The sequence below is a fragment of the Lemur catta genome, chromosome 3, assembly GCF_020740605.2.
Source record: "Lemur catta isolate mLemCat1 chromosome 3, mLemCat1.pri, whole genome shotgun sequence".
Classification (NCBI taxonomy): Eukaryota; Metazoa; Chordata; class Mammalia; order Primates; family Lemuridae; genus Lemur; species Lemur catta.
In genome coordinates this window covers 76,369,658-76,513,836 of record NC_059130.1, presented here as the reverse complement: position 1 = coordinate 76,513,836, position 144,179 = coordinate 76,369,658, and the positions used below count along the sequence as shown (strand labels likewise).

Sequence of the window (144,179 nt, the reverse complement as noted above, 5' to 3'; positions counted from 1 at the left end):
CCGCGCTCTGCCCAGGGCGGCGGCTTCGCCTCGCCCCGCCAAGCTCCTCTCCGGCGGCCGCTCCGTCTTCTCCCTTCTCTTTGCATCATGTCGGGCACTTGATTTTTTTTTTTTTTTTTTATTTCCTCCTTCAGCCCTCTCCGCCTTCCACCTCCCCCCCTTCGTTTCCCAGGTTGATTTTTTTCCCTCTTCGCTGCGCTTGCCCATGAGCCTCCTCGGGAGCTACCGGAAAAAGACCGGCAACGATGGTTATGAATCTTTGCAGCTGGTGGACAGTAACGGGGACTTAAGTGCGGGCGGCGGCGGGGGTGGCGGCAAGCAGAGAGTGAACGCCGGGGCGGCGGCGGCGCGGAGTCCCGCCCGGCAGCCCCCGGGCCGCGCCAGCACCACGGACAGCTCAGGTAGCGCTGCCGGCCGGGAGCGCGGCGCGGCCCCCCGGAGCCGCCCGGTCGCCCCGGCGGGGCTCTCGCTCCCGCCCCGGGCTTGGGAGCAAGCTGGGCTGCCGGCGCAGCCTTCGAGTGCCACCACGGTGTGCAGTCTCTAATGTCTGTCGTCCAGAAAGCTAGGAAACGGCAGATCAGTCCAGAGGCCCAGTGGCCGTAGCGAGCGCCTCTTAATCTCTCCAGACTGCCGAATACGCCCGCTGGGGGCGGGGAGGGGGAGAGAAAGGGGAGGGGGTGGCGCAAAGAGCAGCTTGGAAGGAGGGCGGGGAGAGGCAGCTGCTTTCACTACTCAGCTGGATGAGGGGGAGAGGTGGAGGAGCCAGTGCGTTGATTGTGTTTGCAGCCTGTGGGACCAGTGTTTATTCCAATTGTTGTTCTCCTAATGCTGATGTTACTTGCAATTCTGTAATGCTCTGCCACATCTTAACTCAGCTTCTGCTGGGGTTCATACTGTTACCTTTCTCCTGCAGTTTTTACCTGGGATCGAGAGCCCTTTTGCACAGCTTTTACGATTAGCACAATGAAATTTATTTCATCTGTTGTTGCCTTTGATCTTGTTTATCTTTACCCTTTTGCATTGAGTGTACTAAACTTTCATCAACGTTGTTACAATGTAGGGACAATGGAAATGCCTCTAAACTTTGTATCTGGGCTTGCAACCATCTTTTATAAAATGTTTTAGTAAGTTAGAGTCCTCTCTTTGAAATGCTGTTAGCATTTAGCGGTTTCTAGAGCAAAACAGTCATTTAATATACCCATGGTGGACCAGGAGTATTATTATAGCTATTTGCTTACCTTTCCAGGGAACTAGGATCAGAGAGGATTGTTTACATAGAGATAATTTATAATTGAAGTGGTCAGTGGTTGGTTAGACATTGGTAACTTTAATACTGGACAGCTGAGGACTCCAGAGGAAAGATTCATGTTGGGTTTTTGGACAGTAATGAAACCAAACTAAATTTAAATGCTGCACTTTGCAAAAAATTGCTTGCTTATTTTAATTGTGTAATGGCTCTCCCTGGGCTATCATTTTCTATTTTCCTCATCTGAAGTGGGATGAGATATTGTCCACAGAAATTCAAATGTCCTGGGCTGAAAAAAAATGAATTTTACCTATTCAAGCTCGTATTGAAGTTAAATGAGGTGTTGGTGGGAGGGTGGGGAACCTGCAGCCTTGGGGCCACGTGTGACCTTCTGGATCCTTGAGTGTGGCCTTTACTACATGATTTGTTCTGTAAAGTTTGGATTCAGTTGAGGGGCTACACTTGGGGATCTGGAGGGCTGCATGTGGCCTTGAGGTGGCAGGTTCCCCACCCCTAAATGGTTTTAGGGCTTTGGTATTGATATTCGTGTTTATGTGATTTATATTTTTTTCAAACCTGTGGTATATCAAAGTGTAACCCATCTTTTGACTGGATGTGATCGCCTTTATATCTTAAAAAAGATTCATGTACTAGTCTAAATGATACCACCATAATCATTTTGGGAATGTAGTGGGCATGTAAACATTCAAAATAAAAATGAACACATTCCAAATGAGCATAGAGGAGCCTCACTTCAGGGAAATGAAAGAAATATGAAATTCATATATTTTCATTTTTTATAGGGATTATCATTTTAAGAGTTGGAATTGGTTTTTGAAGTATATTACATTGTAGAATGAATTCAATATGTATTTCCTGAGCTATTATTTGCGTTTTGCGAGGCACTGTGCTGAGTACTGTGCAGGATTATAGCAGTGAATGAGCTCCTTCTGGCTTCTAGGGGGGCCTGTCAGTTAGTAGGGGCAGTAATGCTAACAGAGGAGCCTAGGGTAAGTCCTGGATTTGTGAGGATTGTCTTTCTCACTAAATCAGACTTTTTCAATAGGTTAGGAGAAGGAGAATGGATTGCTTTGATAAACTGTTATGATGGGAAAGCATTTTCATTAAGAATATTGTTATCTCTAAAGTGCTATTGCCAGGAGTTGATTCTTCAACTTAATCTAGCATTGTATGAAGAGGCTGCAGGGATTCCCTTTCTCCTCTCCCTACCCACCATTCACTCCAAAATCTGGTTAGGGGAATGTGGTGGCTTTGTTGCAGCAGTATAATGTATCTTATGACAACTTTGATGCATATTTCCAATTGAGAATGCAGTCTGGAATAATGCTATTTATTTAGTTTGAATGAGGGATTGGACTCTGAGAGTGGGATTCATTTACTAGTGCAACTATATCTGTCTTGTCTAATAATTCTTTCTTCTAAGATCCTCAAAGTGTGGCCTGTGCAGTGTAAATGTATCCATTTGTTTAGGATATTTAATTAAATTCATGGATCATTTCTAAAGTAGCAGTAATCTGCCCATTTATTCAACTGGTGTACTGTGATGTGCTAGATAGGATAGGTGCTTTATAGGATTTTTGCTCTGACAGAAATGTTTATGAAAAAATATGTCAACATCTCTCTAGAGAATTTAAAGCATAGTCATAACAATACCTTACACTTATGTAGTTATTTATAATAGATAAAACACTTGGACACTTACCTTATTTCACTTTCCCAGAATTTTATTAAATAGATAGGGTAAGCAGCATGTGTCTGTGCTTGGAGACTTGGTAACAAACCTCTGCACTATTGTTACTAGTTGAAAAACTTAGTAACCTTTTAAAGTCTGTTTCCATTTATAAAAGGGGAATTGTAATTGCTATTAGTAACATAGAGCTTTAGTTGAGGCTTAAAACAACATGAGAATACATTTGCAATTTTTCTTTGCTATCTGTGCCCTCCCAATTTATCATATGAAGAAACTTATTCTTAGAGATGGTAGGAGACCTGTTCAAGGCAAAATAGCTAGTTACTAACAGCCAGAATTGGGTCTTCTGAGTCTAAGATCAGAGTTTTTTTCCATTGAACTAAACTGTCTTTCTGTGTAGGCATGATATCAACTAATTGTTGAAATGGAAACAATATTATCTTCTTTGATTTTCCCCTCTGCTTTTAGATAAAAGAAGGACAGATGTTCAGAGGAATGTAATGACTTTCTAAGTCAACAGATTCTCAAGTGGTAGATACCAGAGCAGTCTCCTAGCTCAATGTGCCTTGCAGAGCTCTCTGCCTTCCCTGGCTAACTTTCTTTTCATTCAAATTATTCTCTAAAAAAGGTTGTCATTTAAAGGTCATCCTATCATATCTCAAAGGCACTGCAGCTATTCCAATTCATCAGCCTGGAAACCCCATATTTCTCTTGAGTGTACTCTACCTTTCAGGGAAAGTAGAACCCAGAAAAATTGAACTCCCAATACTGAGGCATGGAAGTGTTCTAACATTAGGCTTAATTTATCAAGTTCATAATGGCAAGCCATAAAAGAGTCTGGAAACAGATATTAATGAAATTTAAAAGAATATGGGTAATGAAGAATGCTAAAATACTATGTAGTGTGAATCTAGTTGAAAATGAAAATTATCTTTAACAAATACTATTCTAGACAGTGTTTAAACACAGCATCCACATTTTGAACTGGGTTTTAACATTATGAAATATTTATTTGGATAACTTTATACTTTTACTTTAAACATATTACTAATAATCTTTTCATAAGAATACTTGCCTATTGAAGAGTCTTGTAGGTTGGAGACAAAGTTGAGTCATCTAACTTACTTAATTTGTGGCTATAGTTTGAATGTTTCTGGATAACCATTTAAAAATATACTAGTTACTGGATAACAGAGCAAGATGTGTCCATCTAAGTGTCAAATTTCAAATGCCTAGAGACTGCCAGGTTTCATAGACTTGGAAAGGTAATCCCTTGAACCAAATCTCTGAAAGATGGCTGTGTAGCCAATGCTGCACACCTTTTGTGATGGGGCTTTTACCTCCTTCTGGGGCAGTATCTTTGGACTGCTTTCATCAGTACAGACTTCTTCTATTTGGACAAAACTAGCCTTTGTGTTCTCTAAATACAAAATGCATCCAATCTTCTAGATGGCAGCCTTAGACAATTTGAGAACAGATACTTTTGTTCCTCTTAGTTTAGTTCTCCTCATTTCTAGGCTCATGAAACCTAGGTTTCACACCTTTTTTTTCCTGCATAAAGTGATTTCCATATTATTATCCTAAGCTTTGAGAATAATTTATTTATTTGATTATTGCATAACAGTGTTTCATAAATTTTTATTATATAAGGTTCCCATACTCTTGGTTAAAAAAGAATTAAAGATTATGGAAGTAATAAAATGAAAAAAAGTAAAGCACCCTCTTATCTCCTTGATTCGTTAGGCCTTTGCCTCAGAAATAACCCCTATGGAAAGTTTCTGGAAGGACTTTTGATACACCATGTGTTTGTGTATAGGGCCAAGTGCAGTGGCTCACGCCTATAATCCTAGTGCTTTGGGAGGCTGAGGTAGGAGGATTGCTTGGGGCCAGGAGTTCAAGACCAGCCTGAGCAACATTGTGAGACCCTGTTTCTATGAAAAGTAGAAAAATTAGCTGGACATGGTGGTACATGCCTGTAGTCCCAGCTACTTGGGAGGCTGAGGCAGGAGGATCACTTGAGCCCAGGAGTGTTTGAGGTTGCAGTGAGCTATGATGATGCCACTGTACTCTAGCTCAGACAAGAGAGATAGACCCTGTCTCAAAAAAAGTATATGTTTGTAAATGTATAGGTTGTAAACATGTATATGTGTACCATTAAAATTGTAATAAAATACAAGTTCAAAGTTTAACCATGTACATATATGTATTATACATTGTTCAATAATGTGTAATGATAAAAATAGCTGCAATTTAATGATTATAATTCAAGCATCATGCTAAACACTGTACATATGGTATCTTATTTAAATCTCATAAGAATTCTATTAGGTCATTAAATATGAAATGTCAGATTTCAAATCAAAAGTTTATTATATCTCAAACAAGAAGCAGTACAATTAATCAAAGTATGCATCTAAACTATCGACACAACTTTGCCTTGAGAGCCAGTGGCCATTAAATTGTGATAGGCGTTTCCCACAGCTTGTTGAGAATTGCATATTTTTCCTTGCAAGAAGTGGTCTAAAGCCTGAAAGACGTGGTAGTCGGTTGGTACAAGAACTGGTGAATACGGTGGATGACAGAGAGTTTCCAAGTCCAGCTTCTGTAGTTAGTTTGTTTGTAGTTTGTTTTTTGTGACATGTAGTCTTGCAAGAGGATTGGCCTGTCTCTATTGACCAATCTAGGCTGCATAATTGCAGGCATCCTCATCATTTTGTCCAGTTGGTTGCAGTAGACATCCGCTGTAATCTATTGGACAGGTTTCATGAAGCTGTAGTGAATAATATTAATACCAGTGCTGGACCACCAAACAGACACCATTAACTTTTTTTTGACAAAAATTCAGTTTTGGACTGTGTTTCGACACTTCATCTTTATCCAACACTTGCGATTGTCAAAAAAATCCATTTTTCATCACACTTAATAAAATGGTGTAGAAATGGTTTGCCTTTATGTCATGACAGCAAAGAAAGGCAAGCTTTGAGACAATTTCTCTTCTGATGCTCGTTTAATTCATGTGGAACCCGTCTATCCAGCCTCTTTACCTTGCCCATTTGTTTCAAATGCTCCAATATTGTTGGAATATTAATGTCAAACCTTGCTGCTAATTCATGTATAAGGTTGAGATGAATTCTCTTCCACTACAGCTTTCAGCTCATCATTATCCACCTTAGTCTCAGGTCACACACATGGCTCATTTTCAATATTAAAATCACTAGAATGGACCTTCTCAAACCATCGATGTACTGTACATTCATTAGCCACATCCTTCCCAAACACTTTGTTGATATTTTGAGCTGTCTGCACTACATTGGTTCCACAACAGATCTCATATGAAAAAATGACATGAATTTTTGACTTATCCACGGTTTCACAAAAATTGCTTTAAAAATTTTTGAAAGATAATCAAAAGCCAAAATGTGCATTTGAAAAAATGAGGATGTACCTTCACAATATAAAAAAAAAAAAACAAGAAAAAACAAGAAGTGTTAAAGTGAAATGTCAGAGATACCAACTGTCAAACTTAGTACTTAAGGGAATCAGACATTCCATACCTAATAACTTAGCATAAGGTAGGTGATAGTTACCTTTCTCTTATAGTTGAATAAACCAAGGCACAGAAAGGTTAAGCAAGTTGCCTAAGGCTACACAGGCTCTACTCATTTTATTTTGAGTAAAATGCCGTAGAGAAATGCCCGTAAGATTGCAAATGAAGAATTTAGTGGTGAATTTTTTTATTTCCTTCTTTCTCTGAGGAAAGGATAAATAGGAGTGATTGAGGGAACTGACATGGGTGCGGTTGTTCTTCATTTTTATTCTCGTGAAAAAAGACAAATATGTATTCTTGACTTAAATATAAGATGAAGAATTTTAAAACATTGTAAGTGAAGCAGGCAGAGCAAAAGCAGCATTGAATAAATCTGATTAAGCCTTGATATTGAGACAATAATATAATTGATGCAGCTATATAGATTTATGGATCTCTTGCAAAGAAAAATGGATCCCCACTGCTCTTAGGATTAAGTCCAGGGTATTCCTGACTGGACATCTTAAGCCCATTGTGGTACCTCTGAAATCTAGCTCAGCAAAACTTCTCATCCTTTCTCTAGGGGTAGATCCCCTTCCCACGCCCCACCTCCATCTCTGTGCTCTTGCATACACTGTCCCCTCAACTTAGGCCGATTTATAGGCCATCTAGATGCCCACTTTTACAGGTTATCTCCTACCCATTCTTCAGGGCTTGGCTTTGATATTCCTTAACCCTGTAGGCTGTAGTGATGGTCATGCTCCGTGCTCCTCGGCAGCCTGTACTCTCCCCCATGGCTCTCATTGCATTGAATTGTGCTGTGCTGCCTGGCCTGTCTCTCCCTCTAGACTGTAAGTAAAGTTCAGAGCAAAGCTGTGTCTTATTCACGTTTGTATTCTTGTCACAGCTTGGCATTTGTTAGGAGCCTGATAAATACTTGTTGAATAAATAAAAGCACAAACGGAGTTTGAATTTTTAAAAAGGGCATTTATAATGAAATATGCCCATCCAAACCTAAAAATAAACATACAGCTTGATTTTAACAGAAATAAGTCTAGGCTTGAAAGAAATGCAGCTGTTGCCAGAAAACTCCATCAATTCAATAGTGAACATTTTTTCATATGCAAGGACACTAGAGGGGAAAGACATGATTAATACATAGTCTAGACCCCTAAGAGTTTTCTGTTGCAGAAATAACTAGCTTACCAAAAGACTGTGCTATTTTGACCAAAAAATGCAATCTATTATATGATTTATCACGAAAATAACTACCTTTTTTAAGCAGAAAAAAATGGAACTAGAAATATATAATTTTTTATGAACTAACAATAAATAATTTTTATTTATAGCTCTGTGTATTTCTTAAGCAGTATCACAAAGTCTGAATTTTAGCTATTTTGAGGTTTAATATTAAGAGTTCTTTGTATCACCTTTGGCCACCTGCAGTAGTATGAAAGTGTTATGGTGACTTAAGCTTTTTATAATCAGTGTCCACCATTTTGAACTCCTTTTGGAAAAAAAGCTATAATTTTGAGATAGATTGAAGCATCCTGGAATTTAAACTGTGCATTTCCATGTTGCAAAATTTGTAGCTCTGGAAAAAAACTAAATTATATATTAAACAGCTATTCCTAAAATTTACTTGGATGCTTTTGACAGAGCAGCTCAGTATCTGTGGAATAAGTTCTTCACGGTCCAAGGAATTAGAAAATTTCATAACATGTGCCAAGAGATCTGGCAGTTTCTTGCCAGTTTCTGCTATCTTTAATTGCTTTATCTGACATATCACAGGCCATAGTCTGGGTCCAAAATATCTTTTTATTTCTATAGTGCATCAGAACGTAATTTTTAAAGGTACTAGGGAGAGAAACTTTAAATTAAAATTCAACCGTATGTGGTATTAACAATGCAAATACCACCACTAAGGAAGAAACCAGATGACTCAGTATCTCCTGTGCAGTGTTGGGTTTGCACGTGCGGAAAATAACCATTGGCGTGTTGTGGTGTAGTACTCTACCTGGTAGCTGGCAAGTGTGTTTAGCATATATTGTAAGCCACTTCTTGATTTTAGAAATATGCTGTGAAATAAGTGCACATTGGAATTGGGGATATTTGGGAAAAGGTAGGGTGAATAGTGGTATAATAATAGACATGTAAAGTGGTATAGGGATGCAGAGGAAGGAGTTGTAATTTCACCAGGAGGACTGGGGATGGCTACAGTGGAATGTGATGTTTGAATGAGACATCAGTAGGAAAGAAGGAAGGAAAAATTTTGGGCTGAGGGCTAAGGCACAGTAGCATTATAGTGTATAGTGTATTGAGAGAATTGCATTTAGGCCTTGAAGCTGGAGCCCAGATGGGTGGGAAGTGCTGTAGCAGATGGTACTGGGAACATAGACTGAGCCCAGGTCAGGGTGAGCCTGCTGGGGAGGTTGGACTGTATTATGTAGGCATTGGGAAGCCACTGAAGAGTGGGGAGAGTGGTGAGATAGGGCTGACTCATCCTGTAGGCACAGTGCTTAGGGACCACAATTTTAGGGTCCATAAAAATTCTTAAATTTTAATTTCTTTTAAAGACCAGAATAAAATAAATAAGTACAACAGTAATGAATTCATCTTTATACTAATGCAGTCTTAAAATATATAATTTTTTTCTCTTAATGGAGGAACAGGCTGTGAAGGTAAAAGAGCCTAGGTCCCACCAAAGTTGAACTGCAGCACCAGGGAAGAGAGGGCAATACATGAATCCTGGAGGTAACTATTTGCAGCTACAGGAAGGATGGATCCCACCTATGGTTCCTGAATGTGTCCTGGCTGCATCAGATTGCCTGAGGTGCTGACTGAAAACAGAGATTCCTGGGCCCCAGGGGTGCCTGCCTTAGTAGGAAGGGAAGAGGTGCACCAGCAGACAAGAGTGTGCACCTGGAGAGTGAGGGGAACAGTCAAGTGGCAGTTAAGTTGATGACCTGAGAAATAAGAAAGGCTCAAGCCAAGGCAGTGCCCATGGGATTGGGGAAAAGAGAGGCAGCTCAAGGAAGCCTCGTGCAGGTGAATGACAGACAGGCGACTGACAGATGTGGGGTGTGAGGTGTAGGGGAAGCCAGAGGTGTCTAGCCTGGATGGCAGGAGAAAAGGGAGTATTTCTGGTCTCTGGCAGAAATGGAAAATGTGACCAACTGGTTTTCTATGTTGCAAGTTCACCACGAACATACTTGTGGAAGGGTTGAGTATGTTGTCAGCATGGTGCACGGTTTGCCCAGGCTTTCAGTGTTTTGGTAGGCTGCGTGTTTGGGTGTGCACATCCCCAGGGGATTGCAGCGGAGGGGGGCGCGAGGCATGAGCAGGCGCTGTGTTTGCGAGGGTTGGTGGGTGGGGAGTAAGGTAATCGGCAGAAATGCTAGAACTGAAGCTCTGTGGCACTGGGCTGAGGCCAGGCCCCAGGCTGGCGTCCAGGATGGTGTAGGGTGGCCGGCCCACCCTTCTGCCCATTATCACCAGGTGAGCCCTAGCTCTGGTTCTTTGCTTGGTGATAGAGGCACAGCAAGAAGGATCAAACACCTGGGACACTTGGAAGATGCTTATTGAGAGCAGAAATTCCCGGTCTCTATGGAAACAGACAAGCACCAGAAAAAAAACCCTGACCCCAGAAATTCTCAAGGACTGTCTCGTACCAGCATTTGGCAACTTGAGCATTGCAGCAAAAACCTTAGCAGGATAACAGTCCTCATTTCTCCCTGCCCCTTATTCTTCTTTCAGTTTCTCTTGTGTGGTCCTTTCTTCTCTTATCTTCCTTTGTCTTCCTCTTTCTCCTTCCCCTCCACCTTCGACATCCTCATCCCTCTCTCTCCTCCTTTTCCTCTGCTACTCTTCTGTTCCTCTCTTCTCTCTCCTTCTCCCTTTTCCTGTCTGGGTCTACTGCCCAGTCAGTGAGTCAGCATGTTTGGGAGACTTGGAACCCCCTCCCCCAGCAAGGTGTGTGGATGACTGTAGTTTGGGGGGTGTGTGTGCACATGACTTAGCTCTCAGCCTGCTGCGTGTGGCTCAATAGGTGTGAAGACTGGTGTCACTTTCCAATTTGGGTAATTGCTTCTGGCTTACCTAAAATTTCACTTGCCGCTTCAATTAGCAAAGTGTTCCTTTCACACTGTGACTTGGTGATGAGAGGTTTCATAAGGCTTTGTCCCAGAGGTAGCGGCATTGCATTCAGATGAAGGAACGAATTTTACTTACTGATTCGCACCCAGGGAGTACAAGATAATAGCTCATCATTTATTTCCCCTCCCAGTCTCTCCTACCTTACCTCTGCAAGAAAGCAGATCTTTTTCTTACTCTCCCCTATTGCTGAAGCCTAGATAAACCGCTCCATTTTCAACCCTTCCGAGTCCAAATTTGTGGATGCTGTTGAGCAGTGGGGATACCAGGGCATTGTGAGTCAGGAACTCCAAATATAAGTTCTAGCTTTGTCATGTACTAGCTGTGACCTTGGGCAAGTCATTTAAATAAAGAAAAATCATGCTGCCCCTACCTGTTTTATAGATGAGGTGAAACGTGAGAATGTACATGAAAGCATTTTGCAGTGGTAACTTGTCATTCATGTCATTTAATAAACGCCTCCTGGCTGCCTACTGTGTGCCCAACACTGTTCTAGCCATAGGGGTACAGTAGAGGATGAGACAGATAAGACCTTGGCACTTAGGAGCTTACGCTTTAGTGCACAACCAGTGAGCAGAGGGAAATGATCACATGGTGCATTCAGTGCTATGGAGGGACTAGACTGAGGAGAGAATAGCCCAGGAAGGTGGAGGGGGGAGCCCTCTCTTACAAAGGGTGGTCAGGAAAGGCCTTTTTGAGGAGAATATGTTTGAGCTGATACCTGAGGAAACAGAAACAAGCGGGGAAAAAAAAAAAAGGCTGAGTGCAGGGCATTTCAAGTACCATGTACAGCAAATGCAAAGACCTGCAGGAGAGGGGCAGTTTGCAGAATGGAGTGTGTAACTGATGTAACCGACACTTAGCGGGCTGGGAGGGAATGACAGCACCTGAGGCCTGAGTTGTGTTTTTAAGAGACCGTTTTGGCCACTTGCATTGAGAAAGAATTTGATGTGGCTTCATAGGTATTCCAGATTGTAGACAGGATTTAATATACCATACACAAGGTCAGCAACTATACCATTCAACATTAAGGCTCAGCCTTTTTTAATATTAATTTTTTAAAGACTGTTTTTTCTTAGAGCAGTTTTAGGTTCATAGCAAAATTGAAAGGAAGGCGCAGTACAGAGATTTCCCACATACTCCTGCCCCCACACACGCATTGCCTCCCTTGTTATGAACATCTCTCACCAGCAACATGCTTTTTTATACTCTATTGTATGCTGATCTTTCAATGATCCAGGGATGTAGGTGGCATTAAGAAGATATTTTAGAGAGAAGCTCTATTAGGTTCAGTGTGTGTATACACAACCAAGCTGGCAGCAGAGCCCAGGTCTTTTGACGTATTGGAGCGTGACAGAGATTTGCAAAGGAGGAGAGTTGGGATCTTGGGCACTCAGTGCTACTTTAGGAGGAGAAAAGTTGGAGGGATAGAACAGGAAAAATTGGGTTTTAACTGCTAGGGAAATTGGTTTAGGTTGTTTTAAAAAGTATAACAGGATTTAATTAATTATTGGTCTTAAAATCCAGCCATTAAAATCTCCTAACAGGGGGTAGGAGCCTGGCTTTGTCTCTGAATGTGCCAGGAGAGAACTGTCTCCATTATGCCTCTCACTGGCACACAGAGGCTGGGAAACTTTCACACATTGTCTTGTTTTGTGAGCATTTGTAGTTATAACAGAAGACAGCTCTATTTCATGTCTTGCTTTGTTTTTAAGCCTTTGCATGAGAGCCAGGCCTCTTGGCTCTTAAAAACCAACCCCTCCCCAAACTGGTTTTAGTTTATAGCAATGATACATGTTCATGAAAAGAAAATTTAAAACAATTCAGAGAGTGATATAAAAATGAAAATGAAAATCCATTTCCTTTCTCCCCAGTTTTTCCAGACATAACTAATATTAATGTTTTTTTGCCTATACTTGCAAAAGTTTTATGCATGTACAAGCTTATATAAACTACAAAGATACATGCACATTTCTGCATACCACATATACATATGCATCCATTCATATATAATATACACCTGTATATCCTGGAATCCTTCTATACATGCTATCATACAACTTGGTTTTTTTGTTTAACAGTATGTCTTAGATAACTTTCTACATTAGTACCTCAAGATGTACCTGACTGTTGTGAATTCCACTGTCCCAATCCTTCTATTGATAGGCAGTGAGTATCTTTGAGTATATATTATTGTATATTGTATATGTGATATACCTGTGAGAAAAATTCTTACAAATGAATTACTAAGAGAAAGACCATATGTAGTTCACATTATGATAGCTCTTGCCATATTGCTAAGAATCTTGTTCCAGCTTAAATTTCTAACTGTATGTGAGACTGTTTTCTCACATCCTTGTCAAAGCTGAATATTATCAAACTTCTTAATCTTTGTTAGTCTTGTAAGTGAGAAATGATGATAATGGTTTGATTGAAACTGGCATTAAATGTCTGTGAATTATTTCTGTTGTTGAAAATGAATTTAAATTACTTTTCATTATGTTGGTAATACATATTCAAGGCAAAACAATTTTGAAAATGCAGAAAAATATGAAGAAAAATTAAAAAGAACTGACAAATTTGTTTTCCATGAAGGACCATTGTGAACATTTGGAATATATCTTTTTGTCTCTATGCATAGAGTTATGAATGAAAAGATTTTATGTTAATCTTCTTGGCTCTTCATTGGTTGTGGCTACTAGTTTTCTTGTAGAATACTGCGATACAGCCAGTAGTTGTTTTAGATTCAAGTTTTTGACATTGCTGACTAGCTTTGTGACCTTGGGCAAGTCATTTAAATCCTCTGAGCCTCAATTTCTCCTTCTGTAAAACAGAAATGCCTTTCTTATCAGATTGGTAGGAAGATCAAATGGGATAAGGTATAGAAAAGTGCCTAGTGCTTTCCCTGCCCTATAGTAGGTGCCTGATAAGTGTGGGCTGTGTCAAGAGGTTGAAGTAAGGCAATGTTGAGAATATTTCATTATCCTGAGGTTTCTTCAATGTAGATCATTTTACTCTCTTCAGTTTACAAGGCACTGAACCTTTTCTTTGTTTTATTCATTCTGGGATTGTTCATAAGCTTTAAGGCAATTTGTAGACACCACAAGTCCTCACAAATCTGAGGATACTTATCACCAAAACTCTTGGTTGAGGTAGTCAACAGGCAGTCAAGGTACAATCAACAAGTAATATTGCTTGTTACATTATGGGCTGTTCAGAACAGCCTAGTTTAAGGAGAATTTTGAGGGTGGATGATGAAGCCCGGGAACTTTCCAAGGATGAAAAGAAATTGTCATTTATGTTCTAAACATCATTAGCCATTGCCTGATTTTCCTTTCTTTATTGTTTTCCTGTTGTTTCTACAAAAGCTAGTTCATGTCGGGCAGTGGTTGGCAATAAGGGGGTATTTTATGTCCCCCTCCCAGGACATTTGGAAATGTCTGGAGACATTTTTGATTGTCACAGTAGTGGGGAGAATTGTTACTAGCATCTAGTAGGTAGAGGCCAGGGTGTTGCTAAACATCCTACAATGTGCAGTACAGCTCCCCACAACAGAGAATTGTCTGGCTTAAAATGTCAATATTGCCCAGGTAAGAAACCCTGATAGAGGAAATATATTGATTATGAGTTGAAGATAGTGAACCTGGTGAAGTCTGTATCCATGGACCCATCACACTAAGGGTACTGGTCAGCACTACCAATTAAACCACAGTGAGCAGGAATTTCTTCCAGGCTGCAAGAAATCTTTTGCTTTTCAGGGAGGTGGTGTGGAAAAGACCTAAGTCATAAGATGGCTGTGTTTGGCCAGGGCTGTCACCTGGAGGCAGCCGAGGTCCTGGAAGCTTCAAGTTTGTGTCTCAATTTCCATGGAATCCAAGATAGACTTCCTTTGTTCATTCAAGCATTTATTCATTCAGCAAACATCATTAAGTGACTAGCAGCCCAAGTACTGTGCTGTGGTGCATAAAAAAGAAAAAGAAACAAAAGCCAAGGTATCTGCTCTTAAAGGAACTTAGAAGACAGTTAAGTATTGTGGTTAAGAACTCAGATCTGGGTCTGTGTTGTCTGGGTGTACAGGCTGCCTTTACCACTTCTAGTTTATGGGATTCAGGTTCTCATTTTAGGGTGGAGTTAAGAATATCTACCTCTTATGATTGTGTGATGATTAAAATGTTGATGAACTTAGACTGTTTAGAACACTGTCTAGTTCCATGAAATTTTACTTGTTCTTGTTTTTGTTACTTGTTCTGGACTATTACTGCTATGGAATCTTGGCACCTTGTGAATTTCCTAGTTTAGTGTTTTCAAATTTGATTAGTACTAGATTCCTTTTCTCAATAAAGCCTTACCCAGACTCTGAATATATAAAATACAGTCATGTCACTTAATGATAGGGAGATGTTCTGAGAAATGCATCCTTAGGCAATTTTGTCGTGTAAACATTATAGAGTGTTCTTATACAAACCTAGATGGTGTAGGCTACTCCACACCTAGGCTCTATGGTGTAGTCTGTTGCTCCTAGGCTACAACCTATACAGTATATTACAGTACTGAACACTGTAGGTAATTGTAACACAATTGTACATATTGGTGTATCAAAACATACTTAAACATAGAAAAGGTAAGGTGCTGTGCTACAACATTACAACAGCTATAACATCAGTAGGCTATAGGAATTTTTCAGCTCTGTTATAATATTATGGGACCACTGTCACATATGCAGTCTCATTGGCCTAAATGTCATTGCATGGCGCGTGACTGTATGTGAAAACAGAACAGCTCTGGTTAAAGTAAGGGTGGGAGGCTGGACACTGCTTTTCTGGGACCACTCGCCTCCCTCGCCCAACATTGTTGTCCGGGGCGTAACTCAGAACCCAGGACTGTGTAGGATCCAGTTTGACAACTACCAATCTCATCCAGTGAGGCCTAGAGCGAGGAAGTGACTTAAAGGAAGATAAGGTGAGTACAGGAATAACTCTAATACACGTGTGCCAAGCACAGATAGGATGCTCTGTGAGGGGGTTCAGAGGACGTAGAGACTGACCTTAGTTAGGTTGTACTGGAGGTCAATCTTGCAGGATGGGTAGGATTTGAACATTTCAAATAAAGTCGGAAAGAGTATTTTCAGAGGAAGAAATAGAATGATGAAAGGATGGAGGAAAAAGCATTGTAGTTTTTATCCATTCTAAATTAGAAGCTTGGAAGAACTTTGAATGTTTAGTAACAGTGAGCAGTTGAGTACCTATATATGCCGGTACTTCATTCATTCATTCAGACAATAATATTTACTGAGGGTTCAGTAAGGAGGAGGGTATGTTTATGGATGAAGAAAAAAAAATTAAAATAGTTAAACTGCTTCCCCAAGGTCACAGAGAATGGGAATATGAACCATATCTACCATGTTGCAGAGTCTTACTTTTTTTTCTCTATAGTTTCCTTCATTTATGCTTTTTCTACTTGATTCTACAAAGTCAAAAATGACTTAGAGCAAGGTTGGTGGCTCATGCTTTTCTTTGCTATTTTACATAGAGAACTTTTGAAATTGAAATTGTGCATTGTCCTTACTTCCTGAAGTGCAAATAGGTACATAATTTCCATAACTATAAAATGATTTATGTGTGGGTGTATGTTTGTTTTAGGGAAATTATTTGGCCAGGTGATTTCTAAGGTCCATTCTGACTCAACATTTTGTATCTGGGGATTTGTTCCCTTTTATCTCAATAATGTTGGCAGCCAGTTAGATTTAATTTATTGCAGAAATATTTATAATAGAAAAAATTTTGAAAGTCAAAAATGTCCCCAAATAGGGGCTTGGTTCAGAAAATTATGATATGCTTATATAGTATTATTAAATATCCATCAAAGAATAATCATTCAGGGAATTTTTAATATAATGGGAAGATCTTCAAAGTATAAAATCAATGGAATAAATAAAAAACAAACTGTATACATTGAATTAAATATAAACATACATACACATACTTATATATACATAGGAAAATCATTGTAAATATACATACCAGTCTAAAAATGAAAGAACTGGCCAGGTGCAGTGGCTCACGCCTGTAATCCTAGCACTCTGGGAGGCCGAGGCGGATGGATCGCTCAAGGTCAGGAGTTCGAGACCAGCCTGAGCAAGAGCGAGACCCCGTCTCTACTGAAAACAGAAACAAATTATCTGGCCAACTAAAAATATATATATAAAAAAAAAAATTAGCCGGGCATGGTGGCGCATGCCTGTAGTCCCAGCTATTCGGAAGGCTGAGGCAGTAGGATCGCTTAAGCCCAGGAGTTTGAGGTTGCTGTGAGCTAGGCTGACGCCACGGCACTCACTCTAGCTCGGGCAACAGAGTGAGACTCTGTCTCAAAAAAAAAAAAAAAAAAATGAAAGAACTATCAAAATATTACAAAAGAATATTTGGGTAGTAGAGTACTAGTAATTAAAACTTTTTTATGTATTTTGCTAAAATGTCACCAATGAATTTATAATTCATAACTATAATTTTATGTAACTATATTCTTTTTTTGAGACGGGGTCTTGCTCTGTCACTTAGGCTAGAGTGCAGTGGTGCAATCATAGCTCACTGCAGCCTCCAACTCCTGGACTCAAGTGATCCTCCTGCCTCAGCCTCCTATAGAGAGGAAGTCTTGCTATGTTACCCAGGCTGGTCTTGAACTCCTGGCCTCAAGGGATCCTCCCACCTCAGCTTCTCAAGGTGCTGAGATTACAGGCCTGAGCTACCACACTCAGCATGTAACCATATTCTTTTCCTGTAGCTACTTTTGTAACTGAAATTTCTATTGAAATAATTATAGATTTGTATGCAGTTGTGAGAAAAAATTCAGAGATATACCTGTAAACTTTGCCCATTTCTCCCAATGGCAATATTTTGCAAAACTATAGTGTAATATCACAGCCAGGATATTGACATTGATTTATGCCACCTCAGATTCCCCTAGTTCCTTGTACTCATTTGGATGCACACATATGTGTGTGTGTGTGTGTGTGTGTGTGTGTGTGTGTGTGTGTGTTAAGTTCTATACTATTTTATCACCTGTGTGGGTTCTTGAATCTACCACCGCAGTCAAGATACTGAACAGTTCCAAAACCACAAGGAACCCTCATGTTGCCCTTTTATAACCACATCCACACCCACTGTTGTTCTTTTTAAAAAATACATAACCTCAGTGGATAAAGCATTTACTTTATTTTGCTTTTTTATCTGAAGCCATAATTGTACAATCTTGGAGTTGTTAAGGACTTAGCAGTCTTAGTGGTCACTCACAATGTAGGAATTTTAGAGGGAAAGTAGGAGAGGTTTTATGATTCTCCATCCTTTTCCAAACGCATTATCAGATCAGTTTGACCTCGATCCCCACCTTCACCCCCAAACACCTTTGCCTTAGTAATGCAGCTCTCGAGTTCAATGTCATTTCTGCTGGAAACCCTTATCTGACCCTCTCAGTGTAGGTCAGGTGCTTTATCTCTGTGCCCTGATTATGCTTTGTATTTTCCTCATCATGGTGCCTTTCTTATTTTATAATTGCTCATAGATAATAAACATTGGAGGGGCAGGTGGAGGTCTGGATGAGAGTCCTTTTCCAGTGTCTGATGAGCCTGCAACCACCAGCTCTCCTTCCTCTCCCACCCTTTGAGTGGCTTTTGATCCTGCCTGCACTTCAACCACACATTTATGTGGCAAGCCCTAGTTCATGTTGGCTGTGCAGTTATTTACCCAGTCCACAAATTCCAGCCCTCTACCTGCTGATGCTTCTACCAGGATGACTAACTCTAATCTTCTGAGCTCCTCACATCTTTCTCTTCCTCCCTCTATAAAATGATTTGATTGTGATGACTATTACAAGTAGCTATGAGTCTACACTGTGCTATGTGCTCATTATATATTATCTCTTTTTAAAAATTTAAAACATTTTTAAAATATTTATTTATTTTTTATTTCAAAATATTAAGGGGGTACAGTTTTTTTGCTACATGGCTTGAGTCAGGGCTATAAATGCGCCCATCATCTGAATAGTGTTCATTGTACCTGTTAGGTGGATTTTTGCCTTTCTCCTCCACCCTCTCCCCCCACTGCTTGATTTCCAATGAATTTTACTTTCTTCTGTGTGCTTGTGTGCCCATCAGTTAGTTCCAATTTGTTAGAGGGTACATGTGGTGTTTGTTTTTCTGTTCTTGAGATACTTCACTTAGGATAATGGTCCCCACTTCGTTCCAAATTGCTGCAAAAGGCATTAGTTTATCCTTTTTATGGCTGAGTAGTACTCCATGGTATACATATACTGCATTTTGTTAATACACTCATGAATTGATGGGCACTAGGGTTGATAACACGTCTTTGAAATTGTGAATTGTGCTGCAATAAACATTTGAGTGCAGGTATCTTTTTTGGGTAAATATTATCTGTTTTAATAAAATATACTTCAAGTCATGTTTTACTATCCTTGTTTTTAAAATGAGGAAACCAAGTCTCAAAAAAAAATTAAAAAGGTGAATAACTTGTTTAGGAATATATTGTCAGAGAAGTGGCAGAACTAGTTCCAAACCCAGGACTGTCATTATAAAGCCCACTTTCTTGACCAGTCTGTAAGAAGGAGCTGAGTATCTAGGTAGCTGTTTTAACTCCCTGGTTCTACCAAGACTTAGCACTTCCTCTAGGCACTTGTATCCAGGTCTAGCCCCTGACTGAACCCTTCTGCTCAGGTAGCTCTGGACTTTCGAAGGCAGCCATTCTATTGCAGGACAAGAAACACTGCCAGGATGTTGTCTTTTGAATTCAGCAGATATCTACTCTTCACTTTCTCGGTGCTATATCTAGGTGGTTTGTATTTCTGTCTTTTAATGCTACATAAATTCCTCCGAATCTATAGATCCCTCATGGTATAGCTAAAAGGGATTTTTCTGGTTTTACCTATTTATTTTAGAGATGGGGGAACCTGAGTGCAAAGTGTTCAGCTTACTGCCTTGAGCTGCTGGAAACCTAATCTTGCCTTCTGGTTTACTTTTCTCCTCTAGTTCTTTCCGTCTTTCCTCATGAGATGGGTTTTCTTGACCTTTTGTTGCCCTAGTCATTTTCCTCATGGGTACTGTCCAGCTGACTCATGTCCCTCCTGTTTTCTTAGCTGACCTCAATATTAAAAATTTGGGTTGATTGCCTGGAGTCCTGCAGAGGATGTCTAATTCTGCAAATAATTATGAGACCCCACTCTGTACCAGGGACATGTAACCCTCTACCACATTCTGCCCATCTTTTCCCTTATCCGCATTGTCTACAATATTTATGAGGCTAGAGGTTTGGCCACATGTCACAAAGACCATCATAACAGTGGCTTAAACAGATGGAAGCTTATTACTTGTTCATGTGAAAGTCTGTCTGGAATGGATGATCTACTCTATGAAGTAGCTGGGGTCCCAAGCCCTTTCTGTCGTGTTGCTTTTTGATCCTTAGTGTGTTACTCTCTTCCTCCTTAACTAAGGCAGCCAACCAGCACATTTGCTTTCTAGCCACTGTGAAGGTGAAGGGGAAAGGCATTCCTCTTCTCTCTGAGAAACAGCCTGGAAGTTGCACTCTCATCTCCACTCACATCCTAGTGGTTGAAGCTTAATCACATGGTTATATCTGAAGGGAAGTCTGGGAAACGTAGACTTTTTTTTTTTTTTGAGACAGAGTCTCACTCTGTTGCCCGGGCTAGAATGAGTGCCGTGGCGTCAGCCTAGCTCACAGCAACCTCAAACTCCTGGGCTCAAGCAATCCTACTGCCTCAGCCTCCCGAATAGCTGGGACTACAGGCATGCGCCACCATGCCCGGCTAATTTTTTTTCTATATATATATTTTTAGTTGTCCAGATAATTTATTTCTATTTTTAGTAGAGACAGGGTCTCACTCAGGCTGGTCTCGAACTCCTGACCTTGAGCGATCCACCCGCCTCGGCCTCCCAGAGGGCTAGGATTATAGGCGTGAGCCACTGCACCCGGGCTGGAAACGTAGACTTTTATTCTGAGAGCAAAATATTCCTAAGAGGAAGAAGGGAGAATAGATTTTAGTTGGCAAATAGCCGTCTCTACCATACCCCTCCTATGTTTCAGTTCCAGAAAAACAGGCCCTGGTTGTTACTCTATAGCCCCTGGCTTTCCAAGTTTATGAAATTCTATTTCTAGGAAAAATGGCAAAGCAGGACTTCCCAGAAATTCTCAGGGTTCCATGAAAGACCGAAATTCAGAATCTTTGATAAGGAAGTCACAATGGTAAAAATACCTGTCATTTATTTGGGACTTACTATATATTTGCCAGACGTGTGAAATACTTTAAGGTCCACTGTCTTATTTATTTCTCAGAGGAATCATGGGGGGTATGGACTATTATTAATTCCCAATTAACAGACCAAATTTTCCAGAGAGATGAAGTAACTTCCCAAGGTCACACAGTGAATACATGGGGAAGCTGCCACCCGTTTACCTTAGTGCACCGGGGCCTGAGGTCATTGCCCTCTCACTTTGATGCCAGACAAATCAGAGTTGCTCATTAACACTTCGTAAAACCCTCCCATCTTCCTTATAATAATCAGATACTTCTAATTATAACCTGAGCAGGAAGCGTTGTTTTAAATAGGTTATGAGCCTCAAGTTGAAGGGATGGGTCTTATACCCTGTTTGCTGAGTATGAGCTCAGGTCAAAGTATTTGGTGACCAGATTGGCAGAGGCTGTTGTCCGTGTGTTTCATCTTGCTGCCAGCAGTGCTCATTAGTTTATTTTCTTTTGCATGAGGAAACTGAGGTGCAGAGATACCATGAGACTTACTACACATAGTAGAGTTGGGATTTGGCTGCATGTCGGTCTGATGCTGAGATGGAAATTTTAATTTGCCCACTGCCTCATGTTTCATTACTTTGATGAGCCTGGACTTCCATTTCCTCATGTCCTGGAGTCTCTCAGCAGGTTCTGGGACCTGTTTCCAGGCCTAAGTGTGCCAGCTCTAGTGCTCGTGGTTAGAGATTGCGGGCTCTGATTGACCACAGACTTCTCTAGGCTCTTATTTGCTGATAGCCTTACTTTATAAAATTTATTCTGTTTCTGTTTTTTCTCTTATCAGTACGGTAGATGGGTTATGCATACAACTGTTAACAATGGGCCACTCAATGAGGAGAACCTGTCTGTGCGGTCAACTCTCTTTTCCATCCCCAAATCGGGATCTGTAAACCAGAGGGAGGGCATTGGAAACCTAGATATTTCAGAATAATAAATATTTGGTGAATTGAGTCGTGGGGTGTCTTTCTGAATGGATCTCCTGAAGGTTGAAAAATCAGTTATGCAACAAGCCAGGAAGATGTTCTAAGTAAAAGGAATAGCAAAAGCAAATACCCTGAGTGGGGAAACAGAAAAGAGACAAGAAATAAACTCATCATGTTTGAGCCTTATGCATTTTAGAATTTGTTTGTTACAGGAGGAGAGACAGAAGCTCATTGTCAGAAATGCCTCCCCTCCCCCTTTGGACAGGCCTCAATGATGCTATCAGTGAATGCCTTCATGTTTGTCAAGTATGCTTCGCTTAGGTATGTTTGGAAGAGTGATTGATGTCCTTGATGAAGTGTTACTCTCTTTAGCTTCATTAAAATCACCTTTGGAAGTGGTAAAATTGACAACATTCTTTTCAGAATTCTCTCGAGGCCTTCCAGGGGCTTTGAACATAAGAAAACAGTGATATTTTTGATATTTGAATGGTTTATAAAAATATTTAGATTGCCCTTTCCTCTTAAAATCCATTCAGGCACTTAAAGGGTTGGACATTAGATGATTATATCAGAATCTCAAATCTGGAATTTATAGAGAAATTGGACGATGCTCAAAGGATGTTCTGTTGGCAGAGGAGTTCAGCTGCTCTGAAAACAATGGTAGATTCTCTTATTTACAGTGGATAGAGCCTCACAGATGTGACTCAACTGGCCACAGTCCATCAATTACTGCAGATTTGTACATTGTTCCAGTTTTGGCACTTTGGTTCTTTATCTAATATTAATTCACCTGTTCATATTAAGGATTTTAACATACCAAGTGGTTCTTTTAAAAAAGCAAACAAAAAGAACACAATCTCAAAAATTAATTGTAGGAATTGAATAGTACATACTGGACTTGTTACTTGCCAGGGTTCAGCAGAGATCCTTTTGGTGTGCTTTTAAGGACAATAAAAATAGGTGAAATAAACAGACTCATAGATGGAGAACCAAAGTTCTGGAAAGAGCTTTATCTTCTAATTGTATTGCTTTTTGGCATTGGGCATGAATAAAAACCATCAGTGCTTTATTTTTAGTTTATAAAGTATTTCCATGAACACCATTTTACTTCATTTTTACAACTGCCTTATGAGCTGGGTGTGATTATCTTCATTTTATGGCTGAGGAGACTGAAGCTCAAATTGGTTAAGTGACTTATCCAAGGTCACAACATAGCAAGTAGGTGACAGAATCAGGACTCCAACCCAGATATTATTGTACAAATAGTTATAACTCCTGAAAACTTTAAAATCTTAAAAAGCATTGGTGCCATCTTTAGAACAATGACTTAGGGTTTTTCCCTCCATGGTTATTGTTTTAAACATTTAAGAAAATAACTTCAAATTCTGTTCCATTCTAACCTTAATAATGCTTTCTATGATGTCCCTTGACCCAGAATTCCTCGTGACTATTTGATTATTTTTTTAAGCTTCAGTCTTTAATATTGCCTTGTGTTTGATTATATCACGTTGAAGGCAGAGCCTTGATATCTTTATTAAGGATTTGCAGGTTTCTTGCCTGACCTTTTTAAATAAAAAGCATAGATATGAACATAAATAAAATTATTTTGCAAAGTAACCAAGGCTTCAGCCATGTCCATATCTGACTCATTCATTGTAAGAAGTTCTACTGAAGTACATTTTCAATCTCTTAGACTAGATAATTGAGAAAAGGATGGCAATTTTGTTGTTAGGTTAATGTAATGATCCCTTCTTTGGAGAGGGTCATAACAAAACTGTGTCAAAAGAAAAAGGAGCTATGTGTAGTGGCTCATGCCTGTAATCCTAGCACTTTCGGAGGCTGAGGTGGGAGGATCACTTGAGGCTAGGAGTTTGAGACCAGCCTGAGCAACATAGTAAGATCCTATCTCTACAAAAAATACAAAACTTAGCTGGGCATGGTGGTGTGCACCCGCAGTCCCAGCTACTCAGGTGGCTGGGGTGGGAGGATCGCTTGAGCCCAGAAGTTTGAGATTGCAGTGAGCTATGGTGATGCCACTGTGCTCTAGCCTGGGGCGGGGAGGGGCAGAGTTAGACCCTACTTCAAAAAAAAAAAATGCCCAGGTGAGATTATCCTTGCAAAATTTTCTAGGCAGACATTGAAAACTGCAAATATTAATATAAGATGTAGCCATGTTTGACGAAAAACTAGGAGAATATAGGCTATAAAACCCTTAAGCTTGACAGCCTCTGGCAAGGTGGTGAATAATGTGAGGTCTTTTAAAATGGTTTTTCTTGAGATAAAGCACAGAATGTAACACATGCACGGTGCAGAATTGTTGCTGGAGAGGAGAGCAAAAATACTCTTGAGACAGCACAGGACACTGAGGACAATGTGTGTGATATTCTAGAAGAAAGTGCGAGCATGGGCTGTTGGGAGAACTGCAAGAGGCTCACTGGGTGTGGAGGGAAAAAGCTGGAGGATGGATGTGGGAGGACAGGAGGTGACACTGGGGGGCTACCCGCCTCGAAGGTCAATCAAGGCTTTGTAAACCCTGTTACCCTGCTCCCTCAAAAGTTCCTAAGAAAGGGAGAGGTAATACCAAATTTACATTTTAGCAACATGCCTCCTCCCTCTGAGGAGGATTGGAGGGGTCCAAAGCTGGTGGCAAGGGGGTCAGTTAGCAGGACAGTTAGGAGGCTGGAGGTAGAAATGACATGAACTAAGAAAGCTACTAGGCAGTTGTAGATGGGTAGAAAGGTGGGTTGGATTTGGTTTTTGCCTATGGGAACAGGGGAGAAAACAAGGTGACTCTCAGATTTCTTTGTATCCATCCATTCTTACCCCATAATCTCCCACGCTATAAAATCATTGCTCCCAGTAGGTCTCTTGTGGCCAAGCAACAAGAGAGATTTTTCAATTATTGAACAAACTCTTTACTAATAACCACTCCTCACCTAATTTACTAAGGTCCTTGGGCTTTTTTATTCAAAGAACCTTGTGGAGAAATGATTGCCTTTTTTGGTGTATATCTATAGCTGTTTATGCAGGAACATTTTATTCTAACCCAGGAGGAAACAACTCTCTTAAGTGGCTAACCAGAAGTACAGTAGTTCAGCTTCTTTAATTAGAAAGTGGTAAACCTTTTAATGTATATGCCATATAAACATCAAGAAAGTACGTATTTCTCTTAATGCAATAATGGTGGTGGTAAGTTGAGTATAACTAAAATTTGAAGGCCTATGATATATAGCTTGAGACTTACCATCACCTACAAGATAAAATTCAAATGTCATAAATGGGCATACATACATTCCATGATGTGGTTCTTGCCTACCCTACCACCCTGCGCTCAGTATTGTGTGCAGTATTGCTGAGCAGTTTATAGTTCAGAATTAAGGTCAAAATTAACAATATTTACTGAGCTAGGCTGTGAAATAACATAGTGAGAAAATGTTGATTGTATGTATGTATATATAAAAATTACATACCATATATGTGTATAATATATAAATATATATAGCTTTCTAAATTCAAATGTACATAAAAGTAGGAAGGGGAAACAACACAAGTTGAAAGCAGAAACCCAGGTCCCCATTACTCAGCTTCAACAATTTTTCTACTCATGACCACTCTCATTTCTTCTATGCCTGTACCTGCCCCTCTAGATTGTTGTGAAGTAGAACCCCGCAATATCATTGTATTCTTAAAAATATAAGGGCTTCTTTTAAAAGGCATTGTCACAATACCCTCATCTCATCTAAAATGTTAACAGTCCTTGATGTCATCAAATATCCAATCTGTTCAAATTTTTCTGATTCTTATGAGTGCGAGTCTTATTTTTTGCCTTTTTACAGTTTGTTTGAACCAGGATCCAAATAATGTTCATACAGTAAAGTTGGTTGGATTTAAAATTTTCTCTGTTTTGTTCTCTTGCAGTCTTTTTTTTTTTTTTTAAAAACAGATCAATTTGTACTGTAGATTTTCCCGAAGTCTGGATTTTGCTGACTGCATACCCATGGTGTCATTTAACTTACTCTTCTGTCTCCTGTGTTCCTGGTAGTCAGATATAGAGGCTTCATCAGATTTAGATTCAAATTAGATTTCTTGCCAAGTCTCTCTCATAGGTTGTGTTTTATATTTCCGTTGGGGATATATAATGTGTGGTTGTTTCTATTTTTGTGATCATTGCCTAGTTCCATAATTTTATTAGGGGTTGCAAATAATAAATAATACTCCTATGAGGAAAAACTTTTCCTCATTAGATATTTGGTTATCCTAGAGTACAGTTCATATAGCAAAGGAAGGAAAAAGCCTGGATTCTTTTCTTTTATTTATCAGTTTTCAAAAACAAAAGAGGGGTTCCCTAGCCTTTTCCAAAGGTGACTAATGAAGTTTCTCTCTTTCTATTATATTTTTCTCTTTATTTTATTATTATGGACGCATATTTTAAAGTACATTTATGTTTCAATCTACTGCAGTTATTATAGTCAGCCCTCCATATCTACATCTGGAGATTCAACCAACCATGGATCGAAAATATTCAGGAAAAAAACCAAAACAATAGAAAATAACAATAAAAACAACAATAAAAATACAAATAAAAAACAATACAGTATAACAACTATTTACACAGCATGTACATTGTATTAGGTATTATAAGTAATCTAGAGATGATTTAAAGTATATAGGAGGATGTGCGTAGGTTATATTCAAATACACCATTTTAAGTAAGGAACATGAGTATCCTCAGATTTTGGTATTGGCAAAGTGTCCCTGGAACCAATCCCCTACAGATACCGAGGGACAACTGTATTCTTACTGATGCTCAAATGGACCCATCTTTGGCCAATGGGAGCCTCTTAAGTTGGCTCCTCAGTCCTTTTGACATACCCAGTAATCTCTGATGTTCTCCTTGCTTTCTGGTATCACAAGATGTGCCAGGCTTATCTTGTGCATTTTCTTAGAATTGGCCACTTTTTCAAAGGGCCCTAGTTCCTTTTAGAGGGAAATGGTGTTTCAAGACCACCATCTTGTAAGGCGTGCTTACTGCTCCTGTATTGGTCTTTGGCCTTTTCAGTGGACAGAGCTAGAAGGAAGTTTTAAAATGGTAAAATACATTATGGCTTTATAATGATACTTCTTTCTCTCATGCCAAAAATTCTGGTTCTCAGTTACACCAATATGGTTACTTATTTGCTTTATGCCATAATAAACAGTCACAGAATAACAATACCAACAGGACCACCAAAAGAGTTTAAGGTAGTTTTTGGATTTTGTTTTCTTTGGGGGAGGAGAAGCTGGGTATATTTTACTTTAAGACAGTTACTTTATGGCTTAAAGTTACTTGAAATAGTTTCTCTCTGTGTGGTTACATCAGTGATTTGATACTTGTTGGGTTAATTTGCTTTCACTTTTGGGGGGGTTGCTTTAAAATTTGTAATTATGTAGAATATTTACATAGTTCCAAGTTCAAATCGATAAAAACAGGATGAATTCCATTTTCTATCCCTGTCCTCTTATACCTGGTTTCCTCCCCTAGAGGTAACTCTCTTTCAAGTTTTGGGTTTATCTTTTTATTTTGTAAGTGTGTGTGTGTGTGTGTGTGTGTGTGTGTGTGTGTAGAAAAAATTTTCCCCTGTGTCTCCTCTACTCTCTGTTGGCTGAGTGGGAGCTCTGTACACATCTTAGATTCTGGATAAAATTTGAAGGTAGCACAGACAGTATTTTCTCAAAGATTGGGTGTGAGGTATGAGAACAGGGTCAAGGCTGATGCCCACGGGTATGGCCTGATCGACTGATAGAATGGAGCAACCTGGCTCTGAGTGCCCTTCTCCCATCTGTCCTTGTGGGTCTGGTTAGCCTCATTCACCCCTGCAAACTCCATTCAGCTTTCCTTGCCCTCAGGTGCTTTCGTCTGTGCTCCAGTGATACTCTGTGCATAACGTTGTCCTTCCCACATGTCCTTCCCACTCTTTGTGTTTTTTGGTCAGTGGACTGTGAGCACTTGAGGTCAGAGATCAGGCTTTCTGCTTCTGTTTTCCCACTGCCAATCACAGAACCCTGCACACAGTAGGAGCTCAGTAGATGCCTGAGCAAATAAGTAAGCCGGGTACAATACCAGGTTCTTCAGAAACCCCCCATGAGGTAGATTTGTTATCCCACTTTACAGATGAAAAAATAGGCACAGAAAAGTTAAGCAGCTTATCTAAGGAAACGTCCACTAAATTGCTGGAGTTTGAGCCCAAGTCTGTCTGATGCCAAGGCCACGCAGCCCCAGCCATTCTCCATGTGTTCTCATTCAACAAGTGGTGGTAAGAGATTGTCCATGTTTAGCCTTTGTTAACTGTGTGGCCTCAGAAGGAGGTCAGCCTCTCTGTATCTGTTTCCACATCTGCAAAATACAAGATAGTAATAGTAGTACCTCATAGGATTGTAAAGCATTTAGAATAATGCCTGATACATAGGAGGCATTCAAATGTTAGACGATTTTAGTTCCTATTTATTTTTAGTAGCAGAATACTAGAATACTATTACTACCACTATGTACACAGCTCTGTGCTTGGCAGTGTGCATGCAGTCTTCTTTAACCCACCCATCTTGCCTTCTAGGAGGTTATAGGCAAGACGCATGTGTTTAAAGGTTACCAGAAGAGCAACTGGGAGTGGTTAGTCAGCAGGTGGTCACTTGAGATTAATGCCAAGTGCAAGGAAAGGGGAAAGGAGGAACTTGTAGTTGGCCAACAAGTTAGAAAACAGCCCTCACCAGGGCTTCTGGGGCAGAAATAGATACCAGAGGCATGATGGAAATTTGAATGCTTTTGTTCTATGGATGCTGCCATCAGCAGCAATCAAAACTTCAACTCTGGTTGGTATGCTGGCTCACGCCTATAATCCTAGCACTCTGGGAGGCCAAGGCAGGAGGACCACTTGAGGCCAGGAGTTCAAGACAAGCCTGAGCAAGAGCAAGACCCCATATCTACAAAAAATAGAAAAATTAGCTGTACATGGTTGCATGCACCTGTAGTCCCAGCTACTCGAGAGGCTGAGACAGGAGGATTGCTTGAGCCCAGGAGTTTGAGGTTGCAGTGAGCTATAATGATGCCACTGCACTCTAGCTGGGTGACAGAGTAAGACTCTGTCTCAGAAACAACAACAATAACAACAAAAACTTCCACTCCATGTTCAGTTTGGTAGGGCTCCTACCAGCCCTTGGCCTGTAGTAAATTGTATAAATAACATTTAACACTCACATTATATAGAGTCTGTGAATCATGGAGTCAACCAGTGTCCGTGGGACCTTAGAGAGCAGCCAGTTCCACTTCCTCATTTTACAGAGGAAGATACTTTGTCCAGAGAGGGAAAGCCATTTGTTTAAGGACACAGTGGTACTTAGAACTTGAACTCCATTGGTTACCCTGTGGGTCAGACCATATGGATTCCCACATGCCTGGACTTGTGCCTGGGAGGGAGTGGACTCCCACTTGCAAGAGTGCTGGGCAGAGTGAGGACGGCTCCACTCTTACGCCGTCCACATTTTACCTGGTGAGTCCAGGCTTCTGTTTCTATCGGAACAACAAAAACAGTGGCTGCTGAAGGAAGAGTTGGGCACCCCTAGGATGTAGCATTTCTGCTGCCTGATTTGTACTGGGCAAGGTCTTCTCTGGGCCCCTCCAGAGCTATGGCCACCCAGGCACCAAGAGCTCTACTCTTCTCTGTCAAACAGGGAAAATGAAGAATGTGATAGTGAAAAGGCATGGGACTCAGAGCCACACAGAGCCAGTTCATGTTCTGACCCTGATGTTTGTGAGATGTAAGAACTTCATCCAGTCATTTAACTCCGCTGAGTTTCTGTAAAATGGGCTTGATAACATCCCCCTCAGCAGGTTGCTGTAGGTATTAAATGTGGTAGCCTATGTGAAGCACCTGGTAGATGAAAAATGGCAGCTCCTCTGCACCTCTCCTCCACCCCACCTGACCTTCACTGAGGGCTGCCCGTCCTTGGTGAGGTAGTATGGCACAGGACTGTGGCTGTGTTATTGCACTTCTCTGTTTGTCAGAAGCTCCCAAGGGGTGTTGAAAGATGCAGGCTTTGGGTCCCACCCAGAAAGATTCTGATTTGGAAAAAAATCTATAAATCTGCATTTCTAAACAGGCACCCAGGCTATTTTTGATGCAATATCTCAGCACCCAGGCTGTCTGGAGTCAGACCTGATGTTTAATTCTGGGAACCCCTTGCACCACTGTTTGCCAGGGCTCTTAGCTTGGGCAGGTTATATGACTTTTCTGAGCCTCATTTCTGCACCTATAGAGTGGGACCGACAGCATCTTTTGCAGAATCCTTTTAAGGGTGGAATGAATTGATGCTTGTGAAGCATCTCGCTTGAACCTAGCATATAGGGGGAGCCCAGAGAAGATTAGTTTCACCCTAGCACTACCATATTTGCTTGTACGGTCACGCTATACACAGATGTGCTTGTTCCAGGGGTCAAGTGAATACTGACATGAGACACTGAACAGCTGTAACTCCCTCTTCTAGCCAATAAGCTAGCTGCAGCCCCGTGTCCTCCTTTGGAAGCCAAACCTTTAAAATGCACCTGCCAATTCACTCTTACCATTCTTTGGATTTTGCAGAGGACACATTGTTCGTGATGGAAAGCCACCTGCTTTCAGCCTTGCCCGTCATCCCTCTTTTACCGAGACCTTTTCATGGTCGTTAGTGCCTGTCTTTGAAATCTCAGAGCCTGTGAGCTCCGATCATGTTACCTGGGGTCGAAAAGGCACCAAAGGAGACAAGATGCCGCTAATGACTTATCAAATCTTTCAGCCACAGCTTCCCAAATCAAAAAGGCTGTGACCCTGGGTTTGTCAGTGCTAATGTGTTTTCATACCTCAAAGGGACTTGACAATGGGCAGGTTTCGAAGTCTACAGAATGGTTCTTTGGGGAAGATGGAAAGCATATTTGCAGTCTGGTTCTTTGGGTTCATGCTCTTCCTCCCCCCTCCTGTGTTCTGCTGCCACCCTGGAATGCTGGTGCATGTGGCTGTTGAACATGAGAATCAAAGTCTGAATAGCAGACTGTAAAGACTGCATATACCTGTGGGGTGGGTGGGACGGGGCAGCAAGAACAGGCTAATTGAGGAAAGAACATTTTCAGCTGCTGCCACCAACCCTTTGTCAAACCAAGTCTGCATGAGGGACCACAATCATAGCTGGACGGTGGTCGCCCTCTTCTGCCTGTTCAAGCCTTAGAAGGTAGTTTTCACTAATTTGTGCCTTCCCAGCATTTGATGCTTAGCAGTTTTCCCCTGCTGTGTGTCTGTTCTTGAAAATATCCTTAGATCCTACGCAGAGCAGACATCAGGCCAAGGTCTGGCTTTTCTGTTCTCCAGCAGTGCTTTTGGATTTCGCTGTTTCCCTTTATGTTTTAAGCTTTTAACAAATACAGTAGGAGGCAGCATAATGTCATGAGAAGAACACAGGATTTAGAGTGAGACAGACCTAGGGAAGATCCCCGACTGTGTGACCTAGATTTTTGTCTTGGGTTCTGCTATGGACTCAATGTTTGTGACTCCTCTCCCCAAATCGATATGCTGATCCTTAATGTGATAATATTTGGAGGTGGGGCCTTTGGGAGGTGGTTAGGTCATGAGGGGAGAGTCAGCATGAATGGTATCAGTGCCCTTAATAAAGGGATCCCAGAGAACTCGCTTACCTCTTTCACCACGTGAACACACAGGGGGAAGATGGCTGTCTATGAATTAAGAAGTAAGCCCTCACTAAACCCGCTGGGACCTTGATCTTGGACTTCCTAGCCTCCGCAACTGTGAGAAATACATTTCTGTTGTTTATAAGCCACTTAGCTTATGGTATCTCCTTATAGCAGCCCAAATGGGTTAAGACGGGTCCTCAGTTTGCTCCTCTGTAAAAGGGGCATGATAAAACCTACCTGGCAATGTGATTGTGAGGATTAAATAAGATAATGAATATAAAGCTTATAGTCCAGTTCTCAGCAATCAGAAGGCGATTGACAAATGATGCTGTTATCACCTGGCTGCATTTCAATGCAATTGTAGTTGGTTTAAAAGTGAATTGGAACTCTCGGTTTCTTGACGATTCAATTCAGTTCAATTAAGTGTCCTTTTTTGGACTGTTTATCTTGGTAAGTGTTGTGCTGGGTGCACGACACAGCACGATTCAGATATAAACTAAGCATAGCATGACACAGCATAATATAGATATAAATTCAGCACTGTCTTCTAAGCTCTTGCTGATTCTCAGTTAATTTTGTATTGCAGCTTTCAAAGAAAGCAATCCCCACACCCTTCTCAATAATTCTAAATACCTTTATCTACTCTTTGAAGGTTAGTTTGACCTTCAAGCCTTTTGGGATCCGAGGACCATTCACATCTGCAGTCTCACCTCTCACCGCTCTCTAATACACCCTCTATGAGCACCTGTTTCTGTGGGAAACACCATGATATCTTGACTCCAGTATGTGCCATAGCCAGTGCCTTATGCCCATTACTCTCCCTCTCAGAGTCCCCTCCTTCCTCCTCTGTAGTGGAGGCTGCAGTAGCCATCTCAGTGTTGGGTCGAGGTTTATGCATGTAAATCTTTGTCCCATGAGCAGACGGAACCACACAGACCAGACAGCAGGAGATAGATGACACAAGTAGTCTCCCCTTATCCATGGTTTTGCTTTACATAGTTCTGGTTACCTGCAGTCAACTGGAGTCTGAAAATATTATGAAAATTCCATAAATAAACAATTCCTAAGTTTTAAATTGTGTATTGTTCTGAGTAGCGTGGTGAAATCTCATGCCATCCTACTCCATCATGGCTGAGACGTGCATTGTCCCTTTGTCCAGCATTTCCACACTGTCTACACTACCCTCCTGTTAGTCACTTAATAGCTGTCTAGGTGATCAGATCGACTATTGCGATATCTCAGTGCTGGTGTTCAAGTCACCCTTCTTTTACTTTATCATGGCCCCAAATCGCAAGGGTAGTGATGCGGGCAATTCAGATATGCCAAAGAGAAGCCGTAGAGTGCCTCCCTTAAGTGAGATGGTGAAAGTTCTTGACTTAATAAGGAAATAAAAATAAATCATATGCTGAGGTTGCTAAGATCTACAGTAAGGATGAATCCTCTATCCATGAAATTGTGAAGAAGGAAAAGAAATTGTGCTAGTTTGGATGGAAAAGACACTAAATCGGTGAGTGGAAGACATGAACAGAAATGTGTTCCGGTTGATGGCAGTTGGGTTTGGCATCATCTGTGGTTTCAGGCATCCACTGGAGGTCTTGGAATGTATCCCTTTTGGATAAGAGGGGACCACTGTGCTGGTGTCTGCATCGGCCAAATGCTAAGTGGAGGCAGAAGCTGCCTTGAACTCAGGGAGGCCCTGGTGGGTGTGCAGTAATTTTTCTGTGTCATCTGTGGTGCCGTTTGTGCAGCCAGTCAGGGTGCGGCCTGCAGAAGAGAAGCCACACAGCTTTCTCCTTCCCTCCAGCTCCTTATAATAACGGGTGATGGCAAAGAGGCCATGATGATGATGATGATGGCTACTTCTTATTGAGCACTTATTGTAGACATGTGCATTTCATTTACTTAATTAATGTCTCAAAACTGAGGTTCAGAGAGGTTATGTCACACCCTTGAGCATGGAGACAGGGAGGGTGGCTGAAATGATGGTGATGGCCCTCCAAAGCACGACTCCAGATTATTCTGACAGTTGGGCAACTAGTGTGCCAGGGAAACGATTGTTTGTCTCCTCAGCAATGCCCAATATTTGGCATATTTGTCATTGGTGCATTTCAGTCATCTTCATGTGGATGAAGAAACAGGTCTCAGAAAATTTAATCCAGCTGGCAGTGCTATACCCAGAATTCAATTAAGTCCATGATTTCCAATTAATGGGCTTTCATGCCAAGATTGAGGTCATAGCATTAATCTTGCTTTTATTTTAGGATTTCCACTGTCGTGATTTACAGTGAAGCCCAGCCAATCTTGTCAGGATTATTGAAGCATAATTAAGTGAGAAAGACAGGCTGAGCAGCTAGTTAATGTGGGAGCCAGGGAGGGGGACCTTATCCCGTTGCTTGGTAAGCCTGCCTTAGGCAGGATGGGGCTGTATATGAGGATTTCCATCTGAGGATCATTTCCTGGATGCTTGGTCTCTGTACAATTCAGATCCCCATGAAATAAAAATCTCCAGACAAAGAAAAGATTTCTGAGTCCCAGTTGGTGACCCATTGTGAGCAATGTTCTTGCTAATTCAATGCTACCACATATATTAATACTTCCACCTCAAGTTACCATTTACTAAATTGTAAACGTAACAGTGTGCTCTTATGGATGATGAATTTAATCTGTGCAATGATTCTCTGAGGAAGGTATCATAGGCTTTCTCTTTGCATAAGGTCATATAGCAAGTAAGTGGCCTTTCTACCGAATTGATGAAAGGATGTGGCAGTTCCTAGATGCAGGCTATTTTTCTGTTTCTTTCCGTGTGTGTGTGTGTGTGTGTGTGTGTGTGTGTGTGTGTGTGTGTGTGTCGCCCACTAGGATCTCCTCTACTTTCCCATCTGGGAATAAGAAGATAGGCGTGCATAGGCAAATATTATTTATGATTGCCTTCTAGGTGACAGATGCTTATTCATCATTATCTCATTTAAATATCATCACATACAGGGGAGGAGGATATTATCTACCCCCATTTTACAGTTGAGGAAACTGAGGCTTAGAGAGATTAATTAACTAGCCCATTGCTACACAGGTACTAAGGAAAGAGGGTCAGTGTCATGAATCCAGGGATGCTTGTTTGCAAATCCTGGGTCTTTTCAATCACATCATGCTAGTACCAAATGCTTTTTTTCTTTTTCTGGTTCTCCTGGAGTGTTTATTACTGACTCAAGACTTTTTGGGAAAAGTAACACATGGAGGGTCATTTTCTGAGTGGAAGGAATCTGAAGAGAGGGTAGGAACCAACCCAGCAGGTAAGGGTGTGCTTTTGGCTTTTGGGATTTAGTCCAAGTCTTCTGCATGTTGAGTCCAGCCAGTAGTCTACCAAGTCTGGCCAAGCCTAGAAGCCAACCTCTCTCATTGACTTTGAATTTGCTCAGTATTTGGTTTTTCCAAAAGAGAGGGTACTGGGCAGGCATTTATGAGAATGTCTCCACAAGCCAAGTCCACGCCATAAGCTGGGCCCACAGATAGCAGTAGTTTTCTTTGGCCTTGAGGCCAGTGAAACAGAGGAGTAGCAGGTTCTCTGTGCACTTAGGTAGCAGATTTTCTTCCAAATGCTTGCAGTGAGGTTTTTTGTTTTGTCCTAGGACTCACCTTCAGACTGTATCTGCATACCCTGTGAGGTTAGCATTTAGATGTGTCCTCACTCTGAGTTTGCTTAGCCTCATTGAGCATTTTTGTGCTTGGAATGACTTATTACAGAGACTTCCTAATGGAAGTTCTTACTAATACATTTAGTTGGTAATTATATGCTGAAGGACTGCCTTGAAATTTCCTTCAGGTGCCTCGGGATGGAATTCTTACTTTTGAAATATGCCCTAAAGAATGTGCTGTCCTTGGGGAAATCCACTTGTCTGAGACAATATTAATCTCTGCGAGCAGCTTCTTGGAAATTTGCCGATACCCATTTTTTTGTCATTTGTTCTGTCAATGTGAGGACCAAATCCCGTAGGCAGTTACACAGACAGTCTGGTCAAAGTTCTTACTCTTTAGCTTGACCTTCAAGCCTTGTGAGATCTGAAGACTGCTCCCCTTCCCAGTCTCATCCCCCACCCCTAACACACCCTCTACGTCATTCTTCCCAGTTCGCTGAGGAAACAGCAGGCTCTCCTGGCTCCAGCGTGTACTGTGGTCAGTGCCAGAGGCAAATCACTGGCCTTCTCAGACCCCCTCCGCCCGCTTCAGTGTCGTGTGAGCTTAGCATGTTCCTTAGTGCAGCTATAACCGTGCTCAGTGCTCAGTGCTCAGTTATGGTCCTTTCCACTTTCATGGATGTCCTTGACTTGATGGTCTCCCGGCCTTTGCTTTCTCTCCCCTCTCAGTAGCTCCCAAATCCCGGGATTCTTTATTGCATATATTGGTTGATTCCCTCCCTTGTGTTCTGTGACATATAGTTATGTGTAGAGTTTTCCCAAGTAACTGAGTTCTCAGTTCTTAGCACAGCACAGTTTTTTTTTTTTTAAATTTCAGAGTACTATGGGGGTACAAACGCTTTGGTTACATAAATTGCCTTTGTACCACCTGAGCCAGAGCTACCAGCATGCCCGTGCCCCAAACAGTGCGAATTGCATCCGTTAGGTGTGAATTGACCCATCCCCTTCTCCCCCTTCTCCCCCCACCACCTGCCAGACACCTGATGGATGTTACTTCCATATGTGCACATAAGTTTTGATCAATTAGTACCAATCTGATGGTGAGTACATGGGGTGTTTGCTTTTCCATTCTTGTGATACTGCACTTAGAAGAATGGGCTCCAGTTCCATCCAGGATAATACAAGAGGTATTAGTTCACTCTTTTTTATTAGTGGCTGAGTAGAACTCCATGGTATACATATACCACATTTTATTAATCCACCCATGGATTGATGGGCACTTGGGTTGTTTCCACATCTTTGCAATTGTGAATTGAGCACAGCACAGTTTTAACAGGGAATGGCTGTGGCAATGCAGACAGCCTTATGGGACCAAGGATGGCATTTTATGGTTAATTGAGTGTTTGTGTTATCTTCCCCAAACAGTCTAGGCTCTATTTAAGCATGTGGCAAAAGGGACATAGGCTTTGGAGTTAGAACAATGTTCTTTTCCTTGCCCTGACACTTACTAGCAATCTGGGTGACTTGAACCTTAATTTCCTCGTATGCCTTTAAACATTTCATTGAGTCTGAGTTGACACCCAGAAATATGCATTTTTATTAACTTTTTGAAATTTGTTGAGACTTATTTTATACCCCAGCATATGTAAACACTTGATAAGAAGGTATATTCTTCAGTTGTTGGTTGCAATATTCTATAAATGTCATTCGGGCAATGTAGTTGATATTGTTGTTCAAATATTCTATGCCAATACCAATGTTTTATCTACTTGTTCTATCAGTTATTGAGAGAGGTTTAAAAATTTGCATTTGTGATATTTGCTTTGTCTCTCTCTCTCTCTCTTTTTTCTTTTTTTGAGACAGGGTATCATTCTGTGGCATCATCATAGCTCACTGCAATCTCAAACTCCTGAGCTCAAAAGATCCTCCTGCTTCAGCCTCCTGAGTAGCTGGGACTACAGGCATGTACCACAATGCCCAGCTAATTTTTCTATTTTTTTTTGTAGAGATGGGGTCTTGCTTATGCTCACGCTGGTCTCAAACTCCTAACCTTAAGCAATCCTCCTGCCTCGGCCTCCCAGAGTGCTAGGATTACAGGCATGAGCCACTGCAGCCGGCCTATTTGTCTATTGCTATTGTTCTGTCCATTTTTGCTTTATGTTTTTTGTTTGTTTGTTTGTTTGTTTTTGCGACAAGGTCCTGCTTTGTTGCGCGGGCTACAGTGCAGTGGCATCATCATAACTCACTGCAACCTCCAACTCCCAGGCTCAAATGATCCTCCTGCTTCAGCCTCCCATATAGCTGGGACTACAGGTGTGCACCACTATACCTGGCTAATTTAAAACAATTTTTTTTTGTAGTGACAGGGTCTCACTATGTTGCTCAGGCTGGGCTTTGTATATTTTAAAGCTGTGTGATTAGATGCATACTTATCTAGGATTATTATATCTTTCAGAACAATTGACCCTTTTATTATTATGAAACATTACTCTTTATCTCTGGAATACTTCATGTCCTGAAATTAAGTTGTCTGGTAATATAGGCATTCCTGCTTTCTTTTGCTTATTATTTTGCTTAGTTAATCTTTTCTCATCCTTTTACTATCAACCTATCTGTGACTTTGTGACTAAAGTACATCCCTGTAGATAGCATATAATTTGGTCTTGCCTTTTATCCAGTCTATCTCTCCCTTTTAATTATCGTATTTAGTCTACTTAGATTTATTGTAATTAATAATATGGTTGGGACTAAGTGTACTGTCTTGCTGTTTCTTATTTTTCTTTCTGTTTCTAATTGTCCTGTCTATTTTTTGTTTCCCTATTCTTCCTTTTCAGCCTTGTCAGTATTAATCATATATTTTTAATATAAAATTTTAATTCTCCCACTGGCTTTTTGGCTATATCCTTTTATTTTTTGTATGTGGTGATTTTTCCAGGGATTACAATATGAATTTTTCACTTATCACTATATACTTACAGTAAAATAAAAGAATGTTATAGCAGCAAAATTTCATTTACCCTCTACCCATCTTTTGTGCTATTTTGTCATATATTTTGCATCTATGTAATAATTCTACAATACAGTGTTATTTTTGCTTGAAACAGTTGTCTTTCAGATAACTTGAGAAAAAAATAGTCTTATATATTTACGCATACATTTACCATTTCTGGTATTCTTTGCTCTTTCTTGTAGTTCTGAGTGATCTAAGTTTCTATCTGGTAACATTGCTCTTAAGCGTGAAGGACTTTCTTGTAATGCAGGTCAACTAGTAACAAATTCTCTTGCTTTTTTTCATCTAAAATTTTGTTTTTAAAGGATTTTTTTGCTGTCTGTAAAATTCTTGTTTGATAGTTTTTTTCTATCAGCACTCTAAAAAAGTCATTCCATTGTTTTTGGTCTCCATTGCTTCTGATAAATAAGCTAGCCATTATTTATGTTGTTGTTCTTTTGTATGTAATCTATCTTTTCCTCTATCTGCTGCTAAGATTTTCTTCTTAGTTTTGGTTTCAGCTGTTTGATTCTGATGTATTTAAGGTGATTCTTTGTATATATCATGCTTGGAGTTTGGTGAGTTACTTGGGTCTATAACAATAATTCTTAAGCAGGGACAATTTTGGTCCCTTAGGAAACGCTGGTAATGTCTGGAGATATTTTTGGTTGTCTTTGCTTAGGGTTGATATGGGGGAGAATACTGCTACAAACTAGTTAGTAGAGGGCAGGGATGCTGCTAAAAATTCTACAATGTCCATAACAGCCCCCTACAACAAAGCATTATCCAACTCACAGTGTCAGCAGTGCCAAGTGCCAAGGTTCAGACACTCTGATTTTTAAGTTGATTTTTATTTTCACCAAATGTTGGAAATAATTTCTTTTTCTGCCCCATTTTCTTCCTCCTTCCGTTCCTAGACTCTACTTACTTGATAGTAAACAACTTGTCTCACGGGTCACTGAAACTTTATTGTTTTAATTTTCTTTTGTCTCTGCCTTTTAGATTTGGAAAATTTCTACAGACCTGTCTTCAAGTTCACTAACCTTTTCTCTTGCAGTTTCCAATCTGCTCTTAAGCCCATTTAGTGAAATTTTCGTTTCAGATAGTATACTTTTCAATTCTAGAATTTTTTTTAACATTCTTTCCTGTTAACTCATTAACACCACCTCTTCGTTTAAATCTTTCAACATATTAATGAACTTTATAGTCTTTGCCAATTCCAATATCTGGGGCATTTAAGGATCTGTTTCTATTTACTTCTTTTTTATTGGTCAATTTTTACTGCCTGTTTATATGCCTAGTCTTTTTTTTTTAATTGTATGATAGACATTGTGATGATACTTTGTCAGAAGTCTGGATTGTAATTTTCCTCTAAAATGTTGAATTTTATTCTAGAAAACAGTTAAATTAGTGGCCTATCCTTCTGGTCCTGTTCAGGCTTGCTTTTATTCTTTCTGAAAATGAATTGTGGTTTTAAACTTAAAATCCTAGGTGGTTTTAAACTTACTCCTGGGGTGTGACCTTTACTCTAGGATGTGGTCTGTATTTCTAGTGCCGGATGTGGTATAGAAACACTGTGTAGAGACACTGTGTTTGAGAAACAGTGTTTCTCATTCTGACATAGAAACACTGAGTATTCGACTGAACGTTTGAGGTGCTCAGCAAGACCTTTCCATTCTGGCTAGGCTAGAACTCCAACATATCCCAGCGTGTATAACCTCTGGTATACAGTTCTGGTTTAGTTCACAACCCTGCGTCAGGTAGTCTCTGCTGGGCCTTGTGAAGTTTTGTGCTCTGTAGTAACAGCCTAGACTTCAGCCAAGGACTCCCGGTGAATTTCCATGCAGACTTTTGCCTCCCTTCCCCTCAGCACTCCCACTGTGCTGCTCCCCATTTTCTTTTATCTCACCCCACACATCCCAGCTTCTTAGCCCTTGTTTGTATTTGTGACCCCTGCCTCCACAGCTGAGCAGGACCACTATTCTGCCTGGGCTCTAGATCCCTTTATGGTAGCAGGAAAGTGCCGCCAGGCAAAAAGCTGGCACAACCATGGGGCTCACCTTATGTGTTTCCTTCCTTTCAAAGATCCTAGTCCTTTCTGGCCTGTTGATTAATGCCTAAAAACAAATGTTTCTTGTAGCTTGTCCAGTTTATCATAGGGGATCACGTCTAATACCGTTTACTCTCTATCATGGTCAGAAGTGGAAGTCAGGAATATGCATTTTAAGCAAGGGCTGCAGATGATTCTGAAGCTGATGCTTGGTGGATCACATTTAAGAAATGCTGGTATAAACTATTTAAAGTAGATAAGTGTTCAGAGCAGCTCTTGCTTTGTGAGGGATTGTTGAGGATCTTTACTGTCTAGGAGATCTGGGCATTTTATTAATGCACTTAGTGAAGGATAAAGGATTCTTTTCTGACATGTTGCTTTTGAGATCCCTTTGAGTGTGGTGTATGTGTATGTGTGTGTTTATTACGGTGCTGAGTTGTACTCTGTTTTCACCATCTTGTGTAGGGATGGTGCACAGATAGAATACTGCATCACAGCAGAATCATTGATCAAATATACTGCAAGAATTAATCACATATATATGTATGTATACATATATGTCAAAACTTATAAAATGTTTACATTTTAGATGTGTAGAGTTTATTTTGTCAATTTTCTGTATGTCAATAATGCAGTTTTTTAAAAAAGTTAATCATAGCAATGATTTGGGGAAGTCATTTTCTCTTCCTGTTGTATCCATTTGAGGCATAGGCATACATCGCTAATATCCAATTGAGTATTAAAATGTTATGAGTCTGGGTTGCTTCCTCTCATCTGAGGAGGGCTTCCACCTCTCTGACTGTATGTACCTGACTGTGCCTGATGAAATGAAAAAAGCATGGATCTTGGCATCTAACAGACATTTGTATGTATCCTAAGCAATCCTAGGTAAATGTTTGAGACATGGTTTTCTTATCTGAAAAATAAGAGCAAAATACTTTTCATTTTTATTGTGTCGCATACTGTATACTAGCATAGTACCTAGCATGTAATAATGCCACTTTGGCTTATGCGTAACATATGTGTGTATTGTGTATAGCATAAAGTATATATATACCTACCCTGATCTTATAAACAACAAACAATATCTGTCCAGGCAGTTGCTGCTGTTCTTCTGGAAAGCAACAATTTGATCTTTCTGTAAAAAGTTGACTTGCAGTGGCAACTCCAGAATTTCTGTCTAGGAGCTAAGAAAAAACAGTCTTGTTGGAAGGGGAGGAGCTTGAGAAACTTCTTAGGGCTGCATTCACCTAACAAAACTGGTTTTCTAAGATTCTACCTGTATATGGCAGGTTATTTGGGGAGACTGATAAAAGTTCCTTTAGTCACCCTTTGGTGCCTCTATTGTCTCCCTGTCTCCATTAAATGGACTGAAACGTCGAAACGATTTTTTGCTCTATTTTTTTCTTTGCAGTTTTCTTTAAGCAGGCCATCAGTCCTCTGCTATCTCTCTTCTCCATCATGGACAGGGTCAAATAACTGTGCAGATATTTCTCTGTTTCAGGCAGCAAGGCTAGTAATTAAGAGGGAAACATCATTGTCCATTTCATGCAATATAAGCCCTGGAGTTTTGGTTAGAGAAAGGAGAAAAAATAATTAATGGTCACGTCCTGGAGTTGAGAGTCCATGGAGTGGGCAGAACTCTTTCTGTTTCTCCAGTTTTCTATTTGGGGTTCTGATCTCATTAAATTGACTTAATTATAATTATGTTCTATTTATATATTTATTGTTATAATTATATATTTATATAATTATATATTATAATTACATAATTATATATTATTATAATAATGCTGAACCTCTTCATTTGGCCCAAATGTTAGAGAGTAGAGATCCCTTATATAAACCCTTTTCCCTGGCACACCGTAAGTACTTACTGTATTTGTTGTATATGAATATAAACAAAGTAATCCAATTAAGCAATAGCCATGTATTGTATGGGAGTTTATGGGGTAGAATTTGGATTGGCAACTGTAGCTTGATTTCCTCGATCCCTGAAGGAACAAAAGGTCAATTTTGGTTTCAATGTGGTCTTCACCTTGATTGTATTTCTCATTTTTTCTGCTCTTATTTTTTTCATGTTGTTGATCCTTTGGGGAAAGAGGAGCTAGTATTGGTTTCTTAATTAACTCCTCTTATCTCTCTGAGGGTAAAATTTCTCCCTGGTTTTCTCTTCAAATATATTAGTCTTCTGTACAATAAAACTCTTCTTGAGTTTGATGAAATCTCCACTCAAGCATACTCAGTGGGTGCTGGAAGAGGCAGTGTTGCAATCAGAAGTCTGGAGAAGTGGGAGGAGGCAGTGAGAACACTGGTCATATTTGCTGTCTGCAGTTAGGCAAAGATCAGGTCCCTGCCAAGATTGATCTATTTGGTCTTCCTTGCCATCCCTGCCATATTCTCTTTGATTATTCCATTTTGTAGCAGCCCAGTATCACATACATTTATTGAGTGCTTACTGTGTGTCTTAGGGGGCTGTGGAGGACATGAAACATGCTCCTTGTTATTGAAGAACCAGAGTTGAAGGGGGGCAGACTCATTCGCAAGTGATTCTAATATAAGCAGACTGCTCTGAGTCCTAGGATGGAGGCACAAAGTGAGCTGGGAGAATGGAGGCATAAGAGACAAAGTCCCTCATGAAAGAGTCAGGATGAGGAAGTGAATAAGAGCAGAAGCTTTGGATCCAGCCAAACCTAGGTCCACTCTCATTTTGCCATGATGTCTAGATTTATCTCCCCAAAGCCTCAGTTTCATCAGTGGACTCCCACCTACCACTGTGCTTAGTGGGAGAGCCAAGTTAGTAGTTTATGAAAACTGCTTAGCATAGTACCTAGCCTAGAGTATGTGTTTATTAATAATAGATGGCCCCTGTACAATGAGATACTGTCAAAGATTTTTAGAATTGGAGGGGATCTAGGAAATCCTCTAATTCATTGTCCTGTTTTTATATTCTTTGAAACTCTGAGTTTGTGATTCTTCCATGGCTACACAGCGTGGAAAAGAACTGGGGCTTCTTCTATTTCAGTGCACTTCCCATCAAAGTCCTCAAGAGTGCAAAAATAGTGTACATACTGATTTTATGGTCTCTGTAGCGACAAGAAAATATTTAATAACTGGTATGCTAGCACAATTAATATAGAAATCAATATATACATAAAATGTAAAGTATAGCCCCATTTTATTCTGTAAACAAATACACACATGCACACATATATTTATCACTGTTTACCAGGTGATATAACTTATAGCACAAATTATGTATCACTCTGATTTCCAAATTTTTTTGTGGATTTTTGGACATTCTCAAGAGTGTTCTTGTTACCAGCTAAATGATCTCCATTTCTGGGCCATGGTTTGACATAGGAAATGGCAGCAGACCTTTCCAGAAAGTTCCCCATTAAATTAATTATTCTAAAGACTCTGGCACCTTATTGCAGGCTAAGGCCGGCTGGGCGTGCTGTTGACTGGTAAGAGCCATGATGCTCTAGGACTCCAGTGCTTCCTCCGTGGCCTGGACCCAGAGCCTGACTCATTGGCAGCACCTACTCTGATGCCTGCCAGTGCTGAGCTCCTCTGGAGCTGCCAGCAGATGCTGCACATGGCCCTGCTTCTGCCTGCTTGATCTGTTGAGCAGCTGCCAGAACTTTCTGTGTCCAGGGCTGCTACTGTACAATGTCATCACATGACATAGTTTTAACAGCTCATACTTTGTGCCACTGGTACAGAAATATTGTAATATTTCAAAAGCCAGTACCACTGAATCTGCGTGAATCTGAATATTAGTCCAGCAAATAGGCCATAATAAGTCCCCCACCAGGCAGCAGATCCCATAATGATGGGAAGCAAAAACCTCAGAGCTATAATGAGGTTCAGCTCTGTTAACCATTTGTTATTCTGGACTGGCAAAAGCGAAGTGTTTATATGTGCTATAGCTGGAGGCACCAAGAAGACATTCTGCCCTTGTTGAACACATTTCTAGTCTGGCTTTGTTAACCCTGAAACTGAACAGTGTGGCCTTTTTTGCTGTGGCAGCATTTTTCATGGCTTTGCCCTTTCTGTGTCCACAGACACTTGGTAACTATTATTCAATGCTCACAACATGCCAGCCACTATGCTAAGGGGTTGACAGAACTTTATCTCATACATTCCTCACCACAACTCTATGAGATATTCTATTAATATTTCCATTCTACAGATAAGGAAATTAAGACTTTGATCAGTTACTTAACTTCTCTAGACTACATCCAGCTAGTTAGCAGAAGTGAGATCCAAACCAACGCTGGCTGACATAAAGCCCGTATTTTAACACAGGTGGCTTTGTCCAGTGGCTAACCTCTTGTTTGGCATAGGGAGTATTGACTTTTTTTTTCACTAAATTTTATTTTTTCTCTGACATTTTTAATTTCTAGTTGGATTCCTGGCCATTTTATGATAGGCAATCCATGGACTCATTTACCATGAGAGCTGAATTTCTCAGAATTAAAATAAAAATCCCTGACCATTTTAGAAGATCTCACTATATAAAAATCACATTGTCATGTATGGTCCTGTTTGATCCTGTTGATGCTATGAGGCATGTAGAAAAGTTTTTGTTCTCAGTTAGTTCCAGTTTATGGGGTCTGGGGGAAGGAGGCCCGAAGGGGTAGAATGTTATGCTCAAGGTCACACAGCTTTTAAGCAAAAAAACCATATCACACTCTAAGACCTGTCTCCCTGAAGTCCATCCTCTTCTCTCAAAGCTTCCTGGAGTAGGATGAATGGGGAATGATGTTTAAGCAGTGTTTGATTCTGGCAGCCAAGGTCATGGGCTTTTCTATGGTGTGTCTACGTGTTATCCCCATGTGATCCACTTCTCTAACTGCTGGGAAGCCAACAGCTAAAAAATCTATTATAAACAAGGATGATGAAGCCTTTTGCAGTAATGACTCTAGTTCTTGCCCTTTGCCAAGCACTGTGGAGAAGGAATGGCATTTTCCTAGAGCAGGAGCTAGTAGTGCGTCTCTGCAGAGTCACATTGGTTTCAGCGTTTTCTATCCCGCAATCGTCAACACTATAGAAGCCAGGACAAGGCATTTTTAACATTGTGACACTTAAATAACCACAGAGGAAAATGCCTTGTGGAACAGGAGCATGAGTATGATGAGATTCTAATGCCAAAGTTCAGTTTATCAGTCACCTCTCCAACAAGCTGATCCTGAACACAGTGGAATAATTACTCACAATTACTCCAACTAGATGGCAAAGAGTTTCTGGAGAGAGGAAAGGTGATGTTCTATTGAAGTGTTTTTGTGGAGGCCCAGAGGACCCACTGAGGAAGCCTGATGTCCCGAGAACTGCAGTTGTTGCCGAGAGGCTTTTGCCATCTCTTCCCTGTCCTTAACATACCGGGCCACCTTGAGTATTAATGCCAGAGCTGAGACAGTTACTACCATGATGAAGCAGGGTCTCAGGTCTTCTTAGAAAGAGTCAAGTGCAGAGGGATGTTCTGGCAAGCCGCCAGCCTGCCTGGCATCAGGGAGCCACACAGGCTACTGGGAGAATTGTGGGCAGAATTTGCTCACCTCTTACAGGCCAGCTGAGAATCACCCAGGAGAAGGGTGTTCTCTACAGCTGTTCAGGAAGGCCATATTGAACTTTAACAGTATAGCACTTGGCTGCTATCTTTATTTTACATAGCATAGTTTTAATTGTAAAACTAATAAATGTAAATGGTAGAAAATTTAGAAAATACAACCATGCAAGAAAAATAACTCATTGTTCTCTCAGATAAAATTAAATATAATTACTGTAACTATTTTGACAATGGAGTGGATAAAAGCCTGGACTCTGGAGCAGCCTGCCTGGGTACCAGTCCTGGCTTACTAACTGTGGGACTTGGGGCACATTGCTGATGGGTCCTCATTCCAGTTTCCTCAGGTGTAAAATGAAGATGGCGATGATACTGCCTTCATAGCGTGGTTGGGAAGATTAAATATGTTACTACCTATAAAGAATTTAGATCAGTGGCCTAGTACATGGTAGGCATTCAGTAAGTTTGAGTTATTATTATTTTATGGTTATTATATCTTCTGAATTCTTTTTCTAAATTCGCATATTTTTCTTTTACAAAAATGAGGTTGTACTGTGCATGTTTTGTATCCTGCTTATTTTTCATTTAGCCCTGTGCCATGAGCATCTGTACTCTTCTACAGGGTGACTTTAATGGCTAATTATATGGCATTCTTAGGGATACTTAGCAAATTCCCCTAATATTGAAAAAAATACATCATTTATAGCCTCTTGCCATTATAAACAATACTGTGATGAACATCTTTTTTTGCTCAGTATTTGCATGCTATCCTGTTGATGACAGCTTTGTGGGGGAGCACCCCTTCTCAGGGGTCACCGAGTGGAATTATCCACAGCCCGGGGTGTCATAGGCACATACTGTCTGAGCAGTGGGAGCATATGGGGGAAAGACCACTGTGCTTTGTGGATTCTCCAGGGCACGACCTTTGTCATCTTTTCCTTCCCCTTCCACGGTATTCTCATAGTGTTTTTTCCATGACTAACAAGTCAATGAAATGTTTATGAAAAGTACCCACACCTACTTTTCCTGTATTTCTGGTTACTTTGAGGCAGTATAAGACCACCCTTAACATTTGTGCTTGTCTTCTTTATATAATTTCTAAGTAACTATTGAATCATCTCATATCTCTTTGAGAATAAAGCTTGATACAAATAAATGATCAAACAGCTAACTAGCAGACCAGTGGGAGGCAGAGATTCTCTGCAAGGAGAAATAAATTTTGTGTCACTCTGCAAGTAGGACTGGTCAGGTTATACACGTGGTGAGTTCCTACAACTTGGAAGGATAGGATACTGCCTCTAGTTTCCTAAGCATCAGGAATCCCAAGGAAAACCTGTTTATTACATTATTAGGAATGACTCAGGGCAGAGTGAGGTTCTCTGATGTTTGTCTTTGGTGGGTTTAGATTTTAAAATGACAAGACATCATGGAACAAGAATCGATTTGGAGTCTTAGAGGCAGAGACCTGGACCTTTCTCTTTGGATGGCACACTCATCCTCTCTCAACTCTGACCTCCCCACTCCCACCCTCTTGGACTCTCAAATCCCTTTACTAAGCCCAGGGAGTGTTCTTTCCTTGGATACCATTTTAGCCAAAGCATTTAGAAAGATGTTGGAGGGGGCAGCCTCTGCATTCTTAACTTAGGAATGCAAGTGCTGTCAACTATCTGGTGTAGAGGTTGGAAAACTTTTTGCAAAGGTCCATATAATAAATCCTTTAGACTTTGTGGGCTCTAAGGTCTCTGTCAGAACTACTCCACTTGGCTGCCATAGCGGAAAAGCAAGCATAGACAGTATGTAAACAAATAAGTGAGCTATATTCTAATAACACTTCACTTCCAGACATTGAAACTCGACCTTCATACAATTTTCACAAGTTATGAAGCATTATTCTTCTTTTGACTTTTTCCAATCATTTAAAAATGTATAAGTCACTGTTTTTCCCCAGACTGTATAAAAATAAGCAGTACACAGCATTTGGTCCATGGGCCATAGTTTGTTAACATGATCTACTGTGGTCGTTGTTTTTCTTCTGCATGTCACTTTCTGACTGCAGCATTTCCCTATTTGATGTGTCATTTTTTGAAACCTCTCTGCCCTTTCTTTCAGCAAGCTGAGGCTAAAATATCCTTTGCAGAATCTGCACTTTTGGCACTTACGTAGTTCATCAGGGAAAGCCATAATATCTACCCTGAAGTACTTGCAACATCAGATAACCTCCCTCTTCCTTTTTTTGTGTGTCCTGGCTAGTTCAACGTACGATTTGGGTATATGAAGGTTACAGATGGACTCTGGCAAGTTGTTCTGGTTTCTGCAGCATTCCAAGGCTCTAACGAGCAGAGCATGCAGCCTGAGGGATGGGGAGAGTCTGATTTTTAGATAATCAAAGATGTTTATATCTTTTAATAGGTTGGTGCCTCGGAGTTCTGTTCCAATATGAAATTGAGATTTGAAAAGACTTTTAGATAATCAATTTGGTGTCATCTCTTAGAACAGGGATATATCAGAAGAAGGTTTCCAGTCTGAAGTGCTAACTTGGGATGGAAAGGGGGGAATTGCAAAGATATTATGCTGCTCTGTCCTCACCATATTTAAAATGAAATCACAATACAGATTTTTACACGGGGATGTGTTTAGAAGGAAATAATGTGCCCTGTGTCATACGGAAACAGAACACAAGAAAACGTTCTCAGATTCGTAGCACTAACCCATGTCTGTGGAGCTGCCCACCAGACCCGCTGCTGGTGTTTTATTCAGGGCTGTGAAGCAGTAAGGGCGACAGAGGCTCTGGCTGCCCACATAATGAGATTGGTTTGGCTGATCTGACAGATGCGGTGATTTATGAGGGTGCTTATTGCAGGGACATCTGCTGCTGAGAGCAGCCAGATGAAAGGCATGCCGGTGGGAGGTGGAGAAGGGGAGGGGATAGGAAAAGGCAGTTGTGTATAAGGCAGGTGAGGACCATCTTGCTTACAGCTGTTGGAACCCCGAGCTGTTGTGGAGCTGTAGAACAGTGTGAAATGGTAGATGAGCATAGGCTTTGGAATCAGTCGCACAGATCTGGGTTTGAATTGCTGGCTCTTCCACTCGTTAGCTGAGATCTTAGGTGAGTTACCTTCCCTCTTTGAGCTTCCATTTCTTCATCTGTAAAATGGGAATAACAAACACTCCAATTATATGAAACTGTGCTACCATAGAGGTTCAAACCCAGTTCCTGTTGCATAGGTGAGCTCTACCTCTTACTAATGTCTGCCATGAGTGGCATCAGTAGCTATTGTGATCACAATGGAGAATTTGACAGTCAACTTGCATTTATAGGTATATGTGTGAGCATCTAAATGGTAGGTACCTGAAATATGATTTAAAGAATGGCTGCCTGGCCAAAAAACACAGTAAAAGATACCTCACCTCCCCAGTCATCAGGGAAATCACAAAATAAGACCAAAATGAGATATTGATTTATACATGCCAAATTGGTAAAAAATGTAAAGTTTGATAATGCCAAGTGTTAAGGAGAACATAGAGTGAGGGAGCTCATATGTACTACTTGTAGGAATTTAAACTGATATGACTACTTTGAAAATGATTTGTCAATATCTAGAAATTTGAAGATGTGCACATCTTACCTACTAGCAAATTCCGTTCCTACATACAACTAGAGTCTCCCATATGTAATCAAAGGTATGTGTTCCTGTGTTGTTTGTTATAACAAACAAAGTATCTATTAATGGGATAATTGAAACATACATTAAGTGAGCTAAAGCTACATATGGTACCAGCCTAGAAGAATTTTAAACAATGGTGAATGAAAAAAAATAAAGTTGCAGAAGAATGCAAACAGAGAACCCTGTATGTACAGCTTGAGAACATGGAAAATAATATTAATATATTTGTTATGGATGCAAACATATGTAATATAAGTTTAAAGGAATTAATTGGATTGGTAAGTATAAAATTAAGGATGGTATTAGGAGAAGAAAGAAGGATGTGTTTGGAAGTGTTGCCTGGACTCAATCCCAACTTTGCCATTTATTTATTTATTAATAGCTTGTATGCCCTTAGACAAGTTTCTTAACCTCTGTGCCTCAGTTTTCTGATATATAAATGGGAATAATAATATTATCTACTTTATAGGGATGCTGTGAAGATTAAATAAATGATATAGGTAAAATGCTTAGAAAAATACCTAGCATATAGTAAGTGCTATGTATGTGTTAGCAATTATAGGTCCTGATACATGAGTATTTTTATTATTCTTTATTCTTTTAAAATATTATATATTGCAATTTTTTTAAAAAAAGAATAGATGTCATTCTTGTCTTTGTCATCATACAGTTGAAAAAGATTAAAAATATCAATATAGGAATTTCAGGGTATGGCATAATAAAGTAATAGCTATAATCCATTGACCCCTAGATTTATTAGGTACTGTGTTAACAGCTTTATATGCACTTATTTAATCTTTCCCTGTGAAGTAGGCACTATTTTTATCCCAGTTTTATAGATGGGAGGAAAGAGGCTTAGAAACACTGACTTCCAAGATCACACAGCTAGGAGTAGGAAGGCTGGGCAGGAACCCAGATGAGAATGACTCATGCTCTTGACTGCTGGGCTTTAGAGCCCTCCCTGGCCACTGTTTACATGAGCCTCCTGCTCTGCATGGATTCTTGCATCAGTCTTTTTTTTTTTTTTTTTTTTTGGCCTGGAATCCTAATATTTTATTTTATTTTATTTTTAAAAATTATTATAGGTACATAACAACTGTATATCTTTATAGGGTACGTGTGATGTTTTGACACAAGCATACAATGTGCATTAATCAAGTCAGGGTAATTGGGGGATCCATCACCTCAGGCCTGTGTCAGTCTGTATAGGCTGGGTTGTGCTATAATAATGAACATTCTCAAAATATTGGTGGCTTCTAGCAACAAAGCGGTGTTTCTTTCTCGTGCTAAATATTCATCAAAGATGAGCTCGGAGCTCTGCTACATGGCTCCATACTCTGGGACCCAGGAATCCTGGACAGAGCAGCCACAATCTCAAACCTTCCTGGTTGCTATGGCAAAGAGAAAGTGAGAACGAAAGAATGAGAGAGAGAGAGAGAGAGAAAGAGAGAGAGAGAATAATGGAGAATCTCACACTAACAGTTTAATGTTGTATCTGGAAGTGATGCACAACACATCCACTCACACGTCATAGGCTAAAGCAGTGGTTTCCAACCAGGGTTAATTTCCCCCCCCCCAGGAATATTTGCCAATGTCTGGAGATATTTTGGTTGTCACAACTCAGGTGTGGCGGTGGGGGTGGGGGTAGGTGCTACTGGCATGTAGTGAATAGAGGCCAGGGTTGCTCCTAAACACCCTGCAATGCACAGGACAGCCTCCCTCAACACACACACACATAACAAAGAAGTATTTGGCCTCAGATGTCAGTAATGCTGAGACTGAACAACCCTAGACTCGAGCTAAGCATAAGGGACCAGAAGGCACAATTTTATGAAGTTGTGAGGAAAGAGAACCTGGCATATTTGGCAAATAACACTAATGACCACCATGCATCCTAAGACCTAAAAGCTGCTATTAAGTTCCTTCAGAAGGGGTTTTTCCATAATGAAAATGGGCTGTTGCTTAGCGGCACGGCCATGGAATGGGGCTTCTAACACAGTCAGCTCCATCAAAGGGCAAAGGAGGGCCCTAGACTCACTGAAGTTGACCACTGCTCTTCCTTGGCTGCTCTGTGGACCAGCATTGCTTGAAAGTAGTGTAATGCAGGCCACGTATGTAGTATCCACATTAAAAAAGTTCAAAGGAACAGGTGACGTTAATTTTAATGGTATAATTTATATAATTCAGTAAATCTAAAATATTATCATTTCAACATGTAATCAATATAAAAATACTGAGATATTTTACATTCTTTTTTTTTTGCATCAAGTCTGAAATGTGTTGTGTTTTATACTCACAGCACATTTCAATTTGGAGCAGCCATATTTCAAATGCTCAATTGCTACATGTGGCTAGTGGCTACAGTATTGGGCAGTGCAGCTCTGGAGGCTTCCGTTCCTGGGACTCAGTGAGCAACTGACTTTAGTCTCCTCTGAGGACCAGCAGAGGACCAGCAGCAGCATTGCTGCAACTCAGAGTCCATGCATTCTGAGAGCAGGACATAACTTCCAGGAACATCTGTCCCAGACTCCCAGAGACAGTCTGTGTATGTTTCAGGAATGAAGGATCGGTTTTCAGTGTATTCTGTGCCATCACCTCCTTTTCTCTTTTTCCTTGGCAGGTGCCTCGTCTCCAGACATGGAGCCCAGCTATGGGGGAGGCCTCTTTGACATGGTAAAAGGAGGTGCAGGGAGGCTCTTTAGTAACTTAAAGGACAACTTGAAAGATACCCTGAAAGACACATCTTCTAGAGTTATACAATCTGTTACCAGGTATGCATATTCTTCCTGGTTAAGTTAGTGGATCCTCATGCCCTCAGAGGATCCGGTTACCTGCCAAATGCTTATCTGTCACAAAGAGTGTCCATTTTTGTTATAATTACATAGGATCTGATCAGCTGAGGAATGTTATTGAAGCCATCAAGTTGAGTCCTTTAGAAAATTCAAGCACAGGTTGGGAAGACTCAGCTCATTGTTATATTATAGTGTAGTGTTTGTCACCCCTGGTTTTAGAATCAAACATCCTGAGTCTAATGCAGTATCTGTCCTTGTTAACCATGTGGCCTAAGGCAAGTTAATTAACCTCTCTGAGTTTTAGTGTTATACACTGATAGGATTTGTGTCTTTGGGTGGTTTGAAGAGCTAATAATGCACATGCAGTTTGAATAAGCAATACCTGTGGGTTGTAATCAAAACAGAACATTGTTTTCATATCTTACTAACCCTTTAAAATTCATTTAGTGGGAGAAGTTTTCTCTTCTTTCACTGTATGAAACTTCTTACAAGCAGGCCATATGAATTATTTTTTATTCTTAGATATTAGAAAATTCTAGAGTCACTGTAATTTACAATATGTTGTATCAGATCATAAATTCAAATGTCAAGTCTGATATGTTATCTTTAATTTCCAACCAGGGCCTGGTAGGCAGAAAACGGGTGTCATTTATTCTTTCGCAATCACTTCTTCCCTCCCTACCCCTTAGCTGCTTATAATTATGGGAGATATTTCTATGCAGGCAAAAAGGCTGGAACAATCAGTGGTAAAATTAAGCAATGTTTTCTATTCTGAGATTGATTCTTTTCATGAAGTGGCATCTACGAGGGCATTGGGATGCACCAGTTGGAGTGGTATGTTTATACCCCTGAGGTTGTGGGCTGTCTTCTCTTGATGATGCGTCCTTTATAGAGAGAAGGGTTAGAGGGGAGTCAAAATATGCCCACTAGACAGAAGTGTCCCAGTTCATGAGTACAGGTGATTTAAAGAGAGCCATCTTGGCATATTTGGATCATTTTCATGAATGCCCTTTCTTTTCTCACTTTTAGCTACACAAAGGGAGATTTAGACTTCACTTATGTTACCTCCAGAATTATCGGTAAGTTTCTCATTTTTATTAACTCCTCTTTAGCTCAACTTTTAATTGCTGCCCATTGCAACGGCAGAGCTGTTTAACCTGTCTTCTTTCTGTGTGGCTTCTCCTAGTGATGTCCTTTCCTCTGGACAATGTTGACATAGGATTCAGGAATCAGGTTGATGACATTCGGAGCTTTTTGGATTCCAGACATCTTGACCACTACACGGTGTACAATCTGTCACCTAAGTCTTATCGAACTGCCAAGTTTCACAGCCGGGTAAGAAATTTTAGCCCTGGGATCGCACTGTTGAAGACATAACAGGGTATTTTTTTTGCCTACAAGAGATCTTCAGAGCCTTTCCCTTAGGCATATGAAACTGAAAAACTATAACATCTGAACATTTCTACACACAACGTATTTATTAGGCAGTTATGAGATATTCTGAAGATTTTCCTTGGGTGAGGATGTTTACAGGAAACTGTGTCTGTTAGTGAAATACCATTTGGGGTCTCAGATCTGTTGGTGGCTGCTCCTTGGCACATGATTCGTGAGGCTCAAGGTGGAGATTAAAATGCTCCATAGGGCAGTTGGCTAACCTTATCCTGTAATACCAAGGCCTTTGACCTTTTCATGTTGCTACTTGGGCATCAGATGAGGCAGTGGTGGCTAGACCAGTCCAGAAACACCAGTATTAATGGAAATATATTTCTGACATTCAATAAAGGTGCCTCTTTCGTAAGTGAAGGATATCATATAAACAGTCCACACTGTAGGTATGGTAACACTATTCCTAATATTAATAGTGAGAGCAGCAGCCAGTATTTATAGAGCATTTACACTGTGCTGAGAACTTTATATGCAATATATCATTTAATTATCTCAACAGTCCTTTGAGGTAGATGGAGAAATTGAGGCACAGAGAGTTAAGGTAACTTGCTCGAGGGGCTTAAGGCTTGTGTTCTTAACTGTTACCCTGAGCTGACGATGTTACTTAGAAACTGCATGATCCTTTTAAGGCACTTTCTGAACTAGGCAGAGAAATATTCCTAGTTTCAAGCTGGTTAAGAAACTATTTGAGCTGGCTTATGTTTGAATCTGATACCAAGCCTGATATTTGTGGCTTCTGAATTCTTTACTTACTAAGTTCAGGCTTTTTCTGTCTTGAGAGCATCTTCAAATATTTTTGACTTAGCCTTTAGATATGATTGTGTCTGTAACTTCATCTGGGTGTATTAATAAATAGGAAGGGCTTTTAATACATGGACCTTTAAAAGTGAAACTTGATTTCAAATGTGCGAAATGTTAGTTGGTTGACAGTGTTATGTTTCTAGGATCTCAGCTTTGATGCTGGAACACCTTTTACTCCAAATTCCAGTTACTATTGATAATCTCTGGGCCTCAGTTTCCAGATCTGTAAAACACACAAGAAGGTTGGTCTATATGCTTTCTAAGACCCCATGCTGCCCTAACATTAAATAAGATTTAGGAGAGTTTTGTTAAAGACTGGGTTTTTAGCATGTTCTAAGAGCAGTCTCTAACTTTAATGTGCATCAGAATCACTTGCAGAGCTTGTTAAACACAGACTTTCGATTCAGTAGGACGGGGAGGAGTGAGACTCCGCATTTCTAACAGCTTCCTAGGAGCTGCTCCTGATGTTGCTGTGGGCACCATCCTTCGAGAAGCACTGGTAAAACTGTTCTGAACTGGTTGATCTAAATTGCCACTCTATAATGGAGATTATAAATGCAGCTCTTTAAAATCCACTGTAATAAACTAATCTTCCAACTTTTATTCCATTTATTCCATTCCTAATTCAGCGCAAGTAAACTAACATCAAACAAAAATGTGGGTAGATATTCTGTTTCTAACTCAATGCAAATCTTTTGAGTTGATTTTTCTTGTTTGGAGACTAAGTCAGGGCCATCATTTGCATAATTGAAGGACTGTGAAATATCCTGTAGGATATTTGATCTTGAAAGATCTGTGATAGTCTAAAACATCTTCCCTCTGAAAGCAAATAAAGATATAATATCATTAATAGAAGCATTCATGCATATGAAGATGTCTCTTTGTATAGTCTTTATAAAAAGCAATTTCTGTAAAGATATTTTTAAAGAAAGGCATCTATTAGTGTAACTAAAGATTTTGTGATTGGACTTAAACACTTTACCAAAGGAATCAGAAATTACATATTGGCCGGGCATGGTGGCTCACGCCTGTAATCCTAGCACTCTGGGAGGCCGAGGCGGGTGGATCGCTCGAGGTCAGTTGAAGACCAGCCTGAGCAAGAGACTCCATCTCTACTAAAAATAGAAATAAATTATCTGGCCAACTAAAAAAAAAAAAAATATATATATATAGAAAAAATTAGCCGGGCATGGTGACACATGCCTGTAATCCCAGCTACTCGGGAGGCTGAGGCAGAAGGATCGCTTAAGCCCAGGAGTTTGAGGTTACTGTGAGCTAGGCTGACGCCACGGCACTCACTCTAGTCCCGGCAACAGAGCGAGACTCTGTCTCAAAAAAAAAAAAAAAAAAAAAGAAATTACATATTGAACATTTACCGTGGGCTGCTCTTACTTGCTCATGAAGAGCAGGGACATGTTTATTTTATTTGATACCTAGAACAGTGCCCAGCATGGCTAATCAATGTTTCTTAAAAGAAAGAATGTATCAAGAATTGTTGAACACTGTAGATATAAAATAAATATTTGGTTCGTGTTCTCAAGGCACTTAAGCCTAGGGTGGAGAGAATACCTGAACATTCTGGAGGCAAATACGAACAACATTTACAACAGCTTCTGAGGGAGATTAGTAAAGGGAGATAGCTGTGACCACTGGACCTTAAAGCCTGAGTAAGGCTTGTAGAAGTGAAAGGAGTGGGCCCATCTCTTGTCTCTGCAGATTGTAGAATGTGTCTTGTGAGGCTCTTCGTAATCTGGCCTCTACCTCCTTCTCCAGCTTCATCTGTTACTGTTCCTCATTGCCCAGAGACCCCAGGTTCCAACCAGGGATGCGCGTGCTCACCCCCAACCCTGCCCTCTGCCACCATACACTGTCTCCTTGCATGGCACCTCCTTCTCCCTAGAAAGCCACTCATGCCACACCCCCTCCACCCCTTCTTTGTTGGCCTGACTTCGTCAAGGGGAGGATTTCCACCTGCCATGGGGCTTTTCCAAGTCTTTCCCCTGAAACACAGGATTGCACTGCATCTTTAGTCCTTCCCAGACAGTACCAGAATTTGGCAGAATGGAACTGGATCCTCCGGCCTGTCTCCCTTAACCCTCAGTTGCATCTCAGGAAGACAGTCCCAAAGCCTTAGCATTTTCGTGTCAGCTTTGTTTCTGATTTGGCTTCCTCTCTTTTCAAACCCCTTGGCCTTTCTCTCCCCGGCACTAACACTGTAAATTGATTTGCATATCATTGTTTGCATGATTTAGAAATGTTTTCTTCATTTTCCTCGTCCAGTCCATGAGGACTAGAACCATTTCTGCCTCATTCCAGTTCAGTGGAATGCTAGGCCTGCAATTAAACCTTATTTTAATGAATGTAGATGGCAGAGTCTTCCATAAATACCAATGTTGGTAAAGACCAAACATGGGAACTGGTTTTATTTATAGACTCATGAGAGTCTGGCTCTGTCTGCATCATACATTTCTGTGCCTTAAAACCTGGACTCAGTCACTGTATGCTTTATATGATTGTTGGTATATTTGGGGATGCAGGTGGTTGGTGATGGCAGACATAGGCTGTGTCCAGGAAAATTTTATTTTGCTGAGGGTCATCATTCTGTATTTTGATTAACTTTTGTGCTTAGGAGCCACACTGGTTGACAAGAATCATATGAAATAATCACATAGCAATTTCCTCAGTATTTGCATGTAACAGGATGTTAAAATATGACTCTCTGTTTAGTCTCAGTTTAGCAGAGGATCCAACTCAAGACAATGCATGGCAGCTAGCCCTGCACTCAGAGTGAGGTGCTGGGATACCTATTGAGGACTGCAAAGGAGGCAATGAACCTCAGGTTTTGACTCTTCACAGCTAATATCCACCTTGAAGAAATAAAAGTACTGATGCTGACAGTGAAGTCCTGGAGACCAATGAGGTGCATCATCTAAATCAGATGTTCTTCATCTGAGTTTAACAGACCCATGACTCTACTCTGTATTTAGATCCTTTGGTGGGCTTTGAAGAGTCTAACCATCTGCTTCCACTCCTTTTAAAAAATTATTGTGGTAAAATGTACATAACATAAACATCCTTTCAACCATTTGAAAGTGTACAATATAATGGTGTTGATTACATTCAGTGTTGTGTAACCATCACCACTATCTATACTCAAACCTTTTTCATTATCCTCAACATACACACTGTACTCATCCACTTTGGGTATGTGTGTGTGTGTGTGTGTGTGTGTGTGTGTGTAGACGTGGGTTCAGTTTCTGCACAGAAGGTTTATTACCGTGCTCCAGAATATCAGCAACTACTACTTTATTCATTTCTTGGTGTTGCTGTTGGCAGTAAATGGACAACTGGGTGAGTGGACACTGAATCCAAACTGGCCCTGTTCTTAAGTTGTGATTAATGCTATTCCAATGTCATTCTGGCTCTCTTTGTCCCTCTGCCCATCCAGGAAGGACAATAGGATGCAGGAGCCCTGTTAGTAGCATGGAAACCAGTAGTCTAGCTGTTTCTTTTAGACTCTTCCGTCCTGTTGACGATTTCTAAACCACATAATCTTGTAGGGTTTCTTTCCCTTTGAGAACAGCTTGATTTTCAGAAAATATATTATCAACTTGGATTTCTTAAAGGGCTCATAACTGAAGGCCAACTTTATCCCCCTCTTTCTTTCCAGAGCTCACCAAAGAGGTCACCATGGCTCCTACTTGTTTCTGCTTTGGTTCGATGTTGGTGGGGAGGATTGACCATAGGGGAGTAACTTTACAGCTCATACTTCATCTGTCCTTCTGCCACCAGGCATCAGAATCAGGACAGGAAATAACGGGGTAGAAAAACAATCCCTGGCCAGGCATCCCCACATCATTCTAGTCATGCAGCCTTTCATGAATTAAATGTTTACCTTTGGTAAAATATAGCCATCACTTGAAGCTGTAACCACTCCACAAATATAAGATGGAAATATTGTTAATAATCAGTCATCAGACAACATAGTATAATGGAGAGTACACAAATTTTATTTTTTTAATTGAGATGAAATCATATAATATATACAAATTTTAAACTTTTTTTTTTTGTTTTTTTTGAGACAGAGTCTTGCTCTGTTGCCCATGCTAGAGTGCAGTGATATCCTTGTAGCTCACAGCAACCTCAAACTCCTGGGCTCAAGCGATCCTCCTGCCTCAGCCTCCCAAATAGCTGGGACTATAGGCGTGCTCCGTCATACCTGGCTAATTTTTCTATTTTTTGTAGAGACAGGGTCTCGCTCTTGCTCAGGCTGGCCTCGGACTCCTGAGCTCAAGTGGTCCTCCCACCTTGGCCTCCCAGAGTGCTAGGATTATAGACGTGAGTCACCATGCCTGGCCTAAACTTTTAAAAATAACCCAAGGTTCATGTCTCAGCTGTTCTTCTTCCTAGGCAGGTCATTTTACCTGTCTTGGATTCAGTCTTCTCTTGTGTAAAATGGGTATGACAATAAGAGTATCTATCTCACAAGTACTCTTAAAAATTTTTTTTGTAGGTTTGTCATAAGGAATAAATTTCATAGTGTTGTCTTGGTTAGAGTCAGCATTCAGTAAATGGTAGTTATGACTAACATTGATAATAATAAAATACCACAATAAATGATTGACTGAAATACCCTTGTGCTCCCCAAATGGTGTGAGATTCATCGAACACTGGATGTGGCATTTCACTCTGATTCCCTAAAGCCCCTTTAGCTCTTAGGCTTAGCAGATGGATGCTTCTGCCCATTTTTGTCTTGTGCTGGGCACGATGGAGAGATGAAAATGGAATGGCTTCCAGCCAGTGATGTTTTGGCCTCTTTTCCCAATGGGTGGTATCACGGCAGCCTTGTAATCCATATGGTGTCCTCGATGCTCAGCAGCTCCAGGTGTTCAGGGAGATTGGAGGCAGCATCGTGAGGTGTCATACACGCAGGGCTTGTGCTTATTGCATGAAGCCGTGAACTCCAGCGAGCTACAAAAATAGCTTGCAGTGATTGAATTCCTTTTTAAATTTTTTTTTTTTGGTTTTGTGTATGCTTTCATGTTTTCCCCTTTTAGACAGAGCACATGCTTTTAAAAAAATTCTAATTATATGTTTGCTTAATGTTGTATAATTATATGTCAAGTAAATATATAATTATGGAGTACTTTAAATTAATATTATTTACTTGATTGGTTTAATGATTCTGGAGCTATTATCCTATTGTGATAAGAATAATTTAGCCAACTTTTAGCTGAGACTCATTACAGATATTGACATTTGGTGTGTGTGGGAGTAACATGCAGTTTTTAAAACCTTTAAAAATATTGCCTGGGGAAACAAATTTCCTATGCTTTTACTCTCTTGCAGTCTTAAAAAACAACAACAGCAACAAAATTGATTCACCTGTCCCTTCCTCAAGATACTGTACATGTAAATAAATCTTATTATAAAAAGAGATTGACAAATGGGGTTCATTCCTTTATTCTTTTACTCATCCATTCACTCAACAGATACCCACTGAGCACCTGCCAAGTGAGCAACACATGGACAGTGGACACTGGGGTTACAAAAATTAATAAATTATAGTCTCTTTTCCCATGGAACTCGGTGTCTAGAAGGGGAGACAGATATAAACAGTAATTCACTACAGCTTAACAATAAGCTAGCACTTACTATGTTTAGGTTGTGCCTTAATTCTTACACCAATTCTATAATGCCCTTTTATACTTTCTACATGAGAGAATTGAGGCTTGGTGAGGAAGTAACTTGCCCAAAGTTTATCAGGTAGTGTTAAGGCCGGGACCTCATGGGGAGCTCATGGTGCAGATTGGAGAAAGGACTCTCGTACCAAGAAAGAGAGAGAGGGGCCACGGCACTGAAGAAAAGGTAGAGGCCAGGAGGGTAGTGCTGGGGCAGTTGAAGAAAGTTGCTTGGTGCTTTTTTAGGGTAAAAATGGATTTTCCCCCCTCTGCTTCAGCAGACTGATAACAGAAGCAGTGGCAAAGTTGTTGCAGGTGTTGTTTATTTTCTCTGTGAGGCTGACTTTATCCAAGTCCTCGGAATCTGGTCCTGGTGAAAACCCGAAAACCGAAGTGGGGAGGTTGCACCCCTACTGTCTGCTTAGGGCTCTTCAAGGCTATGAAAATGAAACTTAGAGATAACAAATTAGGCCCCAGGTGTTTTAATCACAGGAAAGGGCAGTTGTACTGTGAGTTTTTTCTTTAAAGGGGCAATTATGTGCTACGAGTTTATTTCCCTTACTTTCTGTTTGGTAGTTTATTTTCCTCTGTTAGATAGGTTGTTAGTAAGGTCATCTTTCAGGTAGTAAGTGGTAAATTCAGGGTGAAAACCCAGCCTGTGGCCTTAACCATATTGTTCTGCTGATAAAAGCTGTAATAGATAAAAACAGACAAGGGCATAAGTACAAAGATGACTAAACATTTCTGTGTTTGAGTATTAGAGAAACTGTCAGAGGTAAGAGAGCACTTGAACCTGGGTTTTGAAGGATGAGTAGAAGTTTAGCAAGGGAAGAAAAAACATCACAGACAGGAAGCAGCTTGTACAAATGTACATTTTGTAATTCTTCTGACAGCAAAATTTATCTTCCCAGTTATTTTATAATTTTAGTTAACAGGTCCTTTCCATTCCTTCAGAACACATCAATAGGAAATATATTTGGGGGTAAAGATTTAGTCAGAAACAGCCCTGAATCATGTTGAGTAAAAGGGGTAAGGCGTTACAGCGTCTAAATTGACAGAGGCCCAATACTGTATCACCCTCGATTGTTTGGTGGATATGTCAAGTGCTTTAAATGATAAACCGTACCTGTCATTCCCAAAGATGTATGAAAATGGATAACCTGGAAGGTCTCCTGCCACTGACCCACAATCATCTTATAGAAAAAGGTTACAAATTAATCAAAAAGAATGGGCTTCCTTGGCAGCCCCAGAGAGAAAAACTTCACATGTTTGTTTTCAGATGTCACCTCCTCAGAGACCACAGATAATTTCTCATTTGTGTTTTGATTAGTTATTATCTGGTTACCATTAAAGGGCCAACCAGTCTTCCTGCCTCCCTTTCCTGTCAAACATAAGGAATTTGAGACATTTGGGGTTTTTTAGGGCAGTGGTGTCAATATTCTGACGACACCATCCATACAGAAGCCGTTCTTGCTCCAGAATTCCGTCTTAGTAAATGGCCCTTGCTTCTCTCTTTCTATCCAGCCATCCAAGCCGGAAACCTGGGAGTCATTCTTGACTCTTTCCTCCCTGACTGTCTCTGAGGGCCACCCCTTCACATGCATGCACCGCCACCATGTGATCAATAGCTGAGTCCTGTGTCGAGATGTCCCGAATCTCTCACGTGTGTCTGCACCCCACTGCACTCAGTGAGGCTGAGCCACCGTGATCCCTTAGTTACACTCCTCACCAGCCTCATGACTGGTGTCCTGCCTTCGACCTCTTGTCACCCCCTCCATTCTCCATAACGGAGCTCGAGAGATCTTTGGAAAATGCAGATCTGAGAGTCACTCTCCTTAAATATTCTCAAGAATAGCTAGAAGTTTTCAAATGCTCCCAACATAAAGCAATGGTGAATGTTTCAGGTGAATCTTGTCCCAGTTACCCTGATTTGAGCATTGTATGTTGTGTGCTTTTATCAAGATGTAACATGTAATCCATGAATATGTACAATTATTATGTATCAATAAGAAAAATTAAAAAAAAAATTCTCCCAGCTCCTTAACAAGGCCTTGTAACTCTCAGCATGCAGGACTTCATTCATTTTGTTTTAAACATGGCAGGCTCTATCAGACCCTAAGGCTTTGTGTTAGCAGTTACCTGATAAAATAACAATAATAATTACTAACATTTATTGATCACTTTGTATGTGTCACATACTGAGCTAAGCCCTTGAAGTACATTCTTATGTAATCTCCACAGCCCTGTGAGGTAGGTAGGTGGGTACTGTTCACCACACTTTATGAAGAAAGGAAGGCTGAAAGAGGTCATGATGTTTGTTCAAATCTAAGCTTCTCCTTATTGTTTATTAGTTAAATTAGTAAATATCTAATCAACTGAGGCTCATGTCCGGTATTCTGCAGCAAATTATAATTGCAGTCAGTATGCTGCTATAGCACAATGATTTATATTCAGAAGACCTGGGCTGTAGTACTGGTGCTGATCTGCAGTGTGACTTTGGACAAGACAAACTCCAAGAGTCAGTTTTCTTACCTGCAAAATGAGGATCATATTAATACCTGTCTGAAATGATTATTGCAGGAATCAGAGCCAAGCAGCATTCCTAGAACACAGTTGATGCTCCATAATGTGTTAAATGAATATGTGTGTTAAATGAAAGAAAATGCTGAAGGCCACCCCTGTGAATTGTGTGTCCCTTCATTAAAAGTGAAAAAAGTAAGATCCGTGCACAAAGTCGGCCTTTGCCTCACTCTGCAGCACTTTTCATGTTATCATGAGAGCTGGGATAAAATTGGGGATAGTGCAGGATTTTTAAGATAATCCTATAATTAAGCATTTGTTAGGGAGATCAAAGCATTTTATACTTAGTAGAAATTAAATTATATATAACCTTACAGAACAGAAAAAATCCAAATATGTAGTTGAAATGGTCTAATCTAATTTCAAGTGTATTTCAAAATGTGTTTTCATACATTTACTGAAGCAGAATTCTTTACTTAAAAAAATTATTGTGTTAAACACCTCTTCTTTTTGCATCAGACTCTGCTCCCAACTCTTCCTGGCTGTGTTAAAAGAGGGTATATCACTTCCAGAAGAAATTGTTTGGTTTGGTACCTGCTTATGGTGAGAAAGTCACTGGGAGAATTCATTTCCTTTTGCTGTGTTCCCTTAGGTCTCAGAATGCAGTTGGCCCATCAGGCAGGCCCCCAGTCTGCACAACCTCTTTGCTGTGTGTCGGAATATGTATAACTGGCTACTACAGAATCCCAAAAATGTCTGTGTTGTCCACTGCTTGGTGAGTAACCTTTTGTTGGTGGTGGTGGTGATGGTTTGGTTTGGTCAAGTATGGCTGGCCCTGTACAACATGGTGGGCAGGTCATATTTGAGTTCAGTAGGATTTATTGAGCCCATGTTCAATAGCTATTCATTACTTTTGGCTTACAGCTTTAGTGCTAATGGGAGAGGCAGATGTGTACACAACCCACATAATGTGGGGACTCTAGAATGTGACAAGTATTATAAAAGAGACAGAAACAAGAGTTGTGGCTGCACAGGCAATAATGCCATTGAGTTTTGTGTGAATGAAATTGAAGTAAACATACTGGCATATTTATTTTTTATTCCTGTTTGTGTTTGAATAAAAATGAAAGAAAAAGACACTGATGCCCTTACAAGAAGTCACATAGATATTTTAGAGCAATTCCTGGTGGGACTGATGATTTTTCTGACCATTGACTTCCTAGAGTTCCCCATCCCTTTTCAGATCTCTTGCCTATCCTTTAAAGCTCAACTTTCAGTAAATCTTCCTGACTTGTGAGCATTTTCACAATATGGACATTCATTCCCACTGTGTCTAAATGTCTTCTGTGGCATTTACGGATTAATACCTGGCATCATCATAAATTCTTCTCCTGCCTGTTTTGCCACCAGACTATTAGCGTCTTGCAGGAAAGAACTGTGCCTTTCTCACCTTTGCTCCCCAGGCATGAATGTTTGATCAAGTGCTTGAGTACATGAACAGATGAATACGCAAATGGAATCTGAGCATAAATGCTGGAAATATTCATTGCTTCTATAGACTTTAGGATGTATTTTTTTTGCTCTGATATTACTTGATGATTTCTTGCCCCCAGCCTTCTCTTGAGAGCTAGTTGGCTGAAACAGGGAAGAAAGTTGAAGATCAGTTTTTCTTCTTTCTACTTCATATCCCCTAAACTCTTGGCAATAAAGGAAAACTACTTAGTATTTGTAGGAATTTAGTGTTAAAGACCAAAGACTTTTCTTTTCCAAGGCACAACTGTGCAACCGAACAGAGTACTTTTAGGGACCAAGCAGCTGTAAGCACCCTGGTGATTTTCTCTTCACTCAAGAATTTTTTAAAAGTTCAGGGAGCCTGTATCTGACAACTGCGTAAGGAAGATGGCTTGATAGAGACCTCTAATGACACAGTCATAAAGAATAAAAATGCACTGAAGAAGAAGAAAAAAAGAGACAAGCAAAGGATTATGGTTCCACAAAATATATGTTCTATTGGCTCACTTACAAAGGACATGCATAAGTTGGACATCTATGCCACGCCTTTGGGAAATGGAATTGAAGCTGGGGGTGGGAGCTCTTATTTTTATCTTAATATACTACTAGATTATTAAAATAATAAGCATATACTAGTCTTTTAATTAAAAAATTAAAACTCTTAAAAAGACCTGCATGACAGAGAAAAGGAGGGGACACATATCCAAGAGCCACAGATCTGTTAAAAGAGGCTTAGGAAGCCTAAATTCTAAAAAGAATTAAGATTAAGAAAAATGTCTTTTTGAAGAAAATTGTGTTTGGAATAAGGACAACAACAAGTGCTTGAGGCACATAGAATAATCTTAACTCCTTTATTCTTTCTCCTTTATCAGAGTGAACAAATGTCAAGTTAGAAGGACGTAACAGTGGTAATTAAGACAAAGCTGATAGGTAGTGAGATAGTATGAAAGCCCCATAGGTCTTAAAACTGATTCACTCTCTAGACTTAAATTATGTGACAGAATGCTGCAAGCACTTGGGGAAGCAGTTATGGATTTCCTGTGTACTCTGAGGAAATAGGAGGGAGAGGTGCCAGGCAAATGAAGAGAGGAGATATTCCTTCAATGATAGATGAGGCTGATCCTGGAAAGTTATAGGCTGCTGAGCCTGATGATAATTAAAGGCAAAATTCTAGTAAAGTTTTGCAGATTATTTTACACTCTTAGAAAAAAAGGAGTCCCCATTGGTTCATTATGACCACACACATCAAACCTACAGAACATTTCACAACATGCCTAATGGACTAGCTGAGATAGTTTATTGGATACCTGAAAGCTATTTCTCAGTTCCCTATAGTGAAGATGGAGAAATTTGAGCTAGGTGGTTATACATTTAGTTGAGTGATGGCTGACTCTCTGCTTCCAAAGGTAGGTGATTAATGGATCAGCATCCTCCTGGGAGAAGGTTTAATTTAGTCACCCAAAGTTTTAATCGGCAACTTTGACAAAGATGTAGAAATCAAGCTTATCGGTTTTAGAATTGTGAGGGTCACATATGAATCTGGATTTAAAAAGTTCTTGCAGGTTGGTCATTTAACAAAACCTAACAATGTAAAATTAAATACAAGATAAATGTAAAGTCCTGAATTCTGATTCTAAAAGATTAAACATATTTGTCTATTAGCTTAACAGATCCTCTGAAAAAGAAATCTAGGGGTTTTAGTGGACAGAGAGATGAATAAGAGCTTATGGTGTGATTTAACCTACATTCATACTACTTTTGGCTGGGGTTATGTTAATAAAAGCATAGTGCCCAGACTAAGGAAAATGATATTTTCCCTCTAGTTTGGTCAGAATGTATCTTATATCTTATGTTTCACATCTCAGCAGCACACCTAAGATGGTTGTTTTAAAACTTGTGTCTATTTAGAAGAAGTGTGCTAAATGTTATCTATTAAAATGAGATATCAAATGAGGAAGAACCAAAAGGATTGGGTTTGTTTTAAATGGGAAGTAAAAAGTGTTGATGGAAAGGGAGGGCGTTTCACATATGTGAAGAGCTGTCACAGGGAGAAAGGAGTAGATTTATTTTTTGTTTTCAGGCAAGGAAAGAATGAGGGTCATTGAGTAGAAGCTATGGAGGAAGAGAATTCAACTCAACATGTTCAATGTAAGGAAGAACTCTGTAAACTGAAATGGGCTACTTCAAGTATCAGTAATCTCACCGTCACTGAAAGTGCACCAGAAGAGGCTGGCTCACCATCTGTCAGGGATGTTCTTGGATGCTGTCTTAGTCAGCTTGAGCTGCTGTAACAAAATACCATAGACTGGGTGGCTTAAACAACAGAAATTTATTTCCCACAGTTCTGGAGGCTGGGAAGTCCAAGATCAAGGTGCCTGCAGATCCAGTGTCTAGGGAGGGCCTGCTTCCTGGCTGTCTTCTTTTACTCTTACGTGGCCCAAGAGCAGAAATAGATAAAAGCAAGCTCTCGTGTTTCTCTTCATAAGAGCACTAATCCCATTCATGAGAACTCCACTCTCACGACCTAATCACCTCTCCAAATTTCCTCCTCCTAATACCATCACATTGGGGTTAGGATTTCAACATAAGAATTTGAGGGGGACGTAAACATTCAGTTCATAACAGATTTATTCAGGTGAAACTTCCCTTTTTTTTTTTTTTTTTTTTTTTTGAGACAGGGTCTTACTCTGTTGCCCAGGCTGAAGTGCAGTGGCACAATCATAGCTCACTGCAACGTTGAACTCCTGAGCTCAAGTAATTCTCCTGCCTCGGCCTCCTGAGTAGCTAAGACTACAGACGTCCACCACCACAACTGGTTAATTTGTAAATTTTTTGTAGAGACAGGGTCTTGCTATGTTGCCCAGGCTGTTCTTGAACTTCTGGTCTCAAGTGATCCTTTTGCTTCAGCCTCTCAAAGTGCTGAGATTACAGGTGTGAGCCACTGCACCTGGCCTAACTTCTTTATTTTATATGAATCTAGGAGCATACTTTGAGAGAAATACATATATAGCATAGCCCAACAAGCAACATTTACCTTACATGTGAAGTCTTTACTTCCAGTCCTAAACGAGAAGACCTTGCCTATTATTTTTGGTGCTACAAGTCCCAAGTTACTTTGAAGATTACATTATTTTTCAGTAAATAGGTGCAAACCAAATTTTCAGGGCTTCTGAGGTTAGTATAGAGTCAATTTTATCCTAAGAATAAGTCTTTTCTTACTGCTTTATGATTTATATAGCTGGAAGAGATTTTGGTTTTCAAGTCAACCATTTTGAAGTAAAAGGCACCCCTACCTAGTTAAGAGGATTTCTCCTCTTTCTCTCTCAATTTCTCTCACTGGAGAATGGCCAATTTGATCATGTTCATGATGAGTTTATGCATTTTCTTTGAAAGGATGGACGGGCAGCATCGTCAATTCTGGTTGGTGCTATGTTCATTTTCTGTAATCTCTACTCTACTCCTGGCCCAGCGGTTCGATTGTTGTATGCAAAGCGACCAGGAATTGGACTTTCGCCTTCCCACAGGAGGTAAAGTAAGCTAGAAGCAGGGTAGACACAGATGTGGTCTAATTGCTGCCATGCACTGTTTGAAATCTGCCTTGTAGATGCTTTCATAACTTTCTTTTAATTTATCTGGCATTATCCTGAACCATGGAAAAAAATCGAATTGGATTAGGATGTTGAGTTTTTATAAAGTTTCATAAGCCCCCCAATATGAGAATCTATGATTTTAAAATTAGAAGGAAACTTTAAATAAAGAATACTTACGTCCACTTCCTTTGTTTTATAGGTGAGGAAACTGAGATTCAGACAGGTTGTGATTTGCCCTAGGTCTAAAAATACCTAATGGACACAGCCAGAACATCATCCTTCATCCCTAGCTCTAAGACCAGACTCTTTCTGTTTCACTACACAGATCTTTATTGAAACACAAGCAATAGATGGTTATACTTACCAATGATGTTCAGCCTGTGGTGGACACAAAAGGAATTTGAAGTACAAAACAACTGGAGCTCATGTTATTCTTGATGAAAATCTTTCAGTATTTAACTGTTCGTGATAGTGTAATGGATGCTCTGTTATCATAAAACTAAGTGAAAAAATGTGGTTCTTAAATTTTAGTCAAACTATACAACCGCTCCAGTGTTCAAAATAGGATCTCTTATTTCCAGTCTTCCTACACATTTTCAAATTAAGCATAATGACCTTTGAAGAAAGACTTAATTCCTAAAACTTCATAATCTCACTTGTTCACTTGTAAGACCTTTTAAGAGCCACCCCCCCCCCACCCCTGACCTCCGGGCATTTTGCTCAGGCTGGTCACGCTGGTCTTGAACTCCTGGTTTCAAGCAATCTTCCCTCTTCACCTTCCCAGTAGCTAGGATTATAGGTATGCCACCATGCTCAGCTCTTTTTCTTATTTCAATTGTATCTCTTTACTTTTTTGAATTAAAAGCATTTCTGATGAGAAAATTCTAAATTGTATCCAAAGCCAGGTTTTGGCTGATAAGTTTAATCTTCTAGATAAAATAGGAATAGATGTTCAAATATTGAGCTAATGTAAAGCTCCCATCAGCTTTTTGATTTAATAAATATGCTCACTATCGATTCTTTGGGGAGGTACAGCAACCTCAGTAGATAAAATCTTTCCTGAATTATTGGCTGCATTCTCTTTTGCTAGTCCATGTTTGAGAAATTAACAGAGTAAATTTTTATGGTAACTTAACAGTTTGTAAGGACAAACTTTTGCTATCTTCATCGCAAAGATTGCTTGCTTCTCCTGGTGTGATGGGCCTCAACAGAGTGGCAATCTTCTGTTTCAGATACCTGGGCTATATGTGTGACCTACTAGCGGACAAACCCTACCGCCCTCACTTCAAACCTCTCACAATTAAGTCAATCACTGTCAGTCCGATACCCTTTTTTAACAAACAGAGAAATGGATGTCGCCCTTACTGTGATGTACTGATTGGAGAAACCAAAATATATACAACCTGTACAGATTTTGAACGAATGAAGTAAGTCCTGATACTTTTCTTCACTTCCTCTTGTGCACTGCTCAATTCCTGTGTAACTTGGATGATCTTTCTCCTGCATCTTCATTGTTAAATGGCTGATATGTATTTAAAAAGTTCAATCTCATTGGTAATCAAAGAAAAGTACAACTAAATCAAGAGATGCCATGGCCCCTTTTAAAGTCTAATGGTAGTGTAGACTAAGGGACCAGCAGAAGCTATAATGAGAGGTCAGACAGTGGTGGGCATCAAAGGACCTGGTCATTAAAGAAGGAGGTTGTCTTGATGGGATTCGGGGAGGGTAGTGGCAGAGACAGTGATGAATCAGAGTAAGCAACTATGTAGATGGTGATGTAATGAAAGAAGGTATAGAATTCATAATAAAGAGCAAGTGCCAGTGGGAGTTTGTAGGGAGTGTGGAGAGAAAGGAGTGGGTGGTAATGCAAAATGAAATTAGTTTGGAACAGATTGAATTTGGGGATTGGTATTTAAGACCCTCACAGAGCATGACATTTCTATTTCTATACTGATCTCCATTGGATTTTGTTTGTTCTCTTTATCTCTGCTTTTACTATTAATTTAAGGTTAGGAAAAGGCACATAAACCAGGGCTAGATCCATGTGTGGAGAACAAGAGATTGGCAAAGCAGGGATGGGCAATTGCACTATTTGGAAGTCCAGGTGGATGCAAAGAGAGTGCCTAGTATCAGACCAGCTCCATCCCATTGCAGATCCAGTTGGCACAAGCTGCAGTCCTGTTTTTATGCAAGATAGGAAGTGGTTTCTGGGTCCAGGCCTGGGAAAACAGGTCCCTTGGCCAGAGCCACAGAGAACTCTACCTGTGTCTGTGTGATTGTACCAGATTGGACTCTCTTTCAATGTACGCTTTGGTCTCTGTTTAAAGAGAATACCGTGTCCAAGATGGAAAAATCTTCATTCCCTTGAACATCACTGTGCAAGGAGATGTGGTCGTTTCCATGTATCACTTGAGGTCAACCATTGGGAGCCGGCTGCAGGCTAAGGTATGGTTTCAGGAAGAATCGATGTAAACTCATCTGAGTCTTTAAAAGGAATATTTCTGAATCTTTTCTCCACATCTCTTTGGGCTTGAGTGACTTATGGTTTTAGAGTGAGAAAGAGCCTTTAAAGATTGCTCATGTTCATCTCCTTTATCTTACAGGAGAGGAAACTGAGGCTCAGAGAGGCTGTGACTTTCCCAAAGACCTTGGCATGATGATAACTGTGCCAGAGGTGGCAGCCTTTGAACTTTTAGCACACTGTGCTCTTTAGAAGCTGTGCCTTTCTTATAGTGTCCCACTTGGATCAGTGTAAGGGGAGAGATTTCTACTAAGGATGTAGAATTAAATGATTTTTTTTTCAATTTTTTTATTGAGATAAAATCCACGTAACATGAAAGTCACCCATTAAAGTAGTACAATGCAGTAGTTTTTAGTATATTCAGAGAGTTATGCAATCATCACCACTATCTAATTTCAGAACATTTTCATCACTCCTCTGTACCCATGAGCAGTCACTGCCCATTCCTCCTCCCCCATCCCCTGGCAACCACTAATCTATTTTCTATCTCTATGGATTTCTATCTCTATGGATTTGCTTATTTTGGGCATTTCATATAATGGAATCATACACTATGTAGTCATCTATAGCTGGCTTCTTTCACTTAGCATCATGTTTCTGAGGCTCATCATGTTATAGCATGTGTCAGTATGTTATGCCTTTATATGGCCAAATAGTATTCCATTGTATGTCTATATCACATTTTATTAATCTCTTCATCAGTTGGTGGACATTTGGACTATTGCCACTTTTTGGCTATTAGGAATAATGTTGTAAATAATTGCATTTTAATTCATCAGATATTTGCTAAATGTATGCTTTGTGCCAGCCATTGCCTAGGTGTTTAGGACTGACAAGAACAAAACTGTTTCTGCCTTTAAGAAATTCACACTTGCAAGCAAAGTTTACATAAGTACAAATATCCCCAATACCATATTAGAGGGAGGATGAGGTGCTATAATGGTAGTAGTTTGTTTTAGCCAGTGGTGACCCAGAAAGGCTGCAGAAAGGATATGACCTTTCACGGTGGGCTTTGAAGGATGGGTTCCTTGGGTTGGAGCAGGGTGTCCTGGGTAGAAGGAATGCAATGAATCAAAGTACGGCAACATGCAAGAATGTGGAAAAATGTGGGACATTAGCGGATGAGCGCATGGCTTGCCAAGGCAGAGTTCATGGAGAGGAGAGGCTGGAAATGAAGCTGAGCCTGTTCTAAGCAGAGAGGTTGTTTAATCTTCAGAGTAAACAAAGATTCAGATGTAGAAACAATTGAAGGAGCCTGGCTCCCAAAAATCTAATCTTTTGATCAGATTTCCTTTTCACTGATCAATCGTAACGTGCTTCTCTCACATATTTTTAGGTGACCAACACGCAGATATTCCAGCTTCAGTTTCATACTGGATTCATACCACTGGACACAACAGTTTTAAAGTTCACCAAGTAAGTACTGCTTGGGCCAAAAGTCGGTTTCAATCACGGCAGCTGTGACACACGGAGGCTGTGTGGCGCTGTGCTGCGGCATCCCCCAGAATCCCACGCTCCTGGACCACTGAATGTAGCTTAGCAGCTCAGAGAGGCTGGATATGCTTTAAATCTTTCAGCTGGGTGTGACTTGTCTTGAGAAATACAAACAGATCAAAGACTTCAGATAAAAGGGTCTAAAATTCCATGTAAGGAAACAAGTAAACAAAGAGGGAACAAAGTATTACCACTGTTGATCCTTTGCATCTGTGTGTCCCTTTGTGTTTCCCCGCAGGGTGGCAGAGCAATCAGTGGTGTGGGAGGAGCAGTGACCATCAGAGCGCATGCCTGGCCGTGGCTCTGAAGCAGGGTTCTGGAGGATCCTCTGCCAGACATTAGCCTACATCATATGTGGTCTAGGAACTCAGGGGGTGGCTGAAGCTGGGTGACAGGTGGGAGTTGCTGGGGCCAAGACAGGGGTAGAGATGTTCAAGGGCTCAAGGCGGTAGCTGTGGGCCTTTTTCACTATTTTAGCAACCAGTTGGGCCATGCCAGTGCATACTGGCCAACATATCAGCCCTGCTTTCTAGACTGCTTTTACATGTAGTGGTGTTCAAATTCTTTTTTTTTTTTTTAAAATTTCATTTTTATTTATTTCCTCCCTTCAAAATTCAACTTGACAAATTCTTTGAGCAGGGATTATTCTCCTCTTTCTTTAGATGAGGAATCTGAAGCTCAGAAAAGTCAAGTAACTTATCTGGTTCTGACTGAGTCTTCCTTAGAAATGTGCCTCAGAGTTAAACCTAAGAGTCAACCTATGATAGTTTTTGTGTGGAACATCATGCTGGTTCCATTATTTTTCACTGATCTTATTTTTTTTTAAATCCCTCTTTAGGCCAGAGTTAGATGCATGTGATGTACCAGAAAAATATCCTCAGCTATTTCAGGTGACACTGGATGTAGAACTACAGCCCCATGACAAAGTAATAGACTTAACCCCACCGTGGGAACATTACTGCACAAAAGATGTCAACCCCAGCATCCTCTTCTCTTCTCACCAGGAGCATCAGGATACGCTGGTCTTAGGAGGTATGAATTCTTTCAGGATGAAGTCTCTCTGTTATTCGTCACATTGACTTATTTCCTGTGTTTCATTGATGCTGCATGGCCTTTTGTCTTCCAGGACAGGCTCCAATAGATATCCCTCCAGACAACCCCAGGCATTTCGGGCAAGGCGGTTTCTTTGCCTCTCTCTGTTGGCAAGGTACTTACAAGCGTTTCTTTAAGTTATATGGTTTGATGATTAAATTATGTGGTTCTATAAAAATGGTTAGCCCTAGAATAAGCAGCCTAGAGCACAGCAGCAAATAGAAGTCATCCGAGTTGCTCCTTCCCACTCATTCCTTTTTCAAATCAGGCAACTTACCTACTTTCAACTCCACAGATGCTCTTCTACTGATGCAAAAGGCCATTTTAAGCTGAATTCTAGCTTCACTCTCTATGCTGTATTTTGGGTTACGTCTTTCCTGGATTGACAAATAAGTGTGATGTTTTCTAGGATTTCCTTTAGGCTGTTGACCATACAAAGAGATTCATAAAGGAGTCTATCTCTTGGCCTTAAAAAAATATTCTAAAAATATAATATTTAGCATTTGTTCCAGAGAGCTATAACCAGTAGCAGGGCAGAATGGAGCTTACTGTGGTGCAGGGCAGGCATATACTTGGCCTATATGTCTCTGCTACTTGCTCTAACAGCCATAGCAGAAATCAGGGCTTGATCACTGTATTATTTTCTCTCAAACCTAGAGATATTTTCAGAATTCTTCTCACTATAACACTTCCAGCTGCTACCATCAATAGACTGGCATTGGCATCCTAATCAGTACCCACTGGCCATCTTTGATTTAGAGTTGTCTGAGGTTACCTGCAAGGTTCAGTGTAAAATCGAGTAGTTGGGACTTTCTAAGTGAAAGAGGTGGAAAACTGGCTTTCGTGATGGTCTATTTGAAATCTCCTGATTGCCCGTCCTCCAATGTCTGAATATGAGACAGTATTCCTGTTGCCTACAGAAGTTTTCAGTGTTTGGTGAAAAAATTGTTCATAAAATTTCTTTGAATTGAAAGGCTTACTTTCATAATTTTCTTTTGAGAAATGGTTCTATCAACTTCTCAAACTTGAAAGACCCAGTGATACATAGACAACAGGGAGAGTTTTCAGCCCCCTCTTGGTTTTTCTTACCTTTTATCTTCCTCATAGTAAGGGCTTTTAATAAAACTTCACTCTTACCTCCCCACTGCCATTTTAATAAAAAATTTAGAAATGATTCCTATAGGCTCCATAATAGTTTTTTTTGTTTTGATACAGAGTCTTTCTCTGTTGCCCAGGCTGGAGGGCAGTGGCATGAACATAGCTCACTGTAGCCTTGAACTCCTGGGCTTGAGTGATCCTCCTGCCTCGGCCAACTGAGTAGCTAGGCACACCACCATGCCTGGTTAATTTTTTTTTGTAGAGACAAAGTCTTGCTATGTTGCCCAGGCTGGTCTTGACCACTTGGCCTCAAGCAGTTTTCCCGCTTCAGCCTCCCAAAGTGCTAAGGTATGAGCCACAGATGTGAGCCACAAAACCTGGCCTGAAATAGGCTTTAGCACAGATGGACAATCTCTTATCTGAATCTTTCAGAGCCAGATATGTTTAGGAATGTGGAATTTTTTGAGTTTTAGAAAGGTGATACAGTACACAAACTCTGTATTGCTTAATATCCTCAGTGGTATCTCAGACAACAACCTATAATCAAATATATTAATGTTTCTGCAGTGGAACATATAAATAATAACCCTGAGTGAGATAAATGAAGACTATAAGTATCTTCGTATCTGTTCTGGTCAGTTTTCTGCCAACTAAGTTTATGCCAAACTTAGGAAGTCCTTTCCCTTTCATAGCTTTTTGCATTTCAGAATTGAGAGCAAAGGATATGGGTCTGTACTTGGTTTGGAGTGTGGGTCTATCTGACATTCAATAACAAATTTTCATGGGAAGATCTGCCTCAAGGAGGGCCTAGGAAGTCACTCTTTCCCCATAAGAGGCTTCTTTCCTGCCACCCAATTTATGCTGAAAGTATCTCCTTGCAGGCTGGTGTAAGGACCTTCTGAAGCAGAGTCATTCTCTCCACCTACTAGGTGTGTGGTCATTTCTCCTCCAGACAGTGGGAGAAAGCCTTTTCTTTTGCCCGTAGGACACGTGGAGAAGTAAAGGACAGTGAGAAGTGTCAGCAAAGGTCTAGCAGATAATGCTTTTTCTAAAACCTGGCATAGTGCCTAAAAATACATAAGAAAAGTCAACATGTATGTACTACTTACTATTGATCTGAGCACTTTATAATATCATCTTATATAATTCTCAATAGGTATTGAGTTAGGTATTATTTATTACCCCATTTTGCTGATGAGGAAACCAAGACACAGAGAAATAAAGTAACTTGCCCAGTGTCACAGAGCCAGTGGAGCTGGAATTCAATCCCAGGCTGTCTGGCTCCAGAATTTCTAGTCTTTACCACTGTACTATACTGTGTCTCAGATGCTCAACAAATGATAATTGAATATAATGTGAAGTACGTCACTTTGTCCATTGATAAGGGTCTGAAAGCACTGTTTGCTCAGGGCTAGATCCTTCTGTCTTTTTCTGGAATTATATACCTATAACAAAACCCAACAATGCTGCGATCAGTAACTAAGCATTTATGGGCATATTGGCTTTCCTTAGACCAGAAATCGGAGAAGTCATTCTGCGAGGAGGACCACGCTGCCCTGGTGAATCAGGAAAGTGAGCAATCGGATGATGAACTTCTGACCCTCTCCAGTCCGCATGGCAATGCCAATGGTGACAAGCCTCGTGGGGTCAAGAAGCCCAGCAAAAAGCAGCAGGAGCCAGCTGCTCCTCCACCCCCTGAGGACGTGGACCTGCTGGGCCTAGAAGGGTCTGCAGTGAGTAAGAACTTCTCTCCACCAGCGGCTCCTCCCACCAATTCTGAACTACTGAGCGACCTGTTTGGGAGTGGAGGTGCGGCTGGTCCTGCCCCGGCTGGACAGGCAGGGGTTGAAGACGTGTTTCATGCTAGTGGACCTGCGTCCACCCAGTCAACCCCGCGCCGTTCTGCCCCCTCCGCCTCTGCGTCTCCAACCCTCAGAGTGGGAGAAGGTAATTCTTTCCATTTTGTACCGTACCTCTCAGTTTTGAATTTTAACCTTTGGGCTAAGCAGGTAGAATTGAATTTTCCTAATAAGCTAGACTTTTCTGGTTTCCATGAAAGTCCCTTAGAGGTATATGTCTTCATTTAAATAGAGATCACAAGAGAAATAAGGTAGTGTAAGACTGGATATTTGAGCTTCACACTCTTATTTTTTATTTCCTTCTTTTCATGACTTCAATCCCTGAGCTGCTTTACTTACTTCTGCTTAGAGATACAGATCAGTGAATTATTATTAGTAATAGCAGCTGATAATTATGGGGTACTTACTGTTTGCCAGACATGGAATTTAACACTAAACAGGATTTAATTTTTTAAAAAAACCCAATCAATAAGTGTGACTCTTATCCCCATTGTATAATTGTTTATATTTGAGGAAATGGGGGCTTAGAGTTAAATTAGTAGCGTAAGTGTCTACGGCTAGTAATTGGTGGGGCCAGAGTCCAAAACTAGGCCATTTGACTCCAGAGCTTTCCCTCAGTTTTCCTGTAATGCCTTCCTGGAATTGTAGTTTTCTGAATGCACTTTGGCTATGCAGAGAAGTGTTTCGTTATTTCAAAATATATTTAAGTGACTCATGCCATCAGCACAGCTGACTGAAACAGAGCAATTGGTACCAGACAAGGAGCTGGAGCCCCCTGGGGCTCAGTTAGTTTCACTCTGCTCGTTGCTGCAGACTCAACCCTTTCTATAACGGGCCATCCACAGTTTTTTCACATTTGCAAGCAAGACAGTGTAGCTGGGTAAGCAGAGATCCATTGCAGCTTCTAAAGAACCAACTCAAAACAGCTTCCCCTGGCCTACTGTCATTAACCAAGACAGCATCACATTAGGAAGAGTAAAAAGAAATATCTCAACTCTTCAGGCCTATAGTGTCGTGTAGGAAATTTTTCCTCCAAGCTAACCCTTCACTTCTCAAAAGGCTCTGGGCTGGTCTTGATTTATGATGGTTCAGCTGGAGGCATCCTTTATGCCAGTGGGGTTCAGAGCCAGAGTACAGGCGTTGAGGCTCAAGCTCCCCCATTAGTTATTGGTGAAGCCAGGATGTGAACTCCGTGCCCTGACTCCTGTGCCAAGGCTATTGTCTCTGTACTTCACTGCCTTCCATCCAGCTCACCAAAGTGACAAAAAGCTCTGTCAGAGGAAAAAATCCTCAAGATCCAAGACAGCGTAGTACTTGATGGCCATGTTTTAGGACTATGCACTTTGTATTACTGTCAGTTTCATTCATCACAGTCCCGTGCAGGTAGTTGTATTCCAGTGCCACAGCTAGCAGGAGCCTTAGACCTAACAGTTAATTCTGTGCCTCAAGGTACAGGCAGTGAAACTGAGGCCTAGATATATTGATTGACCTGTCCGAGAATAACCCAGAGGATTAGTGGCAGACCCTGGTGTAGAATGCAAGTATTCTGCCCCCCAAGAGGAAGTCTAAAGAATACCAAGTCTAGAGCTAAAGGCCTGGATTTGAATCCCAGGACCAACACTTAACTATCTGTGTACACTTACTGAAAAAAATCTTAATCTCCTCAGTTGTAAAATGGGGATAATTGTTACTTAAATTTTGAGCTCTGGTCTTATGCTATTGAATACTTTTAGTTATTGGAGAATGCCTCTAATTTAATATAAATTGATATTTATAATGTACTGTAAGTCATCGTGAGAAGGGATAAAGCTAATTAACAAATAAATCCCACTCTTAAAACCAGGTAGGATATGTGGTTTAATAAGTTTTCAGCTGTAACTTCACTGGCATAATGCTCTGCTAACATCTGCTGGGCAGCAGATTATCAATAGTTTTGTGTAGTGGCCGTGGTATTGACTGTGGTTCATCCGGCAGGTAAATCCAAACTACTCCCTTGTCCACAAAGATGGGATTATTCATGTGTGGTCAGAAATCCTTTGGGTCCATTATTAGCCCTGCAGGAAGTTTTAAGGCTAGGACAGGCCTGTGGAGCAGCCCAGGAAGCATGTATCATCCTGAGTTTTCAAGAATTTGGCCTAAGGCCAAGCAGTAGTGACAATTCTTTAATGTTTAGTGAATGAATGAACTCATAGGACAAATAAATACATTTTTCTGGTTGTTTTCTAGGTGCCACCTTTGACCCATTTGGAGGACCTTCTAAACCATCAGGTCAAGATTTGCTGGGTTCTTTTCTGAACACAGCCAGTGCTTCCAGCGACCCCTTTCTTCAGCCTACAAGAAGTCCTTCACCCACAGTGCACGGTAAGGAAGTATTTTATGTCGTGTTCAGTAAAACATAGTTTTCCACAAAGTGTCAGTAGGTGTTCAGATATAAGAGCATCCTGTGGATGCTTTTTTTTTTTTTTTTTGGAAAAGGCTACATTGTACATTTCCTTTTTGGAAATTAATAATTCATATGAAGGTAGTAAAAGCTTTGGAGTGTGTTACAAAAATAAGCCTGCTTAACTTTGTTTTATTTATTTATTTGTTTGTTTATTTGACTGTGGAATTCTTTTTTTGTGTTAGAGCTATATGAACAGAATCATAAATCACCATTGGTTGTAGGATGTATCCTTATTTTATGTATCAATAAGAAAGAAAAAAACACTTCCATTTTTAAATGATTAAAAGATACATCCTTGTTGGGAAAATCTTTGAAATGTGGAAAATATAGCTCTTAAGTTAATAAAATATATTCATATTCCACAAAATTAGAATTCCCCAGAACACAAAGTTTAGGATATAGTAGCCACTAGTCACAAGTGGCTGTTGAACACTTGAAATGTGGCTAGTCTGATTTGAGGCGCACTCCGAGTACAGAATACATAGAAGATTTCAAAACTTAATACAAAAAAAGAATGTAAGATATCTCATTAATATTCTTAATATTGTTAAAATAATATTTTGAAAATATTAGGTTAAATAAAATATGTTGTTAAAATTAATTTCACTAGCATGTTTTTACTTCTTAAAATGTGACTGCTAATAAATTTTAAATTACATATGTAGCCCAAATTACATTTGTATGTCAGAGACTTAGGTTGTGTAAAACGAATAATAATTACATCCATTTGTAAGTACAAAAGTGTATCACTTAAGTAACGTTGATTAAAACTAGAGGTTTTCAGTGAAGGATAAATGGCTTTGAGCCAGAGAATTATAGCTCATTCCTGATGTTGAAGGTTGTTGAGCTACTGGCCACAACCTTAGAAGGGTTTGATTAGTAATAAGGTTGAAGTTATAATACCTCGTTCTACATCCTAGTTGGTTGGATGTGAGAATGAGATCAGAGTTTAAATGAAATCAGACAGTAAATGTTGGCAAAACTGCCTAATGTCTACCTCATTTTTCATGGGTTACTAGGGAAAAAGAGAAAGGAAGATTAGAAAGAAAAAAATTGTTATTGCTTGATAATGGCATGTTCTTTTAAACTTAAGGATGGGAAGGTACAAATGTCTTGATTGGTACTAAGTAAACAAAACAGGTAAATAAAAAGCTTGGAATCCTAATCTTGGTGCCTTCATCGTTCTTCTGGTAGGGGGGCATGTGGACGTGCACATGGGTGTGTGTGTTTTAAATCCCACTTGCAATGTCAGGTTAGTATTTGTATTTCACTCACTAATTTTTATGGGCAAAACTTAGAGGTGCCTTAGAAAGAAATTCTTTCTTATGGCATCCTGTTTCTTCTGTAGATTTTATAGATGTAGAAAAAACTTCCTTCTAAACTTACATATTCCTCTAGTACACCTGATTCTCTGTGGCTGAACATCTTTAAAATTATATGTTTGGAAGTTTGAGAGGGGTCAAAGTGATCTTTTTTGAAGGTGCAGTGAGTTTATTTTGATTAACAATAGACACATCCCTAGCACTAGCATCGCAGGAGGTATATAGTCAGTGCCCAATACAGTTTCTGAATGACTCATCATTCTCAATTCATGTCACAGCAGAGGAAAAAACAAAATTTCAGTTCTAAGTGGGTCATGCCTCTAATACACTTGTTAATGCATAGCTAAGGTGAATTGAGTTCAAGTTTTTTCCTCTTTTCTTAGTGCCCTCTGACTCTGTGCTAAGAATAGGGGTGAGACACATGTGTAAGATAGTTCTTGCCTTCAAGGGACTCACAATTTAAGGGAGACAGACACATGCTCAGTTATAATTCAAAGTATGTGGGTATGGAGGTAGAGCAAAGGTGAGCTAAAGAAGGAGCAGAGGCCAGTAATCTATGGTTTCTACCAAGCCCCATGTCAGCAACCATAGGTGAAAGCAGAAAATAACAAGTGTTGCGGAGTGTGGCTAGAACTCAGACAGAGGAGTGAATCCCTTTCATCTTGGGAGGCCATGCAGGCTTCATGGAAGGGGTGGCATTATCCTGTGTGAATTCAGAAAAGTGGGGTTTTGAGCTGTCTTGTTCTCATTCTTTTTCTTCTCCCCACTTGCAGCTTCTAGTACACCTGCTGTGAACATTCAGCCAGATGTTTCGGGCGGTTGGGACTGGCATGCTAAACCAGGTAAAGGTCAGCGGGTTATATTTTGTACATGCTTAACCAACTGCCGAAGCATAACCTTTACCCAAGATAAAGTGAATACCTGCCGGGTAGTATAGCCTACCTGTGTCATTTGTGTTGATTTTTCCTAAAGACTCACTCGTATTCTGGAGGGACTTTTCCCAATGCACTTGATGACATGATAGTGCTACTTATTTATCTTGTAAGTCTCATTTGCTTAATGTCTGTCTTGACCATAGAATCCAATGGATACAGCTATATATATCTAACTCTACCACTTAGAAACTCTTGGAGTTTTTTGGCTAGTCTGAGCCTCAGTTTTCTAATCTGAAAAAATGGGGATAAAATCTTTTATCCCATACAGTTGTGTAAGTTTAAGTTATGAAAGTTTATGTGCAAGTTTCTGGCATAGAGTAGATCCTGAATAAATATCAATATTCTTCCTTCTTCACAAAGTACTTATTTAAGGGCTGGATTTGTCAGTAATTAATAAGGTCTCTTTCTTGTGGCGACTCTGGCATTTATTGAGAGCTGTCTTGCGTGACTGCCTTCACAATGCTGTACAAGTTAAGCACATGCACACACAAATACACGCAATATGTTTTAACAGCTACTTTCTGAAACAGTTACTGTTTCCTTTTTTTAAAAATTGTAGCATCCCTACCCCTGCCACATAACATAAAATTCACCTTCCCAACAGTTTCCAAATGTACATGCAATACAGCATTGTCAACTATGTGCACTTTGTTGTGCAGCAGATAGATCCTCAGAACGACCCCTTCCTTCCCACTGACCGCCCCACATAACTGCAGCTTGACACCTACCAAACAATAGCTGCCACTCCTACCTCCCCCAGCCCTGGAAACCACCATTCTACTTTCTGTTTCTTTGAGTTTGACTACTTTCAATACCTCCCATGAGAAGAATCATGCAGTGTTTGTCTCTTAGTGACTGGCTTATCTGAAATAAACATGATGTCCTCAAGCTTCATCCATGTTGTAGCACATAACAGGATTTCCTTCTTTATTGGATTAAATTTTTTTTTCAATTGACAGATAAATTGTATGTATTTATTATGTACAACATGATGTTTTTTGTATATACGTTTTATATATATTTGTGTATATACATTGTGGAATAGTTAAATGTAGCTAGTTAACAAATGCATTACCTCACATAGTTATCATTTTTGTGGTGAAAACAGTGCACATCCACTCTCTTAGCATTTTTCAAGAATGCGGCATGTCATCATTAGCTGTAGTTACCATGCTATACAATAGATCTCTTGAACTTCTTCCTCCTATCTAGCTGTAATTATATATCCTTTAACCAACATCTCCTCATCTCCCAGCCCCCCAGCCTCTGGTAACCACCATTCTACTCTCTACTTCTATAAGATCAACTTTTCTAGCTTCCACATATGAGTGAGATCGTGAGGTGTGTTTGTCTTCCTGTGCCTGGCATATTTCACTTAACTCGATGTCCCCCAGGTTGATCCATGATGTTACAAATGACAGGAATTCCTTCTTTTCATGGCTGAATAGTATTCCATTGTGTATATACACCACATTTTCTTTATCCATTCATCCACTTATAGACATTTAAGTTGATTCCATAACTTAGCTATTGTGATTCGTGTTGCAGTAAACATGGGAGTGCAGATATCTACTCAACACACTGATTTCCTTTCCTTTGGATACACACACACACACACACACACACACACACATACACACCAGTAGTGGGGTTGTTGGATCATATGGTAGCTCTACTTTTAATATTTTAAGGAAACTCTATACTGTTTTCCATAAAGGCTATACTAGTTTACATTCCCACTAACTGTGTTAAGGATTCCCTTTTCTCCACATCTTCACCAACACTTGTTGTCTTTTGTCTTTTTGGTAATGATTTTCTAATAGGAGTGAGGTGATATGTCCTTGTGGTTTTGATTTGCATTTCCCTGGTGATTAGTGATGTCAGCGTTTTTTCATATATCTGTTGACCATTTACATATGTTTTTTTGAGAAATCTCTATTTAGGTCTTTTGCCAATTTTTAATCGTGTTATTTGTTTTTTTTTTGCTATTGAGTTGTTTGAGTTCCTTATATATTTTGTATATTGACCCCTTATCAAATGTATAGTCTGAAAATATTTTCTCTCATTCTGTAAGTTATCTCTTCACTCTGTTGATTGTTCTTTTGCTGTGCAGAAGCTTTTTAGTTTGATATAATCCCCTTTGTCAATTTTTGTTTTTGTTACCTATACTTTTGAGGTCATATCCAAAAATGTTGCCCAGACCAATATCATAGGGCTTTTCCTCTGTGTTTTCTTCTAGGAATTTCTTAGTTTTGGGTTCTAAATTTAGGTCTTTAATCCATTTTTAGTTGATTTTTATATATGATGAGAGATAGTGGTCTTTTTACTCTGCTGCCTTTTTATTCTATTGATTGTCACCTTTGGTGCAAATAAGTTTTTAGTTTGATGTAGTCCTGTCTATTTTTCTTTTGTTGCCTGTGATTTTGTTTTCTTATTGTTTCCTTTTTTAAAAAAAATCAATGATAAAATGTTGAAGCTCAAAGACATAAAACAAGATTCCCAAAGTTACTCAGTTAGGAATTGGCAAATCCCATAGGAAAGGGGACATGACAGGTAAACACTGGAAATAATAGTTCACACGTGTGGCCAGGAAACAGCATCTGTCTTTTCTGTGTCCTGTCCTTGCTCCAGGCCACCTTTCACCCAGGTCAGAGAAACAGGGCCTAGCAACTTCTTATACAATTCCAAACCCTGTCCTAATTTGCCCTGGAGACAAATGAACAGCAGCTCTGGAATTCTAAATTTCAGAATTCAGCTTCAGACAACTAACTCATTTTCAGTGACCTTATTTCCTTTTCAGGAGGCTTTGGAATGGGAAGCAAGTCAGCTGCCACCAGCCCAACAGGATCCTCGCACGGTACTCCCACCCATCAAAGCAAACCCCAGACTCTGGATCCTTTTGCCGACCTTGGAACGCTAGGTACCAACTCAGCAGATTAAATATAAATAACATTTACTTATAGCTACAAAGGCTCAAATCTAAATCTTTGATGTTATAACACACTGGTATTATGACCTGGGACCTAAAATAGCATGTATTCTATCCTCTGAAACCTGAGATTGGCTTTAACAACAAGAAAAAAAGAAACAGGCCTCAGATAATGGGTTGTAAATCACCTCTATTAATTCATTTCTCCAGTGCCCGATTTTGGATTAGTAACATGAGTAACGTTAGAGCTTCAAGGAGCACATGACAACAGAGTTGGCTATAGCAAAGGTAGTGTGTGGGGAAATGGTCTGAGACAAAGATGGTAAGATAGATTTGTACCACATAATGCCAGCCTTGCAGAAGCCTACTGTGATGTTACCTGTGAGATCCTCACACTGTTATCTTCCTTTCTCGCATCAACTATAGTGCTCTCTGGTCAATTTGTAAAATTCTATACAGAAAATAGACTCTCTGTATAGTAATTCCAGAATGTTTTTCATCATATGCTAATAGTTGTTATAAGATAGGTGTTCCATGAGCAAGTGACTTTGGGAAACACTGGGTTCAGTGAATTTTGATAACTGCTAACAGGGATACAGCAACCAGGCTTCTCAAACCTATTTCACCAAGGAACCTTTTTTTAAAAAGGAGTTCGTTGGACTGCTGTGTTCTGAATCTTTTTCTGAATCCTTTTTCCTTCCTCTATGGCATCACAGAGCTGTTAAATAAGGATGGGTTAGCCTGACACAAAAGTTTACATTGGCCATGTTGATAGTCTGTGTTCTCAGAGAGCCCTCCTAGGGCATTTATAGCCAGATTGTCTGGAGGGAATGTGAGCATGGCTGCTGTTTTTGCCAGTGTCAGAATCTTGACCTTCCATTCTGTACTCATTTTTTCCCCTGCCTTTTAAGAATTCTCAGAATTCTTTTACATGATCATCTTCTTCCACACCCTTCTTTGTATCCTAATGGAAGTTTCAAATTTTAAAGTAATACATAACACCAGGTAAAATTTTACTTAAATAAAATCTCATTGGCTATTTGTTTTTTAGGCATTTATTATCCAACAAATACTTACTAATTGCCTTCTATGTGCAAGTAGTGTTTTAATAAAAACCAGCCAAACAAACAAAACAAAACAAAACTCCTACCTTAATAAAGCTTACATTCTAAAAGGAGAAACAAATAGTAAATGAATAAATGTATAATATGACATCAAATAAAAATAATAAAAGTAGCAGTTAATGTTAATTGGGGGCCTTACAATGTGCCAGGCACTATTTTAAGTGTTTTACATATATCATTTCATTTAATCTCCCTCATAATCTTTTGAAGTAGGCAGTATTATAATTCTCATTTTGCAGATGAGGGAACAGGGGAAAAAAAGGTTAAGTAACATGCCCACATCACAAGGTTTCAAACACCAAGAGGTCTAGCTCTGGAGCTTACACTTATAGCCCTCATGCTAAGTGCTATGAAAAAAAATAAGGAAAAGGAAAAGGAAAGGAAAAAGAGGAGACGGCAAGTGATGGACGGGCTGGGCTGCTATTGTAGACAGCAGGTGCTTTGGGAAGTCCTCTCTGAAGAGGTGACCATTACAGGAAGCTCTTTCTAAAAATCTGAGATCACATGTTGCATTTAGTTGTCATATCTTTTTAAACTCCTTTAATTTGGAGTCATTTTTCAGTCTTTCTTTCTCTTTCATGACAATGATATTCGAAGGGTACAGGCCAGTTGACAAAGTCTCAGTTTGAGTTTGATGTTAACTTGAATCATTTGGTTAAGGTGATGTCTGTTAGGTTTCTTTACTGAAAAGGTTTCTTCCTTTTGTAATTGGTTACTAATCTGGGGGAGATATTTTGAGACTATCCTATTTGAGATAATCCTATTTGAGAATATTCTATTTTCTATCTGACTTTTACCCAGTGGTTTTAGTATTCATTAATGATTCTTGCACAAAGCAATTGTTATTAATACTATGCTGCTTATAAAATTATGATTTTCTTCCTTCCTTCCTTCCTTCCTTCCTTCCTTCCTTCCTTCCTTCCTTCCTTCTCTCTTTCCTTCCTTCCTTCCTTCCTTCCTTCCTTCCTTCCTTCCTTCCTTCCTTCCTTCCTTCTCTCCTTCCTTCCTTCTTTTCTTTTTTTTAGACAGGATCTCACTCTGTCACCTGGGGTAGAGTTCAGTGGCATCATCATAGCTTGCTGCAACCTCAAACTCCTGGGCTCAAGCAGTCCTCCCGCCTTGGCCTCCCAAAGTGCTAGGATTATAGGCATGAGCTACCATGTTCAGCCTAATTTTTTAAAAAAAATTTTATAGAGACAAGGTTTCACTATGTTGCCCAGGCTGGTCTGGAACTCCTGCAATCCTTCCACCTCAGCCTCCCAAAGTGCTGGGATTATAGGCATCAGCCATCATGCCTGGCTGTGATTTTCCAATTGTGTCTTTCTACATATATTAGTTGACATTTTACTGTAAGGAACAATCCCATCTTTTCTTTTCTTTTCTTTTTTTCTTTCTCTCTCTCTTTGTTTGTTTGTTTGTTTCTTTCTTTGTTTCTTTGTTTCTTTCTTTCTTATCTTTCTATCTTTCATCTATCATTATCATCATCTGTCTTAGCCTGTTTGCTTTGGTATAAGAGAATACCTGAGGCTGGGTAATCTATTAATATAAAGAAAAGAGGTTTATTTGGCTCATGGTTCTGCGGACTGTACAAGCATGGTACCAGCAGCTGCTTCTGATGAGGGCTTCAGAGAGCTTCCAATCTAGGCAGAAGGTGAAGGGGGAGGAGGCTTGTCACATGGCAAGAGAAGGAACAAGAGGAAGAGGAGGTGGTGCCAGGCTATTTTACACAACCAGCTCTCCCATGAGCTATAGAGCAATTACTCATTCATTGCTGTAGGGAGGGCACCAAGCCATTCATGTGGGACAAGGTTGGTGCCTACGACCCAAACACCTCCTAGCAGGCCCCGCCTCCAACATTGGGGATCAAATTTCGACATGAGATTTGGAGGGGACAAACATCCAAACTATATTATTGTCTATATCATCTTTCTCTATCATCAGAAGGGACTAATGGATTCTTTTTTGGTTCAATGTGTTATCATCCATTACTGTCATTATTTACTTTGAGGTTCTCATTGTCCTTGATTTGGTTTATGAAAGCTCTGTATCTTTTTACTTGTTCCATCATTTTTTGAAAATTTTCTTCCTTTATGACACAACAAGATGTTTCAGACTTATCTTGAACTTGTTATGCATCAGTTTTAGAAGCAGACATGCTCTAAGGAGCCCTCATTCTTTTTTGTTGGAATGACATTTAAAAACCAAGATCTGTGTGTTAAATATGTTCATTGGTGCTAGAGTATCTTTGCTCTACCATTCAGGAGACAGATAGAAGATGAATAACTATAAGTATATATAATTACAATCCAATACCTTCTTCTATTCCATATGTGTATCTTCTGTTTCCATGGATTGCAACATTTATAGTCAGACAACAAAAATAGTTTCAGCATAGCTACACCCGTATCACTACAAACTACAAACCTACTTGAGCAGTTCAAGAATTCATTGTCATTTCTGAAATGCAGTAGTTCTTACAACTTCCCTCTGAGGAAACTGATTCCCTAAATTTCCCCCATTTTTTAAGTCACATCACATATTAAAAGAAAAATTAAGTGACTTTTCTAAAGCTACACAGTGAACAGATAGATAAATGAGAGCTACCAGCCAGAATTTTTGAATCCTAGACAAGTGCTCTGAGAGTAAAAATTAAACTTCCAAATTATACAGCGACAGTTCAGAAAAGATAAACACAGTGTCCTTCTCCTTAAGGTATTTTCACATTAAACGATTCTGATACAAACACCAATGCTTTGGTTCCTGCCAGAGATATTCTGATATAATTGGTCTAGATGTGGCTTGGGTATAGGGCATTTTAAGAGCTCCCAGAGGACCCCCTCTGTCACATAGCAAGTGCGTTATCATCTGAAAGGGGGTAGAGGACTGAGGAAGGTCACAGGTGTTCTGGGATTACCTAAGCCAAAGTCTGGGGGATCCAGAAAGGCTGGCAGACCTTGTGAGATGGTTAAGACCATGCATCAGGGAAGAGGACCAGGCAGAGGGAAGGGCATGTTTAAAAGCCCCACGAGCGAGACCAGAGCAAGCTGGGGATGTGGCAGGAGGGATTAGTGAGAGACAGGATCGGACAGGTGAAGCTGATTTATGAATGATTTCAGAATTTGTTTGGACTTTAACTTGAGTGCACATTGAGGAAGCAGCTAGTTTTGCATTTTAGGGAGATGAGATGACTTTGGATCCATCTCAGAGAGCCAATAAGAATGAGGGCAAGAGTGGGCATGGGAAGAGCCAACTATAGGTTGCTGCTGGACAAGGTAAGGTGATGTCTGAACTCAGTAATGGCAGAAGAGCCACCTGATATTTAATAGAGGAAATCAGTAGAAATTGTTAATGAATTAAAACGGAAATTGAGGGAGAGAAGAATTTTCATTTCTCCCAGACATACTGGGGGAGGTCTTAGAAACTCTGGAGCAGAAACAGGTTTAGAGGCTGATGAAGCTAAGAGTGGGGAGGGGTATCGTTCAGTTCATCCAGGCCATGGTTTTCTACCCTTTAGTATTAGCTCCCTCATTTAGCAGGTATTTTTGAGTATTTGCTACATGGTAGGCATTCAGGATATAATAAAAAAATTCAAGGCAGATAGCATTCCTGTTCCTTGGAACTGACAATATAGTGGGAGAGAGAAACCTTAATCAAATCTAAAATATCTGCTACTGTAGGGGCTACACAGATGAGGCATTAAAAAAAGCTGTCCAGGTAATTCTAATGTGCAGTCAAGGTTGAGAACCACTGCTTCAGCTTTTAATGAGGATAGCAGTGGCCTCTGGGTTTAGCTGCTGCTTTGTATTTCTGTCAGTTCCCTGCTTCAATAGCATTAACAATTAGAATTGCTGATCATGGGTAGAAAATATTCTGGACGTGTAGACATCAGAAAGTCCTGCAATGTCAATGAGTCCCATGAGAACAGGATCAGCGTCTGCCTTTCCACCACTGTACCTGCAGCCTGGCACGTAGAGTGTGCTCAACAGTGTTTCACAAATGAATGAATGGATGACAGTGTGGTAGCAATATGGAAGGTTTTTATTTTTTAAGTTTTTTTTAGTTCCTTAGGCTTTTTTATATTTAGCAAATTTTAAAATAATAAATATATATATTTAGAACAAAGTAAGCATCCTTAAGTATAAAATGAAACTCTAGTGTAGAATGAATACCCAGCCTTAGGTGTACATTGATGTGCTATTGGTGGGGAGGCCCAGGGACACATAGAAAGGCTTCGTGGTATGAATTACAGAATGATGAGGGCAATGCCAAGCTCAAGGATGGCCCTGTCCTTCCCTTTTCCTATTAGTGAGTGTTTATTGAGCCCTCATAATGTATCAGGTGTGAGCTTGGCATATGAGCTTGCATAATTTTTTAATATATAATGCCCCTTAGTTTGCATAATTCAGTGGTTGAGAAGCACTTTCATATAGTTGCTGTGTCTTTGCCATATACTCTCATATAGACATAGTTTTGATTTCACAGATGAGGAAACTGAGGGTCAAAGAAGTGAAGTTTTCCACCCAGCTTTGGAAGAGCAAAGATTCTCTATATCTTTATTCATCTGTATTCCCCGTGCCCATTGTAGCTGCTCAGCAAATGCTGGTGACTGAATGTATGAACGAATGCAAGAATGAATGATGAATAAGTGATAGAGCTGAGACTCAAACTCAGATTGAATCCATGTCCTGTGGCTGTGATAGAACATTCTCAGTGTGGAAGGAAAGAGGAGTCCCAGGGTCAGAATAGCAGGGAAATATCTGTAGAAACAAGACATAGTAGGGGATGAGGGATGAGTTGTAGTGAAAGGCTCAGAGATTTGGGGAGGAATTGGGGATTAGGGGTGCAGCAAATGAACATGATATCTGGAGGCAGGATGCTTATGGTCAAATCCCAGATCTGTTAACCAGCTGCTGTGTAATCATGAGCATATTAGTAAACCTCTCTGAGCCTTGATTTCCTCATCTTTAAAGTGATTACCTCCTAAGGGTGTTGTGTAGATCAAAGGCAGTAACATATATAAACACATTTTGTAATCTCTAAAGAGCTATATAAATGTAATTTATGTTATTAACACCATTACTTTGGGCTCATTGCATGAAAGGGTCCTTGGAGATCACCGTATTTTGGTTTCTCATTTTGCCTCTTTAAACATAAGCCACAGCTGGTGTGCATATTTTGGAACTAGTTTAGCATGTATGCATTGAGTGCCTAAAAGTTTGGAGATTATGGAATCAGGATTCTACTTAAATTCCTGGTACAAAGTAACATTTTTTTAAAGCTTGAATGAGATCCTTTGTCCTGTCCAAAGCTGTCAGAATGTTGGCTGGTTTGTTCTGCAATAAAATGGAAGTAGTATGAAATTGAAACCTGCTTGTGAAATTTCAAAACATCTGTGTTTACTCTTGATCACTAACCATATTTGTACTTGTAACAAACAATGATTAATCCTGTTAACTGAAGTTTAAGTGGCACCTGAATGAGTGAACTTACTTTGTTTTATTCCCCATTCTTATCATTTAGCAGTTTTTGTTCTCGTGAGGAAATAGAATCTGCTTAGTAGGATCTAGATTCAAGTTCTAGTTGCCACTTGCCACATGCCTTTAAGAAAATCACTTAACTACTCTGACTTGCAGTTTGTTTATTTGAAGAAAAAATGAGGCTATTAAAACTTATCCCCAAATGTATTTGTGGGGATTAAGGAAATGATACATATGCCTGCAATTTCTTTACCTATTAGGAAGGTTAATTATGCTATTGATTGAGGCAATTTTCCTCTAAAGTCCTTGCAAACAATATCTTGAGACACAGGAGTTAGAGGCTACTCAAAATAGCCTTACCTTCTTTCTCCTTTTTTTCCTGTAGGTAGTTCTTCATTTGCCAGCAAACCCACCACACCAACTGGATTGGGTGGAGGATTCCCGCCTCTCAGCTCGCCACAGAAAGCGTCTCCCCAGCCTATGGGTGGAGGGTGGCAACAGGCAGGTGGCTACAGCTGGCAGCAGCCACAGCCAAAGCCTCAGCCCAGCATGCCCCACTCGTCTCCCCAGAACCGACCCAACTACAACGTGAGCTTCTCCGCCATGCCTGGGGGCCAGAACGAACGTGGAAAAGGATCAGCTAATTTGGGTAAGGATGGTGGAATGGGACCCAGCTACAGGGTGGCCCGTCAGTGTTGTCTCACTGCCTGGGTTTGAATGTCTGAAGAAGACAGAAAACAATTCCAGTAGTTTCTGAGGCAATCTTAGAGAGACACACCATGACCTCTGCCCCCAGTGCTATACCTGGAGCATCCTGGATTTACCATGCTCCTAACATTTATACTGTTTTGTGACTGCTGGCTCGCTTGTCTGTCTCTCTCCAGACTGGAAGTGGATGGAAGACGGGGACTGTGTCTTATTTGCCATGTTATCATTAGCGCCTAGCATAGTGCTTGGCATAGAGTGGGCACGACATGAATTTTGAATGGATGTGAGCAGAGAGGTGGAAGGAATTTAAAGTTGTTATTCCTTTGGAAGAGGGGGTGGAAGAGAAATGCTGGGGCCCTTTCAAGCACTGTGCTTGGATTTGCCCTTGGATCCCAATTAGCAGAGTAGATGTGTCTTGGATGGTTGGTCAACCTTATGCTCTGGTTGGTGGATTCCTGACATCAGTGAGGCACCTGTGATGGTGCCAACACCTGAGGCTGGAGGACATTCTGGGTGGGATTCTTGACAGTGAATTAACAATAATGTATTTTGCATAGCAGGATGGTTAGATTTCAGTTTATTAAAAGCCTATTTTGGTACATGTCACATTTCATTTGATTAATTGATACCTTTAATGCAGTTGATGAATTCATCATACACAAAGGGAACAGCCTTTCTCTGTATGGAACATGGAAAAGGCAATTCTGCTCTTCCCAGTAGTGGTAGCTAACATTTATTGAGTGCTTACTATATGCCAGGTGCTATCCTAAGCATTTTTCATGTACAGTCATCCCCCCTTGTCTACGGTTTTATCTTCTGTAGTTTCAGTTACCCATGGTCAGCCTAAAATCTCATGATGAAATTTCCCACCATCCCACTCTACCCTGCCTGGAATGCAAATCATTCCTTTGTCCAGCGTATCTATGTTTTATCTGCTATTCACCTGTTTGTCGCTTAGTATCTGTCTAAGATTTAAAAATCCCATAATACTGTATATATAGGGTCCAGTACTATCTGAGGTTTCAGGCATCCACTAAGGGTCTTGGAATGTATCCGCTGTAGATGAGGGGGACTCCTATATCATTTCATATAATCTTCAAAACCAGCCCCATTCCAGCCTGAGCAAGAGTGCGATCCCATCTCTACTAAAAATAGAAAAATTAGCCAGGTGTTGTGGCATGCGCTTGTAGTCACAGCTACTCGGTGGGAGACTGAGGCAGGAGGATCACTTGAGCCCAAGAGTTTGAGGTTGCAGTGAGCTATGATGATGCCACTGCACTCTACCTGGGCGACAGAGTGAGACTCTGTCTAAATGATAATAATAAAAAAACCCAACCCCACGTTGTAGATGGGGAATCTGTGACACCAGATTGATAAAGTAATTTCCTAAGTTCATATGGCTTATAAGCGACAGAGCCAGGATTTGAACCTGGCAATCTGGCTCCAGAACCCCTGCTCTTAACTGCCACACTCTACAGGCTATGACACTGGTGCCTTCTCACAACACCTACGTGTAGGAATTCAGTTGTTAGGAACATGTAACATCATGCCTGTCCTTTGGCTAGCAGGGGTATTCCCTGCATAATTCCATAAAGTCATGTGATTCCCTTCCATTTTTATTTTGAGATATGGAGTGACTTTAATCAGCAAATGTTTATGGAGCATCTTCAGTGTAGAAAACACCATACCGTAGCAAACAAGAAAGACAAAATCTGTAGTCTCAGAGCACTTCAGTTGCAGTGTGTGCGTGTGTGAGTGTGTGTCCAGAATGTCTTACAGCATAGAGATGGCAAATGGATTTCAACTTAGAAACTGATTTTGGTTGATTGGCATTGACTGCATGGACTACTGTGTTTTGGTTCTATTTTGTGTTCTGATTGGGGGGGCAAGAATAATATACATAACCTAAACTTTTGTACCCCCATAATATGCTGAAATAAAAAAAATTATTAAAAAAAAGATTTCAAAGGTACAGAATAATTCATTACTAAAATGATACAGGAATAAAGGTATACTTAGAGTCAAAGAGTTCAAAGAAGTTTGAAATAATGGTATGTTATATGGGTTGTTTACATACACAGTCAGCCCTCTGTATCTGTGGGTTACACATTTGTGGATTCAACCAACTGTAAAAAAACAAACAAACAAACAAACAAACAAAAACAAACATTGAGATAGCCAGGCACCCTTCTAAGCACTTAAAATGTTAACTCATTTATTTTCCACAACAACCCTATGAGGTAAGTAATATTATTAATACCATCCCCATTTTACAGACAAGGAAATTGAGGCATAGGGATGGTAAGTAACTTGCCCAAGGTCACATCGCTGGTAAGTTACAGAGATGAAATTCAAACGTGTGGATTCTGGATCCAGAGTCATTGCTCTTGGCCACCACGCTAGAGGCAAACAGATAGACAAGGACTGTGAGGCTACAGCCAGACTTGGAGGCAGAGAATACTATGATTGGCTAAAACTATCGCCTGGGTGTGGACAGGGAAGTGGTAGCAAGTATAGATTTGAAGTACCAAAACCCAGGTTCTAGTTCCATCATTGATACTAATTACTTATGATGGGGGGCGATCATAAGTATCTTCATCTAAAAATAAGGTGCAGTAGAAATGGAATCGGATTTAGGTTAATGATTCAGCCTCCAGTCTGAGCCTTGCCATGTTTATATATTTAATATATGATTCTGGACACAGCTCTTAAGTTCGCCAGACTTTGTTTTCCTCATCTGTGAAATGGGCACAAGAGTCTTTTACCCTACTCACAGGGTAAGTATGAAGGTTAAGGGGTTTAATGCATATAAAAACACCTAGAAGACTCTAAGTGCTATGGGATATTGATAGTATGTTATGTTTAAGAATAAAAACTATAGTGATTTTCAAAAATTATATTGCAGAAGGGAAACAGAAAGCAGCTGACTTTGAAGACCTACTCTCAGGTCAAGGTTTCAATGCTCACAAAGACAAAAAGGGGCCTCGAACGATAGCTGAGATGAGAAAGGAGGAAATGGCTAAGGAAATGGACCCTGAGAAATTAAAGGTGAGTGAGCCCCTGACTCAGTGTGATTATTGTATATGACAAGGTCTTGTGACAAAGTCATATGTGTGGAGCCATCAGCGTGAGACTAACCTATTGTTTTAGTCCATTCAGGCTGCTATATCAAAATACCATAAATTGGGTAGCTTAGGAACAAGAGAAATTTGTTTCTCACAGTTCTGGAGGCTGGGAAGTCCAAGGTCAAGGTGTCAGCAGATTCAGTGTTTGGTGAGGACCCTCTTCCTTGTTCATAGACTGTGGTTTTTTTCCCTGTGTCGTCACATGGCAGAAAAGGAGAGAGATCTTACCCAGGCTTCTCTCACAAAGACACTAATCCCATTTATAAGGGCTCTGCCCTCCTGATCTAATCACCACCCAAAGGCCCCAACCTCCTAATACCACCACCTTGGGGGTTAGAATTTCAACATATGAATTCTGTGGGGACACCCACAGTCAGACCATAGCACTTATAGAAGGCACTGCCTTAGCTTTCTGGCGATCACTATATTTCAGTTGATTCTGCAGCTATGATTTGAAAACAGCCATGTCCTTTAATAGCAAAGTAGCTTTGGAGAGAGTTGCACATGCTGTTTAATTTGTTTAATAAAATAAAAATTTTCATTTCATTAGATTTATATTTATTTTTAATAATATTTATACATTTTTAATTTATAGATTTAATAAAATAAATTTTATTCCATGGTGTAGCAACTAGATTTCCCTTGTTTGCTGTTCAGATGAGCAAAGGCACACTTTAAGGGTGATTTTGTTATTCAGATGGCATTCACATTCTAAAGATAAATCATTATAAATTTTCTCTTGCTGCCTTGAGAGCTTTTTATCAGATCAGATTGACTGAAGCCACCAGGATCTTTTCTCTGCAGATAGAGAGAGAAATATTTATGTCCCCAGGAATTACATTAGACCTGGAGGCCTGGGAAGGTGGAGGAGAGGAAGGCTGAGGGAAGTGTGGATCCTGGCTTCCCCATTGCCTCTCCACTTTTAACCAGATTATCTGTCTTTAATTATGGGGGTCTAGGAAAGATTTGATTTTGGGGGAAAAAGTATGTTTTTGCATTTTTTTAAGTTTTCAAATCAGCAAATGTAACCCCCTCATTTCATAGATGAGGAAATAAATACTACTTCATAGATGAGGAGGTTGTATGGACAGGTGGACACGGACTACCTTGGAAACAGAAGGGTGATTTGCTGATGAATGGCGTGAATTTGGAAGAGTGTGTAACGATGAAGAGAACTGCGATGCTCTTTACAGAGGGAGAGGTTGAATTCTTAGGTGACGAAATACTACATATGCTGACACGATAATGAACTGAAAGAGGAGGGTCTACTCTGTCTCTGCATTAAAGTATCTGCAAAACAAGGACTTGCACAGCAAGTCAGTCTTACACATTTTGAACAAAGGTATCACTGTTCTTTTCCATAATTTCCTGACAGATTCAGAAATTTGTTTAGATGGATAGATTCTTTGATACACTTTTAGTACAATGTAAGATCTTTCATTTGCATGTTTTTCACTTCATAAAACATCCCAGAGGCTCGATATTCCTTCCAAGAACTTTATGCTCCATCTTGATAACCTTTGTTCATTAGATAAACTCTGAAAGTTTTCTATAAAAGAAAGTTACTTATTTCTTTTAAACCATGTTTGGGTAATTAATTGGTAGAGGGTATTTAATTGTTTGGGAGAGAGGAGCCATCATTAACCGTGGCTAAACCATTCATCCAACAACAAATACTAAACTCCTGTTAGGTGCTAAGGTCCCTTCAACTTAATCACCTCATTGATTCAAACTATGACCATTCAAACTATGAATGGTCCTAGTCTGAATAAATGAATAAATGGATCAATTCATTTAACAAGTTTGAGCTCTATTCTGCACCAGGTGTATTACTCGGTTCCGAGATACAGCGGATATATAAGGAACGGTACCTTTCCTAAACAGCTCTGCCTCATGGCAGGGTAAGACAAACACACAGCCAATTACAATAAAGTGTAGCACATATTATGACAGGAACATGTGTAAGGCAGAGCAGCCCAGAGGAGTTTGGCCTTCTTTTAAAAGGAATGTTTATTCGGTGCAGAGGACACCATAGATGCAGTATGTACCCTCATGGAGTTTATACCCTAGGAGTGAGTAATTAACTCTCAGGGTGCCAGACAGGAAGGAATTCAAACTCTCAAAGGCTAACAGTGTGAAATTCCTGAGCAGGCTTTTGAAGGATGGTGAAGAGTTGACCAGAAAGACTAGGCAGGAGGTAGAGGTGGAAGAGCATTCCAGGTAGAGGAAACAGCTTGGGGTATGCGGGGTGCCCCAAGTATTTTGTAGTTGGTGGAGCAAGAAGGGTTTCCAGAGTCCTAGTGGAAACCTTCTAGACTAGAAAACATTTGAATTTCTTAATCCCTGCTACATTTACAGATTCTGGAATGGATTGAAGGCAAAGAGAGAAACATCAGAGCACTTCTTTCCACAATGCACACCGTGCTGTGGGCTGGAGAGACCAAGTGGAAGCCAGTTGGCATGGCAGACCTGGTGACACCAGAGCAGGTGAAGAAGGTGTACAGGAAGGCTGTCCTGGTGGTGCACCCAGATAAAGTGAGTATGACCTGCCCTGTCCTATCACTTGTCTGGCCTTTGCTTCATTATTTTATGAGCATGTATCTTACTTTCAATTTGCTGGTTAAGCCATTTACTTAATAAAATTAAGTCCATGGGCTAAAACCAGATATTTAAACAAATAGTTATACTTTATGAAGTGGGCAAAGAGAATTTAAACTATATATTACAGGGGCTTTATTTAGAGAGGTGTAGGATTCACCAGGTGACAAATTTTTAGGGCTCAGAAGTAAATTGTATCCTGATTTGAAATAGTTAAGGTTAGGCTAAGAGCTAGACTGAGGAAAACTTTTTCTCTTTTGGACATACAACAGTACATATAACCAGGATTGTAGTGAAAAAGCTTTAGAATGTGGTTGGCAAAATTGGTGAGAATCAACAAAATCTTCAAAATAGAACTAAACTCATCATTATATGTGTTATGCCAGTTTATGCTTTCATGTAAGTAGATATACATGTAAGTGCTCTACATGAGCAGAAACTTCAACTAACCCACGGCTCAGGTGAAATCATCATAATACTGTTACAGCCCCATGAGGTTCATTGCCCACTGCCCAAGGGGAAGCCAATATGCTGAGACAGCAGGGGTTACAGCAGAGAAAGTGTAATATTGCAGGCGCCAAACAAGAAGATGGGAGGAATTTCTCAAATCCATCTCCCTGAGAATTTGGGAGAAAGGGTTTTTAAAGACAGTTTGGTGGGCAAAGGGCTAGGGAATTGGGTCTGTTGATTGGCAGGGGATGAACTCACAGTGTTACCGAAAGGTTGGCACTTGTTCTCCAGGCTGCATCAGAAGAACGAGGACAAGTGGTTTGCCGGCAGATGAGGAAAGTGGCAGACTCCCGTCTTAAAGTACAAATTTTCCTCATCATAAGCAGAAATATAGAGCTTTTAAAGGGTGGGTTCTCAGCTTTAGTCTATATTCTGATATGTCCCATGGTCGGTGAAGACAATCTGGAGACCTCCACCCACCTCCACACTGGGGCCTCCATCCAGACAGACAGACGGTTCCTCTGAGCCATTTCCTGTAGCACAAAGAACACAGGACACTCCCCTCCCCCTCCCTACCACTGGCCCCAGGCAGGGATACAAGTTTTAGTTCTTGAGAAGGGTGAAAAGGTTTTAAAGAAACAGAAAACACTTTTGCCCTTTTTCCCAGGCCATTCTCTCTGTTAAACATTCCCCACTGTAAATTTTACCCTTTCAGATCCATGGGAAGAGGAGCGACTACTCTGTGACAATAGGGTTGGGATGCAGAAATTATCTTCCCCATTGGGAGGTTTCCTGGGTAGGGGGTTCCAGGACAATTGGATCCATTCCCATGCCTATCCATGGTCTGGCCAGCGTCAGTAGGTCTCTGGAATGCAGAGTCGGAAAAACGCCTGAAAGACCAGTCTTATGATTTACAACAGCAATGTTATCTATAGAATCACGAGTCTTGGGATTTACAATAGCAATGTTATCTGTAGAAGTCGTGGGGGGTGGGGGAAGTCACAAATCTTGCACCTGTCAGGGTATATAGTGCCATTAAGCAGTAAACAGTTATAGCAGCAAGGGAGTTAGGGGACAGTGACTGGTTAACTTCTGGCTACATCTATACTTTTATAAAGATCAGACTTTGATTACTATTTATACCTTGTGGCTCTACATTATTTTAATATGGATAGTTTAAATACACAGAAACATCTCAGACTGAAGTGAGTCATCTTGTCATATAGACTATCCCAGTCATATGACATGAAGCTGTGAGTGAAGTGCCACTTGGGAGCACATGCTTGGATATGATATATTTGATCTCATCCCTCCGTACTTTCTTGTGACTAGTCTGAGTAGAAGAATTAATGAGAAACAATGTTAGTCCTTGAATTATGATGGATCAAAAGAGAAAGAGAAACAAGAGCCCAGAAAAATCCAGAAACTGTTATGGGTCTCAAAGAACTTAACTTTTTTTAGAAATGGGAAAATGGGAGTTTAGAAATACAGATAGTCAAGGAGATAGTCTGTCATGAACGTCTGTCATTTGGTAGATACTTCTGGACAATGGAGATGCACCTTTTGCTGCCCACCAAGCTCTGCGATATCTACTCACGGGCTCATTGCCACGGCCTATGTGAATATCCAGGGTGAGGGTATTTTAGGGAGGACATAGGGTCGTATAGATTGGGCTGTCAAAAGAGAAATGGCCAAATAGAAAAGCATTTCAATTACTTGGAACCCACATATTAGCTGTGAAAAATTTAATATAAATAAAATTTTGGTGTGTGGTATCTGATGTGTGTTTTTGTTTTTCTCTAGGCTACCGGGCAACCCTATGAACAATATGCAAAGATGATTTTCATGGAGCTAAATGATGCCTGGTCTGAATTTGAAAACCAAGGCCAGAAGCCCTTGTATTAATTTACGAGCTTTTCCATCTCTGATGCAGACCCGTGCTAATGCTTAGCGTGTCACCATTCTGAGGTTTTCGCAGATGAACCAAAAACTCCAGTAACACGTTTCCAGTACTAAACTGTTAAATATCTTGTGAATTAATTTCTCATTGATAAGGAATGTCAATGTTTGGTTTCTCGAAATCCCTGCCATAAAAGATCCAAAGCATGAGAGAAACTTTTTCAGATGACCTTGCAGAATTACAACATTCCATCCTGCTCCTTGGGGAACCTACTGAGCATTCTGCCTGGGGGAAATGGAAAATAGTGGCCACCACCCATGAAGGCATATCACCCATCTCATTGTCTGAGAATAGGATTAATGAGCAAAAGTTACAATGATAGGATTATATCATGGTTTAAAATAATGGTCTTTAGATTTTCTTGGAAAGATATGATTTGAGCAATGGCTTTATGTAGACTCCAGGAACATAACCACCAAGTTTTTTTGTTGTTTTAATGGAAATTTACTAAGGCCTTTAGGATAATACTGTATACATCTTTTGGTCAAGAGAACTAACATATATAAAAGAATCTGAATTGTGGGAGGTGATTATATTAATACTATGGTACAGTGATTACCACCAATTCTTTCTAGATAAGTTAAAAATTAGTGAAAATGCTGGCTAAAGAATATAGTGACTCTGAAGATGTAGGAAACTTGATTCCTGGTCAGGATGTTGGTCTGTTTTCCTTTCCCTTTAGAAAACTGTGGTTGATTAAAGAAAAAGTGTTAATACCATAACAATGCTAAACCTGATTTGAAAGAAACTTCTAATTTTGCCATAAGGCGGAATGCTCTTCCTTTTGTTTAGCCAAGAAAACATTCTTAGCCGGAAACAGGTGTAAAGCAGTTTGGTCCGTTCACAACTTATCAGGACCTGTAGCTAGTATGGACTCTGTGTTCTCTAGTTTGTGAGTGGTTGTGGTAAGAGCATAGAAGACGACAACACTGAATTCGAGTCATGAGAAAGGCACGGTTGCAGTGAGAGAGCTGTGCTCACCCTCAGATCCAGCCAGATGGGTTGTCAGTATTTGCTTTGAGGAACAAAGTCCCACCTCCCCACATGTAAATCTAAACTCCGTAGATTATTACAGTGGGGTTTTATGTTTTAAAAGTAGTTGGGGATTCACAGGAACAACATTCACCCTGGGACATTTGTGAAAGCAAAGCAAGAATGAAACCTTCCCAGACCTCAGACTGGTTAGATTTCAGATCAGTGTTTTGGCTGGTTCTCATTTTGAGGGGTAAGCAGTTTGCTACCCTGTGACTTCAGTAGATTTTGGTGTACTCATACACAATGTGCATAATATATATATGCAAAGCAGATGGGCAAAAAGATTTTCATGCTAATCTTAAAAGGTTCACGCTCAATATTGTGAAAAGCTTTTAAAAGTTGTTTTTACAAGACAATCATTTTTTGTTTCTGTTTTAATTTTCTTGTGGCAAACTGTACCAGAAAAGCAGCATGTCAAAAATACTTTAGGTTCCATATAGATCTCTCTTGCTCTCTCTCTCTCTTTTTTTTTTTTGTTATAAAGTTTCATTATTTATTTTACTGGCAATGTAAAACTCGCAGAAAACGTTCTCTTTTTAAATATACAGTCATAAACTGTTCAAGGTAACCATAACAAACTAGGTGTTATTTATTAACGTATTATAAAATAATGTTTGATCCAGTATGTGCTTGTCTTATTTAAAATTGGAATGTGAGACATGTTGCTGTGACCTGTTTTTTTTTTTTTTCTCATTCACATTTGTAGATATTGTGTGAACTACAGTATACAATGATAATAATTAAAAGGATATTCTGTGGGTGTCATGTACATTTTGAAACGATAGCACTACATTAGCTTTGTATCATGTTTGGATAATTCATCAATGTTCACAGTTTAAAACATCATTAAACATTATGTAACTAGTAACGAGAAAGAATCTTAACTTAAATTTGGGGATTTCCCCACATCTCTTTGCCGGATACATTATAATTCTGGACCCATATTTATCTCAAAACTCTTAACATATGCAGACCAACAGGTTTTTGCATTCCTTTTAAATATCTGGTTGTGACAGAGCTTGTTGTTGATCAGATTCACTGTTTCATTCATATTTATTGTAATATATTTTTTGTTTTGTAAATATGTTACACAGAACAAAATGTGATTGGTCTAAAATATTTGTAATGTATATTAAAAGGCTCAAAAATATTTGTAGAAACCTATGTTATTTTTGTACTTGTAGGAATACGATGATAACAAGCTTGAATTATACCTTCTGATGTGACTCACTTTTAAGGAAAGTTATGAGGGAAGAATATGAAAAGCATATAATACATTTGCACCAAAATGTAATCCGATAGGATTTCTGGATTTATACTTTAATCACTCCTAACCCTGATACTTAAACACGCCCTCCCTCATACACAGACATTTCCACACACATGCACTTTTGATTATGCTACATGAATATTATGTTTCAAAAAGAATCAGCATAGAAATCCTAGTCTCCTAGCCAGAATATTCATGGATTTTCAAAAGTGAATTTGTATGTTGAAGCAAAGGGATTGATCCCAGTATTGGGACTTTATTATAGAAATAAAGTCCCAGATATTTTAGTTCTCTGAGGACAGAAGCGGCATGCTCACTTGGAAACAAATGCATGCTGTAAATCAAAAGAACTTGAACTATCACTGTACTGTCTACATCTGGAAGAATGCTCAATTTGTACCCTAATGCTGTTAGTGAAACCATTGTATAAGGAATGAACATAAAAGTTGAATTCAAGTAGCTTCTTATCAGTTTAATGTCTGATATGTCCTCTATCCAAACGCAATATATTAAATGGATTTTTGGAGCAGGGAGATGGAATAGGAGCTTGCTCTGTAGTCCAGCTGGTATTGTAGAACTTTTAGGAATGGTGCACCACTTCCACTAAAAAAACAACAAACAAAAAAACAAAAAACCCAAAAAAACAAAACAAGAAAAAAGTTGAATTTACAGAAACAGATATCTCAGCAACAGGTCAACTTCCCCCTGGACATACCTATCAGGAAATTTTAAGTCAAGTAAACAGGTTTTGATTATTCTAGACAAACCATAGTGTTTGGGCATAGTGATACCTGTTGGTTTGAGACCAAGAGTGGGTTTGAATCCTGGTTTTTTCACTTACAGACTATTATAGTGGACAAGGTTCTTAATTCTGAGTCTTTTTTTTTTTTTTTTAAGATAAGAGGTCTTGCTTCGTCTCCCAGGCTGGAGTGCAGTGGCATGATCATAGGTCACTGCAGCTCACTGCAGCCTCAAACTCTCAGGCTCAAGTGATCCTCCTGCCTCAGCCTCCCAAGTAGCTGGGACTACAGGCATGCACCACCACACCCAGCTAATTTTTAAATTTTTATTTATCTATTATTTCTTTTGAGACAGGGTCTCACTATGTTGCCCAGGCTGGTCTTGCACTCTTGGCCTCAAGCTGTCCCCCCCACCTCAGCTTCCTGGCCACCATGCCCGGCAAACTTAATTTTATCACTTCTAAAATAGAATTCTAACAGCTTGCAATGGAGAGATTAGGACTGTCAATATAAACTCTTACCAAGTGGGTACTCACTAAATAATAACTATTGATATTGTTATGGATAGTAAATAAGACAAAGTGTTTCACTGCAGGTCAGTACTGGGGCCGGAATTACATTGAAACCTCATGTTGTGGGGAGTGGATAACATAAGTAAGAAAAGGCAATCTAAAATAACTCGTGCCTTGGCTCTTACTCCTGACTCCTTGGGCTGACAGAGATCTATCTGTCTGCATAAGATGGCAAAGAGACTTGCAGTGTAGGTTCTTACATCACTTGTGTAAAGACAAGTGGTGGTTGAGAGTTAGGAAGGAAAACCAACATGTACTGATTTCAATTAGTGTTGCATCATACTTGCATTTAACTTATGCACTGACTGGAGAACTTGCCCCACTGTAGTGTGACACTCTGGCATCTAACTTGTATGTACTGCCCTAGGTGCTATTTTATGTGTGTATATATATGCTTTTTCTTCTCATTTAATTAGAAAAATAATTCCGAGAGGCAGGTTTTGTAAATCCTACCTCAGGAAACTAAAGCATGGATAAGTCTACCCAGAGGTATGGTCTGAGGCTAGATCTTTTCTTTAGGATAGGGAGATGTGATACTATTACGGTAAACTAATATTTGTTAATTCAGCCAATATTTTATGTATACCGTATGTGAGATACTAATAGATATGTAGGGGCGAATCAAATCAAGTGGATTTGATGCCCTGTTGAACATAAGGGGTTACTGTTACTTCTAATTCCTATGAGAATTCTTGTCTTTTCGGTGCATAAGTTCTACTGTGGAGAATGGCACCAGTGTTGACCATCTGAGAACGTTAGAGTTGAACAGTTTGGGGCTTGATTTCAACTTCCCCATTCACTAGTTACTAAGACTTAGTTTTCCCATCTGTAAAATGGAGACAATAAAACCTAACTCAAGTGTGAGATTATTATTATTTTTTATTTCAGCATATATGGGGGTACAAAAGTTTAGGTTATGTATATTGCGGATTAGTAAAATGTGGTATAAGTGTGAGATTATTGAATGCAAGGAGAATATTAAAATTGATCCTAAGAAGTCCATTTAGTCCTAGGCAGCATGACAGAGGTCACAGATCTTACACATCCAAGCAATACACTAATGGCAAGTTGGGAAGAGGGGATAGGTTTCTAGGATTTTACATTCTCTTTCTGATGACTCTTTTATTCTTGAGAAAATGTGGAATGAGTAAGTGGAAGAAAAATATTTTCAGTGCAATATCTGGCAATAGAAAAGCAGATTTTATCAGAAGTTTAAGGCCTAGGGCAAGTTGGCTAACATTCTCTTTAAAGTGTTTGGCAACCTGGAAAGGATGGCTAGTGTGAGCAGAAAGCTTGTTGGAGATACGCATTTTTCTGATTCTAGATATTACCCTGGGGCAAACACTTCAATTTTTGCTTCCCACCATCTTCCGGTATCTTACTGCTAAGCCTAGGGCACTCCAATCAAGCTCTGCCTCTGAAGTCTTGTCAGTTTTTTCCAAAATCATTTCTCTTCTGTGAGACTGGTGTCAGGCTGACATGGAAGGTTCCAGCAAACCCTGTTTAGACAATCTGGAGACACACTGGGTGGTTGGGAATGGGAGGGAAAATGGAGGAAATTTAACTTTATAGAATAGCCTCATCAATTAAGGTGCAAAAAAAGTCTTACTTCCTCATGAGATGGCTTAGCACTCCATTGAGGGAGCCAAAAACCACAGGCGTCCAGGGCTCAGCTCATGTGCAAGTTTCTCCTGAGTGCTGTAACAGGTATTAGAAGGAATATGATATTCAAAACAGGGAAATAAGCTCTTGTAGAGGAGGAAAAATCTTTTCCTTTACCTTTATGTTCTCTAGTGAGGGCCCTGTAAATTAGACAGGACAAAAACAGATTAACAAGAGAAAAACAGAAGTGTATCAACTCATGCATTGTGTGTGTATGCAACACATTTGAATACCCAGAGATATGTGGTTAGAACTTGGGCTTATACAGCAACTTAGCAAAGGAACAATACATTTTTAAAGAAATGACAAGACAAAGGACCTTGAGTCTCTAGGGGCAGGAAGTTGTAAGAAGATAAATATATGGGAAACTAAAGATAAAGGCTAAATATTAGAATTTGTTATGCAGATTCCTCTGGTCCTGTCTCCAGGCTGATAAGGGTCTCCAGTTGTCTCTAGTTAACCTTTGTCCTTCCTGGCAGAGCAGGCAGGAGGTACCTTTGTAAATTTATGCCCTGCTTTTTTGGCAAATAAGAGGAGAACAGAGGGCTTTTCTTGCATGTATCTGCTTCTCAATTGCCTTCCACTCAGAATAATCCTTAAGCCAAAGTGGCATACACTCTCGATGATCCTGAATAGATTGATGGCTGGATCTCCAAACATCTGTAGTGAGTCAGGAATTAACAACACAGTGTTTTTAGTGAGTGTGCCATCCATCTATGAGGAGAAATGAGAGGAGCAAGGAAAATAACTGACAAATAATTAGACATTTGTTGAGACAATAACATGTTCAAGTGCTCAGTGTGCAATTTTGAAAAAGAAAACTGAGTGAGGAGGCTGAAAGGTGGTGGTGTTGAGAATTTGTACTTCTCAGATAGCCAGGGGAACCTGGTTCCCACAGACCCCTTTTTCAGTCCTGTTGAAAACTGAGAAAAAGTAGGAGTAAAGGGACCACCTCATTCCGTGGAGCAGTTCTCAGCTATAATGAGGGGAGGTGGCCTCCCCAGAGCTGCGTGACGGTCAAGTCCTACCCTTTCTGCACCTTATCCTTAAAGGTAAGATGAAGCACTTGGGCCAGGTGGTTTCCCAAGGTGTCTTCCAGATTGCTCTCAAGACAAAACTATCCATTACTGTGAGGAAGGTAAGTACAAAATGGCTCTTGGAGAGCTAAACATTGACTTTGGTTATCTGCAGACTTTGAGGCCCTAAGGTACGAAAGTAATAACTATTTAAAGGTTCGTGAAAGCCTCGGACACAAAAAAGCTTATATGGTCTTTGTGTCTACAAATAAACCAGGGAATAAAGGGAAAAACCACTAGTTTTAGCAAAGTGCTAATGTTGCTTTAAGCAGGCAAGCCCATGCAAACGTCAAGTTCTCAAGGAGGGATGGATGCCTCTTAGGGGGGCTTTTCTTTGGTGCCCCCACCCTCCACCTCTGCCACAGCCAAGTAAACGCCACAGGCACATACAGGCTCACAGGGGCTCAGAGAATGTAATGCTGGTTAGTGAGCGGGTGTCCCTGTCGCGGACTCTCTCCTCCCTTTGCCCACTGTCTCCATCTCCACTCTCCGGCAGGCTTCCTGGCACCTAGGAGCGCCGGGCCTCCGCCTGGCAGACTCCAGGGCTGTGCGGGCCTCGTCCCAAGTGGCCTGGGCGAGCAACAGGGCCAGAGGTCCGGGCGGAGCCCAGGCCCCAGCACACAGATGGAAGGGGGGAGCGTGGGGAGGGTTGGGGATTACCCGGAGGGCTCAGGACACAGGAGGAGAGGCCGGGGCGCAGGGTCGGGGTTACCCTGGGCGAACTTGGGTGCGCAAGGCTGGACCTCAGAGCTGAGGACTGTACCCTATAAACGGGGAGAGTAGTTCTCAACCGGCGGGAGCAGGACTGGGACCAGCATGAGTGGCGGCGATCAGGACCAATAAGGACGGGGTTCTGCAACCTGGGGGAGGAGTTCTAGACCGGCAGGGGCGGGGCTCTACGTGGCGAGGGAGGGGCTCTGCGTGGCGGCGGCGGGATCTGGACCAGCATGGGTGGGGCTTTGAGTGGTGGCGGGATGAGGCGTGGTAGGGGCGTGGCTCTGCGTGGCAGGGGTGGAGTCGGGACCCGCAGAGGCGGGGCTCTGCTTGTTGGGGGCGGAGTTATGGATGAAAGGGGGTGGGCTCTGGGTGGCGGGGGCGGGATTAGGACCAGAATGGGCGGGCTCAATACCGGCAGGGCGGAGCTCTGCGGGCTGGGGGAGGAGTTATGGCCCGGCAGGGGTGGGACTTTTCATGGAAGGGGTGGAGTCGGGACTAGCAGAGGCGGGGCTCTGGGGGCTGGAGGCGGAGTTCCGGGCCTGCAGGGCGGGGCTCTGCGTGATCAGGGTGGGCTCCGGAGCGACAGAGGCGGGCTCGGGATCCGGGGGGCGGCCCCGGGCCGGGCTTGGGCGGGGACCCCGGGCTGAGGCAGGAAGCCGGAAGCAGCGGCGGCCCCAGGTCGAGAGACATGGCGGGCGTTAAAGGTACATCCGAGGCCCCCGGGCCCCTTGTTGAGCACTGCGGTCGCCACCTCCGCGCCGGGTTACGCCTGGAGCTGCGCCTTCAGCGCGCCAGCGAGGAACGGCCTCCCGCGCTCCGCCACCCCTCCCGCCCTCCGGGTGGGCAGGCGCTCGCCCGCTTTCTTCGTCCCTTGGGGTGCGGGTGGAGCGGTGTTTCGGGGGAAACCTCAGCCCTTTTTTGCACGCTCTCGAGGGGGGCACCCAGGCCCTCCAGGCGGATCCCTTGCCCGGGAGCAGTGCCTTCCCGGGAGACCCGGCCCGGCTCCGGGAGCATCACCTCCCAGGCTCCTCCTCTGTTCTCGGAGCGCCCACCGCCCCGAGTTTTTAAACTAGGTTTCCACTTCTTAACGTGTCCGCCCTAACGCCTTACCTCCCGTTTCCTGCCCCTCCACAGTTTCCCATTTCTTACAAAGGAGCCTTTGTCTCCAGCGTTCTCAGCATTGGGCAACTTAATCCTTTTGTTCCTAATGATTTTTCCAGCTGGGCAGAGTTGACTCCGGGTGCATGTCAATAGAAAGCGCCCAGAAATGCTGTATTTCTCGTAATCGTGAAGACTAGATTAGGTGCAGTTTTAACATTACTTTCTTCAGTGTTTTCTCCGTACATCTGTGGACAAGAAAGTAGTGTTTATGCAGTATGTGTTTTTGTATGGGGCAGTTGATAAAAGGGTACAAGGAACACCCCTTCCTTTATGTCTTCAGAGGGATGAGGAAGGGAAGAGGTTGTTGGAAGGTATCCTGTTGTTTTTGTAGGAAACCATTCCATTTCTAATCTTTCAAATAGTAGCATAACTTGTTTTTACGTTGGAGTTTCTATCCTTGAAATTTGTACCCAAAGATCCTTCTAGTTAATCAACATGTGCTATAAACATGAATACAGAATATATGCATGTGTATGCATGTGTGTTCATTATGAATTTATCTGAGTGTGTGAGCTGTTAGCAGATACATTGTATCATAGTTTCTGACTGACTTTGATATTCAGTATCAGTTTAATAAATATGGTTTACTTGGACAGTATCCACCTGTGTAATATATCCATTTGAAGCCAATGCAGAAAACAGATGAAAGGTGGTATCTCAGTACTACAGGACCAGAAACTGCCAACTAATAATGTTTATGTGTTAGAAATTGTTACGTAGTAAAAAGGAAGATAGTTTATGAAATGGAAAAGGACTAAGGGAAGAGAGCATTTTGCAACTAATTCAAATTTTATTGAGGAACTATTGCATGTTGGAGACTTGGGATAAAAAGAAAATTAAGTTATTGCTGGGTGACAGAGCTGGAAATAGTTGTATTACTGTGTAAGTGGCTAGGTGCTTAGATGCAGTCGGAGCACAGAGATGGTGGGTTGGATTTTTGTCTCCCAAAAAGGTATGTTCAAGTTCTAATTCACTAGAACCTGTGAATGTTACCTTATTTGGAAATAGCTTCTTTGCATATGTATTAATAATCAAGTTAAAATGATACTGGCTTAAGGTGGGCCCTAATCTGATGACTGGTGTCCTTATAAGAAGAGGGAAATTTGGACATGGAAACATACGGGGCGAACACCATGTGAAGACAGAGGCAGAAATTGGAGTGATGCAGGTGCAAGCCGAGGAGCACCAAAGATTGCTGGCAGTCACCAGGTGTTAGGAAGAGTCAAGAAAGGATTGTTCCCTACAGCCTTCAGAGGCAGCATGGCCCTGCTGACACCTTTATTTCAGAAGTTTAGCCTCCAGAACTGTGAGAGAATACATTTCTGTCGTTCTGAGCTGCCCAGTGTGTGGTACTTTATAACTACAGCCCTGGGGAACTAGTACAGATGGGATTGCTTAACCCTGCTCCAGGGAGAAAGAGGACTGTTTTCATAGAAGAGACAAAGCTTGAACTGAATCTAAAGGGATCAATAAGGCTTCACCTGGCAAGGCATGGTGTGAAGGTGGAGTATATTCCATGTGGAGAGAATAACACATGACGTCAGGCAGGGAGCATGAAAGAACATGCCTTGTTCTCTTCAGAAATTTAAGCTCCCTAAGTAAGACTGGAACTTAGTGGTGAGGGTTGAAACTGGAAAAGCAGTTGAGGAGGCAGACCATGGTGAGCCTCAGGGCCAGCACAACTTGTAGCCTGTGAAAGCAACTGCAAAGGGGTGACAGTGGCCATGTATATTTGAAAGATCACTGCCTGCTGTATGGACGGAGGATGGATTGGAAGTCACAGTTGGAGGCAGGCACAACATGATAAGGCCTTTGCACTAGGGCAGTAGCAGAGAGTTCTGAAGAAGAGGGTGGATTTGAGTGAGGTCTGGGAGATGGCATCCCCTGGACTTGTTGATCTGCTGGAAGGTAGAGTGCAAACTCCTGAGATAGGACGTTGAAATGAAAGATGAAGTGTGTGTTTAGGAGGAGAGGGTGGGGATGGTGGTTCAGTTTTACACATGTTGAATTTGAGGTCATTGCTGGCTGTCCAGGCAGAGAAGTCCAGATTGGAGGTGAAGGTGCAGGTCTAGTTCTTAGGACCTACTCTGGGCTGGATCCTCAGTTGTGGCCTGCCCCTTGTGGTACTGGGAGCTTTGGGTCAAATGCAGTTTCTCAGCAGGAGTGTGTGGAGTGAAAAGAGAGATGGGGTCAGATTCCTGGTCAACTCCAGCTTTAAGAGATGCAGAGGATGTGATTTCTGAGAAAAGAGGGGAAATAAGGGTCAAAAAGAATCTAACAGAAATACAGTTGTGAACTGTGAGAGATTGGTGTCAGCACAGAAGGAAGAGCTCGGTGATTCTTAGCTTTGACAGGTCTCATGGAGGAGAGAGTACTGCAGATGGTCAGGAACAGAGGAGAGGAGCAAAGCTAGCTGGGAAAAGGTCATCTGTAATTGAAAAAGCACACGAAAAGTTACTTTCCCTCCACGTGTGAGCATTTTTCTATTTAAAAGTAGCATGTACTAAATGGAAAAAGATATAAAAAGTTAAAGTTGAAAATTCTTCCCCGTTCCCTAACATCTGTATGCTTCCTGATTTGTTCACTTATTTATTTATTTATTTTAATTTCAGACAGGGTCTCACTCTGTTGCCTGGACTGGAGTGGAGTGCAGTGGCTTTGTCATAGCTCACTGCAGCCTCGAACTCCTGGGCTTAAGTGATCCTCCTGGCTCAGCTTCCAGAGTAGCTGGGACTGTAGACACACAGCACCATCCCTGGCTAATTTTTCTCTTGCTCAGGCTGGTCTGGAACTCCTGGCTTCAAGCCATCCTCCTGCCACAGCCTCCTGGAGTGCTAGGATTATAGACGTGAGCCACCATGGCCAGCCCCAGATGGTTATTTATTTATATTTTTTATTTATTTTTATTTATTTTTATTTCAGCATATTAGGGGGGTACAAATGTTTAAGTTATATATATTGCCTTTGCCCTGCCCAACTGAGAGCTTCAAGCATGTCTATCCCCCAGACGGTGCACACTGCACCCATTAGGTGTGAATATACCCATCCCTTCCTCCCTCTCCCCCCAGATGTTTTTTAAAAGCTCCTTGACATCTTCCTATAAAACAGTTTCCCTACATTTCCTCTCAAAGTAAAAGGAAACAATAAAAGATGTTCATTAGTTTAATCAATGATTGTGAGTACTATAGATTTTTTCAGAAGAAGATTTGGGTAACATAGTGCCCTATGCTTTTGATTTATACTTTTTTTAAAATTTCAAAATATTAAGAGGGTACAAAAGTTGTAGATTCCATGGATCACTTTTGTAATGTTTGAGTTCTGGCGAAAGGTGCGCCTGTCACCCAAATAGTGTTCATAGTATGTGTTAGGTAGGTTTTTGCCCCTCCCACCAGTCGATTTCCACTGAGGTTTACTTCCCTCTGTGCACATGTGTGCTCTTCAGTTAGTTCTAATAGTGAGTACATGTGGTGTTTGTCCATTCTTGATTTATACTTTTATCAGAGAACATTACTAAAATGAGTAGATCCCTGCGTCAGTCCACATTTATTTATTGAGCACCTCCTTTTGCCAAGCACTTTACATGCTTATTTAATTCCCATAAACTTTGAGCCTGAGCCAGGTGAGAACTCAGGCTCAAAGAGGTTCAGATCCTATCCAAGGTCACACAACCCATTGGTGGCAGAGTTAAGATTTGATCCGTGTTTGTGACGCAGCTCAAGATTTTTTAACAACCCTGATATTCTGTCTCTCACTCGGCAGCCTGACAAGGGCAAATACATTCCTACCCTCTCAGAGTGGAGTGTCCAGCAGATGCAGGAAATTGTATTCTATGAAGATGTGAAAGCAATCTTAAAATACTTGAAAGTACTATGGTTTGGGGAAGCAAAGGTACATATTACAGGGAGAAAGTTCTGGATATAAGTTGAAGAGGGAGAGTTTTCAACATTTAGAAACTGTCAGAAGGAAATGACCTGCCTCCGGTGGAAGTGAGCTTCCCTTCACTGGAGTTGTGCAGACTGGCTGGCTGGTCTTGTGACAAATACAGAGGGAATTCATGTATTAGATAGGGGTTAGGTACTGGAATTACTTGAGCTGTTTCTCTACCTTATGATTTTAAAGTGGTGGACATAGGTAGTTGTCTCAATCAGTTTGGGTGACTATAACAAATACATCGTAGACTGGGTGGCTTAAACAAGAAACCTTTATTTTTCACGGTTCTGGAGGCTAGGAAGTCCAAGATCAAGGTGCAGGCAGATCTGGGGTCTGGCGAGGGTCTGCTTCCTGGTTTGCAGATGGCCATCTTCTCTTTTTGTCCTCACATGGTGGGAAGCAGAGAGAGCTCTAGTCTCTTTCTCTTCTTATGAGGACACCTATCCCATGGTGGAGACTCCATCCACAAGACCTCATCTAAACCTAATTACCTCCCAAAACCCCCACCTCCTAATAGCATCTCATGGCGAGGAGGTAGGATTCAACATATGAATGTGAGGGGACCACAAATATGTAGTCCATGACAGCAGTCATTTGCTAGTCAAATGTAACATCAATTAATAAAATAAGTAAACTGTTACATTTGCTTAAATTTTGGGCCTTTTTTTAGCAATTTTTTTTATTGAGATATAATTCATATACCATAAATTAAGCTTTTTAAAGTGTAAACTTTTATGGTTTTTAGTATATTCACAAGGTTGTGAAACTATCACTACTATCTAATTACAGAACATTTCATCACACCCATAAGAAACTTGGTACCTATTTTTAGTCATTCCCATTTTCCCTGAACCCTCCAGCCCCTGGCAACCACTGATCAGGGACCTTTAACTCTTGTTTTGTCTTTCACAGCACTCGTGGCATTATCCTTCAGTGGGGCTATTGGGCTGACTTTTCTTATGCTGGGCTGTGCCTTAGAGGATTATGGGTAAGTTATCATTTCAGAAAGAACTATTCCTCTTTTTGTTTCTTTGTCACTATTAGTTTGGGTGTTAAAGAGTTTGGTCCGTGTAGCACCAAGCACTAACCAATGCGTTAGTAAAGCCCAGATTATGAACACAGTCCCTTTATGGGTCAGGTATATTTGTGCAGAGAAAAAGCTCTTTTATATGCATTTAATAAGCATTTGTTTAACACCCACTCTGGACCACCTGGGGTACGAGAATGAAGAAACACAGTCCTGTCCTCAAGGAGTTACAGTTCTGATTGTGAGTGAGAGACAGGCAGACAGTCCAATCAGTAAGATGGCAGCGCAGTGGAGTTGCCTGCAGGCACTCTGGGAGTGCAGAGGACGTGCACCTGGGTTTCAGTGGGACAGTAAGGGAGTGCTGCATTGCAGAGGTTGTATTTGAGCCAAGACTTGGTGGATAAATAAGAGTTTCTTAGGCTTAGGAGTCAGGGGAGGGCATTCCAGGCAGAGGGAACATTCAATAAGTTTTCTATTCAACGGCTGTCAGTTGAGTGCTTACCTGTGCCAGCCCTTGTATGGGAAGTGGGAATTAAGAAATAAGAAAACAAAGATCCTGCTTTCTCAGAGTCTGTTATTTCAGTGGGGGAGCCAGACAATAAACAGAGAACAACAATGTGCATTCTGTCAGAGGTAGAAGTGTCATGAAAGATAGATAAAGGGTCCAGAGGCCGGGAAGAGGGTGGTAAGAGAAGGCCTCTCTGAGGGGTGACATGTGAGCAGAAATGTCAAGAAAATCAGGAAGCCAGCCATACGGACCTCTGAGGAAGGAGGACTTTAGGCAGCAGGAAAGGGATTTGCTAAGGCCCACACACATGAAAGCATATAGACGTTTCAGGAAACCACTCATGGTTCATTATGGTAGAGCATGAACTGTAGTTGGGAGTGGCAAAAGAAGGGCTGGTCCAGAACATAGAGTCATCCCTTAGGGCTCTGTACGTCATGCAGAGGACGTTAGATTGTCTACTCAGGCAACAGGAGCTGGAAAGATAGCTTAAGAACAGTTTAGGGGGAGAGGGTTGTGTTAAAAAGTCATTCTGGCCAAATGTGAGACAAGATAGGGAAGTTCTGAGACTGTAGTCAGGAAGAATAGTAAGGGACTGTAGTCATAAATCAAGCAAAATGTAGGGCTGTGACAGTGGGAATGAAAAGAAAAGGAGAGCAATCCAGGCGGCAGAGCCAACAGGTTTTGTGAATTGATGTCAGAGTTCAACAACAAGCGGGGAGAGTTCGTGGATGTCTCCCAGGTGATTGGCTTGAGCAAATGGATAGAAGAGGATGTGATTAACTGAGAGCACCTGGAACAAGTTGTTATGACATTGATGAGTTCACCTCTACCATCCCAGTCCTGGCCAACTATCTTAGCCATTGTTTAAACACAACAGGGATCCATACATAAGCAATAACTTATATCTGTTCAGAACCTTCACAGTTATTACTTTTATTCTAGCCTTAGGGATGTAAGTTACTATTATCCTCATTTCTAGCTGGGAAACCAAAGCCTAGAGTAGGTAGAGACTTACCCAGGTTGCACTGCAATAAGTGGCAGAGATGGAAGTGGAGATTGTATTCTGAATCTCTTGACCAAAGGTTTTTCCGTTATTCTGCAACCAACTCTAAATCCAGTTGTTTTAATAATCTGTTATACATTGTATCTCTATAAGGTAAGAACATGACCCATTACTGCTAACACAAAGAAATTAATTTTATATCTTTATGATAGTGACCCAGGATTATCATCTACATCAGAAGTCAGCAAACTGGCCCATAGGCCACATATGGCCTGCTGCCTGTTTTTGTAATGAAAGTTTTATTGGAACACAGCCATGCTAATTTGTTTATGAATTATCTTTGCTTTTGCACTAAAAAGGCAGAGTTAAGTAGTTGAAACAAAAACTTTATGGCTTGCAAATCCTAAATATTTACTTTTTGGCTCTTTTCAGAAAAAGTTTGCCAACCCCTGGCCTACATATTTATTGAATAGTATATATTCAGTAATATTTCAGTTGCTTACTCTGAATGGAAACATGGGGTCCCTTAGATTGTTTTTCAGAAAAATTTCAGTTGCTTACTCTGAATGGAAACATGGAGTCCCTTAGATTGTTTTTCAGAAAACTGTCACTGTATTCCAGGAAGAATTAAGAACTCTTGGCTATGGGCATGTCAGGTGACAGCAGGGTCTATTCCAGGCCTCTTCCTTTCTCCGAATCTCCTTTCCTCCTGGTAAAAGAAGGGCTTTGAACTAGAGAAGCTCTAAGGGCTCCTCCAACAGTATTGTTTGGTGATTCTTGAAACATATTAATATTATAATCCCTCTAGTTTAAAATTAGGACTTTAAACTCAGTGTTTCCATCCTGAGTCCTCTTGATGAAGGATACTTTCCCTTCTTGCTTTTTGGTTACTACATCTGTGTCTGAAATGGAAAGCTTTCATTAGTTTGGCTTTACCCCAAGTCCTGCTTGTAGATGCCAGCTATCTGTGTGGATCTGTTATCGCAGTATTGGGTGACATGAATTATTGTGATGTACATAAAAATGAGTAGAGACTATATTTTTTGCTTAATAAATGAAGCCTAATAAATGTGTAACTGATGGAGAAAAAAAAAGATTCTTTTTGAAGTACTTCTGTAAGTACACCATTGGAAACCAGGTGGCAATTTTTTATAAAGGCAAATCATTGAAATTTGGAAAGAAAGCAGTTTTGTTTTGTTTTGTTTTTGCATTAGAGTATTATTATGATCTGTTATAATAAACATTAGGGTGCATTTAAAGTTTTTACCAGTGAGCATACTTATTTTCATGTCTTCATACTTACAATCCACTTATTATTTCATTCATTCAACAAGCATCAATGTAGCACCTCATTCTTTCGAGGCCCTGGAGATAAGTGGTAATTGACTAATCAGATCTCTGTTCTCAATAACAAGAAAATATGAGATGGGAATAAGTACTGTACATAAAGTTAAAAGAGGGTTCGAGGGTGACCTGGGGTATATTAGAGTGGTTGGTAAGGGAAAGCCACTTCTAGGAGGGAATCTGTCAGTTTAGATCACACGATAGGAAGAAGCTAACAAACGAGAAGATCAGGGGAAGAGCATTCCAAGCAGAGGGGACAGCTAGTGCAAAGGCCCCACAGCAGCTATGAGCCCAGAGTGGTCAAGGAACAGAAAAAAGGCTGATGTGGCTACAGATTAAGCAAATGAAGGGAAGGTGGTACAAAATGAATGGAAGAAGTAGACAATATCTGATCATATAAGGCTTTGTAGGCTGGGGGAAGGAATTTGGGTTTTATTCTAAGCCTTGAAAGGTATCAGGCATGCATGCACTAAAAAGATCTTTATTGAATTAGCATGTTGCAAACCACTGTACTGTGTTCTGTAGGGAAAGCAGAGATTACTAAGTTAAAATTCTGTCTTTAAAACAAATTGCAATTCAGTAATACAGAAAACAATGAAGTTTCTAGATTATACATTGGATGGTTGTTTCTTACAATATAAGCTACCTACGTATTAATGAACTAGTATTAATAATTTTTAAATTATCACTACTTATCTATTCCTGGTAGAAATCATCTTATGTTCTAATAGTCACAATTGATTAATTTTTTGACCTAGACATTTATATAACAATGATTTTAGAACAGTAGTATGTCTTTCATTTAAAATGTAACTGTTTAAAATGTAACTTCTCTTTTTGGGTCTTGTCTGGGTCCAACTGACAGCGTTTACTGGCCCTTGTTCGTCCTGATTTTCCACGCCGTCTCCCCCATTCCCCATTTCATTGCCAAAAGAGTCACATATGACTCTGATGCAGCCAGTAGTGCCTGTCGGGAACTGGCATATTTCTTCACTACTGGAATTGTTGTTTCTGCCTTTGGATTTCCTGTTATTCTTGCTCGTGTGGCTGTGGTAAGTTTTGTTTTCTATTGTTTTGCTGAGTTTACTTGAAAGGCCTGTGTCTGGAACCTCAATTTCATTTTCATTGCTTAGAGTTTATACTCCAAGCTAGATGTAGTTTTCGTTTCTCTCTTCCTCCACTTTAGATCAACTATCAGTATCTCAGCCATGTTTTCAGAATGCTTTCTTTGTTTCTCTTACAAGCATACCATTTCTTGCTTTTTCTACTTTAAGCTGTTCTCTGGAATTGTTCTTAAGTAAATCCCTGCCTCTTAAATCTTACGGCATTACATGGGGACTATAGTAGCAATACTTTTCTAGTTACAAAATGAAGATCATATCAAAATCTTGTCCTGCAAATGGGATCATTGACTCAATTCTCAATATACAATAGTTATATATTGAGGGACAACTACGTAGCAACTAGAAAATACAATAAATAAGACATCTTTGCATCCAATATAGAAATTTTGTTTTTGTCTCCAAAACACATTGTGGGTGTAATTTATTCAGTTCTTTGATGTTTGCTGTCATTCCTACTATTTGTTTTTAATCTCTCCAACTACATTCTATTTTAATTTTATGAAACTCTTATTTGGGGCATTGAATATCAGATATGCCCAAGTCTTGTTTATTCATTCAGTAAGTATCTCTGGACCGTCTGCTATTTGTAAAACACCACAAATAAGAGCCAGATACTGTCTCTGCTCCTAAAGAACACAGAAACTAGATTGATGGGTAAGTTTACTATAAGTGTACTATGTTTGATAATTGAATCATGATCAGAGTCCCATCACCAAGAAGAGAGAAATTCTGACTGGCACTTGATATAAGGCCTCCAAGGATAAGTAGTTGGATTAAAGTAGGAAAGGCTATTATATGGAATGATACCCAAATGTGAAAGTGCACTATGTAGAATAAAGGACAGTCGAGTATGATGGAGCAAAAAGAAAGTAGTTGAGATTAAGGCTAGAAAGGTTGTATGTATAACTATTGTATTTCCTTACAATTCAAGGTTTTCTCCTTGTATTTGGAAGAGAAGATGATTTTAGCTGGGACTGGTGGTAGCATTTTATTCTGACAGAATGCATTGAATTTCTTAGAATTCATATTCTAGGTATATGTATGCACATGTGGCATTTTACTATGAAATTTAATATGCTGGCTTTTTTTCCCTACCTTTATATCATGTTCGCTTTAAGGAATACTTCATGAGTAAACATGAAGCCTGATTAGCAAGGGTCTGAACAGCATGCCAGTTGGAACTTTATCTAATAAGGAAGCATTGAAGGTTTTTGAATGCAAGATTGTCATGACTTTAGTCTTCTTGTGACTTAGACTAGCATTTCTTAAGTGCTGCTGTAAATATTTATATTTTCCCCCCCTTTTGATACTGCTATCATTTTGTGAAGAAATTTTCATTGATATTTCTGTTGGTTAAATTAAAACAAAAAGTGCCCACTAGAGGGTACTCTCACCCCCAACTGTGCCTCTGTAAAACCATCTCCCAAGCTGGAAAGCTGCTTTCATTTGTGTGCAGATTATTATTTAAAGTCTTTTCTTGCCTAGAAAAGAAACAAATGAATCCATAACTCTCCAGTTCCTATTTTCTATGAAAGAAGTCGATATGTGCAGAACTTTCAGTACCCAATATTGTAATGGGGCTTTTTATAATCTTACTACTTGTATTTTACTTAAGGTAATCATCATCAATTAAAAACCAGTAGAGAAATATGACTAATAGGGAAAATGTTAAGGATGATACCAGACTTAATTAACAAGCATTGCAGAAGTAATTAGTCTAATTACTGAACAGTTTACTGTTTCTGCCTGTTACATTATTAAGCCTTTTAGCAGCTTTGTGTAATATTTCACTGGATGTTTCTAATGCAGAAAATAACAGTTTTGCAGAGTACACTATGAAGGAAGTAAGGATTTAATCCTTCTTTTCTTGTGTTTCAGATCAAATGGGGAGCCTGTGGCCTTGTGCTGGCAGGCAATGCAGTCATTTTCCTTACAATTCAAGGTTTTTTCCTTGTATTTGGAAGAGAAGATGATTTTAGCTGGGACCGGTGGTAGCACTTTATTATGACAGAATGCATTGAATTTCTTGGCATTTATATTCTAGGTATATGTGTGCACATGTGGCATTTTACTATGAAATTTAATATGCTGGGTTTTTTATACCTTTATATCATGTTCACTTTAAGGAATACTTCTTGAGTAAAAGATTAGTTTTTTTTCTCAGCAAATAGACCTCGCAAGTTTAGATTATGTTACTTGTTTGCTGTTCATATAATCATGGTGCTCTCAGAAAATATGTTAGCAGTGTCTTATAGACAGCTGCTCACATATGCAGTGGGTCTAAACCTTTTGCCTGGGGATGTGCTGTGGGAGGCAGGTGGCCCTGAAGCAGGTCTCTCATGGCCCAGACAGGCAGAGGTGGCTCCCTCTTTGTGTTGCAGACCCTTGCTTCTCCAAGTGTGGCCCACAGACCAAGAGCATTGACATTTCCTGGGAGCTTATGAGAAATGCAGAATCAGAACCCCCTCCTTACCCCCATTCCAGTACATTTTGATGAGATCCAAGCAAATCGTACGCACATTAAGGTTTAAGAAGAGTTGTCATAGAGGAAGAAATGTTACACCTAGCTTCCTTGTCTGCCCCCTGGCTGAACCACTTAACCTCTCTGGGTGTTGCCTGCTCATTTGTAAAAAATGTCTCACCTGCCCTCATGTTGAGGATGGGTTCAGACTCTTGGTGTTGTGAAGTGTTCAAACCTGTAATATAGGGTCTGTTCCTCAAATCTGTGAAAACTCTTCTCGGAATGGGGAGATGATAGTCAAAGGATGCCAAGCCTCAGTTAGATAGGAGGAATAAATTTTTTTTTTAAGATCAATCGCACAGCATGCTGAGTATAGGTAATAATTGAGTACTGTACATTTTTCATATTGCTAAGAGAGTAAATTTCCAGTGTTCTCATCACAAAAAATGTTAAATATTTGAGGTGATGTTTCTGTTATTAATAATTAGCTTAATTTAATCATTTCACATTGTATTAAAAAATCATAACACTACTTTGTACTTTATAAATATATACAACTATAATTTGTCAATATATAATAAAAATAAGTTACAAAACCAAAACAAAGCATGCCGCGTTCCCCCCACCCCAACCCAAAGTGTCCTCAGGAGGGAATAGGTGTCCCCTTGGGTATGGTCTGAAAGGCAGTGGCTGTTTCCACAGTGCTGCGGGAAGAGCTGCACGGGATGTCGGGAGGGAGACTGGGCTGGAGCCAGTTCCTGCTTCAGCAGGAGTGGGGAAGGGTAGACAGTTAATACTTCTGACTGTCCCTTTATAATCTGATTTGCTCTGGCTTCTCCTTCCTAAAGAGATGTAAGAGCTGAGGAAGCAAGCAGAAGGTGAACTGCTTAGTTTTATTTACATGTTGATACATTTATTGTCTTTCATGTCCTGTGAGCCTTTCGTATATAACTTTATGCCACCTTTTAAGTGAATCATTGGCACTACATGTCATGTTGGATCCTGTAATCACAGTTTTTCTAGCTCATCTTTGTGTCTAAGACCTATTGACAAAGGAAAATAGGGGAAATAGAATCACTTGATCTGAATACAACCAGTGGTTTTTAAACATTGTTAAAGTGTGATGACTGAAATACATTCGTAACACTTAAACCTTGACCTTTGTGATCTGATGACCTGAGTACTTAGCATACCCTGTGTATGCTAGTATGATGCTGGGACCAGAAGATAAAAGTGATACCTAAAGGGTTAATATGCATTATTTTTGGCCTTGTACATGATTTTCTGTTTCCGATGTTCTGTGTACATATCAAATTATCAAAGTTATTTCCAATATTTATATTAAATACTAGAAAAATTATTTAGATACTTTATAATTTTAAGCAGCATTTTTAATGACACCTGCACTTACTGTATTGTAATAAATTTCACTTTTAACACAGAAGAAAAGTTTAATTTTGAAAGTTTTTATTGTGATGTCACCTTGCTCGAAAGATAACAAAAGAGTGAGAATTTCTTGATGTTTTTAAATGGGCACTTTTGAGCAATAATCTGTCCTGCAATAGAATAATAGCAATAAGTTTTAAGATACCATTTTGAATGTCTAGTTGGCTTGTAATAGCTTTTCTCTGTAAGAGGGCAATTGTGGTTAGTTTATACTGCATTTTGCGAAAGTGTTGCTTATACACATTTTAAATAACCAAGATAGCCTTAATATGTAGCCTTAAAGCATTACCTCTTGATTGTGTTTCCAGAGTGATATAGGTACTTGCATAAAGAATATTTGAAATGATAGATTATTGGATTTGCTATGTGTCTGAAAAGAGAGACATTTATTCTGCAGTGCCTAAGTATCATTTAAATAATGTCAGTAGGAAATATTGCTATTTATGAATATACAATACAGAAGTTTCTTTCTGGTGACACAAATGCTGGGCATTTTTTTTCCTTATAAAAGATTCATTTTTTTTCTATATATTACAAAATATATTTGGAGATTCCAAGCATATTGATTACATTTTAAAACTGAGAATACACTTCAGCTATTCCCCACAAGTAAGTAATCTTATGAAGGGATTCTTTTTTTTTTTCCAAAAGAAGTAATTTAATTGAAAGAAATAATTCAGTAACTCAAACAGGTTCCCAGGAAGTTGCTGAGATAGTGCAGAGAGGCACCATATCCCCTTTATCCAGATTCCTCCAATGATTACCTCTTAGATAATGTGCAGTATCAAAACTAGGAAATTAACATTGGGAAATATGTATGTGTATTTCTATATGATTTTATGACAAGGGTAGAGTAATGTAGCCACCACTGATACAGACTATTGTATCACCACAAAGATGTCCCTTGTGCTACTGATTTATAGTCACACACACATCTCCCTGTCCACCACCAGCCCTAACCCCTGGCCAACGGTAATTTGTTTCCATCTGTTATTATTTTGTCATTTCAAAAATGTTATATAAATGGAATAATACAGCACATGACATTTTTGAGATTGCCCTTTTTCACTCAGCATAATGCCCTTGAGATCCATCCAAGTAGTGTGTATCAATAATTTGTTCTGAAGGGATTCTTTAGCGTGTTCCAAACAACTGGCTTACAGGCACACTTTGAAACCCTTTTTCTACAGAAATGATATTACAAATTGGTGACTGAATTCCCAGGCCAAGCCTCCCAGGGCAGGGTAAACTCCAACATGGCTGACCTATATTACTGAAGGTACCTGCCTGAGTTTTGGGTCTTGGAAACAGGGTAATGTGAACAGTTCAGGGGAAGAACAGTGTAACTTCCCACCTCTTTCCCCAAGAACAAGATTTCTCTCTTCAATTTTTGTATCCTCTTCCACCTCCAAATGTCCTTGTGGTCCAGGTATACGCCTGTGAGTTTTGCTCACCATCTCTTCCAGTCAGGGGCTTCCTCCTAGCCACTGCCCCCCCTTCCCTGCCCAGGTTCTTTATATCCAAATCACCCACCAATCGGTTTTCTAAGTATGGCCAAAATCACGTGGTGCTGAGAAGAAAGCAAACTGATCAGACTTCTTCATGGAAAGAATGATTGACTTGTGATTATCTTCCCCACATCTGAAACTCTTTTCGACACCTGCATTGTGCAATTACCACTGGCTGCATTTTTTAAGAAAATGCCACATAACCCACTGATTCTCATTCACAGAAAATGGCAGTGTTTCCAAGTAAAATGCAAAAAAAATTTTCAGCAGTTTATAGAAGGATAGAAATCTCCTTCTGGACAGGAGCAACCCTGTCATATCTCATCTCTTCCACAGGGCAAGTTCTCAGCTGGTCTTGCTTTTCACTGTTTTCTTTTCCTCCACTTAGGAACCCACAGATTTTTCTTATAGTCCTCAGGAACTCTTTACCTCTGAGGTATCTCCTTGATGAAGGCTCTTCTGGAGGACAAAATGGTTCATTATGTTAATAACATTGCTTATGCTCTCAGGGAAATCCTTAGGCAGTGCCACAAAAATGTGCCTTTTCAAAGTTTGCAAAATTCAGGTTTTGTACCCTTATAGAACCAAAAAAATCTATGAGGATGCTAGCATTTTCCAAACATAGTAATTAGTTCACACCTGGGAAATATTACTCCTGTAGATGAATATTAGTTGTGCATTTTAATTCTCCTTTTTCTATTCTGCCTCATGCTGTACCTTATTAGCAAAAATCCCAGTGTATAATAGTGCATGAATTACAATCTACTTTCATATAGCCGGGCTGTTTGGGTAGAATAGTGATACTTGCAACCCCAAATGTGATGTGAAAGATCCCTGAGACTGCTTTAGGATGCATTATGTATGTGTGATGATGACGATTACTTTTTAAATAAAACTTGCCACTTCCACTTTAACAAAGGCTTTTAAGTATATTGTTAAATGAAAAAGTTTATATTTTACTTGAGATACATTACATTTGAAAAGGAGCCCAGGAGATTTGTTTTGCCAGTGTTTTTGTCTGGATAATCTTAATGTGAATTTGACTAGTTTTGAGCCTGTACTTACTTCACTTGAAGAGAAGCAATCCAGCAATGTTGTGCTGACTGCGAGGAGTGCAGGCTCCGGTTACACCTTTGCCATGGCTGACACTCCCTGTGGAGGTGGAAGACTGGAAAAGCTATCCTGGAAAAGAGAGAAAAACCTGACATTTTTAAAAAAGTGCTCTACATATCTTGAAGATCTTTGTACACTATGGAAAGGAATGCACTGATGGAAAATAGTAGTTAAGGAATAATGTCTCCTCCTTATGCGTGAAACATTTGGGGAAGATCTGATGTTTTACAAGTGGATTTAGGCAATTTAGATTATAAAGGAACTGAGTTGGTTATTTGTGTTGCCCAGCTAAGTGTAAAGCTAAATTTTTACTAGAAATATACATTTGATAATACCAACATAACTATAAAAAATGTCCATAAGAAAAACACAGTTCCTATGGAAGATTAACAGATGACCAGTTTGAAACAATTACCTTCAATGCTAGACATATAGGCAAAGGGGCCTCAATCTTAAGAGTGTTTATTTGGAGAAGAGCACACTTGGAGACTTTGTACAATATCGCTTCAGTGTTGATTATATCTTTATCAAAATTAGATAATTATAGCTGTTTACACACTTTCAAATTAATTATTAGATATTCACTTAAACTTGTGCATTCATTTTTTCCCCTTTGCATACTTAAATAATAAAACCAGTTCAACTTTAGCTGGATAATCATTTCACTTATTTAATTTAAAGGATAAATGCCCCATGCCTCTGCCTCAACCCTTTTATTTCCTTTGCAGTTGAGAAGCAAATTATATCACCATATGCTGTAAAGTTCCATGATTCTTAACAGCCCTCCCCGCAAAATTGTATGCTTGTTCCCTGACAAATCTAGAATTCTCCAGCACTTCCAGCCATCTCTGGTGCAGCCTCTACATTTGTGGTCCTTTGACCATGTTTTTGCTAAAAGCTACTTAACCACTGGTGGAAATGAGTCAAAAGAGCTTTAAACTCAGGCTTTAATCTGATGCTCAATTTACTTAAGATACCACATTAGTATTTGCAGTGAGTCTCACAGTGGTACCTAAGCCTATGCATTACAGCCTGAATCCCAACAGTTTGTGGTTTAGAGCACTTCCTTTTGCCTGTGTTTCCTGTTATGGACATTTTCTGCCATGCTGAGACCATCTAGCCAGAGGCTCTGAAATAGAGGGTCCCCCCCAAACACTGGCATCGACATTTATCTCTTTTCCTATTGCTTGTATCAGTAAGGGGAAGGTGAAGGTTGTGGGGCAGATACACAGGCAGTTTGAAGATGGGACTTTTTTTTTTTTTTTTTTTTTTTTTTTTGAGACAGAGTCTCACTTTGTTGCCCGGGCTAGAGTGAGTGCCGTGGCATCAGCCTAGCTCACAGCAACCTCAGACTCCTGGGCTTAAGCGATCCTACTGCCTCAGCCTCCCGAGTAGCTGGGACTACAGGCATGAGCCACCATGCCCGGCTAATTTTTTTGTATATATATTTTTAGTTGGCCAGATAATTTCTTTCTATTTTTGGTAGAGACGGGGTCTCACTCTTGCTCAGGCTGGTCTCGAACTCCTGACCTCGAGCGATCCACCCGCCTCGGCCTCCCAGAGCTAGGATTACAGGCGTGAGCCACCGCGCCCGGCCGATGGGACTTTTTTTGACCTAAGACATGTCAATAAGAGATGAACACAAGGTGTCACATAAAATGTATTTATGAGGGCATATTAATGACATGAGTAGCTATGGGTTAATAAGCTTCCCACAAATTTAATTTGAAATTTACATAATAGGAGATTATATATATCATACATTTAAGAGTAAACTCATTTGTTTAACAAAAACCTTTCATACTCTCATTACCTTGGTGATCTCACGCTGTCTCTCATGGCTTTCAATACCTTTGTAGGCAGCTGACTCATGCATTTTAGTCTCTAGCCCACACTTCTTTAAACCCCAGAATTGTACATGCAGCTGCCAGGATGCCTAACTAGCACCTCAAATTCAGCGTGCCCCAGATCAAGCTCTTGATATTCCCTGTCTTCCCAGTTTCTTAAGCCAAAAGACTTGGAGTATTTCAGGACTTCTCATTATTGCCCTTCAAACGTATAATCTATCATGAAATCTTATTGCTTTTAGCTTCAAAATGTATCCACAAACAAAACACTTCTTATACCTTCACTGCTACCACTGTGGTTCAAGACACGGTTGTGTCTGGATTATTGTACTAGCCTCCTAACTGGTCTCCCTGCTTTTGCCCTATTCGTCCTTTAGACTACTCTAAACACAGCAGTCAGGATGAGCCTGTAAAGTATAGATCAGACTGTGTCACTCCTCTTCTCCAGTGGCTTCCCATCTTCAGTAATAAACAGACAAATTACCCAGTTAAAAAATGGGCAAAGGATCTGCATAGGCATTTCTCTAAAGAAGATACACAAATAGCCAAAAAGTACATGAAAAGATGTTCAACATCATTATCAGGGAAATGCAAGTCAAAACCACTATGACTTTTCTCTCCTCCAGACTTGAGGGAAACAAAGAAAAAAATAACCTACTATGAGCACTTTATACCCACTACAATGGCTATAATAAAAAAGACAGACAAAAACAAGTGTTGACAAGGATATGGAGAAATTGGAACCTCTGGAAATTGCTGGTAGGAATGTAAATAGTGCAACCATTTGGGGAAAATTTGTCAGTTCCTCAAAATGTTAAACATGGAGTTACCATATGACACAAAAATCCCATTCCTAGGCATATATATACTCAAGAGAGATGAAAACATAGATCATGTAAAAACTTGCATATGAATATTCATAGCAGTGTTAGTCATAATAGTGGAAACAATGCAATGTCCATAACTAATAAATGGATAATGTGATACATCCATACCATGGGATGATTTTCAACCATAAAAAGGAATGAAGTACTGATACATGCTACAGTGTGGACAAACCTTGAAGACATTATGTTAAGTGAAAAGAGCCAATCACAAAAGGCCACGTATTGTATAATTCCATTTATATGAAATGTCTAGAATAAGCAAATCCATAGAAATAGAATGTAGGTCCATGGGTGCCAGGGGCTGGGGCAAAGGGAAATGAAGAGTGACTACCGATGGGTATGGAGTTTCACTGGGGTGATGAAAATGTTCTGAAGTTAGTGCCAATGGTTGCACGGCTCTTTGAATATAGTAAAACCATTGGACTATACACTGAAAGGGTGAATTGTGTAGTATGTGAATTTCATCTCAATAAAAAATGACCCCCCCAAAAAAAATTAACAGAAGTAGAAACAACTCAAATGTCCATCAACTGATAAAATGTGGTAAAGGCTTACAAGTAATGAAAATGTTCCAAATTAATTGTGGTAATGTTTGTACAACCCTGTTAAAATACTAAAACCCATTGAATTATGTACTTCAAATGGGTGAATTTTATGGTATGTGCATTATATCTCAATAAATATGCAAAACAATGAATGAATGAATTCTCTTTGTCTGAACTGCTAAAGTATATCTGTTGTTCGTAGGCTCTGTGGGAAAATAATCTTCAGACATCCAGCCAATACCAAAGTAATTCAAATTATGAGGTGGTTTTAATTTACCTGCATTGTTATTTTTCTAGATTCTGTAATATGTGTCTTATTTCTCAAATTTCTTGATTTGAAAATTTAAAATTTATTAAAAAACACTTGTTTTTCTTACAGAGGACCCCAAAGTTGTTAAATGTAAGGCCCCACAAAATGTAGGACTGCTCATGGCCATAGCAGTGATCAAAATTCTTGCTTTATAGAGCTTACATTTCAATATCAGAAGAAAAATAAAAACTAGATAAATAAAGTATATGGTATGATAAATGCTACTCAGAAAAATATAGTGGGGAAGGGGAAGAAGTAGTATGTGGGGCATTCATTTTAGATAGGGTGGCCATGTAGTCCTCACTGTGAAGGAGTTCAAATCCAATAGAGGTGAAAAGAGAGCTATCTGGATTTCTGAGGGAAGAGTTAAATCTTTGTGCACATCCTAATTCTTTAAGGTGCTTTTCTAGGAAAGCAAAGTTGGGTTGAAGAGTATATACATTTTTCATGATGCCAAATCATCTTCCTGTTCAGCAGTTCTTGAGATGCTCTTTCTCCCCCAAACTATGTGTTTTCGTATTTTAAAAGATTTGCTAATTTATTCAGTAAAAAACCCAACCCCATCCTTGTTATTTTAAATTGAACATGTTTAAAAAGGATGATGTTGAATTCTTTTTCATATTTTTTTTGCCATTTCTCTTTTTTGTGAATTGCCTACATTTCTTATACAGTGTTTATCTTTTTATTGATTTGTAAGAGTTCTTTACATATTAAGATTCTAAGCACTGTCTTTCTCATATTTGGTAAATATATTTTTTAAATCTGATAATATACTAACAAAAGGTGGCTCTGTCATTTTCAACTTTGTTTATTTAATTTTTCTATCTACAGAATTTTCTGAGTTTTATTTAGCCCAACACATTAATTTTTTCCCTAAAAATATGAATTTGTATGTATTCTTAGAAAGGTCTTCTCTATTCCAAGAGTAGAAAACTATATTCTCCTAGAGCCGTCATGAGTTCATTAAAAATATGTATATCTTTAATTCACCTAGAATTTATTTTGGTAAATGATATGAAGCAAGAGTATTTCTTCCAGTATCTTTAGCTAAGTATCTCAGCTTGTTAAATAATTTGTTAAATTTCAAATATCATCTTTACCATATAGTAAAAATTTATACCTACCTATTTGTTTCTGGATTTTCTCTTCTGTTCTTTTTGACTTATGTGTTCCTCTTAACTGCTATCATACTACATCTAAAAAATATATATATATATATAACTTTATACTATACCTTTAAATTTTGTAGAATAAGTCTGTGCTCATTTTTCGTTTTTTTTTTTTTTCTCATTTTTTTCAAAAACTATTCCAACTGACTTTGGCATCTATAGCTGAGAAATTAAAAGTATAAATAAAATAGCCCTTGATTTAGGAAGTGCAATACTGTGCTAGCTGGGATGTTGGCCAGGTCACAGTCCTGATAAAGAAGAGAGGAGTGAGTTGGCGAGTGAGTACAGTGGCCCTTCATGCTCCTGATGGGTAGAGATGGATGAGGTAGTAGCAGCTGAACTGTAACTATTATCTCTGAGGACTAATTAAGGCAATGCCAGGAAATTTTTCTTTTTCTTTTTTTCTATTCTTGCATGTTTTCTTATCAACTCAATTTATTCTTGAGCAGGTTAGAAACTGCTGAAAACAGTCTATTCTTATGGGCTCTTTTATTCTAAACCAAAGCAGTCAGATTACAAACCCTACTGTATTTAAAATAAGCCAAGTGATTATTCAAGCACTCAAAAGCTTTTAGAGAACTGCCAAACCTCATATACTCCTGGGCAGTATTAGCAATTGGAAGAGTTTAATTTCACATATTTTAACAGGCCAAATTGACTGTGGTTTGGATTTATTTATTTGGACTGAGAAATATTTTAATCAGGGTAAATACAGCTAACACATACTAGAAAATCAGAATATAAAATAGCAATTTAATTGGTATAGAGTTTCTCAGAGAAGGGTTAGTGTAGTAAGATTAAATACCTTTAGCTAAAAATAGGTTTATTTTGTTTAGATTTAGAAGATTAGATTGTGGCCTGTATATTTTAGCTTCTGCTTTTCAGTTCTTGACAATTTAGGACTATGTGTTTTTTTTTTTTTCATTAAAGGTGTCCTTTAATTGGTTTTCAGGTTTGCCTCTTTCAACCCAATGAAAAATTCTTCCTTTGCAGATTGTTTGGGTTTGACACGGCTGTCTGTCTGTCTGTCTATCTATATCCTAATGGTTCTGTTTCTATGGAGAACCCAAAAGAATACATGTCATTTTCTTGTATTTCTTATATCACTTTAACTTTACCTCCATGCCTCCCATCTCACTGGACTGATGAGAAATTCATCTCTAGTTTTCTTGGTACTGAAACCTAGGGCAACACAGACAATCCAGATCTTAATCCAAGGAGCAAGTTTTCCACCTTTTTGTCATTGGTCGTTACTTATCGTGTTACTGCTGAAATGCTCATTGCCTCTGATGGCATGGTATCTTTAGGACCAGTGGTTTTTGCAACTTTGGGATCACCACCGTGCAAGGGCATCTCTGATGAGGTATAAAACCATAAAGCTACTTCCCCTCTCAGGTCATGCCACCTTCCCAGGTTGCTGCCAGGGACTAGGACGTGGTCCCCATTGCTTTTGGGATCTTCAGATATATATCCCTCCAAAGGATTACACTCAATATTGTTACGATGTCATTTTTTTCCCCAAAGTGATCTGTAGTTTAATGCAATCCCAATCAAAATCCCAGCGAAATGTTTAGGAGAAATTAATGTACTCCCTGATTTCCAGCTTATTATAACGTTATACATTAGTTAAGACAATGTGATAAGGAAAGGACACTCATCAATGGAACAGAATCAAGAATCCAGAAATAGACCCACATTGGCCAAATGATTTTTGATTAGTAAAAAAAAAAAATTCTAAGCTGAGGAGACGGGACAAATTCTTTGCCCTCATGGATCTTACCTTCAAATGGGCAAGACAAATAATTTTTGAAAGTAAAAAATAAATTTGAGTAATGACATTTGACAGTTGTGAATGAATGCTATGAAAGAATTAAATCAGAATAAAGGTGTAGAGAAGGACTTGCAGGGAGCGCTATTTAAACAGGGTGCATAGAAATGATTGGTTCTTGAGCAGAGATGGGAATAATGAGAAGGAACAAACATAATGGGACCTGTTTTTAGATTTATTCTTTCAGCTCTTTAAAAAAATGGATTCGTTCTTTCAAGAAATATTTGTTGAGCACCTACTATGTGCCAGATTTTATTCTAGGTGCTGGAGATACAGCAATGATGAATAAAAATAGACAAACCCCACCCCCACCCCGAGGCAGCTTACATTTTTGTAGGAAGCAAAGATTTATTATATAAATATAATAAATAAGACGTGTGGAATGTTAGTGGGAACACTAAGACAAAAAAAGGAAGGAAGAAAGGGAAGTGTGTATGTGCACGTGGGTGCGGGCGGGTGATGGTGGTTTCCGGTTAAGATGCAGTGCCCAGGAAAGGCTTGTTAAGAAGATGACATTTGAAGGCAGTGGAGGGAAACACATACAGTTATGGAGGTGGCAGTGGGGCAAGATGATCCCCAAAGAGGAATCAGCGAGTGCAGACGTTCAGAGCTGGGCACGGCTGCTGGTTGGCACGGAGCACGGGGCGGGGGGAGAATGGAGGGAGGTGAGACAGGTGTAGGGGCTTGGGCAGATCCTGTGGGGCCTCGCTGGTCTCTGTAAGGCCTTTGGCGTTTACTTCGAGACGAGCAGCCACTGGAGGGATTTGAGCAGGAATGGCATGATTCAGGGTCTTACTGGGATTGCTCTAGTCGTGTTTTAATTAAAACTATTCTAGAAAGAGAGGAAAAAACAATTTTGCTTTTCCAAATCAATTGTGATTATGTCTTTGAAAGAATGAAAAAAAAAAAAAAAGAACAACAAACCGCAGAAAACATAAATAAATGCATTTTGTTCAGGGACAGATGGCTGAAGCAATGAGAGTGAATCACAGAGTCGTAGAATCACAGTTATGTCCGAAGCACTCAGGAAATAGCTTGGTCCCTAATTAATCACTTCACGTCGTTAAACTCTGTGGAGATAAATTTAGCTGGCAGTGGGTGGAATGAGATGAGTTCTCATGAAAACATGTTTTCAGTGAAGTGGCAAAGAATGCTGTGTAAATCCAAAATAACTGCAACTATGTCCTGATAGTGTCGCGCGTGGTGTGCCACGGCCTTAGCAAGGACGCGTGCGGCTGTCTGTCCCTGGTGCCTGGAGACAGGGGATGTTAACATCTGACTTGGCAGGAGGGGCGGGGCTCGTGCTGGGCGGGGGGGTGGCGGGCCTGAAACATACAGACGCCTCGGGGCCACCGCCCCCTCGTGGCGACCCTGGGAACTGCCTTTGGTGCAATTGAGGCATATTTGCCGTCAAGACTCATACTTGCTTAAGTTGAAGCTTTCCATAAGACGAAAGTGATTTCTAAGTATCAGCCCTTGGACTGAATTCATTGAATTCATTTCGTGGAACAGAGGGAGAGTTGCCATTTTAATGGTTGACAGCACAATGCTGAGGAGAAAACGTTTTTTGTTTATTTAAACTCGGATAAGCCATTTGAGTGTTAAGAACTAGGAGCCAGGACGGAGGAAGGGGTTTGAAGTGTTTTCCAAAATCAAGTGATGATAAAACCATGTAGGGCAAGTAGGGGAGTGGGAATACATGAACACTAGCAGAGAAGGAGTCCAGGGGGCAAGGAGACAGAGAAACCCTGGCCACCCAAGGGCTGGGGCCTGCGGCTAAAATAGCGCCAGGGAGACGTTCCTTTGGGCGTGATGGCCGAAGGGTTTCTGAGACAAAACTGTCTAATAATAACATTTCAGGTTTTGGTGGGGCAGTGGTGAAACCTCCTCCTGCTTTCTCATGGCCTCTCCTTCCCTTGCCCCAGGCTCACTAAAAGCCTGTGACACACACAGTTGTTGACTCTGGTGTTTTGGTATGGTGAGGGCGTTGGGGGTTGAAGAGAGAGAGAATGGTTTCATGTTGGGATTAATGTGGGCTAAGAAAGAAGAGGAAGCATGGCGACATGAGGCACAGGACAAAGAAAGTATTCACAGTAAAAAGGACCAAGAGGTGACTGGGAGAAGAAGCCACTCCAAATGCCTCAGAAATATTTGTTGGGAGGACTCTGCTATGTGTGGGTTGAGACTTAAGCCTTTTCAAAAATTTAGCTATAGAATGGAAAGGTGATTCTCAAAATGTTGGTGGCCTTTGGGACACTGAGATGGTGCTCGTTGGGTTATTATTAGCGAATTCTGTGCTACCTTTAAGGATTTGGGACTCTGCCATGAAAGAAATTATTATGTGAAAAATATTGCTTAAACATATAATGAAAGTCTTAGCAGCACCATCTGTAAGAGCACAAATCTGGAAACAATCCAAATGCCTATCAACAGTATAATTGATAAGTAAATGGTGGAATTTTTATGTGATAAAATACTACACAGCAATAAGAATGAATGGTCTATAAACACATGCAAAGATCTAAATAAATCTCACAAACATAATGTGGCATGAAAGAAACTATATCCAAATAAGTACAGATTGCACGATTTTCATTTATATACAGTCCCAAAACAGGCAAAACTAATCCATGCTGGTAGAATCAGAGTAATGTTTACTCTGGACTGTAGTAACGGCAGGAGAGTATGAAGGGGGCTCTTGGAATGCTAGAATTTATTTCTGGATCTAGTAATGGTTACACAGCAGTTTGGGGTTTGTGAAAGTTTAAGTTGTATACTTATAATATGTATACTTTTCTATATATATGATATACCTCAATAAAAAACAACAAAACAAAAATGAAAACACTCCGGGAACATAAAGATCAAGTGTGCCTGCAGAAAGAAAAACTTCACAGATGTGACTGACATTCTACTTGATTCACCACACATTGTGGAGGCTTACCACCCAAGGGAAACTGCACACAGAGCGCATACTCAGGATGGTTCAGTGATACAGGACCTCTCTGTATCCCTGACCTAGGGGGAGGAAGCGTCTGCTCTGATCCTGAGGACCTCATAGTGTAAGGCAGGGGCAGACATGCAAAAATTACTGGCAATAGTCTGATTCTGGTAAAATGGCAGATTATGCTAACTCTTAACTCTGTTCAATATTGTGCTGGAGACAGAAATGGCAGAAAGATTGAAAAGGAATAAACAAATCATTATTTGCAGTCTACGTTTACTTAGAAAATCCAAGAGAATCTATAAACTATTAGAAAAAACAATCACATTTATCAAGTTTACTAGAAAAAAGGTCAATATAAAAAAAAATCAGCTGCTTTCCTATATACCAGTAATGACTAATTAGTAAATGCAATTTTCCTTCCAGCTCTTAAGGAAACTGGTAAAAATAAAAAATAAATAAAGCAAATGCAATTTTCCAAATTTTCCAAATTTTCAGTAGGAACAATTATATATATAATATAGATTATAATCTATATAGTTGTATATATATTGTTTTATAGACACATGCTACATATATGAAGGTTAAATCTTACAAAGATGTGCAATACTTGGAGAAAATTTTCAAAAATTTATTGTGGGACATGTGAGTTCTAAATGTATAAAAAGATATACTATGTTTAAATATTAAGTGATAAAATAGTAAGCACTCAATAAATACTGAACAAGTAAGTGACTGAATGAGTTAGTATTAGAAAGGGTCACATCTTAGTCTGTTTTTGGTATCCTTTCTTCATATAGCACCTACAACAGTGCCTGGCACTGTAGGAAACCAAAATATGCGGCCTCAAAATATACTTCTTTGGCATATTTTGAGTTGATTATTCAGAGAAGCTGCAGACACAGGAATAACTCTGAAAAGTTGTCTTTTGTTGGGGAGATTTGCATCCGTGGAAGAAATCTACATTGGTGAAGTAAACAACAGATGCAGAGGTTTTCTCTGAGGTCCCCTTATCTGGATCCAGGAAAGATAAACTCACAGGAAAAGGTGACTAAAGGTCACTTTAAAAGGTCTGGCAGAGTAACTTTTACTACAGGCTACCATCTGTCCTTTCTGAGGGCTGCTACCTGAAAGAAGTCATCTTCGGAACAAAATAGCCTTTGGTCAGCTTGCCTTTCCTCCCCTCTCCCTCGCATAGCCTGTTGTCACCTCCCTCCCAGGAGCCTCTAAGTCCCTATTTCTTTCTGTAGCTCAAAATGCTATTTAAGCTTCAACTATTTGACCCTTCTCTGAGTCTCATATTTTGCGTGGCTTCCGTGCACGTGTATTAAATATGTATGCTCTTTCTCCTGTTAATCTGTGTATTGTCAGTTTGTCTTGTAGACTCATATTATTGAGCTTTCAGAAGCGGGCGAAAGGAAAAATCCCTTTGTTCCTATAGCACATAGAGACTCAAAAATATTTTTGAAAATACTGAAAAGAAAACAAGGAAGGAGACAAGAGGAGGAAGGGGTAAATATCTTTATTGAAGTGGAGAGGTGTGGCACTGGATCAAAAAATTATGAAACATTTTGAATTCTCTGTATTCCGTTACAGTTTTTAACTTTTGCTGACATCCTCCTGCTTATTGCTGTAATAATGTGTGTGTGTATAGTTGTTTATAGTTTACAAAGCTGTTTCAGTTACAGGCTTGCATGTGGTCCATATCACACTGAAAAAGCAGCGGCATTACTGGAAAATCTCAAGGTTCTCTGAGGTTAAGGGACTTGCCTTAGATGAGAAATAACCTGCCTGTTGCTCACAGAACTGCCCTTTATAAAGTTAATAAAGGGCCAAAAGGTGGGAACTGTAGTGGCAGGGGGAAATATATATATATATAAAACCAGCCACTGTTCCCTAGCTTGTTTTTCTATAATTGGTTATACTCAGGAGTCATATAGCTGATGATCATAAAGATTCTTAGCTTTGTTCATTGCTCCCATAGATAACATCACCCTAGTGAAACCTAAGGCTAGTTTTTGAGATATTTTCCAGCCCTGTATTCCTGTGGAATGGCTGACCCACCCAGACCAGTAGCCCATACCAAGGAACTGACTCATCTGGTCTTGTGGCCCCCATCCAAGAACTGGCTCAGCAAAGAAGACAATTTCTACACCCCTATAGTTCCACCACAAACCCAGCCAATCAGAAGACCCAGTTGGCTAGCCATTTGCCCGCCAAACCATCTTTAAAAAACCAATTTAATAGCCAGTACATGTGGTGTTTATTTTTCCATTCTTTAGATCCTTCACTTAGGATAATCATCTCTAGTTCCATCCAATTGTCACAAAAGGCATTAATTCATCTGTTTTTATGGCTGAGCAGTACTCCATGGTGTACATATGCCACAATTTGCTAATCCACTCATGGATTGATGGACACTTGGTTGATTCCACATCTTTGCAACTGTGAATTTTGCTGCAATAAACATTCGAGTGCAGATGTCTTTTGGATAAAATGACTTCTTTTCCTTTGGGTAGATACCCAGTAATGTAACTCCCCACTCTTTAAGTGTGGACTGCACATACTGGCTTCCTTTAAAAGAGTACATTATGGAGAGGGGAGAAAAGAGTAACTTTAAAGTGGAGAAACCTAACAAACACCAAACACTACCTCAGCCAGAGGATCCAGGTCAATGTCAGTAGTGTCTGTTCTTGATATGATATGATGAGAATGGCATCTTGTCTCGTGGTTTTCCTCACCAAAACCCCAAACCCCAGTGTAATCATGATAAAAACACCAGGCATCTCCCAGCTGAGGGACATTCTATAAAATACCTGACCAATACTCCCCAAATCTGTGAAGGTCATAGAAAACAAGGAAAGTCTGAGAAGTTCTCATAGCCAAGAGGGACTGAGGCGACATGATGACTAAATGTAATGTGGTATTCTGGATGGGAACTTAAGGAGAGAAAGAGGACATTAGGTAAGGCACATCTGAATAACTAAGGGAATATGAATAAAGCATGGATGTTAGTTAATAATTATGTGTTAATATTGGTTTACAATGGTCACAAATAAACCATTCTAATATAAGATAATAATAGAAGAAATTGGGTAGTTATATGGAAACAATCTGTCTTAGCAACTTTTCTGTGAATCTAAAACCATTCTAAAATAAAATTCTTACTAAAAAAATGAATGACAGAGCAGGAATAAATGTTTTTGTCTGGCAACCTTGGAAAGAGAGTTAGAGCAAAATCCACAGAGGAATTAGGACCTGTATTCCTATCTGGTGTGGGAGGAAGGAGATGGCGTTTGGTTGGGAGAAGGGCTGGAGCCAAGTTAGTGTGTGCAGCCTATTTCTGCTCGGCTGTGTCATGGTTCTTGTTGGGAAGAGCTATAGCTCTACAGAGCCGTGTGTCCTGGAGAGTGAGATTCAGCAGACTCTTGGTGTGATGTGTATGCTCATGGGTGCAAACTCAAATGCCCATAGCATCCAGCCAGCTAATCTAAATGAGTAAAGCAAATTGGATATAAGAAATAAGGGGGTGCTGGGAACTATGCTAAGTAGGAGACACAAGCCTCCAATGAAAGAACAGCCGCTACTCAGTGCTGGCTGATTTTTGCTGTGCCGGAGAATGAGCTGAGATGCTTCATTTTCTGGTACTATAACAGAAGCTGGAAAGATTTACTTTTTAAATGTCAATAATTCTACTTTCTAAACGTTGACAACTATTTCAGAAAGTTGTTATTAAACGTGATGCATACCCGAACTGTGTCACGGGAAATGCTTCTGTGGACTGCACGTGGTCCTCAGACCGCCGGGTTGCAGTTGCTCCCTGTGCACCTGAGCTGTGCCGAGCTCCGTCGGCGACTGTAGTGAGCCAGGACGTGTCTGCGTGGTGGACGGCGTGCAGGTGGTCTGTGTGTCCTGAGTGATGACAAGATCAGTCTGTGATCAGTAAATGCCTGAGCTTGTCCTTGAAAGCTGAGGACAACGCACAGAAGTGCTGGGGGCATCAGTGGCGAGCGGCATGAGCAAAGGCCCAGAGTTGGAACATTACAGTGTGTGTCTTGGGGATGGATGATTGGAGTTGATTCACAAACAGGAGAAATAGTCACTGGGCCAGAGAGTGAGATTGGAGCCAGATTACAATGGGCGTGGACATTTGGAATGTATGCTGTTGGCAACAGATGACTAGTCCCCAGGTTCTCTTGAAGGAGCACAGGGTAGAAATCGGAAGTTATAATGAGACATTTGATATTTACACTTAAACGTTCCAGCCAGAAAAAGCAAGTCAGAGTAAATCAATGCCCTGAGTCTAGTTAGACTGATTGGGTTCAGGGGAGAGTGAACATTGATAACAATTAGCCAAAGAGTGTGTATGCATATGCCTGGTGTAGTTATTTGTTACGTACATGCACTTTCTAACTGGGCTAAGCTGGCCTGTCTGGGTCCAGGAAGCTCCCGTGGGCACCCCGGCTTTACACCGATAAGCACATGCTGTTTGCACCCTCACTCTCCTTCCTTCCTCTGTCAGTGCCTCTTGACCCTTTGAGGATTACTGCACTGATGTAGAGCTGCTGAAATGGAGAAGCCCATGCCTGACCTGTGCACACAGCACACAGCAGTGATATTTAATGTGAGATTAGGTCAGAGTCAGCCAGGAAGCCTTCTAAAGCATGGCATGCGGCCAACAAAATGAAAAGCGTTTATTTTGGTGGGAAATTTTCCCCTCTTTGTCTGGCTGGCTTTCCTTACCGGAGCTCCCTTAGGCATCCTTTCCCTTAAATTCTCGTCCATAATTTTTATTTGAAACTCTCAAAGTCCACTGGGCCACTAGATGAGCACATTCCTCCCTAAATAATAGCATTATATTTCAAACTCTTATTGTGCTAATGTTGGCATTTTAATAGCCCAAGAGAGGCTGAAATAACTGCTCCCACCTCACCACCATCACCAAGGAGATCAAATATCATTTCTAGGATTTATGTTAAGCCCCTCGTGGTGAAGCACAAAAATCAGAGGCCAAGAAATTGTCAGCTACACATTTTAAGTAGGATTTTGCTAATTGTTGGCTGGGCTTTCGTAACAATGAGTTGAAGCTAGTGTTTTTGTGATTTCCACCCATTGGTTCTAGTTCTGCCTGGTAAGCAACTCTGATCTCATTTTCATTATATGAAGGAACACTTATTAATAGTAGCAACTATTAGCAACCTTGATAAAGTTGTAAATGAATAATGTAAATCCCTAGTGGGGATCTACAGAAGGGATCTGTTGCTCCCTTCCCAAATAAGAAAACAGAGGGAAATTTCTGATTTTAGTGGTGATGATGTACCCACTGATAACCCAATGTTACTTATGACTTTGCCTCTAAGATTTATAACAAAATTATAAAATGTTGGCATTTTAATAGCTTGAGAGAGGGTGAAATAGCTACTCCCACCTCACCACCATCACTTTTTTATGTATATGTGATAGGAATTAAACTTTATGTGAAAAGTTAAGCAATGAAAATTCTTGATATCCAAATGGATGCTTTCTCTATCCAAGAAATCAATGTGTGGCGAGGGTCCTACCCTTACTTCAAAAAATGTCCAAAATATTTTATGATAATTAGATAATTTTAAATGCTTATCAAGAATTATTTGAAGTCAAATACAGTGAATGAAGTAGATGGTTGATAATTATTTAGGGGCAGTAAAGTAGGCATGAGTAAAATTAATGAGAGTCTTCCTCATATGGTTTAACACATGAACTGCCATGTGAGTTTTGTTTAACTCATGCTAGTTTTGAGCTCTGGGCCTCCTGAAACAAATGTAACTGACACGTCTTTACCCTGGGAGCCGCGTGGTGTGCAGGCAACTCACACTGCCATGCTGTAGCATACATGTTACATGATGGGTGGCCCCTGGGCAAAACCCTGTAGTGGTTCATGAAAATCTTACTTATTGATATTCTTACTGTTACATTTAATATTGACAATATAATCACATATAACTCATGCACAGAAAACAATACAAAATAACAATTTTTTTATTAAATTAGAAAGGATCATTTGTTTTTGAAGATTTTATTATATTTTCATAATAAAACATTGTGACCCTAAGGGAAAAAAATTTTTTCCTAGTGTGGTAGTCAATGTGGTAAAACATAGTTTCTGAAGGCATTTCCCACCCAGGAGCTCCACAGGTGTTCTTGTAAGCAGCAGTAAAGGAAGACAATACTCATGATGATCGGTAACCAAGAAATGCTGGTTAAAAAGTTACTTGTTTTTATAATCAAACTTCCCTTGCTGATATAAAAGTTTTTATCTATTCTTGGTTTGATCACTCCTAATTTGCCTTCATGTGAGGAGAACCAGACTTAAGGTGAGATCTGTTCATTTATTACGTGATTTTTGTTGAGCACCTTCTCTGTGCGGGGCACTGGGACTCAGATGAGGAACACTGTGGACTTGGTCCCTGCCCTCATGAATTTATGTTAAGAGGTTGTGGGGTCAGGGTATGGAAAAAACAAAAGGCAAATCTTTGAGGCAAACCGATGGGAAACCACTGCTATTGGCCAAATAATGCCTACGTTTTGAGTTAAATTTTTACTATTTCCCAAAAACACTATCTTGACAACATTATCCTCCCAGGATGTACCAGGGAATGCAGCAACAAAACGGTGGCAGGTCTTGTGCTGCACAATGTTTGCATTGTTCATGACCTTTGTGCGTGAATGTTTTTGCTCACATGGACAGTCACAAAGTGATCCAGTTGACCTGCTTTTCCAGAAGACCTTTGACCGAATCTGTGATGGACAAACAGAGAATCATGTTTTCAGGAAAGATCTACTCACAAACAAAATTCTATAGTGTATTCAGGGAAGGCTCTATGAAGAAATAATATTTTAAAGCAAAGATCTGAAGGATGAATAGAAAATGGTCTGGTCAAGAGTTGGGGGGTGGAGATTTACAGGGAGGAGTAGCATGCAGGACAGAGTACATTTTGATTTTAATAAATTTCATATTGTGAAAGTTTTCTAAAGTCCAAAATAGAAACATAACATCCCGTGATATTAGAAAAATCTCATCAGTTTACTTTAGTCTGGCCAGAAATGTGTCAAGAAGAATGCTTCATAGACGCAGAATTTCATCTTTCTGGCCTGTAAACAAAAGGCTCAAAACATTTCCCTAAAGACTTTGCAGGCAGTTTGTAATTACTCTTTTTCATCATCCCAGATGAATTTCCAAACTATAATAACATAGTAAAACTGCCTCCCCCCCGCTTTGTAAATAAATATGCTACTATTAATCTAGTTCAAAAAAATAAAGCAAAGAGCAACTCAGGTCTTCAAAACCTCATATAACTATGAGGCACTACCAAACATTCATTTAAAATAAGCAGCAAGGGATACAATCAGTTCAGCCACGGCATACTAGTGTAAGGTAGTAAAAAATGATGCAACCTGGACCAGATGCTGTAATTCATAAATAGGGCTGTCATTTGGGAGGAGGGGTGGAGTGGCTAAAGAAGTTAATGTGCAGTCTTTCCCCTTCCATTTTTTCCCCTATTCAACTAACCCTATTTCTCTGGATCATTTAGTTGTGGCTATAAGTAAAAAAGTATATATATATTTCTTTCTTTCTTTTCTTTTGAGAGTGTGATTGATCGATGCCGAAGTCAGTTTCCCTTCAGGGCTGCTTAACTACATGAAGACTGCCCACCAACCTGGGATGGCAGATAGTCCTTTACCTTGTCAGGCTGATGGAAAGGGTATGATCTTGGGCCCAGTGGGGAGTGAATAAGATGGTGAGGGCATCTGCATGTATTCTCAGCCCACTGCCACAGTGCAAAGCATGGGTCAGCATGTTTTGTAGATGGAGTAATGCACACCTGTTCTTATATAGAGCCTAATCTTTAAAAGGGACTTCAGATAGTGTCTAATCTAAACAATCATCTAATGCAATGCACTATTCCTCTAAAGTACACATAGAAACTCTGGCTAAATGCCCCCAGGGATGGAAGTTCACGATCTCATAAGGCAGCCAATTCTCTTTCCGACAGGTGCCATTTTAAAAGATTCTTCCTGATATTGATGTAAAGTCCGTTGTTCTTTAGCTTCCACAAAAAGCAGTGATAATACTGTCTCTCGTCACTTTCCCTGTGTCAGAGCTGTGCCAAGATGCTTCGCATGCGTTGTTTGTAATGCTTCCAACAGTAGTGCCAGGAAGGGGTCGTGAGGTGCGTTCTACAGATGAGGGAGCTGGTGCAAGATCACACAGCTAAGAGGGGTGCATCCAGTCTGGCTAAGTCTAAAGCCTGTCTGTTTCTTGACACCATGCATGAGTCCTCTTTCAAGTTTGCATATTTCATGATATCTCAGACTCTTTTTCTCAGTTTCCTCATTCATATTTCATATGGCATGCTTTCCAATGCTCTCAGAGTAAGCTGTGACTATATCTCTATAAAAGATATATAAAAACCAACACAAAAGTTACTGATCTCCAGAAAACTGCACACAGTACTCCAATTAAGGTAGGAGCATTGCAAAGAGACTTCCGTGAGTCTTTTATTAATGGCATTAGTTTTTAAACAGTAGCATATCCATTAAGACATGGATTTAGGTAGATTTAACTCCTGTTTTCAACATTCACTAGTTTTCCGATTCTGGGCATTTTACCTAATTTCTCAAATTATCAGTTTTCTCACCCATGATGTGGGGAGGGTGATGATGATGACGATAATGCCTATTTTTTAGAATTGTTGTGAGAATTGACATCATATGCATAAAGCACTTAGTATGATGCCTGGTACTAAATTCAATAAATGGTGACTATTATTATTATTTCTTTACTTGCAATTAACCAAACCTGTATGATTGCTGTCAAGTCAGACTTCCCCTATATAATGTTTGTAAATTTGAATTTTAGATATAAAGATAGCATATTGAAAAATCCATGTTAAGTTTTATCATGATTAAATTTTAGCTAATAGTTCCAGCCAGAATCTTGGTTCTGTCATTCAATATATTAGTATTCTTTTCCAGTTTTGTGTCACTTGCAAAACAGCAAGCATATTTTCAGTGTCTTCATCCAAGTTGTTGCTAAAAGTAATTGAACAAAGAAATCAATTTTGTTCCCATTCATGGGCACTGTTGTCAGGATTGTGTGTTTGTGTTTAACAGCTACATAGAGAATTCTCCCTGTGCTTTTCTGTCTGTATCATACACTTGTTGTATCCCCTAGTGATCCCTTGAGTTTTAAGCTTCCTCTTACCTATGATTCTGTAGACCTTGATATTGACGTAGGTGAATCTATTAACTAACTTCTAGAATGGAAACTAGGACACCTGGGGCTCAGTGTTAGCCTTTCTACCAATGTGCTTAAGCGCTCTGTGGCTCCATTTTTATACTTTTAAAGCTGAGCAAATATTTGTCCTCTCCCTCCTTTCAATGATACGGTGAAAATGAATTTAAAAATAATTAGAAAAGAACATTGTGTTCTTATAATTGGTGGCATATCATTTACAGAGAAACTCCCTATTTAGTCACTAAGTAGCTAAACAGCTAAACATAGCAAGAGAAGTCTCTGAGCAGCCAATGTAGATGACACCAAATGTATGCATTTATCACATGCCTTAGTCATAGACCCATACTGATTCACAGTCTCAATATATACACACATTCAACAAGCTTGGTTCTTTCATTTCCTGGTCCACTGACAAGTAAAAGAAGAGAATGGATAGAGACTGCCAAAGGTAGGTAAGTTGAAAGTAGGAAGAAAACAATCATTTGAAAAAGAGAAGAGAGACAAAAGAATTATAAAAGTTAGAAACTCGAAAAGCACAAAAGCCTGAGACCATGAACTAAGGGGAAAATTAGCCTTGAACAGTTGAGTAGGTTCCAAGACCATCCCTGAATTGTAACTTAATACTGTAATCAATGTTCAGAATGATCACTAATTCTTATGGTGGACTCTGTTTTCACGTGTCCAGGATTCATTTTGCTGTCTTCTGGAAGCAGGACTGTGGTTTTACTTTGGAAAACAACCCTTCCCAAGTTGTATTCGGTTCCCGAAGAACTGTCACTTAAGGTGTTCTCCCCTTCCCTGGACGAGATCAGGCCTATGATCTAAGCCAGGTCAGTCGCCTTCTTGTAGGAATCTGGATGTTGAGCAGAGCGACACAAAACTGTTGGGCTAATTCATCCCTTTGGTGGTTTCCTGAATTCTTCCCTTCCACAGAGAACCTTGGAGCTGCCTGGTCCCTGATCTTTTCAAGATTGGTTGTCCAATTTTCATTTAATTTGGGGGACTACTCTAAAACATTCTAATACAATACTTATTTGTTTGCTTAAGTTAGACAAAGGTATTTTTTGTCTGCTCACAACTTTTGATTCGTAACTGACACAGATTCATTAAAGGAAAGGCTGAATTTTGTTCTATGTGCAGTGCTTGAAAAGCCACAGGTATTTGTAATAAAAATTAAAAATATTTCCATCCAACTTTGTTAAAACAAAATTGAAAAACTTTAGCTTAAAGGGATATTTTCATTCTTAGAATTTACTAATTTCCTAACCTCACATTAAATTAGTTTGTATTGCATACAAACCCAACAAATTATTACATTTTATTTTTATAACTTGAATATTTCTTGGTTAACTCATTTTTTCAGCATGAGTCTGGTTAGCTCCTTGTTAAAATTGGCAACTGATGTCACAGAAACTGCCTGAGAACACGTCTAAAATGAACATGCTTTTAGTTGTGGTTAGAATACTTTGAACATTCAACAAATATTTACATCTCTTTTTTGTGTAATGTACTGTGCTAAGTGCTGGGATAAAGCAGTGAACACAGTTTCACACGATGGACACAGTTTTGGAAATCATGGAGCTGTGGTCCAATAGCCCAGTAAGTAGCTCATGCCCCATGCATTCCTCCTTACTAGATAATCCAACATCGACCTTTATCCACATCCTTTACCTATATCCTACTCCCTTTTCAAGGTCAAGATCAAACAGCATGTTCTCCATTTGCCCCTCACAACAACAATAGTGATAGCAGCTAAACGTTTAATGAGCATGGTGCCAACCTCTGATTTCTCACTAATATCTCTGATGAGGTATTTATGTATGACTCTTTAATAATCCAATTCATGGGAACTGGAATTGGAATTTCAGGAAGTTTTAAAAATCTACGTAACTTAAAATATTGAATTCAATATGCCTAGAATTATCGGGGTCATTTGATAATTCATTTTGAGCACAGAATCTAAATTGTACGGTGGGAAGGAAACACTTCTATATTTGATTGTGCATCAGAATTGCTTGGAGGAGCTTTTAAAAAATAGGGATGCCTGAGTACATCCTCAAAAATTCCAATTAATTAAAAACACACAAGTACACGCATGCAGAATGCAGCACACAAAACATTACCCCAAATCATATCTTCTAAAGATAATTACAAATAGCACTTTGTTGTGTTTCCAGTTTTTATTTTTTGTAGCTTTAAACTTTGAAACGTGTTAGTAACAAACTATAGAAATGACCCCTGAAAGTATAGTCTTCTTTTAAACATATTAGGATAAATGTTGCTTAATCTATGAGATATTCCCTGCCTGCCTTATTTAAAATTATAACCCACCTCCATTCCCTGTCCGCATTACTGCATAAGATTTCTGCCTAGACTATCTCACCTTCTATTTATTAATTACCTTTTAATTAACTTATTTTTTTCCCTCAGAGTAATTTATTTCCTATCCCCACCTCCCCCTTCCCCCCACACTAGAATACCAGCTCCATAAGGACAGAGATTTTTGTCTGCCTTGTGCTATGCAGTATCTACAGCCCCTAGAAGAGAGCCTGGCATAGAGAGGTAGTTTAATACCTCTTTGTCCAATGTGTATGCATGAATGTATAAAATCGTCAAAGTGCCCTTCAGAAATACTGTGTTACTTTCCACTCCTACAGGAAGTGTAAGGCAGTGCCATGTTAGAGAAATATCTTTGATGGGTAGGAGATGTCACTTAAA

At 40.0% G+C, this 144,179-nt stretch overlaps 2 protein-coding genes and 1 pseudogene across 3 annotated transcripts; 2 read left to right on the top strand and 1 right to left on the bottom strand.

The window, feature by feature from the left end:
- The first annotated feature begins 31,627 nt into the window (after positions 1–31,627).
- DNAJC6 (DnaJ heat shock protein family (Hsp40) member C6) lies at positions 31,628–101,142 on the top strand. 2 transcript variants are annotated; one of them, XM_045547823.1, is made up of 19 exons: positions 31,628–31,689; positions 52,101–52,251; positions 53,302–53,351; positions 53,459–53,607; positions 63,373–63,495; positions 67,626–67,759; positions 69,055–69,249; positions 70,150–70,267; positions 71,680–71,759; positions 72,676–72,869; positions 72,964–73,044; positions 75,540–75,974; positions 78,113–78,247; positions 80,425–80,493; positions 83,387–83,506; positions 90,502–90,765; positions 93,730–93,872; positions 96,308–96,484; positions 98,801–101,142. In XM_045547823.1, exons 2-19 carry the CDS (start codon positions 52,118–52,120, stop codon positions 98,900–98,902), a joined length of 2,703 nt encoding a protein of 900 aa, XP_045403779.1. In that variant the 5' UTR covers positions 31,628–31,689; positions 52,101–52,117; the 3' UTR covers positions 98,903–101,142. The 2 variants fall into 2 exon arrangements, with proteins under 2 accessions (XP_045403779.1, XP_045403780.1); XM_045547824.1 differs by lacking the exons at positions 31,628–31,689; positions 52,101–52,251 and adding an exon at positions 53,019–53,106 and having other exon boundaries at positions 98,801–100,101.
- A 5,481-nt stretch (positions 101,143–106,623) lies between these two features.
- On the top strand, positions 106,624–119,070 carry LEPROT. Its single transcript, XM_045547822.1, has 4 exons — positions 106,624–106,733; positions 112,033–112,108; positions 115,868–116,054; positions 118,005–119,070. Exons 1-4 carry the CDS (start codon positions 106,718–106,720, stop codon positions 118,119–118,121), a joined length of 396 nt encoding a protein of 131 aa, XP_045403778.1. The 5' UTR covers positions 106,624–106,717; the 3' UTR covers positions 118,122–119,070.
- A 24,573-nt stretch (positions 119,071–143,643) lies between these two features.
- Positions 143,644–143,715, bottom strand: LOC123636089 (annotated as a pseudogene).
- Between the last annotated feature and the right edge of the window lie 464 nt (positions 143,716–144,179).

What these genes read in the sequence shown, in the direction of transcription:
- DNAJC6 (XM_045547823.1), top strand. Translation starts at nt 52,118, where the DNA reads ATGGAGCCCAGCTATGGGGGAGGCCTCTTTGACATGGTAAAAGGAGGT. An exon ending in GGACTGGCATGCTAAACCAG is followed by an intron (nt 80,494 to 83,386) that starts GTAAAGGTCAGC and finishes TTTCCTTTTCAG; the next exon opens with GAGGCTTTGGAATGGGAAGC. An exon ending in TGGTGGTGCACCCAGATAAA is followed by an intron (nt 96,485 to 98,800) that starts GTGAGTATGACC and finishes GTTTTTCTCTAG; the next exon opens with GCTACCGGGCAACCCTATGA.
- LEPROT (XM_045547822.1), top strand. An exon ending in TGTGCCTTAGAGGATTATGG is followed by an intron (nt 112,109 to 115,867) that starts GTAAGTTATCAT and finishes TCCAACTGACAG; the next exon opens with CGTTTACTGGCCCTTGTTCG. An exon ending in TTCTTGCTCGTGTGGCTGTG is followed by an intron (nt 116,055 to 118,004) that starts GTAAGTTTTGTT and finishes CTTGTGTTTCAG; the next exon opens with ATCAAATGGGGAGCCTGTGG.